General features: G+C 42.6%; 1 protein-coding gene and 1 pseudogene across 2 annotated transcripts; both read right to left on the reverse strand.

Moving 5' to 3' along the window:
- Positions 1–8,216: 8,216 nt before the first annotated feature.
- On the reverse strand, positions 8,217–69,362 carry LOC121289169 (DEP domain-containing protein 1A-like). 2 transcript variants are annotated; one of them, XM_041208334.1, is made up of 12 exons: positions 69,170–69,362; positions 67,208–67,473; positions 60,041–60,188; positions 46,763–46,884; positions 45,137–45,267; positions 35,837–35,884; positions 33,450–33,590; positions 32,028–33,113; positions 26,297–26,469; positions 21,602–21,778; positions 21,258–21,443; positions 8,217–9,653 (listed from the first exon to the last, which is right to left on the reverse strand). In XM_041208334.1, the coding sequence occupies exons 1-12, from the start codon at positions 69,215–69,217 to the stop codon at positions 9,495–9,497; spliced, it is 2,685 nt and encodes an 894-aa protein (XP_041064268.1). In that variant the 5' UTR covers positions 69,218–69,362; the 3' UTR covers positions 8,217–9,494. The 2 variants fall into 2 exon arrangements, with proteins under 2 accessions (XP_041064268.1, XP_041064269.1); XM_041208335.1 differs by lacking the exon at positions 32,028–33,113.
- Positions 69,363–103,517: 34,155 nt separating this feature from the next.
- LOC121289291 lies at positions 103,518–104,007 on the reverse strand (annotated as a pseudogene).
- Positions 104,008–144,179: the final 40,172 nt, after the last annotated feature.

The raw sequence follows: 144,179 nt of genomic DNA on the forward strand, positions 1-144,179 counted from the left end.
CAGTTGGTGCCCAGAACATCTCCCACATTGTCAATGACCACCTGTGGCCAGTAGCGCTGTGAGGGCTTGCAGGTCCGAGCGTAACCCCAACAGAAGCTGATTAATTTGTTGGAAGTCCCTTTCCATGACAGTTGCCAATCTCTCCATGGAGGAAGCCTGACACACTGACATGAGGTTCATCCCTTCACTGACACTCCACCTGGATTCCTCCACCACGGAGACCATGTGAAGTACACTCTCATGCAACACTCCCAGATGCTCCCACACACCAGGTCGCTTTTCCTGCAGCTGCTGCGTGGTGGACAACTCCAGAGGCACATCATCACAACCTGACTCAGCATGTGCCTGGTCCCCTGCAGTCCTCTGGCTGCTGGCGCCATCAGCACTCTCTGTGTGTGCCATCTCCTCCAGCGATTGTGAAGTGCCCTCTCCACTGTGCCCGGGGACACTAGCCAATGTTACATTTCCCACCGATGTGGCCGTTGCTGCGCTGGTGCCTGCCTCGCTGAAATGGTGTGACGCTCATGACAATTGACACCCCTCAGGTGTGGAAGGGGGCATCTGGATGTCCTCATTGTGACCATGCGGAGGTGATACTGAAATTAACAACAAGGACAATGGATAAGTCAGCATTCACTCAGTAACACAATTCATCCCTTTCCCCCCAGGCTCATAATGCATTCAACCTTCAAATACCTAAGGAGACGAACATTGGTGGGGTGGTAAATAGTCAGGAGGAGGCCCAAACATTATAGGTGGATACAGACGGGGTGGTCAGATGGTCTAAGGAATGCCACATGGAATATTATGTGGATAAGTGTGAGGTTATGCACTTGGGCAGGACAACAATGTAAGGGAATACAGGAGAAATGGTAGGACCGCGGAAAGTAAGGGTGACTACAGGGACCTTGCTGGGCACGTGGACAGGCCCATTAAAGTAGCAGAACAGGAAAATAAGGTGTTTAACAAGGTAAAAGCCATACTTGCCTTTATTAGTCAAGGAATAGAATGTAGGAAAAGGGAGGTCATGTTGCAAGTGTAGAAAACGCTGTTGAGGATACAGCTACACTTCTGCGTTCAGTTGTGAACTGCGCTTCATGGGAGGGATGGGATTGGAGTGGAGAGAGTGCAGAGGTTCCTGACCAGAATGCATGCTGGCCTGGGGAATTGGAGTTATGAGGAAACATTGCATATACTGGTGACATTTGCTGTGGAGCACAGGAGATTGAGGGGTGACATTATTGAGCTTCATAACATTGTGAGGGGCATTGATAGGGTGGACAGAAAGCAACATTTCCCCTTGGAAGGGGGATGACTAACCTGGTGACATTTATTTAAAGTGAGGGGCATGAGGTTGACAGGTGAGGTGGCTGAAAGGGTGGTGGAGGTACAAAGCCTCCTAAAAGCAATAAGTATTTGGATGTGCAGCAGCGATGCCATGGCATGTAAGGTCATGGGGATAGTGGTCAGAAATGGGATAAGGCGACTTTGGAAGGTACTAGAGATGCGCATCCTCAAAGGGCCAAGAGACCTTTGTGTATGACATACACGTCTGACTCTATCAGTCTGTGAATGAGCAGTGTTGTTGCATTAACGATTTCAGCAATCATCAGTGCTTTGGATGGTGGGAAGACAGAGTGGATGGGACTGTGGGCCTCAAATACCTGGCCCCTCCACCCCAGCCTCACCAACACCTGTTGACCTGGGTGCATGGTGGGCTTCCAACTCCAGGGCCTGCTCTTAAAAATGGCTCAGGGTGAGAAGCAGGGCCTGGCCACCACCAGTACGCAAACGCTTGTATATGTTGTGTGTATTTTTCTCCTTCAGCACAGAGAACACAATTTATTGGGGCTGATCACTCATGTACTCTGCACGCACATGCTGCACCCCAACCACAGTGGCCCACCTGAGGCCTCCAGTGCCTCCTGTCCACGCTACTGATGATCGGTCACCAAAAGATAGTACTGCTTTTTTGAACCCCGCCCCGCCCAACAGCCGGATTTGGAGTGCATCACTTTCAATAACACGCGGGTCTTAGCTCCCATGGCGAGGAGGCGCAACTAGGTGCAGTGCTGAGGCCACCAGATGGCTCTTGGACACCTTAAGGCTCCCCTTCCATCATCTCATCACCATGAATAAGACATGTGTTGGAGTTATGAATATGTGCCTAGCTGCCTCTCCTGCAGGTTGCCCCCAGACTACTCAAGTGCAACTAAGACCAACACATGGGGAGAACTCATCTTCTCATTAACCACTAAGGCTGATGTAAGCATGGTGACTATCTGCTTGAACACCCAGTGTGTGCCAAATGCCCAACATAAGTCAACGCAGGAAGAACACTAAGACTTTGGGGGAGGGGGGTGGGGGGGGGTGGTGGTGGTGCAGTGTGTGGCCCTCAAAGGCTAAGGCTGCCTGCTAGGTTAAATGGCCAAGTACTCACCCTTCCAGAGTGCAACAAATTGTTGAAGCGCTTGCGGCACTGGATCCACATTTGGCGCACCACATCCTGGGAACTGACCACCTCCTCCCAGGCATGCTTCATCACATGTGGGGCCCACCTCCTCCCATCTTGGGGAAACAGGACCTCTCGCCATGCTGCCACCTCAAGAAGGGCAACAAGGCAGTCATCAGAGAAGCGAGGGGCACATTGGCCCCCCGCAGGCCTACCCCCTGCTCCTAGCCCACACCCTGCAGCCTGCCCTCCTCCTCTGGCCTTCCCTCTGTCATCAGCCTACTGTGCAGACCTACTGCGGTACGACCTGCAGTTGGCCTTGGTGATCAGCCTAAAGGAGGCTGCCTGGCCTTTTTTTATACGGACTGCTGGGTCCCCATTGGACCCGGTGGTCTGCACATGCCCGCTGCAATTTTAAAAGTCCCACTCTCCACGGGAGTGTGAAATGCACTGGGCCGGCTCTAACTGGCCCACCCGCGCAAAAGGGCCGCGTGTGCCTGATTGCCATTGGCAATCAGGTCTGTGACCACCCGCGATAGCTTCAGCACCACCCACTAAACAGAAAACTTAGCCCTCTTTAATTGTGATGGAGTACTCTCTACTTGCCTGGATGAGTGCACCTCCAACAACACTCTACTATCCAGGACAAAGCCGCCCACTTGATATGCACCCCTTCCACAAACATTCACTCCCTCCACCACCGACGAAGTGGCAGCAGTGTATAGCATCTGCAAGGTGCACAGCAGAAACTCACCAAGGTTCCCTAAGCAACAACTTCCAAACCCACAACCATCAGATTCTAGAAGGACAAGGGAACACCACCACCTGGAAGTTCCCTTTCAAACCACTCACCTTCCTGACTTGGAAATATATTGCCATTCCTTCACTGTCGCAGGGTCAAAATCCTGGAACTCCCTCCCTAACAGCGGGGTGTACCTACACCACAGGGGCTGCAGTGGTTCAAGAAGGCAGCTTACCAAACCTTCTCAAGGGCAATTATGGATGGGCAATAAATGCCTGGCCTAGCCAAAGACGCCCATATCCCGTAAATGAATTTTAAAAACTATGCTATCCACGTAATCCTCTGCCTTGCAGATTCACCACAGTGACTCCACTATGAAACCGCTCAAGTTTCTGCAGCTGGTGACACTTGCTGCAGATGTAGTCATCGAAGGCACTTTGTGCCTGCACGATTTCCTACATCCCACAGGGTGCCACATTCCACATGGCCAAGCTGCGCTGGCATAGCTTAAACTTCGTGTTTGCTACAGAATGGTGTAATATAATAACTCACCTATCACTCACCAATCATCTCCTCTGTGCTGAGTCCGGAAAGGCCTATACTTACCAACCAATTTACAGGACCCCTGTGGCATCACTTTTAGATTTAATCTATAAACTACCATTTCTCTCTCCTCTGCTTTAAAGAGTCTCTCTCACCAAACTCCCACTGCTTTATGGGCTTTCCCTGTAGCAAAGTAACAGCCAGCTAATGAAGGCTGAGGAATTGAAAGGATCACCTCCTTCCCTCTTCACCAAACTCCAAATTAAGCACTCTAATGCAGCTCAAAGCAGTACTCCAGTGCATAAGTATCCCTTTATTCCACTCACCAATTACACAACTTAGAAACTGCAACCTACATTCTGAAGACAGTCAATTGCTAATGTCCAGCTTCTCTCCCACATCACATTTGCTTTTAATTTTTTTATAGGTCCTTCTCACCAGATTATATGATTATATATTAGGTAAGATTGTTTAAAATATTTAAATCGTAAACCAGTACAATGGACTCATGATAATTATTTACCTAGATGGAAATTTTAATCAAGCAGAATTTTTTTTAGAAGTTTAGATTTCTTTGGCACATTGGGTTCAACAATCTGTACAAGGAAAATATTCTGCTCCACAACTAGGCAGAGATAAAGTGAAAAAGTATGCATGTTCCCTGACAAATACAAAGTTTACAACCATGATTTAATAAGCAACCATTGCTAAATTAAACAAAGATATCTTGCATTATCCTTACAACAACCTTGTGTTTATAATTCTAGTACATAGAATATTAAAGGTCACACTCTTTTTGCACCTAATACTGCAAAACAGACACAAGGTGGATTCTAATTTAATCTAGGGATCTATTACTGAAGAATATTAAATTTAATATACTACAAATGAATTTATAACATTATTAAATATATAAATAATTGGAAATGCATTTTCTAAAGCCTTAAGATAGGGACACAAGACATACAAAAGGCACATTTGCCTGAACTTGGTCTTTGCATGCTATATACAGATTATATATTTTACAGTAAGCTACAAGAATATGTAAAATGCTTAAATGTAATCTAGTAATAACTCCTGTTTTTTCAATATCACAATAAGTGCAGTTATTATTAACCAAAACTTGACGTCACAACCAGCTACAGCAGTCTTTTTTCGTAACTCCATAAACTATTAATTAGGCAGCCAAAGGAAAAACTGTGAGATGCATTCCACAAACCTTTTGTCCAGATCCAAGGGGACCCTAAAAGCACTACTATATCAGTTATTCTCCCTCTATCTCTAAGAACTATTTCATAATATATTGCAATCAAGAGTGAAAATAGCATGCATGTCTGTAATACACACAAATGCCAGAGTCCCAAATTATCCTGAAGGGTAGCAGGTGTACATGGAAGATAATTTCATCTTCAAAGTTCTTATAGGAGAAAGACTTATCTACTTAGTATGTTGAGCAGATGAGAACAGTTTTATGAAACAGTGAGACCTTTTTAAGTAGGCAGATCTTGGGAACATGTACAAAAGATGCATAGACACTCAAGTGTGGTCATCATGCCAATTCACCACCCTCATACCACACACAACTGAGGTTATATTAGTACAAGCTCAACCACAATAAGAAGTGTGTCAATCCAGACAAATGTAACAGTAACAATGTGGGGTGAAAGTAGTAGGAAAGCACATCAGTCAGCAAACACAACTGAGGAATTGCCAATTCCCTATATTGATAGAACCTGTTGGAGGTTCTCCATGATAGGAATTGCTATGATGTAGGCTCAAGTGGCTGTGTAATTGATATTGTTTTCTTGCATAAAATTAACTCATTAAATTTAATGTGACCATTTGGGGCTGCAACATGCTGTGGTGTAATCTCAATATCTCAGTGCATCAAGATTTCTGTAGTGAAGATTAGCAGGCTATAGAATGCCACTGTGCCTTGGTTTGTACCCATGTCTGGTAACCAGACAAAAGATTACCAGATAGATATGTCATTTAACCTTTCTTTTCAAGAACAGCGTTGTTTAATAGCAACTTTAGGGGGTTTGTTTCTCTTAGATTTCTTTAAATTCCCCTAAATCAACAATAAGTACCAGGGCTATAGGAAGATGTATGCCACAAATTGTGTATTGATTTTTCCTTACTTTACTGATGAGTAGTGCCGAATCAGCTGCCTTATCAGCTTTCCTTTGAACCTCTTACAAAACACAATGCCTATGGGGTGTAATATTTGCAGGATCTAACAAATGTTAGTAGCATTTTGGATTTCTCACTATACTGCTAGAGGAAGATCTCTGTAATTTGTTGAAAAGCCATTATTCATTTAAATGTAGTTCTTAAAGTGTTAACTTCAGAGCAGGAGAGGGGGAAATGTAGATTAAGATTCAGATGAAGCATATGATCTATAGTACTGTAATCGATCAGAAGACTAGTTTAGAGATTCTAGTGAACATCTTTTATGATTAGGCTATTAATTTGTAACTAAGAGATAGGTGGCAGAAAACGGTGAACAGATTTTTTCTGGCCAGACTGGTGAAATGACCAAACAGTTGACAAATGCAATTTAATGCAGGTATATGTGAAGTGCACTTTAAGAGGAACACTGGGGAGGTAGCATCCATTTATTACTATTTGAGCTAAATGGATGCTACCTCTCATATCAGGGGGAGGAGGGTGTGGCAAGAGCAAAGGGAATTATGGGTGCATGTTCACAAACCTTTAAAGGTGGCAGGGTGTTGATGAGGCAGTTAAGAAAGCGTAAGAAGACTTGGCTTTGTAAATAGCATAAGTAATTAACAAAGAATTGCTGTGAAATTTTTACAAACCACTGGTTAGGCCTCCGCTAAAGTATTGCATAAAATTGTGGGCACATTTTAGGAAGGATATAAAGACCTTGAAAGAGGGTACAGAGGAGATTTACCAGGATTTATTTTATTATTTCATGGAATGTGGGCGTTGCTGGCAAGGCCTGTATTTGTTACGCATCCCTAATTGCCTTTGAAATAAGTGGGTTGCTGGGCTATTTCAGGGGGCAGTTAAGTCAACCACTGTGGGTCTGGAGGAGGCCAGACTGAGTAAAGACAGCAGATTTTCTTCCCTAAAGAGCATTAGTGAACCAGATGGGCTTTTACAAGTATTGATAATAGTTTCATGGTCACCATTAGAGATTAGCATATATTCCAGATTTATTAATTGATTTAAATTCCACCAGCCGCTGCAGTGGAATTTGACCCATGTCCCAGGGCATCAGCCTGAGCGTCTGGATTACTAGTTCAAGTGACATTACCACTAGGCCACCATATCCCCAGAATGATACCAGGGATGAAGGAGTTCAGTTATGGGGATAGATTGGAGAAGATGGAATTATTCTCCTTAGAGCAGATGAAGGTATGACAAGATCCAATAATGCTATTCATTAATACTCGAGACGTTTTGATAGAACAAATTGTGAAAAACAATCTCCTCTGGTAAGTGGGTCAGTAACCCAGGGTCACAGGTTTAAAATATCTGGTAAAATTAGAGAGGAGGTGATAACTATTTGTCACCAAGGGCTGTTGTTAAGATCTGGAACACACTACCAGAAAGGGTGATGGAATCAGGTGCTACAACAACTTTCAAAAGGCAATTTGAAACTTACTTGAAGGGCACCAATTTGAAAGGTTAGGGATAAAAAGCTGGCTGTGGGACTAAATGAGACAGCTCTTTCAAAAAGTCAGCACTTGGTTACAACCAATTGCAGCATACCAGTTTGTGAAATCATGTCTTGGAGGAGCACAGAATGTGGCCTCTCCTTGCTAGCAGCACCATCTTATCTATACAGCTAAAGAAGGGTTGGCTGCTACACTGCTCAGGCTTTTATCTTGTAGGCTCAAGTCTGCAACACATCTCATTTCTCTTTATTTTGGCCTGGTGGTTCTCAATTTCCTTTAATTTGTCCCATTCCTTAAATTTCATTTACATACAATTTTCTTATATCATTTGTGTCTACTCCAGTCTTCAAATTCGTATCTGAAGTTGTGAATAATTATACCAATTTAATTGAGTACTATGTGCACATCAGTATCAGAGAGATGTTAAGTACTGAACCACTTAAAGCAGACTTGCATGTGAAAATGAAAATCCATTTGATTTACTAAGAAAGTATTTCTTAAACTAACAGAATAAAACATATCAGTAAAAGGGGCTCATATAGTAAATTTGAATAAGTCCAGGGGGTCGGTTAGCTCAGTTGGCTGGATGGTTGGTTTGTGATGCAGAGTAATGCCAACAGTGCACATTCAATTCCCTTACCAGCTGAGGTCATCCATGAAGGCCCCGCCTTCTCAATCTTGCCCCTCGCCTGAGATGAGGTGTTCCTCAGGTTAAACTCACCACCAGTTGACTCTGTCTAATGAGAGAATAGCCTATGGTCCCCTAGGACTACAACAACTTTCATTGAATAATTCCTTAATCTTTATAATAAACAATAACTGAATTAGCTAGTAAGCTACAATATATCGTTTATCAATTTGTAAGTTCCTAAATCTCTACCAGCAAATTGTTAGAAACCACTTTTTAAAAAAGCAGAAACATTTCAACATTTGGTGCTATTGACTTGTCACATATAGTTATGGCATGATGACTTAATATTTAAACTAGAAAGGCAGTCAACCTTCTCCTAATGAATTAAATAATTATGTTACTTTGGTAGCACGTAACTCTGCTTGGTCTTGTTTTTCAAACTATTACTGTTGACGTATGTAGAATACATTAACAATTAAATGCATTACAAAAGCACTTTTATACATGGATTATATAACAATCCACCATCCCATTTCTGTCAGGCTGCTTTAGCAAGACTTAAAACAAACCAATAGTTATTGCAAGGCAGAAGATAGATCTATGTAATAGGTTAATGCATTGGTGTCATGTTCAAAGCGTAATATTTGCCAGTGTACATGAAAGCTACTCTATAATAAAAGAGGAAAGTCTACAACTGCTGTGAATCCAAAACTGATACAAGTACTCCATAGGTTAGCATCTGTAAAGGGAAGAGAGCTTCTCAGAAAAAAAGGGCTTCACCCAAATTTGACTTGACTTCTATTTGTAGATACTGATTGATCCATTGTGTATATCATTACCTAGGGTAGTGGTAATGTTTTTGCCTGTTAGTCTGTAACCAACATCTCAAAAACCAATGAATGGATTCAACAAAACTTGGTACATAGATAGGGAATGGCTCACTGAAGAACCAATTAGTTTTTGGTGAAGATGTGGATCTGTATCCTGGAATTTTTTTAAAAGGGTCTGTTAACATTTGGAGGTAGTCAATTGATCCTTTTTTAAATAAGAAGTGTCATGGATTGTGTTATTTAGAATGTTGTGGATTGTCTTAGCCACAATGGTGGAATTTGTTACAGCTGTCAAAATGCAAGTAGGAGTTTTCAGAGAAGGTTGTTGGATATGGATTGGCTTGAAGCCTCTTCAGTTAGATGGAAGCTCTTAAAATAAAAAAAAATTCCTTTTTTCAGCTTTGTAGTTACAGAGCATCAACTAGACAAGGAACAGCCTCTAAAAACTGCCGTGTAATTGTAATAATGTTGAGTTAACAAATTGTGGTGGAGGTATGTACACTTTATTTGTTGCTTCTGTTTTGTCCCTCCACCTCTATACCAGTGACTCAGGAAAACTTTCCAGAAAAAAATTCACTTCATTGAGCTGGACCATGGATGTTACTTGAAGATTTGTGCAAATAGCTCAAAAATCCTGATCTTGTTTTATTTAATATCTCAAACTCTGCATTTTCTGAAGGCTCTTAAGTGGTTTCTTCATTGTAATTAGCATTGGTGGCTTGATCTTGGGTTTATCCAGGAACAGTTTGGCTTCGCTGTCAGTTGCGGGGAAGCGGTTTTGATAAATTTCTGGATATTCTTTCTGAAACTGAAGGGAAAGAGTGGATTAATAAGAATCTCTAACAATTCTAAGAGTTATTTCTAGTGAACAAACATTTGAATAAGATTCTTTCCAAGGTAGGTAATTTAACATTGGCAGTTCAAGTTTCACACATAAAACATAATATTGCTGTATTCATATCCAATTGCACAAGAATTACATGTTCATTGTGGCCCCAACTCAGCAAAGTACAAACAGTCATTCTAATCTATACACCTTCGACGCTAACCTTTCCTGTTAAGTGGGAAATGGGCAGCAGTTGACTGCCTATTTTACTTCCTGTCTGATTTTCCTCCCATTTCAATCAATGGAAAAGAAAATCGGGTGGATTGTAAAATGGTTGGCCAACTTGTTATTAAGTACTAGTGAAAGTAACTGCAAACCGTTTGAGGTTAATGCCTTTACATATTATCCATAAAAATTAGTTAGGATCTGAGAGGATGTTACTCTGACCATCCTTACTGTCGTCTTCGTCCTTATCAATTATATTGCACCTGTTGGATAGGACTCGTGCTGGTGGGGTTTCTTCCACATCTCCCCTCGATTTTCCCATTCCCTGTTAATGGTGGTATTCGCATTGTCACCTTCCTGAACTTGTGCTTTCCTCCTGAGGAGTGACTTGAATTGAAGAAATTCGTACATTTTCAGGCTAACGTAATAAGTACCCAACATGGCCTTTTCATTAGATGCAGAGAAGTATTTGATAAAGGGAAGCTACCTGTTCTAAATCAGAAATTTGGCTTTGCCCGCAGTTTATCTGCACTAATCAGATTATTGAAAGGAGAAGGATGAATTTAGGAGGTTGTTAAAAAGGCATAAGAGATCCTTGGCTTTATAAATAGAAGCATAGAGCATAAAAACAAGGCAGATATGCAAAGCCTTCATACAACATTGGTTTGACCCCAAGTGGAGTATTGTGGTCAATTTTGGAAGATTTATTAGAATAATACAAGAGAGGATAAGTTTCTCCAGAGTAGTCACTCCTCAGGAGGAAAGCACAAGTTCAGGAAGGTGACAATGCGAATACCACCATTAACAGGGAATGGGAAAATCGAGGGGAGATGTGGAAGAAACCCCACTAGTCCTATCCAACAGGTGCAATATAATTGATAAGGACGAAGACGACAGTAAGGATGGTCAGAATGCTAACCAGAGCACCACGTAGGAGGCTGTCTGGGTGGACAAGGGTGAGGGGGAGAGAAGAGAATAGAAATGTTGCAGTCATAGGGGTTCAATAATTAGGGGAAATAGACAGCATCCGCTGCAGTTGTGACCAGCAGTCTGGAACGGTATATTGTCTACCTCCAAACGTAAAGGATAAAGCTGAGCAATTGGAGAGAAATTGAGAGAGGAAGAAGGACGTTCCAACTGTCATGGTCTTTATTGGGATGTGGAAGAAAAAGGAAGAAGTTCTGCTTAAGAAATACTGGGCAGAACTTTCTGCCTGCCAGGTGGGCAGGCCAATTAAGGTCCGCCCAGCATGATATTAGGCGGGAAGCGCTATGTGCTTCCTGTGCAGTCGGTGGGGGGGGGGGATTTCCCCAAAAGTGAGAGTGCGCTCTTTCGTGCATGCGCACAAAAGAGTGCACATCGCCCTGAGGCTAACTGCTACCTCAGGGAGATCGCTGACACTTATAAAAACATTAAAAATAGAAGAAAAAAAAATCCTTAACATGTCCCCCTCATGTGACAATGTCACATGAGTTGGGACCTGTTCATAAATTACACTAAAACTTTATTAAACTTTTTAAATCCCTACATGAAACCTCATCCCGCCGGTGGATGAGATTTCATGTTTTTTCTATTGCCTGCCGGGGCTCCTGGCCTGCCCGCCAACCTTAAGGTTGGATGGGCAGGTCCTTTAATTGTTTCAATGATCCTATCAATGGCCTCAATAGACCCGCAGCAAATGGGGCAGGATGCTGTCGGGGGTTCCACCCGACGTTATCCTGCATCATTTATCGCGTCAGCGAGCGGGCCCCGCCCTCTGCTCACCAATAACAAAATTCTGCCCACTATAGGTTAAAAACTAAATTTAAAGGAAAACTTCATGGATATTAATCTCAAGGTTATTGACCGTGTCATGTGTTAAGTGTCATAAGGATAGACAGGTCAGGAAGGTGAACTCATGGCTGAAAAGCTGCCATGTAAAGGAGGGCTTCCATTTCAAGGGAGAGTGACACCACAACTGAGGCAGGCAGGAGCAATACTGCTGGGCTATGTTCAAACTGAACCAGAGTGGTGGGGCCAAGGTCCTAGCAGAATAAGGATAAATAAGACTGTGGATAGAACTTTAAATTAGTCAGACGGCCAGAGAGATCCAGGCAAAGTCAAAGTAAAGGCAACGTCATGGATGCAATTACAGATCACAAGTATAAAGTGGAGGTTACAAAATGACTGTTAATTTAAAAAATGAAATCAAATAACTAACAAAAACATGGAATATGGGCATCGCTATCAAGGCAGCATTTATTGCCCATCCTTAACTGCTCTTAAGATGGTGGTGAGCCTGCCGGCTTTAATCACTGTAGACCTTGTGATGTGGTACACCTATCTATGCTGTTAGGAAGGGAGTTCCAGGATTTTGACCCAGCAGTAAAGGAGCTCCGATATATTTCCAAATTAGAACGGTGTCTAACTTGGAGGAGGACTTGCAGGTGGTGGTGGTTTCCATGTATCTGTTGCCTGCATTCTCCCAGGTGGTACAGGGTGCTGGTTTGGAAGGTTGAAGGAGGCTCAGCAAGTTCCTGCAGTGCATCTTGTAGGTGGTACACACTGCTGCCACTGTGCGTTGGTGGTGGATTGAATGTTTAAAGTGGTTAGGTGGAGGGCGGATCAAGCAAGTGGCTTTGTCCTGGATGATGTCAAGCTTCTTGAGTGTTGTTGGAGCTGCATTCATCCAGGCAAATGGAAAATATTCCATCATACACTTAATTTGTAGATTTTGACAGGCTTTGGGAAGTCAGGAGGTGACACCCCACAGAAATCCCATCCTCTGACCTACTCTTGTAGCTGCAGTATTTACATGGTTAGTCTAGTTCAATTTTGGTCAATGGTAGCCCCCGGGATGTTGATGGTATGAGAATTCAGCTATGGTAATGCCATTGAATGTTAAGGGGAGATGATGATTAGATTGTCTCTTATTAAAGCAGGTCATTGCCTGGCACTCAACTGACAAACAACATTTGCACCACACAACAGCCCAATATAGTCCGGATCTTGATGCACAGATTGCTCCATTATGAGGAGTTCCGAATTAAACATTGCAAACATTCACAAACATCCCCACTTCTGACCTTGCAATGGAAGCAAATTAAATTACCTGTACAGCAACCAAAACTCTGAACTCCAAGAAGTCTAATGGCATCAGGGTAAACGTGGACAAGGAAACCTCCTACTGATTACAACCTACTGCCCCACTTCTATTGATGAATCTGTACTCTGTGTTGAACAGCAATTGGAAGAGGCACTGGGGGTGGCAAGGGCATAAAATGTACTCTTGGTGGGGAACTTCAACGTTTATCACCGAGAGTGGTTCAGTAGCACCATGACTGACCGAGCTGACTGAGTCCTTAACGATATATCTGTCAGACTGAGCACGTGGCAACTGTTGAGGGAATCAGGAGAGAAAAATATACTAGACATTGCCTTCATTAATTTACCAGTCACAGATGCATCTGTCCATGACAGTGCAGGTAGGAGTGACTGCATAGTCCTTGTGCAGCTGAAGTCCCATTTTCAAACAGCATATGTCTATCATGTTGTGTGGCATTACTATCATGCTAAATGGAGTAGATTTAGAACAGATTATTCAGCTCAAAACTGGGCAACCATGAGGCGCTGTGGGTTATCAGCCGCAGATTCAGTCGCAAGCTGTAACCTCATGGCCCGACATATCCTTCTCTCCACCATTACCATCAAGCCAAGGTTTGGTCCGGGAGGGTATGCCAGAAGCAGCAACAGGCACATTTAAAACTGAGGGGTCAACATGGCGAAGCTACAACACAGGACTACTTGCATGCCAGACAGCGATTGACAGAGGTAAGCGATCCCTCAACCAAAGAATCCCCTGCAGTCCAGCCACATCCAGTTGTTAACAGGAGGATCCGGCACCACAAATGTCCCTATCCTCAAATGGTGGGTGAGCCCTGCACATAGTGTAAAATAAAAGCTGAAACATTTGGCACTTCTGGCTGAAGATAGTTGCAAGTGGATGATCCATCTTAGCCTCCTCTGGAGGTCCCTAGCATCACAGATGCCAATCTTCAGCCAATTTGATTCACTCCATATATCAACAAGAAATGACAGAAGGCATTGGATACTGCAAAGGCTATGGGCCCTGACAACATTCCAGCAATAGCACTGAAGACTTGTGCTCCAGAAATAGCCATGTCCCTAGCAAGTTGTTCCAGTACAGCTACAACACTGGCATCTACCTGACATTAAGAAAAATGAAAAACAAAAAACTGCGGATGCTGGAAATCCAAAACAAAAACAGAATTACCTGGAAAAACTCAGCAGGTCTGGCAGCATCGGCGGAGAAGAAAAGAGTTGATGTTTCGAGTCCTCATGACCCTTCAGCAGAACTGAGTAATATTAGGAGAGGGGTGAAATATAAGCTGGTTTAAGATGGGCAGGGGGTGGGGGCGGTTGTAGGGACAAGCAAGCAGTGATAGGAACAGATAATCAAAAGATGTCACAGACAAAAGAACAAAGAGGTGTTGAAGGTGATGATATTATCTAAACGAATGTGCTAATTAAGAATGGATGGCAGGACACCCAAGGTACAGCTCTAGTGGGGGTGGGGTGGAAAGACTAAAAGGGCATAAAAGGTATAGATTTAAAAATAATGGAAATAGGTGGGAAAAGAAAAATCTATATAAATTATTGGAAAAAACAAAAGGAAGGGGGAAGAAACGGAAAGGGGGTGGGGATGGATGAGGGTGTTCAAGATCTAAAGTTGTTGAATTTAATATTCAGTCTGGAAGGCTGTAAAGTGCCTAGTCGGAAGATGAGGTGCTGTTCCTCCAGTTTGTGTTGGGCTTCACTGGAACAATGCAGCAAGCCAAGGACAGACATGTGGGCAAGAGGGCAGGGTGGAGTGTTAAAATGGCAAGCGACAGGGAGCTTTGGGTCTTTCTTGCGAACAGACTGCAGGTGTTCTGCAAAGCGGTTGCCCAGTTTACATTTGGTCTCTCCAATGTAGAGGATTCCGCATTTGGAGCAACAAATGCAGTAGACTAAGTTAGGGGAAATGCAAGTGAAATGCTGCTTCACTTGAAAGGAGTGTTTGGGTCCTTGGATGGTGAGGAGAGAGGAAGTGAAGGGGCATGTGTTGCATCTTTTGCGTGGGCATGGGGAGGTGCCATAGGTGGGGGTTGAGGAGTAGGGGGTGATGGAGGAGTAGATCAGGGTGTCCCGGAGGGAACGATCCCTACAGAATGCCGCCAGGGGATGAAGGGAAGATGTGTTTGGTGGTGGCATCATGCTGGAGTTGGCAGAAATGGCGGAGGATGATCCTTTGAATGCGGAGGCTGGTGGGGTGATAAGTGAGGACAAGGGGGACCCTATCATGTTTCTGGGAGGAGGGGAGAAGGCATGAGGGCGGATGCGTGGGAGATGGGCCGGACACAGTTGAGGGCCCCCTACACTTCCTCTCTCCTCACCGTCTAAGGGCCCAAACACTTCTTTCAAGTGAAACAGCATTTCACTTGCATTTCCCCTAACTTAGTCTACTGCCTTCGTTGCTCCCAATGCGTTCTCCTCTACATTGGAGAAACCAAATATAAACTGGGCGACCGCTTTGCAAAACACCTGCTGTCTGTCCGCAAGAAAGACCCAAAGCTCTCTGTCGCTTGCCATTTCAACACTCCACCCTGCTCTCTTGCCCACATGTCTGTCCTTGGCTTGCTGCATTGTTCCAGTGAAGCCCAACACAAACTGGAGGAACAGCACCTCATCTTCCGACTAGGCACTTTACAGCCTTCCGGACTGAATATTAAATTCAACAACTTTAGATCTTGAACTCCCTCCTCCATCTCCACCCTCTTTTCTTTTCTTCCCCCTTCCTTTTGTTTTTTCCAATAATTTATATAGATTTTTCTTTTCCCAGCTATTTCCATTATTTTTAAATCTATACCTTTTATGCCCTGTTAGTCTTTCCACCCCACCCCCGCTAGAGCTGTATCTTGGGCGTCCTGCCATCCATTCTTAATTAGCACATTCGTTTAGATAATATCACCACCTTCAACACCACTTTGTTCTTTTGTCTGTGACATCTTTTGATTATCTGCTCCTATCACTGCTTGCTTGTCCCTACGACACCCACCCCCCCCACTTCTCTCCCCCATCCCCCCCAACCTTAAACCAGCTTATATTTCACCCCTCTCCTAATATTACTCAGTTCTGCTGAAGGGTCATGAGGACTCGAAACATCAACTCTTTTCTTCTCCGCCGATGCTGCCAGACCTGCTGAGTTTTTCCAGGTAATTCTGTTTTTGAATAAGAAAATTTATCCAGGTATGTCCCATCCACAAGAAAGAAAAATCCAATCTGGCCAATTACCGCGGCATCAGACTATTCTCGATCATCAGAGAAAAGTTAATGGTGGCTTAAATATTAAAATACATTGATTTTGAAGAAGCATATCCTCATAAAAAAGAAACTTAAACCTTTGTTCTGGCCAACTGAATAGGTTGGATAGAGAGGAGCCAGTTTAACCCTTCTCACCTGGATCATAACAACTATATACAAAACGCACTGCAGCAACTCACCAAGATTCCTTTGGCCTCTACCACCTAGAAAAACAAGGGCAGCAGATGCATGGGAACACCACCACCTGCAAGCTCCCCTCTAAGCTGCACACCATCCTGACTTAGAACTATATCGCCAGTCTTTCACTGTTGCTGGGTCAAAATCCTGGAACTCCCTTCCTAACAGCTTTGTGGGTGTACCCACACCAAATGGACAGCAGTGGTTCCAATGCAGCAGCTCAGCACTACTTTCTCAAGGGCAATTAGTACAACATTGCCAGCTACTCCACATTCCATGAAGGAAAAAAAAAACAGAATGAGGACACAGGAGATAATTTGTAGCAAGGAATCAGACGTACTAAGAATAACTAATTAAGATCAAGATAGAAAGCAAATCCATATGATTGGAGACAAAGAGGAGATCAATCACTTTAAGAGGGGTATTGTACAGATCATCCAACAGTGGAACAAGATATGGAGGAAATAGATGCAGGAAAATCTAGGAAATCAGTAAGGGATTTAGAATCTGGGGGAATTTCAGCTACTCCCAAATAAATTACCAAAGAGAAGTGGGAAAGGGGACAAGGGAAAGAGGTTTTAAACAGATGTGTCAAGACTGTTTTTTAAAAATCTGTATTCAAGAAGCCAAATCGGCAAGGAACCACTACTGGAACTAATAATGGAAAATGGACAGAGCAGAAAAGAGAAGTAAGCATTGGGAGCATCTAGGTAATAGTGATCATAATGCAATGAGGTTTAAAATATTGACTGAGAAACCATATACATGACTAAGATCTAAATAAATAGTTGGGAAAAAGCTCCTTTTGACGAGATGACAATGGAACTATGAAAGGTAAACTGAAGGAAGATTTTGACTGACAAAGACAGAGGATGGCAGTAGGGAAATACCTAAAAATAATGAATAATAGAGTTCAGGAAATATATTCCACTAAGCAAGGATAAGCTTAGCCTATAGCGAAATGTATTTGATGAATAAAATGAGGGATAAAATTGAAACTAAAGAAAAAAACTTCCCACCCTCGTCTCAATTTTAAGACCAGCAGGACATGTTCAGGGATGGTGGTGGTGGGGGGATTAGGGGAGAAAAAGGAAAGTTGGGGATGGAGGTGTATGGGGAAACTTGGCAGGTTGGTCCTCAGGTGCGAGAGGGCATCTCCATTAATGACCGCTTTTGAGGTTGAATTCCCCTCCCCTCCCAAACAAAAGGGCCCGAGTCCCCAGGTGTTCCCTCCCAGTTTGCCATTCAGATCACCACCCTCAATCCCCTCATCCATCTCAGAGCTCCCCTTCCCACCCTGCCACAAGAACCCAGGCTTCCCTGTCCTGGGGCTCTAGCATTTTGACTCTGATGACTGCTTGTATACCCAGCAGTGGCCACTTTTTCTGGTGGCAGTACACGGAGAATTAAATGGCTATAGGACAGCTGACATCTGCGGCAGGGATGTTTTTCCCAGTGACTTCTTTGGTGGTAGGCCATTGGAAAAACTCTGCTCCAGTGATCTATAGACCAATTAGCTTAACACTTGTCATGATAGGAAAGATGAAGGAGTCTTCACTCAAAGATGTAATGAATAGAAAGTCAACTGGAAAAGAAAAAAAAACACTCACTACAGACTTCAAAAATGGAAGGTTTGGCCAATCTTATTGAATTCTTTGCAGAAGTAACAAAAGTAGATTTGGGTAATGTCGTCAATGTAATGCATATTTGACTTCTGAAAAAGGCAACAGTAAGATCAGAACACATGGAGTCAGGTAGCCGAATGGATAGCAAGCTGACGAGAGAACTGAATAGAAATTAAGGGCAGGACCCGCTCGCCGACGCGTAAAATGACGTGCAGTGATGTAGGGTGGAACACCTGACATCACTGCGCCCCATTTAAATTTTCAGGTAGGCAGCAGCTCAGCAAAATCAGCTGTGTGCCTGTCGACCTGTCAATAGCCAATTGAGGCAATTGACAGTTATTTAAGTAATTAACGGACCTGCCCGTCCAACTTTAAGGTTGGCGGGCAGGCCAGGAGCCCTGGCGGGCATTAGTAAAAGCATGAAACCTCATCCACAGGCGGGATGAGGTTTCATGTATGTTTTTTAAAAATTTAATTAAAGTTTTTTAAAAAGTTATGGACATGTCCCAACTCATGTGACAGTGTCGTATGAGGGGACATGTCAGGGAATTTTTTCTATTTTTGATATTTCTTTTAAACTGTAGAGCCGATCTCCCTGAGGCAGCACTTAGCCTCAGGGGGATGAGTGCACTCTCTCGTGCGCATGCACGAAAGAGAACACTCTCGGGTTTAGGGATTCCCCACCCCATCCCCCCGCCCGCACAGGGAGCGGACAGCGTTTCTGTGCTGAAGTCACGCTGGGTAGGTCTTAATTAGCCCGCCCATGTAAAATGGTGACCTGCCCACACTTCAACTTCCCCCCAGACGGGGGAAATCCTGCCCTCAGGGTAGCTACTCAGACTGGCAAAAAGGTGAGAAGTGGCGTTCAACAGGGATCAGTGCTGGGACCACTATTCACATTAATGAACTGGATGCAGGAATCATACATACATTTCCAAAAAAGTTGAAACACCAAATTGGGGTGTAGTTCATATAAAGTGTGAGGTTTTGATCGTAAGAATAAGGAAATCACATATTGTTTAGATGATAAGAGTCTGAATGGGTAGAGGTGTAAAAGGATCTAGTGGCACAGATATTCAAATCATTAATCTGTGTTGGTATTTTTAGTAAGATTAGGGGTTGTTTCTAAAGGGAAAGAATTAAAAAGCAGAATAGTTATGTGAAGCTTGTATAGCATCTGAGTTAGGTCACAATTGGAGCACTGCACACAGTTCTGGTCTCCATATTATAAAAAAGAGCAGAGGTATTGGAGATAGTGCAAAAAATACATGGCTGATACTAGACGATTGACACTAGACTAAGAGGATATACTTGGAGAAAAACTGAACAGGCTTGGGCTGTTTTCTCTTGAAAAGAAAAGGCGAAGGGGGTGACCTGATAGCGGTCTTTAAGATAAGCAGAATATATTTTAAAAAGGTATGAACTTTTAAATGTTGATGCTCAGCGAGACTCGGGCTCTTGGGTTCAAACAAGGAACACAGTATTTAGATCCAGCAAGAAATTAGGAAGGCAAATGGCATGTTGGCTTTTATTGCAAGGGGATTAGAGTACAAGAATAAGGAAGTCTTGTTACAACTGTTACAGGCCTTTGGCAAGATCACACCGGGAGTATTGTGCACAGATTTGGTCGCCATATTTAAGGAAGGAAATATTTGAATTGGAGGCAATGCAACAAAGGTTCATTGGACTGGTTTCTGGGATGAGAGGTTGAGTAAATTGGGCCTATACTCTTTGGAGTTTAGAATACTGAGAGGCAACTTCATTGAAATATACAAAATTCTGAAGGGGCTTAACAGGGTAGACACAGAGAGATTGTTTCCCCTAGAGGAGGAATCTAGAATGCAAGGACACAGTCTCAGGATAACAGGCTTATCATTTATGACTGAGATGAAGGGAAATTTCTACACTCAGAGGATTGTGAATCTTTAGCTTGTCTACCCTAGAGGGTTGTGGATGCTTCATCATTGAACATATTTAAGGCTGGGATAGACAGATTTTTTGTCTCAGGAAATCAAGGGATATGGGGAATGGACAGGAAAGTGGAGTTAAGGCTGAAGATTAGCCATGATTGTATTGAATGGTGGAGCAGGTTCAAGGGGTGGGTGGGGGGGGGGGGGGGGGGGTGGGGGGCATATGATCTACTCCTGCTCTTATTTAAGTTCTTATAATAAAAACGTTGAATAGGGTAGACAGAAGATGTTCCCACTTCTGGGAGTGTTTGAAACTGGAGGCCATAAAATGTAAGCCAGTTATAAATTCAATACAGAATTAACAGAACCCCTTCTTTACCAGAAAAGTGGTAGTAAGGTGAAACATGCTACCAAAAGGAATAGTTGAAAGCAAATTGCAGAGAAGCGCTTAAGGGGAAACTAAATAGGTACATGATCGAGAAAGGAATAAGAGGATAGCTTGATAAGGGTTAGAAGAGGTTTGTGAGGAAACCAACGTGGGCATAGACAAGCTGGGTCAAAATCCTGGAACCCTCTCCCTAACAGCATTGTGAGTGTACCTATGCCACAGAAACTGCAGTGGTTCAAGAAGGCAACTCAAGGGCAATTAGGAATGGACAATAAATGCTGGCCTAGCCAGCGACGCTCACATCCCATAAATGAACAAAAAAAGAATGACCCATTTCTGAACCACTATTCCTTAGAAAAGGACAAACAAATTAAATTTCATGAAAGACTGCATGAGAAGGAACCTGTGCTGACAGATTATCCTTGCATTCAGTGCTTGAATATCATAAGAGATGCAGCACAACATTTCCCAGGTAATGCTTATGGACAGCTCAGGCCACTGAGGTCACAATTTTCAGTTGTAACCAGTGAAATCCACAGGCATACAAATGAGAGTCAGTACACAACACCAGGAAACAAGGTATTACAGAATCTCCTATTGTTGAAGTGTTTCTTTGATGCAAGTATAATTTTAAACAGTCCTGGACCCAAAATTGGATAAATGTGAAGTTATACTTCCTTGCAGTAATGATTTGAAACATCTATACAATGGAACAAAGTCTAAGTAACATTCTAAGTAACATTTTAAGACAATTGAGTCTAAGGAACTGTGCCCTTTTCTACAAAAGGATGGTACAACTGATTTAATCACTTTTTAAATTGGCTGTTAGGTTATTTGTGCAATTATCTTGCCCATCAAAAAAAAACTTGCATCACATAAAGATACTTCCTTTGCCTACTTGTTTAAGTTTTTTCCTCTTGTCTTTAGCTGACAATTTCTTGTCTTCTACAATATTTTCCAACAACTCAGCTATGGCAACCTGAGACACAGAAACCCTTTGCTCTTCAAATTCTTTGGTACTTATCTGTTGGCAGAATGCATACATTGGGACTGTAGCATTTATGTTTGTGCATGGATATGTAATCTGAAAAACAATAAGGATAAATTAATACTCGTAACTCAAAAGTGTTAAAAGTATGTTTGACTGAGATTCATATTACCGCTATGTTGCATGAAATTAAAACACATCCACTAACACACATACTTTTAAAATAATTTATTACTAAAGGAAGTATAGCCTACCTGGACTCTTTGGAGATGATTGATGTGGTTGTCAACAGCATTCCTCAAATAAGGTGGTACCTGCAAAATCTCTTGATGGTGGTCCAAAATAAAGGAAACAAGTCGTGTGCCTAGTAATTCATCAAGGTCAGCTTCCTTTTCACAACGTAGTATACAATGTGAAAATGTTTGAACCACCTATTAAGTAAACCAAAATGTGCAGTTAACGAATAGCATGCCAAATTTCATCGTTCAGTATTTTCTCCTTTTTGTTTAATAGTTTTTCTCCCCCAAGACAGAAATTCAGAATGTTATAGTGACAGCTCACCTTTCTGGAGGCAATGGGGTCATTGGCAGAGGGGAGGTTGAGCAGCAGGGCACCCTTGGAGTGTCATGGGATAAAGACCCTGGGATGCCTTGCTGGCATTCCTCCTCCTGTAAGTATCCTTCACTCAAATGCTCACTCTTCATAACTATGTCTATATAATATGTGCCAGCAGGCTATTGACATGACATGATGTTCATATGACAGTAGGAGTCATGGGTTTTGCATTACCACTCAGACCTGACATAATTCTTGCCTGATGTCCATACACACATTCTCAGTGGGGGACACTGGAGAGTAGAGTAATCATGAGCATAAGCTCTGTCTGATTTTTCCTTCATATGACAAAAAATGTAAAAGTGTTCCACTCCCAATTGTGGTATTCTTCAGGTTTATGAAGAGACTTGGGGAAAATTGTTAAATAATAGAAGACTGGGGGAAATCAAAATTTTGAGATGGTAAATAATGAAAGACCATTTTCAAATGTAGGTGAGTCATAAATTGAAGTATATGCTGGAAGCAAATGGGATTTTAGGACATCTTTCACACAAAGTTTATCTGGCAATCCGTCTTCCCAAACCCCTTCCCCCGGTGACTGACTCAGCAGTCCCTCTTCCCAACCATCCCCCCATCTCCCACTGATCACATATTTGTAATAGTAGCTGAACAAGGAGGAAAAGTCAAGAAACGTGTTGATGCTTTGGTCAACATTTGACCCAAATATTAGCAGGGTTGTAGACACAAAAAAGCAATGTGTAATGTTTCCTTTGCACATCAACTATATACAGACCTGGAAATTCATTGGACTTCAAAGAATAACTTTACCTCTGGGTATCAGTATGTTGCACCCAGTCAATCAGTACAATGACTGCAGCAGCATGCTAGACTGTGACATCGTTTATTCAGCAGCTCGGCCTTTCCAACAGCCTTATAACAATACCAAACTGCCCTGGGACTCCATAGGCCTGAAAACTGTCTCTGATTCACTACAATCAGCAGAAACTTGGGCTCCACTGCTCCCTCCTCCTCTTCTATGACCCCTCCCACTTGCTTCTGAAATCCACAGCTCCACCAAGTGGCCAATAGCAGAGCACACCCTCCTGGTGGGATGAGTGAGACAGCTGGGCTGATGCAAGGCTGAGTGGCGGCAGCTGGTGTTCAGGTTCAGAACTAGCCATGCTGCTAGTGAAGCTGTTCCAGTACTACTATAACACTGGCATCTACCCAGCAATGTGGAAAATTGCCCAGGTATAGCCCGTCCACAAAAAGCATGGCAAATCTAACCAGGCCAATTAATGGCATCAAGGGTCAATCATCAGCAAAGTGACAGAAGATGCTATTGACAGTGCTTTTCTTTTGATGAAACCAATTAAACTAAATTAGGAAAACGAGGGAATCAAGCAACACTTGCTTAGAAATAACCTGCTCGCTGACGCTCAGTTTGGGTTCCACCAGCTCCTGAATTCATTACAGCCTTCGTTCAAACATGGACTAAACAGCTGAACTCAAAAGTGAAGTAGGAATGACTGCCCTTGATGTCAAGGCAGAATTTCACCATGCGGCATCAAGTAGCCCTAGCAAAACTGAAGTCAATGGGAATCGGGAGTAAAAACTCTCTTCTAATTGCATACATAGCATAAAAAGATAATGGTTCTGGTCACTAGAGGTCAATCATCTCAGTCCTGGGACATTGCTGTAGGAGTTCTTCAGGGTAGTGTCCTAGTCCCAACAATTTTCAGCTGCTTCATTAATGACCTTCCCTCCATCATAAAGGTCAGAAGTGGGGATGTTTGCTGATGATTGCACAATGTTCAGCACCATTCCTGAGTCCTCAAATATTGAAGCAGTCAGTGTCCATATGCAGCAAGACCTGGATAACATTTAGGCTTGGGCTAGTAAGTGGCAAGCAAAATTTGTGCAACTTAAGTGCCAGGCAATGACTGACTATCCTCCAAAAAGAGAGAATCTAACTGTCTCCCCTTAACATTCAATGGCACTACCATTGTGGAATCCCTCGCTATCAACATCCTGGATGGGGTGGTTGTCGGGGGAGCACAGGGAGGACGTTGCCATTTGACCAGAAACTGAATTGGACTAGCCATATAAATATCGTGGTTACATGAGCAGGTCAGAGGCTGGGAATTCTGCAGAGAAACTCACCTCCTGACTCCCCAAAGCCTGTCCACCATCTATAAGGCACAGACCAAGAGTGTGATGGAATACTCTCTACTTGCCTGGATGAGTGCAGCTCCAATAACATTCAAGAAGCTCGACACCAACCTGGACAAATTAGCTCTCGAGTGGCACCCCAACCACCGCCTTCAACATTCACTCACTCCCTCCACCACTGACACACAGTGGCAGCAGTGTCTACCATTTACAAGATGCACTGCAGCAACTCACCAAGGCTCTTTCGACAGCACCTCCCAAACCTGTAACCTCTACCATCTAGAAGGGCAAGTGCAGCAAATGCATGGAAATACCACCAGCTGCAATCCCCTTCCAAGCCACATCATCCTGACTTGGAACTATATTGCTGTTCCTTCACTGTTGTTGGATCAAAAACCTGGAACTCCCTTCCTAACAGCACTTTGGATATTCCTACAACACATGGACTGCAGCGGTTCAAGAAGGCAGCTCACTACTATCTTAAAGGGCAATTGTGCTGATTACACAAAACTTGGTGGGAATGGGAATTGTGAGGAGGATGCAGAGAGGCTTCAAGGCGATTCAGGCAGATTAAGTGAGTGGCAAGAATATGACAGATGGAATAATGTGAAGTTATCCACTTTGATAGGAAAAACAGAAATGCAGAGCATTTCTTAAATGGTGAGAGATTGGGAAGTGTTGATGCCCAGAGGCAGCTGGGTGTTTTGTTCATAAGTCACTGAAAGCTAATATGCAAATGCAACAAGCAATTAGGAAGGCAAATGGTATGTTAGACTTTATTGCATTAGGAATTTATGTACAGGGGCAAGGAAGTCTTGCAGCAGTTGTATTGAGCCTTGGTGAGACCACACTTGGAGCAGTGTGTGCAGCTTTGGTCTCTTACCCAAGGATATACTAGCCTTAGAAGGAATGGAATGAAGGTTCACCAAACTAATACCTGGGAGTGTCCTATGAGGAGAGATTGAAGAAAATGGATCTCAGTTCTCTTGAGTTTAGAAAAATGAGTGGTGATCTCATTCAAACATACAAAATTCTTACAGGGCTCAACAGGGTAGATGCAGGGTGTTTCCCCTGGTTGGGGGTGGTGGGAGGTCTAAAACCAGGGAACACAGCTTCAGGATAAGAGGTAGGCCAGTTAGGACAGAGAGGAGGAATTTCTTTAATCAAAGTGTGGTGAATCTTTGGAATTCTCTACCCCAGAGGGCTGTGGAGGCTCAGGAATTGAATCTGTTCAAAGCAGCGGTCAATAAACTTCTAGATACCACTGACATAATACAGAGATAGTGCAGGAAGATGGCATGTGGTAAAAGATCAGCCATGATCTAGTTGAATGGTGGAGCAGGCTCTAGGGGCCGAATAGCCTACTCCTGCTCCTATGTTCCTAAATTCCTGGGGATGGGCAACAAATGTTGACCTCGCCAGTGATGTACACATCCCATGAAATTAAGAAAAATAAAAAAGAGCTGCGATGTGGCTCCCCACACAGGAGTTCATAGATTGCACCCTGGATAGCTCAGGGATTGGCTGAGAGCACATGAAATCATGGTTGAGCACAACAACTATAGAGAGACGGAGGTCGGAAAATCATTTCCAAGGGCGGAATTCCATATTTGAAAAGACAGAAATTCACCAAACGGTGGAAACTTCTCATCCTTGAATGTTTGTTTCTATCCAGGATGCGATAAGCTAAAGCAGAGACCAAACTTCAAACTGTTACACTACTAGTTTAAACAGAGTAGTGCCACATGACATGTTGCTTCCCACTGAATAATGAGGCAAAGAAAAGAATGTTTTTCTTCTTTTTTATTCCTTTCTAGTGTACCAATGATGCAGGGTGGTGCAAGTTATTCCCAGTTTATTACTTGACCATTTTTTTAAGATCACATTTACATGAGTTTTATTTTGGACATCTCTTATTGTGAGATGGCTGATATGGAAAATGAAACTAAGTGCAATGGTGCAATAGGAGCTACTATTTCTGCAGGTAGACAGAGGTCTGCAAAAGGAACTTTACTCTGCAGCTGATTGGCTGTGTCTGATCTGCAAGTGCCTGATGTCAAGATTGGATGCATGTCATTCTCATCTGGAGTACATAAACCATTTTAAGTTACCATATGGAAAACATATGAAAAGAATATCAGAATTTGTATGAATTCAGCTTGGCACCAGGCATGTCACATTTCATTAAACCAGGTCAATGTGATATTAAGGTGGCCACATACCAACATTCTTGTTCCCATAGCTTCATGGAGTTGTGGCATATCAACATTCTGGCTTATGCGAGATATCATGCGCATAAGTAGTTGCAGTTTTCTACGATTAGGTGGAGGCAAGAAGAGGCAACATATCTGAAGGGCTTCTATGGCAACCTGCTCCAGCTGAGGTTGTAGCAAACCTGTAGCATGGTTAGGAATTAAGTTTTACTATATTTTTCCCAACCTTCATCTGATGCATAAATACACAAAATATTTCTAGAAATCAATGTGTGTAGCTAATTTCTTCTAAAGCTAAATTTGAACATGCACTATACAAATTAGATTTTCTTAAAAACAAATCAAATCAAATACACCAAGACGAGAATTTGTTAACAGTACAATGGGTGTACCTACACCACGGGGACTGCAGCGGTTCAAGAAGGCAGCTCTTCACCACCTTCAAGGGCAATTAGGGATGGGCAATGAATGCTGGCCTAGCCAGCGAAGGCCACATCCTGTGAATGGATAAAAAAAAAAGTCGTTTGGTGGTATAGGACTTGAATATTGCTGAAAAAAAAAGAGACATGCTGTCAAAGCTTTTTGTCTTACTCATCAGGACTGATACAGGAATGCCAAATTTCAGTGGAAACAATTTACACTTCATAATAAAATGGTGCTGATTGACCAGAGCCAACAAATGTTGCTATGGCAAATGCCCAAGGAGCTACTGTTTATGCAAAAAAGTGCAATGTCTAGGCATATTTCTTTTGCCTGCAGAACACAGGTCCCTGCATATGAATATACATAGCTTCTAGCAAGCTTCAGTGAGCTAAATTGTGAACCTGGCTGATTATCTTAAATTGGTTGTTAGTATAATTCTTAGCACGCTCAGGATTGTTCAGCAAGTACCGTCCAATTGCAAAATCACATTTTACGTTAGACATTATTTTGAATTTTATAAGCACAGGTAGGTTGAGTACGGTTAGTATTCTGTCTATTGTGAATAGGGCTGTGTTGTTTGATATGATTTGTCAATCGTTGGGATGTACGGCCCATGTACCTGGCATTGCACCGGCACTTGAATTCATACACTATGTTACTCATTTGTGTGGTAGGCAGAACATAATTTTGGCTTGACAGCAGCACCCTACTTGTGGAAAACACCATTTGTATTGCCATTGCACAGTAGCAGCGTGAAACATCAACTTCACCGGTTGTTCAAATTTTTGAGATACTTTGCCCTTCCAGGGTAATTTGAGGTAGACTGGGCGCTTTCCAGATCTAAAAATGATGACCGCAGGTCCATGAGTATGTGCAATACACGAGCAGTGATATTGATATGATACGTAGGATCTGGTGCAGGCACCATGGCAGCATTGACCAGAGCCAACTTACCAACAAATCAGTACCCCTTTTCTCATGCAGTATAAATTGCTGTTCCCACAGAAGTTTGGCATTTTTGCATCTGTCTTGATGAATTCTTGATTTCCTATTTATCTTTTAAAAATTTTAAATTAGGGTAAATAGAACATTTATTTAAGAATATAAGCACACATTAAAATTTAATGAGTGATTTAGGTGATGTATGGTAGCTGCAGAATGTGAGAGCTCATGGACACCAGTGTGATCCAAGGCCAACATGCCTGCAGCTTGAGGGACGTCAGCTCAGTCATTGAGCTGCAGACACTGTGACGCAGAGAGGAGGAAAATTACCTGGACACTTTATTTCAGGAGGCAGAGTTGGTCAATGGTCAGGGATAGGAAGGTGTGACTGAGTCAAGCAGGTATGGGTAAATCAACATGTAGTGTTGGAAGACTCAGCCTTTGCAATTGTCCAACAGCTATGAGGTGCTTGCCAACTGTGTGTATGAAGAAAAGGACTGCAAAGTGGATGAGTGAACTGGCTATCACATCATGGTAAAGGATGCCATTTAAGTGGGGGGAGCAAAGGGGAATGTGGTAATGATAGGATACAATATAATCAGGGGATAGGTACTGTTCTCTGCAGCTACAACTGGGGGCTACAAAGATTGTGTTGCCTGCCCAGTGCCAGAGTTAAGGACATATCCTTGCAGCTGGGGAGGAACTTGCGGTGGAGGGGGAGAATCCAGTTATCCAGTTGTCGTGGGCCAGATGGGAACCAACAGCATGGGTATTAAAATGTTACCAGAGCCATTCGCCAATTGGCATTGGCAGATTAGAACACATGGCTCAAAGATTGGTGTGGAAGAAAGTGTTTTGATTCATGGGGCACTGGCATCAGTACTCAGGGAAGAGTGAGCTATTCTGTTGGGATGGGTTCTACTTGAACCTGGCTGGGACCAGCGTCCTGGCCAACTGTATAACTAGAACTGTGGACAGGGGTATAAATTAACAAGCAGGGTGTTGGGGGTTCAGGTGAAGGGAGATTTAGAAATCCAAAGAGAAAGGTTGAGGCATTGGAGTAGTATAGTGATGTGAATAAAGGGAAACAGAATGGGATTGAAAGGGGCAGAGAGTTTAACAAAAGTTGTATATCAGTGTATAAAGGTCCTTGTAGAGAATAGAAGTAAAAAAAAGTTCTGTATCTGAATGCAAAAAGATGAACGAACTAGTGGCACAATAGATGCAAAAGATTTAGATCTAATCACCATTGCAGAAACATGGCTGCAAGGTGATCAAGATTAGGAAATAAATATTCCAGGGTACACAATATTTGCAAAGTCAGGCAGAATCAGTATGGGTAGGAATTAAGTATAGCAAGAGTCAGAAAACACAAAGTAATTTATAGCCCCCCTAACATTCTTATAATATTGGACAAAGCATTAAACAAAAAAATTATTGGAGCTTGTAACAAAGGCAATGCGATAATTATGGGGGACTTTAATCTTCATATAGGCTGGGACAATTAAATTGGCAAGAGTGGGCTAGATGGTTTGTAGAATGTTTGACAGTTGCTTGGAGCAATACGTTGTGGAACTAACTAGGCATAATGCTATCTTAGATCTGGTGTTGTGTAATGAAGCAGGGACAATTAGTAATGTCATAGTAAAAGATCCACTGGGAAATATAGAATTCAGTGGTATTATGATCCCCAAGTTAAGTTTGAAGTGACATAGTACTATCACAAAGAAGAATCTTAACTTAAACAAAGCCAATTATATTATATAGGTATGAGGGGAGAACTGACTGTAGTTAATTGGGTAAATAGACTAAAAGGTATGGCGGTAAACGAAGAGTGGTCAACAGTTAAACGATTCAAAATGTTTTTTAATAGAATGCATTGAACAAGAACTCAGCAAGGAAGACCCATCTGAGGCTTACTCAAGAAGTTAAGGATAAATTGAAAGAAGAGGCTTACAACATTGCAAAAAAAACAGTAGCAAGTCTGAGGATTGGCAGTGTTTTAGAAACCAGCAAAGGGCCACCCAAAGTTAATAAGGGAAAAAAAAAGAATGAGTAAACTAGCCAGAATTAGAGTAACTAAAATAAACAATGGTCTCTTAAAGGCAGAGACTGGAGAAACTATTGGGAATGAGGAAATGGCAGAGACACTGAATAAATATTTTCTGTCTTCAGAGAAGACAAGTTCTGTACCAGAAATTGACAGTAACCCAGGGGCTAAAAAGTGAGAGGAAATTAAGCAAAATTAATACCAGCAGAGAAGTATTGCAGAAACTGAAGGGACTAATATCAGACAAGTACCAAGAACCTGATGGTCTACAATTTAGGGTTTTAAAAAGAGATAGCTGCAGGGATAATGGATGCACTAACTACAATTTTCTAAAATTCTTTAGATTTGGGAACAGTCCCATCAGATTGGAAGTTGGCAAATGTTACACCTCTTCGAGAAAGGAGAGAGAAAACAGTGAACTACAGGCCAGTTTACTTAACATCTGCCATTGGGAAAATGCTGGAATATATTAAGGAAATCTTAGCAATGTACTTGGAAAAGTGTAGTATAATTAGAACAATATAGTTTTACTATATTGTTTGACAAATTTATTCGAGTGTTTTGAGGATATAACTAGTACAGTAAATAAAGGAGAACTAGCAGATGTAGAATGCTTGGATTTCCAAAAGACATTTGCTAAGGTGCCACACTAAAGGTTAATAGGCAAGATAAGGACTCATGGAGTTAGGGGTAATATGTTGGCACGGTTACAGGATTGGTTAATGGACAGGAAGGGGGGAAGAGTGGGTATAAACAGGGCATTTTCAAGTTAGCAGGCAGGGAATAGTGGAGTGCAACAAGGATCAGTGCTCGGGCCTCAGCTATTTACAATCTATTCTCTATCTCTTCATCTAAGTCATTAATATAAAGCATCTAAGTTTGATTATACAAAGCTAGATGGAAAGATAAGCTGTAGGGAGGACACAGAAAGGCAGCAGAGATATAGACTTTTAGGAGAGTGGGCAACAAGATAGCAGATGGAGTATAATGTGGGAAATGCGAAGTCATTCACTTTGGTCATAAGAAAAGAAAAGCAGAACTTCTTTTATTAAAAAGGTGAGAAACTTGTAAGTGTTAATGTTCAAAAAGAGACTTGGGTGTGCTTGCAAAAGAAATGTAGCAAGTTAGCATGCAAGTACTTAGGAAGGTCAATGGCATGATGGCTTTTATTGCAAGGGGATTAGAGTAAAGGGATAAAGTAGCCCTGCTACAATTCTACAGGGTTTTGGCAAGAACACATCTGGAGCAGTGTATGCAGTTTTGGTCTCCACATTTAAAGAAAGGATATACTTGCATTGGAGACAGTACAGCAAAGATTCACTAAATTGATCCCTGGAATGAGGGGGTTGTCTTATGATGAGGTACTGAGTAAATTGAACCCATATTCTCTGGAGTTTAGAAGAATGGGAGGTGATCTAATTGAGACCCTCAAAATTCTGAAGGGGCTTGATAGGGTAGATGCTGAGAGATTGTTTCTGTTAGTCGGGATAACTAAAATGCGGGGGCACAGTCTCAGGATAAGGGACCGATCGTTTAGGACTGAGATGAGGAGAAATTACTTCACTCAGAAGGGTTATGAATCACTGAAATTCTCTATTCCAGAGGGTGTGGTTGCTCCTTCGTCAAATACATTTGAGGCTGGGATAAACAGATAATTGGTCTCAGAGTTGAAGGGTATGGGGAATGGGCAGGAAAGTGGAGTTGAAACCCAAGATCAGCCATGATCGTATTGAATGGTGAAGCAGTCTATTCGGGCCATGTGGTCTACCCCTGCTATTATTTCTTGTGTTCTGAGCGTATGATGAGAAGCTTTTACAGCATGTCTTTCTTTTTCAAGCAATAATTGTACTGGTATACTCTTAACACACAAACATCAAATCTCCCTCTACCCTGTCTGAATGAAGTACAGTGACTATAATCTATCAATGCTGTCACCATCAGGCTGCTGATAGTAGTTTGGATTAGCTATCAGCAACCAGCCTTATAATCCTAACAATCTAATTATTTCACAAAGTACACCAATGCTGTGGTTGGGATTTTCTGGCCCTGTCGCGGGTCGGACCCACCGTGGGCGAGATGGTGCCTCAGCCAGAAGTCCATTGACTTGCGGGGGACTGGAAGATCCCGACTGCGGGCAGGTGCGGGAAATCCCGCCCTGTGATTGCATTAATCTTTCTAGTTATAATAATTTAAAACATACTATCCCATTAAATTTTATAAATTCAGCTATATTTAACTGGTCTTTTTCAAGTACACACGGACAAAAATACACAAGCTCAGACAAAAGCACCAAGCAATACATGCAATATTCAGCATTTGTCTTACTTTGCGTGCCATTTAAACATCCTACAAATGTCGAGTGGCAACCAGTTGAAGGGTGTTCAGATCCATGCTCAGCACATTTGTGACACTGAAACACAAGTGCCCCATCTGAAGCTGGATAGTCACAGTCCTCTGTAGCAGCTAAGCTGAGTGTGCTCGGCCTTCTAAGTCCTAGTTGAGCTGAAAAATCAGGTTTCACAGTGACTTCAGCAACTGGAGCATTTATATTGAAGTGGCTGCCTATATCTTTGAATACTTTACTGTTACTGGTTGTATTTAACTCTTGGCAGCTCATTTTAGATAAGTGATGCAATCTCCGCGATTGTATATTCCAATTTTGCTGGTCCTGACAATGAACTGATATTTTGTTGATGGAATTGGTTGACTCCCCTTTCAGCAACTCTTGATTTTTATAATTAGTCCAAGATTCTTTGCTGGATTCAGTCAAGGTCCATGCTGAGCTACACATAGAAGTTGAGTTAGAAATTTGTTGTCTGTCACTTTCCAAATAAAGATTCGACATGGATTCTGCTTTTGGCCTACATTTCGCAAGGTATTGCATGTCTTGATCATGGTACTGTTTATTATCATCTTGATGTCTTGCTTCATTTAGGACAGTGTGGCACAGTGGTTTGTGTAGTTTGTCTCCACTTGAAAGATTCACAATATTGCCTACTGAGTAGCATTTAGACTTGATAGAACTGTGCTGTTTGTGATCATTCTTTAAATTAGTCAGATTCTGACAACTGCCTCCCATCTGCTGCTCTTTGACGTCAGCTTTTCTGCAGCTTTTTGCACACTGGTTTAGACGTCTAGCACATCCTTTTTGAAGGTTGTGCTCATTTCGATTTAGTTTTTCCACAGATGTACATTGCATTTCCCCCTGTTGCTGTTCTGGTTCAAACAAAGGGTTGTTTTCTTTTGAAATGTCTTTGCAAATTAAGCTTAGTAACAGACACTCTGTTGATTTGAAAGAATTTATATGACTATTCAAATGCTGTGATTTTGCTGGCTGTGGACAACTGAGTTCATCCAAATTCTTGCGCTTTCCTTGCTGTCTGTTTGAGACCATGATGTAACCACATAAAACTAGCAGAAAACCAGAACAGATTTAGGTACACAGGGTGCAAATAAACAATAAACATTAGCAATGAGCTCAGCAACAACAACAAAATACACATTGCAAAATGTGTTAGTAACATAGAAAACACAAAGCAGACTGAAAAATACATACAGCAACAATTACAAAAGGGTCAAACTTACTTTTGTGTTTAACTACCCCTTCTCAAAAACATTCGTAAAATCACTGGTTAAAAGAAGCATTAAGTACAATAAAGCTTTCTTAACAAGACATTACCAGTACTGCAAATCGAGGTGTTAAAATTCATTTTACAGTTCTGGTTATTCTTGCTTTCATGTACCTACCCAGTATATTCACAAAGAGTTCATAATGTTCAAATGTAAGTAGTGGCTCGGGAAGACTTAGAAAGTAATCTGCAACTGTTTTAAATACATCTCGCTCAAAACCAGGATAACTTGGCTGGGTCAGGTCATTGTTCCGGGGCCCTGAATTTTTTAAAAAAATCACAAATATTAAATATTTTTATATATAAATTATTTATTTTTTATTTTACTGTTTTTATTTATATATTATTATAAATATTAAAATCAGAAATACAGAGAGTGACAATCCTGAAGATAATCTCAGAGGACCTGTAAGAAACTAAAAAGGAATGCAATTTACAAATTCAAATCAATTTCCAACAGGAATAAAATATTTTTTGTTACAAATTTTACAACCTCAAATGTTCCGTTGGTGTTATACTCACCAGAGTCAGCAAATTGTGGTTCCAATTCTCACTATGGGATTGGAGCATATAATCTATGCTGACATCCAGTACAGCTCTTCCACCACAAAGCGGGTGCAAAAAAATGGATATCAGAAACTCCTATGTTCAAATTTATATTGGAAAACCTAGACAAAGTGAATATATTTTTAGGTTTCCCTGTGGCATTGCTTAGAATATAGAAGTAGGCCACTGAGCCTACTCCGCCATTCAATGTGATCATGGCTGATCATCCACTTCAATGCCCTTTTCCCACATTATGCCCGTATCCTTTTGTGTCTTTGACAGATTTTTAAATACCAATCTCTGCTTTAAACATACTCAATGACTGAGCTTCTACAGCCCGCTTGGGTAGAGGGTTCCAAAGATTCACGACCCTCTGAGAAAGAAAATTCCCCTTATCTCGGTCCTAAGTGGCTTCCTGCTTATTTTGAAATTGTATCCCCTGGTTCTAGACTCCCCAAGCAGGGGAAATAACTTACCTGCATCTACCCTATCTACCTCTTTAAGTATTTTGTAGGTTCTGGCGAGATCACCTCTCATTCTTCAAAATTCTAGAGAATACAAGCCCAATTTCCCCAATCTCTCTTGATAGGATAGTCCTGTCATCCCAGGAACAAGTCTGGTGAACGTTCGTTGCATTACCTCTATGGCAATAATATCTTTCCTAAGATAAGGGGACCAAAACTGCGCATAGTACTCCAGGTGCAGTCTAACCAAGGTTCTACACAATTGAAGCAAGAATTTTATTACTTGTGTACTCAAATCCTCTTGCAACAAAGGCTAACATATCATCATGAGCCTTCCTAATTGCTTGCTGCATCTGCATGTTAGTTTTCGGTAACTTATTGATGAGGACACCCAGGTCCCTTTGTACATCTACACTTTCTAATCTCTCACCATTTAAGAAATACTCTGCAAAGCCATTCCTCCTACCTCCTGCTTAAGGTAATAAACAAATTGGTCTATATAATAATAGAGGTGTTTAGGCCACATAGGAGTTAACACTGATCTAAAGTGACTCATAAGCCAATTCCATTTTTTTTTTTAAATGAAGTGCTGGGTTTTCTTATTTTGGGGTCGAATTTTGCAAATCTGCCCATTCTGTGGAAATGTGAGTGTCTGTTATATTTTAAATGGATTACTTTACCCATGCAGTTAATTTTAATTCCTCATCATTTATAATGCTGAGAATGCACAGCAAGATGATGTGTAAAGATGGTCAATTGGATTTAGGATATTGGGGTATGGGGTGAGACATGAATAGCTGTAGAGCAATCTAGTTCCATGCAAACATCATGATGTGTCACCCCTGTCCCTATTCTATTTACATAGCTTCGCCAAGCTGACGATGAAAGTGTAGGATAGGGACAGCCCATTCTCCCCCAACTCCAAATCCATAACAGGGAAAAAAAAAATTCCTCTCCTCCCCACCCTCTCACTGCCCCTCCCTCTCACATCTTCTATCTCCCCCTGTCCACAGACCACCTGCCCCTCCACGCATGGTGCTGCTGCCTTATTTCTTCCCATCCTCACCCGACACATGCATGCCCTGATATTTCCTCTCCCCTTTTTATTGCACTTCTCTACACCTTCACTCTAAATACTTCTGTACCTATGTTCTCACTCCCCTACCTCTGCATCAACATTTTGCCTCCTTCTAAAGAAGCCTTTCCTTGATACACTGACTCAATCCACTTTTTCATCTCACATGCCCACTCCCTTTCACTATATTTCCTTCACCCCACCTATTACCTTTCTCTCTTTTGTTATGCATTCTCACCCCATTCCTTCTATGTACCCTTTCCACAGTCCAACAACTTTCTCCATTTTCTGCTCTACCCTATCCTAAGCAGGTCAGAATTAAAGGGACAGACATACGTAGCTGGAAAATTCATCTTTGTGCCAATTCTGTTTATTTGACCACATTTTAACCTTTTATTTTATTGTATATTGATAACTTACAGTTTGCTAGACACTTCATAGCTGACAGCACCCAGTGAGGCAGGTCCTCTGCAAAGAAAGACAAATATGTGAGGAACAAATTCTACCTACATGTTAAAAAACAAGTGTTGACACTTCAGACAACTTGCATTATTCTACTAACTCTCATCATCCACCATGGTTCAGCATATTAAAATTACCAAATTTAATTTTAACAGCTTATAAAATTTGTTTCCATCCCCACGTCCATCTTGTGGAAAGCAGTTTCCACCAGGTTTCTCTTTATTTACTCTGTTATGATCCTGAACCAGATCTCTAAGGTTTTGGTAAGGTCCGGTTAGAGACCAATAACGTTTTGTTTAAAGTAGACAAATTTTGAGATTCAAGACACTTATCTTGATAGAAAAAAGCCACAAGATTCCATGGGTTTTGAACAAACAAAAATAAACTTTACTATACGAGATCAGAAAGATAAAACGATTTACAATTTCTATCTAATACTGTAACATTCAGGATTAGTGTGAGGTACATGCGAATTAACAGAAACTGTGGTTGAACACACCACACTGCACAATAAATAGCAAATACGACCAGGACAAAGTTCACAGATTTTTAACAACCCACGAGACATCAGTAAACACTGAGCCAACCGATCTCAGAAATTGTCCCTCTCACTAGGAATTCCAGGCTTCACCTTCGAAGATCTTGACTTGGAATTCTATCCACAAGTTGTTCCTGCTTAGACAGCATCAGTGACTGAGCACCTTGTAGAGTCTCAAACTCATCTCCTAAGATTCGGTTCCCCTGGATTCCAGAGCATGCACCTGGGCACGAACTCAAGCACAAATTCAACTCCGAACTCCTTGGCTGTGGCAGGCAAAACACTACTGCTCCAAAGGGGTACCTTCACCCCAGCAGCCTGCAGCACAGTGTCACCAATTTTCTGTTGCCTTCCTGGATCGTCAGGGCTTCTCCTGAACCCTCTTTGGTTGCCAGGGTTTATCCTGAACCCTCTTCAATGAAAGTCTTGTTAGGGAATAGAGATAGTTTAAGTAAGTTATATTGGTATTTGTGGGTGTTATGAATGAGTTTTAGCTTTAAAGTTTAAGTTTGATTTGTATTTCTGTATTTGTGTGTTAAGAAAAGGTTTTGGTTTCACTTTAAAAGGTGCTTGCATTTCTAATGAGGTTTTTATGACTGTTGCAGCTGAAGTAAACAAACAAGAGGAGAGGAATTGAGAGTGAGAGAGAGAGTGCGTGGAAGACAGCTTGAATGCATGTGGTGAACCAGAGAATCACAGAATCCCAGTGCAGAAGAGACCCTTCGGTCCATCAAATCTGCACCGACACGTGAGAAACACCTAACCTACCTACCTAATCCCATTTACCAGCACTTGGCCCATAGCCTTGAATGCTATGACTTGCCAAGTGCTCATCCAGGTACTTTTTAAAGGATGTGAGGCAACCTGCCTCCACCACCCTCCCAGGCAATGCATTCCAGACCATCAACACCCTCTGGGTAAAAAAAGTTTTTCCTTACATCCCCCCTAAACCTCCTGCCCCTCATCTTGAACTTATGCCCCCTTGAGACTGACCCTTCAACTAAGGGGAACAACTGCTCCCTATCCACTCTGTCCATGCCCCTCATAATCTTGTGCACATTGATCAGGTCGCCCCTCAGTCTTCTCTGCCCCAATGAAAACAACCCAAGTCTATCCAACCTCTCTTCATAACTTAAATCTTTCATCCCAGGCAACAGCCTGGTGAATCTCCTCTGCACCCCCTCCAGTGCAATCACATCCTTCCTATAATATGGCGACCAGAACTGCACACACTACTCCAGCTGTGGCCTCACCAAGGTGCTATAAAACTCCAACATGACCTCCCTACTTTTGTAAACTATGCCTCGATTGTTAAAGGCAAGTGTCCCATATGCGTTTTTCACCACCCCACTAATGTGGCCCCTCCGCTTTCAGAGATCTATGGACACACACACCAAAGTCCCTTTTTTCCTCAGAACTTCCTAGTGTCATGCGTTCATTGAATACTTCCTTGTCAAATTACTCCTTCCAAAGTTTATCACCTCACACTTTTCAGGGTTAAATTCCATCTGCTACTTATCTGCCCAATCGACCATCCCGGCAATATCTTCCTGTAGCCCAGGACACTCAACCTCACTGTTAACCACCCAGCCAATCTTTGTGTCATCTGCAAACTTACTAATCCTACCCCCCCACATAGTCATCTATGTTGTTTATATAAATGACGAATAATAGGGGACCAAGCACAGATCCCTGTGGTACGCCACTGGACACTGGCTTCCAGTCACTAAAGCATCCAGCATTCAGTGCTTAAAGTTTAGTGCATTAAGCACTAAAGAGGAACATTGGAAGGAAAGTTTGAAACCCTGGAGGTGAACCTTTGCGGAAGGCCTCTGGGAGAAAGCATCAGTTGAGGAGAAGATTCCAAAGCGAGTTCTTGAAGAGTGGAAACTCTTGTGTGAAAGACGGAGTTCAGTGAGACTGGTTGGCTCACGGTGTGACAACCAAGACGGGGGAGTTGAGGAGAGATCCATAGCATCTGGCTGAGGTGTATCTGTCACTTGGTTTCAGAGTGTGGTGTGTCTGACCACAGGTCGCCATAGGTTTACGTGTACATACTGTGAACATTAGACTATAAGCTTTGTAACTTGTGTTATCCTTACAAATCTGTATATATCTGTAAAAGGCATAATGTGGATGAAGGAGTACTGTAATATAGTTCATCTTTTCTTGTTTAATAAATGTTTTGTGCTTTTTTAAAAAGTTAATTAGCCAACTTCAGTGACTCTGTTCAGTAGCCCCTCTCTACGTATTTAAACAAACAAATAAAGGTTAGGATCTATTAAGCTGGGTTCCACCTGGGATCAGGCTTGTCCACTGGTAACCTCAGCTGCGGATCACAAGTGTCTGCTAACTGCAGCCTTTTTCCTACATGGAGCCTTTTTCTCCACTCCTCTCTTTTTAACAAAAAAGTAAAAAACTGCGGATGCTAGAAATCCAAAACAAAAACAAAAATACCTGGAAAAACTCAGCAGGTCTGGCAGCATCTGTGGAAAGGAGCACAGTTAACATTTCGAGTCCGCATAATTCTTCAACAGAACTAAGGAAAAATAGAAAAGGGATGAAATATAAGCAGGTTTAAGGGGCCTTCCCATGCAACCGCAGAAGATGCAACATCTGCCCCTTCACTTCCCCTCTCCTCACCGTCCAAAGGCCCAAACACTCCTTTCAAGTGAAGCAGCATTTCATTTGCACTTCCCTCAACTTATTCTACTGCATTTGTTGCTCCCAATGCGGTTTCCACTACATTGGAGAGACCAAACGCACACTGAGTGACCGCTTTGCAGAACACCTGCGGTCTGTCCGCAAGCATTACCTGGACCTCCCTGTTGCTTGCCATTTCAACACTCCACCCTGTTCTCATGCCCACATGTCTGTCCTTGGCTTGCTGCATTGTTCCAGTGAAGCTCAACGCAAACTGGAAGAACAGCACCTCATCTTCCGACTAGGCACTTTACAGCCTTCCAGATTGAATATTGAGTTCAACAATTTTAGATCATGAACTCTCTCCTCCATCCCCACCCCTTTCCGATTTTCCCCCTTTTTTGTTTTTTCCAATAATTTATATAGATTTTTCTTTTCCCGCCTATTTCCATTATTTTTAACTGTATTTCCATCCATTGTTTTATCTCTACCTTTTAGCCTTTCTCGATTCCTTCACCCCACCCCACACCCACTAGGGCTATCTGTACCTTGCTCATCCTGCTTTCTACCCTTAATTAGCACATTCCTTTAGATAATATCACCACCTTCAACACCTCTTTGTCCTTTTGTCTGTGACGTCTTTTGGTTATCTCCACCTATCACTGGCCTTCTATCCAGCTCTTCTTGTCCCAATACCCCCTTAAACCAGCTTATATTTCACCCCTTTTCTATTTTTCCTTAGTTCTGTTGAAGAGTCATGCGGACTCGAAATGTTAACTGTACCCTCTCCACAGATGCTGCCAGACCTGCTGAGTTTTTCCAGGTATTTTATTTTTGTTTCTCTTTTTAACAAAACTGGGATGTCTTCCTGTCTCTGTCTGGGACTCTTCTTTTGAGACCTCTCCCTGTCCCCTCTCCCTTTGGAACTTCTCCCTGTCTCCTGCCTGGGACACCCTGCTTCAATGGTGCTCTGTACCCAGTTGCATGACTCAGGTTTTCACACTGTTTTCCATCTCTGTGCATGTGTGCTGGGCCCATCCACGGCCAAAATAACTTACACTGCTGAATTGCGCATGTGCAACCCACTCCAGTTCTCTGCATGCGGAGAAACTCCGAGGTCTGTCAGGATTTGAAGTTCCTGACCTCCGCTCTCGCCTCCAAGGCAAGCCTGACTTTTGTAACAACTCTATGATTTTAAACATCTCAGTCGGATCTCCACTTAGCCTTAACATAAAAGCAAAATACTGCAGATGCTGGAGGTCTGGACTAAAAATAGATGCTGGCAGGTCTGACCGTTTCTGTGGAGAGTGAAACAGAGTTAATGTTTCAAGTCACTGTGACTCTTCTTTGGAACTAAAGTAGGAGTGTAATGGGTTTTATGCTGATGAAAATGGGGGCCAGGAACAGGTGGTGGAAAAGAGAGAAGGTCAAGGATAAGTTAGAGGGCAGGGGAGATTAAATGACAAAGTTGTCATGGAACCAAAGGCAAAAGGAGTGGCAATGATAGCATTAAAGAAACAAGGCGTGAATAGCAGAATAAAGGCCAGTGGTATCTGAAAGCAAAAACATGTTGATACAGGCTGGCACTACAAAGAAAGAAATTCAAAATGGAGGACAGAGTTCAAGGTCTGAAATTATTGAACTCGATGTTGAGTCCAGAAGGCTGTAAAAGTGCCTAATCAGAAGATGAGGTGCTCTTCAATTTGCACTGGCCTGCTACAATGTTCCAGTGAATCCTAAGGACAGAAATGTGAGCACGAGGGCACAATGGTAAATTGAAATGTGTGGCCAGAAGGTTGGGGTTATGTTTGTCGGCTGAGCGAAGGTATTCCGCAACAGAGTCAGTGTGTGGTCTTGCCAATGTAGAGCAGACTGCATTGTGAGCAAGCAAATACAGTAGACTAAATTGAAAGAAGTACAAGTAAATCACTGCTTCACCTGGAATGAGTGTTTGAGGCCTTGGACAGGGAGGAGGAAGGAGGTAAATGGGCAGGTGTCATACCTTCTACAATTGCACAGGAAGGTGCTGTGAGAAAGGGATGATAGATGAGTGGACCAGGGTGTCAGGGAGGGAATGGTCCCTTTGGAATGTTGACAGGGGAGGGGAGGGAAATGTGTGTTTGGTGGTGACATCATGCTGGAGTTGGCAGAAATAGAGGAGGATAATCCTTTGCATATGGAGGCCAGCAGGGTGAAAAGTGAGGACAATGGGAACCATATTGTGGTTTTGGGAGGGAGGGGAAGGGGTGAGGGCAGAAGTGCAGGAAATGGGTTGGACACAGTTGAGGGCCCTGTCAACCACAGTGGGCGAGGAGAGAATCCTTGGTTGAGCAGAAAGGAAGACATGATGGAAGCACCATTGTGGAAGGTAGCATCATCAGAACAGATGCAACAGAAGCTGGGAGAATGGAATAGAATCCTAACAGGAAGCAGGGTGTGAGGAGAGGTCCCCTCCCACAACTCTTTATCCGGTACATCAATGACTATATTGGTGCCGCTTCATGCTCTCGATCCATCTGGAAAAATTCATCAATTTTGCTTCCAATTTCCACCCCTCTCTCACCTTCACATGGTCCATCTCCTACGCTTCCCTTCCTTGACTTCTGTCTCTCTCTCTTCACTACAAGCCCACTGACTCCCACAGCTACCTTGACTACACCTCTTCACACCCTGCTTCCTACAAAGACTCCATTCCATTCTCCCAGTTTTTGCCTCTCATCTGTTCTGATACTACCTTCCACAATGGTGCTTTCAACATGTCTTCCTTTGTCTTCAATGAGGATTCCTGCCCCTTCCCCACCCTGCCCACACTGTAGTTGACAACGCCCTTAACTGTGTCCGACCATTTCCCATACTTCTGCCCTCACCCCTTCCCCTCTCTCCCAGGGCCACAATAGGGTTCCCCTTTTCCTTACTTTCCATTCCACTAGCCTCCATATGCAAAGGATTATCCTCTACCATTTCCACCAATTACACTATGATGCCATCACCAAACACATCTTCCTTTCCTCCTCTCTTTAAGCATTCAAAGGAGTTGTTCACTCTTCAATACCCCCATTCACTCTTCTCTTACCCTCCCCCATAGAATTGCCGGAGGTATAACAGCTACCCCTTTACCTCCTCCCTCTTCACTGTCCAAGGCCCCAAACATTCCTTCTAGGTGAAGCAGCAACTTACTTCTTTCAATTTAGTCTACTGTATTCGCTGCTCACAATGGGGTCTCCTCTACAAACAGATTGGATGACTGCGTTGTGGAACACCTTCACTCAGTCTGCAAGACTGACCCGGACTGTCCAGTCGTTTGCCATTTCAACTCACCATCATGCTCTTATGCTCACACTTCTGTCCTCGGTTTGTACAATGTTCTAGTGAAGCCCAATGCAAGCTGGAGGAACAGCACCTAATCTTCCAATTAGGTACTCTCAAAATAGGCTCAACATAGAAATCAACAACTTCAGACCTCCATTTTGAATTTATTTCCTCGTAGTGCCAGTCTGTATCTTGTTCCCATGTTTTTGCTTTCAGACACCATTGACCTTTATTCTGCTATTCGCATCTAATCTGGGCCAATGCTTTGTTTCTTTAATACTATCATTACCACTCCCTTTGCCTTTTGTCATTTTATCTCCTCTGCCCTCTAACCTATCCTTGATCTTCTCCTTTACACCTCCTATCCAGTCCCTTTCTCAACAGCCCAAAACACATTACATTCCTATCTCTCTTCAGTTGACTTGAAATCTCAACTCCTCTTAGCCTTCTCTGCTCTAAAGGAGAAAAACCCAATCATTCTAGTAAATTTCTTCTCTTACTTCTTCAAAGTCATAATTAAAGCCAAGAAAGTTGGATTTATAAATGATAACATTTCTAGCCAAAACAATTTAAATTAAAACTTACACAGATGATTATTCACAGGAGAGAAGTCACTGGAGTAAGAAAGAGTTAAACCAAGGTACAAGTTACCAGAAACTGGGAAAAGCATAAACTGCTAACAGAGTTAGAGATGGTAACACTATAGCCATTGCTTTCAAATTGATTATTTTCAGCTTACCAAAAGTGAAATGTAAATTGCCCCAATCAGTGTGCATTTTCACACAGGGGAGAATATTCCCCATCTCGGGTGGGCCATGCGGGAGCGGTCACTGGCGGTTGCGGTCCCAATCGCCTCTGAGATCAGGACCGCGCCGCCATTTTGCGTGAGCAAGCCAATTAAGGTTGGCCCAGCGTGTTTGGCGACTTCCAGGGATGGTGGGAGCAGGTGAAACGGCAATCACCGCCAGGTCCAATGGCGACCCGGCAACCTGTTTAAAGGCCAAGCTGCAGCCGAACCAAGGCTGCTGTACATGACCGGAGGTTGGGGGCAAGGCAAATCTGAAACAGCCATGCAAGAGGGTAGGGCGGGTGGCCACTGTGCGCCCAGGTTTTCCGAAGAGTGCCTTGCTGCCCTCCTTAAGGAGGTGGCAGCATGGCAGGGTGTGCTTGTCCCCGAGGACGGTAGGAGGAGACCACCCCACTTGACCAACCGTGCGTGAGAGGAGTTGCGGAGGTAGTGAGCTCCCACGACTTTGTGCAGCACTCATGGATCCAGTGCTGCAAGCCCTTCAATGACCTGCTGTGCACGCGAAGTGTGAGTAGCATGTTATCTAGTTATCCCTCTAATTTCTCTTACTTTGGTATCTACAACTCACATCTTTGGTGTCTTGGAATATTTTTCCACTTTAAAGATGGTGCAAAGCATTCTTTAGATTGAACATACTGCAGCCACTGTACAGAAGGTTTTTTTTTATGTTTAGTAAGATTTTGGTTTAAACAGCTGTAAAATAATTTAGCTATCAAATTATATTGTAATATGAAAAATGGATAATAGTCCAAATTCAAAAAGTAATCAAAACACCACATCCACCAGTGACCAGTAATAAATAAATTGTGAGGGGCTAAGACCTCACCCTGCATCTCTTTTTTGTAAAATATATATAGAGATATGCCCATTGCTCTAAAAATTTCAAACTGGACAAAGACTGGATAAAATGGCTGAATCTATATCTGGCTGTGACCCCGAACAAAAGAAGCTACCTGGCGGTATCAGGGAAACTTTCACATCGTTATCCCTGAAGAGCCACTAACGATCCCCTGTGGGCTGCACAGACCAAATTCAAAGAGAGCAACACAAAGGCCACCTGCATTTCATAACCCAAGAGTCTACACGTCTGCTAAGACGAACCGCTTCCTTTTGATTCTTAATGGTTGAAACATTTAACAATCTCAGGGACTCAGGTGACGGATACATGTCCTTTGTCAAAGGGCGTGTGGAGAGGTGGGAGTCATGTGATTTTGGCCTCTGGTTTGTGGAAGCTGTAATATTGCCTTGCTGAACTGCAGAGTCTCAGACTTTTTTTTACCATCTGACTAGCAGCCTCACAGACAAGGAGCTCTGCCCCATGTTGGACATCTGGCTCCATCTACACTGCTTCTGAGGAAGTTCTGTACCATCGCCTATGAGACTAATTTATCTCTGCATGCCTACCTCATTGTGTGAAGTCAACACCATTGGAAAAATTCTACAGCATTGGTTTTCAGCTCACCAACCTCCATGAAGGAATACCTCATTGGACTTTGATTTTGGACTCTAAAACACACAGGAAACAATATTTCTTTTCTCTGTGGTCTCTGCACTATAACTCTTTCTCTATCCCTCTTTTACTGTATGAATGCAAAGGAGGCAACATTGCAAAACTCCTCCTGCAGTGTGTGCAAATAAACTAACCCTTTGAGTTCATCCTATCTAGAGTTTGCTGTGGGGTTATTAATAGAAATTGGATCACACCAAAACTGAGAGGTTGGAAATATGCCACTGCTTATAAAGAGGGAAGCAAATCAAAAGCATCTTTCTGTTTAGCGTCAGGTGGTGAGAGGAAAAATTAGTGCTGTTTAAATTAACCCTGCTCGTGTCCGTAATAGAATGCCGAATAGGAGGTTCCTACATAGTGAGCAAATAGCAGACGTTATGTCATGGAATGAGTAGCCTGCCTCCATCTTCTATTAGAAAATAGTGTATGCCATTAGAAACATGAAAGTCTTACCTGACTTGTCTTGTAGTATTACAACTCCGTGTTTACTGACATTACGCACATTGTATAAAATGTGCTGAGGGATGACTTGGGAGAAATCCAGGACATCATCTAATGAAGCTAAGCCTAAGATTTTCTGCAGGCTGGAATAAAACACGTCACAATACAGAAATAATGGATATTCGGGAACTATTACAAACCATTTTGCTGTCAAAGTACAAGAACAGGCTGTAATTAGTTTATATTCCCTCGCTGTATCAGTGGAGCAGAGTTAGAATTGCATAGAATATATTTCCTGAATTGGTCATATTCTAATATTAATTGGCTGATAACTTCAAAATTACTAAAGATATTCTCACAAATGTATAAATAAATGACCACATCATGCACCCATCCTTTTAGCTTTGTGGAATTTTCCCATTTACAAAAAGTTTCAATAGTTAAAATTTTCTGTAACAGCCCTACTAATACAAAAAGATCACAAAAATGGACACTATTACATTTTTGAATATAATGTCAAATAAAGCTCAAATTGTAATAGTCCACTTGTAACGTACATAGGAATTAAAGTTACGACAACTTAAGGCTAGTGCCGAAGTCTGGTCTTTCAGATCCTTTTGTTCATCCCCAATTCTTAATATAAAACTAGTCTGGAGTTGAACCTTAATAAGAATGGTTTTCTCCATTTTCATATCTTTTGTTTTAGCAGCATTGATCACTATGAAAGATGTTTAACAACCAAGGCTCTCTATATTATTGATACAATAATTACTCTGAACTCTATTAAGAATGGTGGCAGTCACTAAATTTATCAAATGCCAAATTTATTGTACAGTGACACAAGTGGGCATAGCCAAGGCAACTGTAAGGATGTCACAAGTTTTAAGCTTGTTGGAAGCTTAGAATTGGAGTGTTGTATCAAGATACAAGTAAACAAATCACAGGTTTTGCATTGCAATTATGTGCGTGAAAAATCTGGAAAAGAATTACCTACTTTAAATATGCCCTTATTTATTTGGAGAGAGAAAAAAAACTTTGTAAGAGCCAGCACAGAAATCAAAGACACTTCTTTTGTAAAGTTCAATGAATTGAACTGGAAGGTCTTTCTGATTGAAATGCCAATTCTTTGGAATTAGGTTTGTAAGTGCATATATCAAATTGAATAATGAATATGACTAAGTTGCAAACTTTGAAGATAAATGCAGATACATGCAAGGATATTTTTTATTGAATTAAGGACTCAAATTGCATCAGCTTCAGTCAATCTAAAATGGGGAAGATGCTGAAACTTGGCCAGCTGGAATCTGCTGATTCCAGATAAAAACATTGATGTACGTTTCTTACTTCAGGAGGGAAGAACAACTTTCAACAGGAAAGGGGAGAACAATAAACTTGGATAGCACTTGTCCGTGGATAGTTTTTTTAAATGTAGCTTGGAAGTAGGGGAACATCATTGTTTACATAAAGCTTCAGAGTATAAAGTTCTAGACTATATGATTGCTATAATTTATAGTTCAAAATAATGTGGGTTAGAAGGAAATATATTATTTAATAATCCCATTGGGAAGTTGACAGCTATTCAACCCTATTGTAGTAGGCCTTCATTGTAGACTCTCTCTGTAATTTTACATTACTTACTGGTTAAGCACAATTTCTCTCCAAGCTTCTTCAACGTCGGTTTGTGTAACTTGTCTGACATGTATTGTCTGTCCCTCAGAAATGATCCCTTGCATCTCCTTATCCGTTTCTTCTGTATTCACCTTGTAAGAATTATACAAGTTTATGAAATAAAAAACTAAAATTTATAATTTCAAAAGTTAGGAACTAGTTTATTTTTAAAGAAAATTAGCACAGAAAAATTAAGGCCAACGATTACCTCTTTATCTAAACCCAAGTAAAAAAGTGGAAAACTGACTTGCTATACTCAAGTGTGTAACACCATAGTGACTAATTTTCAAAATAAACTTCCCAATTGGACATTCGGGGTGGAATTTAATAGTTTGTTGGGAGTTAGGGTTTGTATAATCAGATAGGGAGGCATGGAGTGGAGAGCCCGTTGTCTTCCCGGCACACACACACCCCCCCCCCCCGATTAAGGATTAAGTCAGGGCAGGGAAGATCAAGGACTGCTTTCCCATCCCTAGGCCAAGGGCCTCATTCTGCCATCACTAGTATTTTATTTTAAATGGGGGTCCATGAAGTATGCTTGGCGGCCTCCCTATGGACTCAGGGGTGCCATCCTGATTGGGCACCATGAGCCAGAGTGACCCAGTCCCCAACGGCAAGGGGTGTCCTGCTGGAAGACACCCACAGCCTTCACTGACTGCTCCCCCCCACCCCCCCCAAAGGCCTGTCTGATTGGGATCGGCTTTGGTGGACTTGCTGGGACCATTCACTTGTGTTCAGGGCATCCATCACTAGCTGCTGCACTGGGGCCTGCCACAGTCCTAACTGTAGCCACCACTCCTGGTTATGCTGCTGGGACTGAACAGCTGCCAGCCCTCTGACTGGCCAGCAGCTCATGGAGGCAGGCTCATCATGCCTTTCAAAGGCCTGGGAAATCTGACAGGAGGCAGCTAATTGCCTGATAGGCATTTAATCCTGTTGGGGCTCCCTGAAATGGCCACAGCAGGGTTGCCACTGGATTTCAGATCAGTAGAAATACATTCCAACCTGACAGAAAAATGGATTGGCATACGTCGAGAATAACCACACGCAAAAGGTGAATTGGTCTGGTTGAACTCATCAGGGAACCTTACAGGTGGGACCAATTTTGTGGGGATATAGCCAGGAATCTGACATTCATGAAATTTATTACCAGGTTTAGGGTGTCCAAGCCAAATTACAAAGGCCACAACATTTTAGATTACCTGAAAATGGAGCTTTTTAAAAAAAAAATCCATTCATGGGATTTGTGCTTCGCTAGCTAGACCAGCAATTATAGCCCATTCCTAATTGCCCTTGAGAATGTGGTGGTGAACTTCCTTCTTGAACTGTTGTGGTCCATGTGGTATAGGTACACCCATGGTGCGGTTAGGAAGGGAGTTCTAGGATTTTGACACAGCGACAATGAAGGAGCGACGATATATTTCCAAGTCAGGATGGTGAGTAACTTGGAGGGGAACTTCCAGGTGGTGGTGTTCCCATGTGTCTGCTGCCCTAATTCTACTAGACAGTAGTGTTCATGGGTTTGGAAGGTGCTGTCCAAGGAATCTTGCTGAGTTCCTGCAATGTATCTTTGCATCGGTGGTGGAGGGAGTGAATGTTTGTGGATGGGGTGCTAATCAAGGGGGCTGCTTTGTCCTGGATGGTGTCAAACTTCAAGTGTCATTGGAGTTGCACTCATCCAGACAAATGGAGAATATTCCATTATACTCCTGACCTGTGCATTGCAGATGGTGGACAGGCATTGAGGAGTCAGGTGGTGAATTACTCACCACAGGATTCCTGACCTCTGACCTGTTCTTGTAGCCGCAGCATTTATATGGCTAGTCCAGTGCAGTTTCTAGTCAATGGTAACCACCAGGATGTTGAGGTGGGGGGGATTCAGTGATGGCAATGCCATTGAATGTCAAGGGACGATGGTTAGATTCTCTCTTGCTGGAGATGACCATTGCCTGGTGCTTGTGTGGCGCAAATGTTACTTAACACTTGTCAGCCCAAGCCTGGATATTTGTACTTGGGCTGCTTTAGTATCCAAGGAGTCGTAAATAGTGAACATTGTGCAATCCTCAGTGAACATTCCCACTTCTGACTTTATGATGGAACGAAGGTCATTGATGAAGCAGTTGAAGACGGCTGGCCTCAGACACTACCCTGAGGAACTCCTGCAGTGATGTCCTGGAACTGATTTAACCTCCATCAACCACAACTATCTTCCTTTGTGCTAGCTATGACTCCAACCAGAAGAGAGTTTTTTCTCAGATTCCCATTGAATATAGTTTTGCTAGGGCTCCTTGATGCCACACTCTGTCAAATGCTGCCTTGATGTCAAGGGCAGTTACTCTCACCTCACCTCTGGAGTTGAGCTCTTTTGTCCATGTTTGAACCAAGGCTATGAGGTCAGGAGCTGAATGTACTTGATGGTACCCAAAATGATCAGTGAGTAGGTTATTGCTAAACAAGTGCCGTTTAAAAGCACTGTTGATGACCCCTTCCATCACTTTACTGATGATGGGGCAGTAACTGACCGGATTGGATTTGTCCTGCTTTGTATGTACAGAACATACCTGGGCAATTTTCCACATTGCCGGGTAGTTGCCAGTGTTGTGGCTGTACTTGAGCAGCTTGGCTAGGGGCATGGCAAATTCTGGAGCACAAGTCTTCAGTACTATTGCCTGAATATTGTCAAGTCCCATTGTCTTTACAGTATCCAGTGCCTTCAGCTGTTTCTTGATATCATGTGGAATTGGCTGAAGACTGGCATCTGTGATGCTGGGTGCTCCGAAGGAGTCCAAGATGGATCATCCACTTGGTACTTCTGGCTCCCCCATAATTGAGGATGGGGTTATTTGTGGAGTCTCCGCCTCCAGTGAGTTGTTTAATTGCCAACCACCATTCGCGACTGGACGTGGCAGGACTGCAAAACTTAGATCTGATCCGTTGGTTTTGGAATCACTTGCTGTTTATGTTGTTTGGCACACAAGTAATTCCGAATTGCAGCTTCACCAGTGTAACACCTCATTTTTAGGTATGCCCAGTGCTGCTTCTGGCATGCCCTCCTGCACTCTTCATTGAACCAGGGCTGAACCCCTGGCTTGGTGGTAATGGTAGAGTGGGGGATATGCCAGGCTATGGGGTTACAGATTGTGGTTGAGTACAATTCTACTGCTGATGGCCCTTAGCGCCTCATGGTTGCCCAGTCTTGAGTTGCTAGATCTGTTTGAAATCTATCCCGTTTAGCACCTGGGTTGTGCCACACAACATGATGGAGGGTATCCTCAATATGAATATGGGACTTTGTCTCCACAAGGACTGTGAGTGCTCATTCATTCTGATACTGTCATAGACAGATGCATACATGGTAGGCAGGCTGGTGAGGATGAGGTCAAGTATGCTTTTCTCTCTTGTTGATTCCCTCGTCACCTGCTGCAGACTCAGTCTAGTAGCTGTGTCCTTTAGGACCTAGCCAGCTCAGTCTGTAGTGCAATGACTGAGCCACTCTCGGTAATGGGCATTTAAGTCCCCCACCCAGGGTACATTTTGTGCCCTTGCCACCCTCAGTGCTCCCTCCAAGTGGTGTTCAACATGGAGTACTGATTCTTCAGCTGAGGGGTGGAGGGAGCTGGGGAACGTGGTAATCAGCAGGAGGTTTCCTTGCACTTTGCTGTCACAGAGACATGGTTGAGAAAGGGGCAGGATTGGCAGCTCAATATTCCAGGATATAGGGTCTTCAGGCGAGACAGGGTAGAAGTAAAAGAGGGGGTATCACAATATTGATCAAAGGATCAATTACAGCAGGAAGATGGATGACACCTTAGAAGGCTCCTCAAATGAAGCTATTTGGGTAGAACTGAAAAACAAAAAAAGGAGCAATCACATTGCTGGGAGTGTACTATAGGCTCCCAAACAGTCAGAGAGAAATAGAAGAGCAGAAATGTCAGCAAATTTCAGAGAAGTGTAAAAATAATAGGGTAGTAATAGTGGGGGATTTCAACTTCCCCCATTAATTAGGAGAGCAAAAAGGGGGCATGAACTAACTGGGTTAGTCATAGTGTGACAGGTTTAGAGGGAGTGGAATTCTTAAAATGCATCCAAGAGAGTTTTTTAAGCCAGTATGTAGAAGGTCCTACAAGAGAGGGGGTGGTCCTGGACTTAATTTTAAGAAATGAAGCCGGGCAAGTGGTAGAGGTATCAGTGGAGGAGCGTTTTGCAGACAATGATCATAACACCATTAGATTTAAAGTTGTTATGGAAAATGACAAGGATAGGCCAGTATTCAGAGTTCTAAATTGGGGGAAGGACGATTTTAATAAGATCAGATATGATTTGGCCAGAGTGGACTGGGAGCAGCTACTTTTAGGTAAATCTGTGTCAGAGCAGGGAGACTCACTCAGGAAGGAAATAGGGAGAGTACAGGGCCAACATACTCCAGTGAAGATAAAGGGTGGGACAAACAAATCCAGGGAACCCTGGATGTCAATTGGCATACAGGATTGGATAAAGAGAAAAAGGGAGGCTTATGGCAGATACCGAGGGCTCAAAACAGCAGAAGCCCTAGAGGAGTATAGAATGTGTAGGGGGAAACTTGAAAAGGAAATTAGGAGAGCAAAAAGGCGGCATGAAAAAAGCATTGGGCAGGTAAAATAAAGGAAAATCCAAAGTTATTTTACAAGTACATTAAGAATAAGAATAACTAGGGAAAGAGTAGGGACCATTGTGGTGATTTGTGCGTGGAGTCGGAATACGTAGGTAGGGTTCTAAATGAATATTTTATGTCGGTGTTCACAAGTTAGAGGGATGGCGTGGGTATGGAAATCAGGCAGAAGGACTCTGATATAATTAAAGAAATTAGCATAGAAAGGGAGGATGTTCTAAGTGGCCTGGCAGTCTTAAAAGTAGATAAATCTCTAGGCCCAGGCTGTTGAGTGAGGTAAGGGAAGAGAAAGCAGCGGTGCTGGCAATAATTTTCAATACCTCTCTGGCCACAGGAGAGGTGCCAGAGGACTGGAGGACAGCCAATGTGGTGCCGTTATTCAAGAAGGCAGGAAGGGATAAACCAGGGAACTACAGGCCAGTTAGTCTAACCTCAGTGGTTGGGAAACTATTGGAAGCAATTCTGAGGGACAGAATTAATCTACACTTGGGAGAGGCAGAGATTAATCAAGGACAGTCAGCATGGTTTTGTTAAGGGGAGGTCATGTCTGACCAATTTGATTGAATTTTTCAAAGAGGTGACCAGGTATGGAGAAGAGGGCAATGCATTTGACATAGTCTACTTGGACTTCAGCAAGGCTTTTGATAAGGTCCACATGGGAGACTGATAACGAAGGTAAGGGCACAGAGCTGCCTCAGGGAGCTGAAGATTTGGACAAAGTAAAATAAAGCTTTAATAAATTATATAAACATGTTCCCACATGTGACTCAGTCGCATGAAGAGGCATATGTTTAAAATGAAGTGGAAACATTTTTTTGAGTTCTTTTTAGTTACAGTTGGAAACCTCATCCCACCCATGGATGAGGGTTTGTAAAAAATGCAAAGACTATCTGGCCTCTCTGTCTGCCCACCAACCGAACTGTTGAGTGGGCAGCAAAAAATACAACTTAATGAATGCTTTAAGGGCCCTAATAGACTTAATTGTTGGCAGGTGTACTGCCGACTCTCGCGCACACCCACCGACCAAAAGATAGTAAGAGTACGTGATGATGTTGGGACACTCATCCGACATCATCATGCGAGATTTTACGCCCAATTGGGTGAGGCGCGTGTCCGCCTGATGGACGTAAAATCCTGTCCACGGAGTTAGAGAAACTGAAATTTACAAGTGGAGGGCATAAAGCTCAATTTTCTGGTCATCAGAAACTAGCTGGATGGCTTTTACCTTGCTTTGGACACGTGTTTCATGCCTGTCAAACTCCACTGTCCCCCAAAAGTTTGGTTCATTGAACAAGTCAACCAAGGAGATGCTTTGTGCCAATACATTTTCAGTCAGTCAAGCAAGGTTCACTTTCTCACTACTATTGTTATTGGTAATTAGGTGTTTAATTGTATATTCAGGTGGTGGGAATTAACTGGGGATTCACTTATGTTCTGATAAATAGGAGCAGAAGCTTGGTCTGAATAGCCAAGTGGTTATGGGACTGGGTTTATAACCCCAAGATCAAGAGTTCAAATCTCACAATGGCAAACAATGCAACTTCGTCTGTATAAACAGATGGAAACATGTTTGTACTCGAAAGAGTTACATCTTAGCTTGGCCTAATAGCCAAGTGGTTATGGTACTGGGTTTGTAACCCTAAGATCAAGAGTTCAAATCTCACAATGGCAAACTATGAAACAATGTAACTTCATCTGAAACAGATGGAAACAGGTTTACTCAAAAGAGTATCAAGAGTTCAAATCTCACAATGGCAAACTATGAAACAATGTAACTTCATCTGAAACAGATGGAAACAGGTTTACTCAAAAGAGTATCAAGAGTTCAAATCTCACAATGGCAAACTATGAAACAATGTAACTTCATCTGAAACAGATGGAACAAAGAAAAACAATAGCCTGCCTTTCCAAAAGTAAATAGGAGCAGAAGCTTGGCCTAAATAGCCAAGTGGTTATGGTACTGGGTTTGTAAACCCAAGATCAAGAGTTCAAATCTCATAATGGCAAAATTATCAAGAGTTCAAATCTCACAATGGCAAACAATGTAACTTCACCTGAAAAACAGATGGAAACGTGTTTGTACTCGAAAGAGTTACACGGGGAACTGAGTTCTGGTATGATAGCCAAGTGGTTATGGTACTGGGCTTGTAACCCCAAGATCAAGAGTAAATAGGAGCAGACTGAAATTGTGGTTGTTGGGTTTGGAGGTACATGTTTGTAATGTGTGTCTGTAAATAAGAGCTTACAAAGTGTGGAAAGATTAGCATCCAGTTCTATCCTTCACTGTTGGCTATCTGAAATAAAATTATCACCATCATTCCAAAAATCAGGTGAGGAGAGGGAGCTGAGAATTAACCCTTTCTTAAAAGGTGAGGCGAGAGTGACTGCCCTTGACATAAAGGCAGGATTTGACCAAGTGTGGGATCAAGGAGCCTTTTATGTCTTGGGTAAATGAGATCGTTGGCCAACCGAACTCTAACAGCACGGCTTCTTAACTGCTGCTTGCAATCAATAATGGGGAGAGACTGGTGTAAGAATGAATAGTGATGGTTTATTGAGACAGGCCAGAGCACCAGATCATACGTGCTCACTCAGAAACCTCCAGAACTAGATTTACAGTTCCCAGCGCTGTACAGTGATTCGTCAGTGCTGTCACATGATCAGTACACTTGCATTTTCTTAAAGGTACAGCGTACCTCACGTTACCACATCCCTTCCCAAAGTACAGCTAAGAAGCTTAAAACACAATAACTATTTACAGCTCAAGTCTCTCAGGAGGCTTTCTCGATTGTGTTGAGCATCTCAGTTCAACAACCTCGGCTGGTTTTTCCGAGACCCCCTTTTCATGGGACAGTTGTCCACTAAGTTCCTCAGTGAAATTGGCAAGTTTATCTCCCCGACTCCCTCAGGTCCCACAGGCCCCAGCAGTGCTGCCCAATCATTCGACTTCCCCTCTACATGCGGCACAAGCTCAAGGGTAGATGAAGACTGCATTTTTCTTGTGGGACTGGTGCACTTTTGTGAAGATGATCCACTTGTCATCTAATTATTCGGCCCTTTATAGGAACATTAAAGGAGGGGGTCCAGTTACTGCACTCACATTGCCTAACAGCCAATTGGGCCCATGTCCAAAGTTCTTTGTGAGGACCGCATCTCCCACTGTGAAAGTTCTTTCGCGACCATGTCCATCGTGCCTGGTCTTCTGTGCCTCTTGGCTTTTCTCCACCCTCCCCTCTAAATTTGGCTGCATAAGGGTCAGGTGGGTGCGGAGACATCTCTTCATTAGTAGTTCTGCAGGTGCAATGCCAGTCGTTATTTGTGGCGTGGTCTAGTGTGTGAACAAGAACCAGGGCAATCTCGTGCCAAAGGAATTCATTTCCTTCTTTATCATCCCGGATTTAAAGGTTTGGACTGCCTGCTAAGCTATGCAGTGCGATGCTGGGTGGTAGGGTGAGGTTTTGATATGGGTATTGCCTTTAAGGGTCATGAACCTGTGGAACTTCCCGCTGGTAAAAGTGGTCCCGTTGTTGGACACGAGGACCTCCGACAACCTGTGCACTGCAAAACTTTGCCGTAAAAGGTCTATGGTGTCAGCCAACGTGGGCGACCGGACGTCATAGACATCCATCCATTTGGAGTGGGAGTCAATCAGTAAAAAGAACATTATGCCCAAGAAAGGTCTCACGTAATTGACGTGGAGGCGCACCCATGGCTGCCCCAGCCATTCCCATGGAATGGAGCTAAGTGATGGGTGTGTGTGTGTGGCTACAAGAGCAGGTCAGAGTCTAGGAATCTTGCAGCGAGAAACTTACCTCATGACTCCCCAAAGCCTGTCCACCATCGACAAGGCACAAGTCAGGAGTTTGATGGAATACTCTCCACTTGCCTGAATGAGCACAGCTTGAACAATGCTCAAGCAGCTCAACACCATCCAGGACAAAACAGCCCCCTTGATTGGCACTCCATCCACAAACATTCACTTGTTCCACTATCGAGGCACAGTGACATCTATAATGTGCACTGTAGGAACTTAACAAGCCTCCTTAGACAGCACATTCGAAACCCTTGACCACCACCATCTAAAAGGACAAGGGCAGCAGGCACATAGGAAAACCACCACCTGGCAGTTCTCGTGTGTGTGTGTGTGTGCGTTTGTGTGTGTGTGTGAGAGAGAGAGAGAGAGAGAGCTTTTGCACCTGCTGGCATCAAGGACGGCTTTTGACCAGGGTTTCTATATCCAAGTCCATGCCTGGTCACCACAAATAGCTGCATGTGAGCATCTTCGTTCTGCTAATGCCCAGGTGAACGCTATGTAGCTTGGCTAATAACAGCTTTCTCCCTCTTGGGGGCATGATTACCCTTGCTCCCCAGAGTAATATGCTGTCCTGACAGGAGAGTTCATATTTGCAATGAGAATAGGGCTTCATCTCTTCAGATTTAGATCCACTCGACCAACCATTCAAGACCTGCTCCCGACATTAGACAACAATGAGTCCTGGCTTGTCCACTCACAGATTTCTCTTGTCTGAACAGAGGAGGAATCCAGAAAATTTAGCACTAAGACCAGTTCCTAGGGAATCAGAGCCTCCCCGTTATTAGCTGGCAGGAAAAGGTGGCTTAGTGTGTCGGCATGTGAGATTTGAGTTCCCAAATGGTGAACAAAAAAGTGTATTCGTAGGCAGCTAATATTAGTGCCCATCTCTGGATGTGAGCTGATGCGATAGGTGGTAAGGCTTTACCTTCTCCAAATATTCCCAGTAGGGGTTTGTGGTCAGTTATAACAAGGAAATGGTGACCATTCCTGTAAGCTTTTCATTGTTATTTGAAAAAATTTCAGCCCATTTCAATTTAATATTTTTGAGTCAGTTGCAGCCTATGGGGCCCTCTGCAGCTACCACTAACAAGGACAACCTTTCAGGTTGATCTCCATACATCGCCAAGACTTGACATAACCCTTTCAGTCTTATTTCTTCACCTGTGTATGTCCTCAGCTTTGTGTCTGAAACTTCTAACTTCAAAGGATGGGTTCCTTTACTCAGATATCTAAATATATGCTCTCCAAAATTGGACATCGACACTCCCGTATCAACTCCCATCTGAAATGGGCTGTCCGTTAACTGTAATGACAACTTGGATTGGCTCGGTTCTACCATTATAACAAATGGTTGTCTGATTCTATTTTTTCTGGCTCTTCCATGAGGCATATTTCATGATTTTTCCTTCTGCCTTTATAGTGTTGTTTTAGACTTTCTCTGCAGTGCCGCCTTATGTGGCCAATGCGGTGGCAGAAAAAGCACTCGACTTCTTTGAGTTGTCGTTCACTCACTGGAGACCTGGGTGTATTTCTCTCATTCATTTTGTAGGCTTTCACTGCAGTACCATTGTTTTTCAATGGTTTGGAGCGAGAGAGCTTTTCCCGTCTTTTCGTGGAGTCTGAGGTTTTCGTGCCTTTTGTTGCCGGATTGTCCCGCTCGACCAGATGGATGGTGCCATTTTGTGTATCTTTTATAACTTTGGAATTTCTAACAGCACTCTCCATCACAGTAGCTAATTCTAATGCCTTACTGAAGTCTAGACTCGGTTCAGCTAGCAAACGCCTTCGGATAGTATAATCTTCAATCCCGCATATCAGCCGGTCTCTCAACATATCACTAACAGATGTTCCGAATTCGCAGTGCTCAGTTAATGCCTTTAAAACGGCCACATAGTCAGCTATTGTCTCCTCCGGAATCCTGTTCCTTGAATTGAACTTTAGGTGTTGCATAATAACTCAGGTGGCTCTGTACAATTTTTATTAACTCATCGAAAGTCTTCGAATCTAGGTGACCTGAGTCTGTGGATCAGCCATACGTTTCATTCCCGCACAAGGACAAAATAATCATCTTCTTCTTCTCCACCCCGCGATGTCGTTAGCGGTAAAAAAGCACACTAGGTGCCTGACATACTGAGGCCAGCCATCTGGAATGGGGTCGAATGGACCTGAACTGCAGCATCGTGAACAACTGCAAGAGGACTGAACTTCCGATGAGCTTTCCAGGTAACGACAAATTTAGGTGTTTGGCTTACTGGGGAGTTTCCTCTCTCTGGGGTCTCTTATAATTTTCTGTCCATAGCCATTTTTCATGTATTTTCCCCTTTAAATGTATTGCTGCTTTAAGACCAGTCATTGTTTTCTTTTAACTTGTCTCTGCAGCTGTTGGCTTTTCTCTGCCGGGTTTTGTGCTCTTTGAGTTTTGGTGGGATCCCCGCAATCACGATTCTGCAGGGTTTTTAAAAATTTTTAAAAGGCAGCACTGCTTTCTGCTCCAATTGCTGGCTGTCACTTATTTTACAAGTACAGATGCTCTTTCCAATGCTTTGCTCACCCGTCTTGTGAACTCTCACTCAGGGGTCTTGCAATGCTTTTATCCTTGTTGCCACTTTTATATCTTGAGTAAATGAGCTTGTTGGCCAACCGAACTCTAACTGCATGCTTCCTTTGTTCTCCTTAATTGCTGCTTGCAATCAATAACGGGGAAAGACTGTTATAAGAATAAACAGTGATGGTTTATTGAGATGTAGGGAAGAGCACCAGATCATACGTGCTCACTCAGAAACCTCCAGAACTAGACTTACAGTGCCCAGTTGCCCATGCTGTGGTGATTCTTCAGTGCTGTCACATGATCAGAACATTTGTATTCTCTTCAAGGGACAGGGTACCTCACTTTTATCACAGAGCCCTTGTAAAACTGGAGTCAACAGGAATCTAGGAGAAAACTCTCTACTGGTTGGAGTCATACCTAGCGCAAAGGAAGGTGGCTGTGGTTGTTGGAATTCAAATCATCTAAGTTCCAGGACATCACTGCAGGAGTTCCTCAGGATAGTGTCCTAGGCCCAACTATCTTCAGCTGCTTCATCAATAACCTTCCTTCCATCATAAAGTCAGAAGTGAGGATGTTTGCTGATGATTGCACAATATTGAGCACCATTGGTAGTTCCTCAGACACTGAAGCAATCCATGCCCAAATGCAGCAAGACCTGGACAACACCCAAGCTTGGGCTGACAAGTGGCAAGTAACATTTGCGCCACACAAGTACCAGGCAATGACTATCTCCAGCAAGAGAGAATCTAATCATCGCCACTTGACATTCAATGGCATTGTTATCCCTGAAACCCCCAATATCAATATCCCGGGGGTTACCATTGACCAGAAACTGAACTGGACTAGCCATATAAATACTGTGGCTACAAGAGCAGGTCAGAGTCTAGGAATCTTGCAGCGAGAAACTTACCTCATGACTCCCCAAAGACTGTCCATCATCGACAAGGCACAAGTCAGGATGGAATACTCTCCACTTGCCTGAATGAGTACAGCTTAAACAATGCTCAAGCAGCTCAACACCATCCAGGACAAAACAGCCCCCTTGATTGGCACCCCATCCACAAACATTCACTTGTTCCACCATCGAGGCACAGTGACATCTATAATATGCACTGTAGGAACTTACCAAGCCTCCTTGGACAGCACATTCGAAACCCTTGACCACCGCCATCTAGAAGGACAAGGCAGGCAGCAGGCACTTAGGAACACCACCACCTGGCAGTTCTCCTCCATGCCACTCGCCATTCTGACTTGGAAACATATTGCTGTTCCTTCACTGTCACTGGGTCAAAATCCTGGAACTCCCTCCCTAATAGCACTATGGGTGCACCTACACCACATGGACTGCAATGGTTCAAGGTGGTAGCTCACCACCACCTTCTCAAGGGCAATTAGAGATGGGCAATAAATGCTGGCCTGGCCAGCAATGCCCACATCCCGTGAATGGATAAAAAGAGAGATATCCACAGATGGGAGGGCTGGAGAACTCCATCAACGAATCATACATGGATTCTTGATGAAACAGGTTCAGCAAAGTGTATGCCCATCTCACAATGAACTTTATGCCATGTCTTTATCTGTAAGCAGGAATATAGGTGAAGTAGTAATAACTGATAAATATCCACTCTCTCTTGAAATAAAGACTTGCATTTCTGGCATGGCAACTTTCACAACCTCAGGGCATCCTGAATCACTTTATAACCAAGGAAGCAATTTTAAATTGTAGTCAGTGTTGTAATGTGACTAGGTCTAAATTTTAACAAACTCTTTAACATGGAGACTATAACAACACCCTTACCATTTTGGCACATACTTGGTCAAATACAAGATTAATTAAGCAGTTGTGACCATTTACAAACATCATCAACATTTATGTAAAATCAATTATAGCTTCCCAGAATAAAGTGATACTGTTAAAAAAAGTATAAATTACTTTAAAAATTCAGGGATGGCGTTTGCAGGCCTAGAAATCCTAGACAATTCCAAAATAAATACAGTAGTTGAGATTATGAATGGCTGTACCCTTTCATTATTGCATTTGTAAATACTCTGGAGCACCACATTACAAAGAACATGAGCAACATCCAGTGGCAAGAATATGTAGTTTAAAATCACATGGCAACAAAACAACCAGTTGTACTTTCTCAGAGGACAAATGTGGAAATGGAAATAATTAAACAATGAAGTACAATCTAAATTTACTTGTTAATCTCTAGATCAAGGAAACCAACACAATACCTGTAATTGTAGAGATTCTTTCTCCTTGGGCATTTTCTTGGGGAATTCACAAAAGCCGCCTTTTGCCTTGGTACTTGCTCTTGTAGCATTTGTTTTGTAAAATGGAGGATGACTAGGAACAACTTTCAGTGGAGATGTAGTAGGAAATCTGTTCAAAAGGTACATTAATACTATTTTGCTTAAAAATCATGTAACCAAAACAAGCTGTGTTAATGCAAAGCAGATTCAAAAAATCCAAAGAATACACCCAAATTTTCTTGCTTTGGAAACTAAAGATCACAAGGGTCATATAACCACAACAAAATATAAATTTGTGCCCAACAATTTACATCAATAGCAGCCATTACGCTAATCACTAGACAATTGGTTTTTAATGTATTATTGTTGAAAACATGAGTGATCTCATAATTCTAAAATGGTACTGTAGCTATAGGTGTTACATATTTGAAAACAAAAGGAAACTAATAAAATGTTACTAGATAGCCCCAAGTGAATTTTCAAACCAGCAAAAAAAAGAACAATAGGAACGTATTGGAAAAGTAAGCAAGCCAATATGATGGCCACAGAAGGAAGTGGTAATTTAGTAAAAAATTTAATGTAAATCAAAAAACACCTATGAAACCTCACTGAAGAGAAGAAAATGAAATATTTAATTTGAAAATGTTGGTGGGCTGATAGCAACAGAGACCTGAAGAAAACAGGATACACACTAAATGGTACAGTTTCAGATCTCCCCCAAATACTGTTCCACCTCCACCAAGCATGTTCCTAGCTCCTGTCCCTCCCCTCCCATCCTGAGAAAGGATAAAGATCCTGAAACCTTTCTCTAGGTTAGGTTTCAGCCCCTGTAAGACTTAAGGTCAACCCACTTTTTAAAAAAGTTTTCTTTTAATACCATTTTTAACTCATGTTTCCTTTTAATCTAATGTTTAATAATGCTTGTAGATGAAGTTGCTTTAGGTACAATACTGATACTTGTAAACGGCACTTGGAAGTCTTGCGTGCAGAGATGGACAAAGGGTGGTGAAACAGAAGAACACAACATAACCAAAGAAATGTAAAATGGCCAATCAGCCACTGAAGACAACTCGTTTAGTAGAGTAACCACCCTGGGATGCTACTCTTGCACGCAGGAAAGCCGATAGCCAGTTTGAGTACTTGTAGTGACTTGTGATACTCAAAGAAAAGCTTGATTAAACCACATGGCTGTTCTGCGCTGTTGTATATCCAGGGTAAGACTACAACCTAGAAAATGTATAGCCCAGGTAGGTGAGGGGCTTTACACCCTTTTCCTGGCCATCTCTCACATGAAATGAGAAAGTGCCACCATAAATTTGAGATAAACAATGGCTGGAAGACAGTAGGTTATATACTCATCATGCTATCCTGTGATTTGACGTAGTCAACCATTAATGTCAAACGCCAAAACCCTGAAGCATTGTTTGTATTAGATTCAAAAAAGCAACAATAAAAAAAGCACAATGCTTGCTCCTGCCCTTCTGAATCAGGCTTCTCTGGAAAGGAAAATTGTGTATTACATGCATGGTAGAGCCTGGCGATGTTATGGAATGGAAGTAGGCAGTCTTGCTGATGCAAAGAAAGTTCAGCTCAGGGCAAATAAGATACCAAGGATGTGAACAATCTTGCTCAACCTCATCAAGTGACTAGGATGGAGTTTGTAATGGGTACCAAAGACAATGGCCAGGATTTTCTGTCACCTTTGGCATTGAGCATCATGGTGGGTGCAAGCGGACAATATGGCGGGAAGGCCAAAAATTAGGTTCATGACGTAGTGAAACCAGTTTGCAGTTATCTGCTCTACCCATCAACACCAGGCCATATTTCCTGTTGCCAGATGTCAGGCACATCATTTTAATACATCTACACGTCATTAGCCCTGCACCTGTTGAGCTGAACTTCAAGGGGAACTCACAGGTGTGTGCACACTAACGTTGCACGGTGCTTGCAAGGGTTGCCCATTGGACTTCAAGGTTGAGGTACTGCGCATTCGGGCAAGGGCACAGGCAAGTTGCTTCTTCCTGGCTGGTTAACAGTGCAGTGCCAGGGCAAGGGCTGCACTATGATTGGGTGAAAATACATTGTTCTGAGGTGGATTGGGGGGGGTGGTGCAAGGGCTGCACTGCATCTGAGGAGAGTTGACAGGGGCGGTGCTGCAAGGCAGCTTGGTCTGATGGTAGTGTACAACTATGTGAGGATAGGGTTGAGTGGGTGTGGGGGGAGGGGTGATGTGGGAGATGGGACCACGCATTAGGGAAACCTTGTATAAAGCGACCATTCCTCCGCAGCTGAGACAGTTCAAGCGCAGCTACATTAATATGCTTGGAGTCGGGCCTCTAACTTATCTGCCCACTCAAGCAATGTAGAGGCATAAAATTGGATGACTGGGCAAGCTGTACAATCTCCTTACGAAAGCTGGCCATAGAACCGTCACTGGTGGAGGTGCTCACAGCCCCTTACAATGTTATCATTGAAGTTTGGACTAGTCTCCCCATTGGTACAAGCTAACAGCTGTTACGACTGGTCCCTGGACAAGGCTGTCCCAATTTGTTATGCTCCAGGATGAGGTACTCCAAATTGTTATGCTCCTGGGCCTGGGTGAGATGGGGGGCGGGGGAGGGATGAGCCCCCTCGGTTGGTCCCTACAAGGTTAATTTAAAAAGGATCCCTTCCCTTGTGGATACCTGAAGGGAGCCAGTTGGAGCCATTTAACTTGAGTTAAAGAAAGAGCGAGTTCATTAGGTACTAGAACATGAGAGAAAAAATAAAAACGCAACACACGTACACACAGGTTAGAAATGAGAAGTGAGTCCAGAAATAAAAAGATATATGAATCAATCTTTGGCTGGTCTATGAGGAGTAGATGGCGAAATGTCGCAGCTGTTATGTTAGGTGATTCTAGTACAGCTGACTTTGGGCAGTTGAGTTGATCTGGAGATTCTTGGTTCTGCAGATTAGCTGAATGAAGTTGTCCTGTTTCCTTTTTGACTGTGGCTTTGCTGATTTGGTGACATCCTTCCAGCAGAAAAGAGGGGCTTTTTCTTCTAAAACCTGCAAGTGCAGGGATGCCTAGTTGATGTTTTTCAGCTGTGACTTTCACAGCACACACCAGGCCCGAAACACCAAGACTAGCACAGAGACCAAGGTTGCAGTTGGCTTTTAACCCCTTTTCTTGCGTATTCCTGGAAGGGAAAAAACAAACACGTCTTTTTGACCAGATCTGCTTTCTTTTCAACTCACATAATGTCCACAGTCTGGGTTACAACTCAGAGGATATGGTTTCTGCTGAGATGGTAATCAGCCTTCGTTATCTCCACGACAACAGAAGATTACAATTCAGTTTTTGCATTGCATCTTTTCCTTTGAGGTGTCTCTGCTTAAAGTAGGCCTTGACACCGTTTTACGTGCGACATTCCGCTCTTTGGACTAGTCGGTCAAGTGCAATTCACAAAGGAATTTTCTGGCAAGTGGTTACTTTACGGTCTCAACCAGTACTTGCTTGTATGTCCTTTTTTCTAAAAAGAAACACACGTCTTACTTAAAAAATTCAATATGTCCGTAAGGAATTCAGGCTATGGTCCTTGCAGTGCAGGTTAGGAGAATGCCTGTGCCTGAGCTGAGAGCACAGCATGCAGTCCAGTGGCCAAATCGGTCTGGTGGAGTGGGGCGGAGGTGGATGGGGTTTCAGGTAGCCATGCAGCTCACTAAACTCTGGCCATCCAAGTGGTGGCCAGCACTCTGCAGGATGCATTTAAGGTGACTTCAGGCTCAACCAAGAGAGGTGCTTAGTACATCCATACAAACCCACACATCTCTCTCTTTCATGCTGCAGGAGCCTGGAGCCTGGTGACCTAGATGTATGCCTCATGGATTACAGGGAGTGGAGACGAAGGAGAAGAGAGCAACAGATGGAGGAGCAGCAGGCTCAGGAAGGGGCAGCTGGGGCTCCTGTGCACACTGCTGAAGAGCCACAGTGAGCCATCGCTGGTTGCGCCTAGCTAGACCAAGGGTCTATAGATGGAGCTAGGCATTCCTGCAGATGACCGAGAACCAGTGTCGCCAAAGGCTGTGCATGTCCAGGGAACTGGTCGGTTACATTTGCCACCTGTAGGATTTGGCACCTTGGGGACATGGAGGGCATTCCACTGCCCGTGGCCATGAAAGTGATGCAGCACTCAGCTTTTTTACGCCAGTGGCTCCTTTCATGGTTCCAAAGGGGACTCCTGTGGGATATTGCAAGCCTCCAAATAAATGCATCCAGGAGGTCACAGATGCCATATTCATGAAGGCACACAACTTTTTGTGCATTGCCCCTGGGATCAGGAAGCAAGAACACTGGGAGTTGCCCATTTCCCCAGTTTCCCACATTTGCAGGGTGCCATCGACTGCACTCAAATGGCGCACATATCTCCGTGGCAACAAGCGGTTAACTACTTCAACTGCAAGGGCTTCCACTCGCTGAATATTCAGCTGGTATGTGACCACCACAAACTCATCCTACAAGTCTGCATACAGTTCCCAGGGAGTGTCCATGGCTCCTACATTCTCAGGAGGTCTCAGATCCCTGACATCTTCCAGAGTCTACAGAGGCTGCAGGTTTGGTTCCTCGGGAACAAGGGCACCTGCAGAGGATGTGGCTGATGATACCCGTGTGGCGGCCTCAGACCGCAGTGGAGAGAAGGTACAATGAGGGTCAATCTGCAACTCACTCTTTGGTGGAGCAAATCATCAGAATATCAAAAATGAGGTTCCAGTGCCTGGACTGATCTGGTAGAGCCCTGCAGTAAAGGCCACAGAAGGTGCCACGCATTGTCATCGCCTGCTGCGTTATTTACAACCTAGTGCTGTAATGGGGGGGGGGGGGAAGGGTGAGAAGATCCTTGAGGGTGAGGGTGATGGCAATGAGGCCATTGGACTGGCCAGACGAGGGGAGAGTCACCTGGGTGGATAGCCCCGGCATGTGCACCTGCTGATCCTCCTCGTTATGGATGCCAGAGGGCCCCTGGCTGACTCCTTGAGGAGAAGGAGAAGCTGGAGTGAGATCGAGTTGCCCTGTACCCTTCTCGCATTGACACTATTGGAGGCCAACTATGGCATTAATGATGGAGTTCAGCATGCACAGTAGTGCAGGACCCATGCCCTGGACCAAGGTCTCAATGGCCGCCACCATCCTACCAATATTGACCTCAGTGCATTGGCAAGCTGGTACTATCACCTCAGAATGAAGGCAGGTGGAGTCATCCATCACGCCTTGCAATCTGAGGAGTGCAGCGGACATCCCTTCCTGATGTTCCCGAGCTTGCCTTTGGAGGTCCAGCAACTGGGGTATGATCGAGTCCAGAGGCTTATCATCTGACTCGGACTCAGCAGATTTCTGGCCTCCAGCAGTCCTCTGAGTGCCGGAAATCTGAGAAGTCCCTACTGCTGCCTACTGTGGATCAGGTAGTGATGTGCTCACCAGATCCTGCACCGAGGCTACTCTAAAGTTAGGTCCCACCGAGGTGCATCTCTGTGCTGTGATGGGTCTTCAAAGAGGGTGTCATCAGATTTTTCTGCTGAGGTTTCTTCAGGGCTTGAGTCAAGGACCTGGGTTGTGGATCCCCTCTTATTGTTTCCCAAATGTGTCTTCGAAAGCAAGGAGAGATAATTAGTGCATGACAGCGGAACATGGGAACTAACTCACTGCATGGTTGTCTGATGGATGTTCCACTGCTGGATCCTCACTTGGTTGAGCACTGCTGACCTCACCGCTAGTACAGGAAAATCCCAGATCGTCAGCGGACAGCTGGATGACTATTTTCAAAGTCCGTGAGGATCTTGATTTCAGGCATTCCTCCACCAGTCTGCGATCTCTCCCTTTTGTTATGTGCCAGTTTGTCTTGCATGAATAGTGATGAAGAGCATGTAAGCAGGACACCTGCCAGGCCTGATGCTAAGGATGGCTGGCATGTGCAAGTGGTGTCATGGACGAGATGAGGACATGATCAGCAGGTAAAATGAAGGTGTAGAGAGAGTGAATGTTGATGTCCCTTTAACTGGCAGTGAATGAGATCCCTGTGGACGTGTGATGGGTTTGTGAGTGTGAAAGTTGAGAGTGAAGAGAAGAGTGGCTTACCCTAGTGGAATGGAGGAGATCATTCATCTTGTTGCAGCACTGTGTGGCTGTCCTCTTTCACAAAGCATTGATGCTGACCACTGCTACCATTGCCTTCCATGCAGGATTGCTGACCTTGCTTGCTGGCCTTTGCCGAGAGTATGGGTAGATGACATTACGGCAGGCCTCCACTGTGTCCAGTAGGTGCTTGAGGGAGGAGTCGCTAAAGCTGGAGGGGGGTGGGAGTGGGGAGAGCAGCATGTTTCGACCATTTGGCAGCCATCAGTGCAGGAGCAGCCTTTAAATAATGGCACCCAGTTTATTGAAGACCTGAGGTGACAGTAAGTGGGGGGGTGGGGGGTTGGTGGTGGTGGTAGTGGTGGGTGGGCACGGAAAATCAGAGGATGCCCTGCTGGTGATCAGGTGTGTTTTCCTGGAATGCAAAATTAATGAGATGGGAATGGGACAACACAGCGTGAAAACCTGCCATTGCAGCTAGTGAATAAAATGTCCTTTTCCTGCCTGCTACTGCACTTCAAATCTGGGACGATTCCACCCAATGTCTTTAGTTTTCCCAAAATTTATTTGTGGGAAGTTACTGCGTGGCGGGAGCAGCAAAGAATAAGAATGAACCCTAGATTGATTGACAGAGGCCAAAAACACAAAAGTTGAGGCTGTAAAAGTAAAACAAATTTTTTCATAGAAGAGATGCTAACCTTTGCTACCATACATCACTTATTACTAATAGAAGATAAAGGACTTGAGGCCGGTGCTTTTAACAATTCTAGCATAGCTACTATCTTAAGTGTATTTATCCCTACTTTATCCAAACATATAAATTAAACCACAAAATGTACTATCACAAGATTAACAAGGCATTCATCTCAATATAACTCGGAGGGTTTTCCTGTCTGCAAAATAGTTACATTTCCATATCAATAATGACTACAATACAAAGTAATTCATTGTTTGTAAAGCATTTTGTGATATACCAAGAAATACAATATAACAACATATAAACGCAGGTTCCTTCCCCATCCCCCTTCTTTTTTCACCTGTACAATTGGCTGTTATCATCCAGGTTCTCTGCTCCCCATCTTCCTTTTATATCCTCAATTACATGATTCTTCAAAAACTTCCTCAATAATTGTAGAGTTTGTTGTCTACTCACTTCTGGCCCAAAATTACTGTTATTTCTTAGCAATTTATGTAGCCAGTCCACTGCTTCAGAAGCTGTGAAACAGTTATTGTATTTTTTCAAGTGCAGTCTATGTTTTCTCAGAGGCATTCCTGCCCTAAAAAGCTTGGTCAATTCATTCCACTGGAGAGAAAAAAAAAGGAAGAAAACTCTCAGTTTTGGAACATATTACAACTGGACAGAAGCAGTTTTAGAATATAGTCCAAAGCATTACTAAAAGGTCACCTTGTCATTGCAGTGCACTTTTAATAACTCAGAATAAGTACAATACCAAATCAAAATGACAGGAGGAGGAAGTATTTCAAGTTCACAAGAACTAAATGCATATTTTTTTTTGCATTTAATTTTTATTTGACTAGAGACCTACCAGATCAGGTCACTTCCTCACTGTCAGACCACTCTATGAAAATTGACTGGAGTGGCCCCTTTGAAAGTAATGATGTCATAACCTCAAGCCAACATGACATCAGAGTACTCAGAATTAAAAACAAATTTGCTTTTGTGGGACATGGGTGTCACTGGCTAGGCCAGCATTTTTATGACCCATCCCCACTTGCCCTTGAGAAGGAGGTGGTGAGCTGCCTTCTTGAACTACTGCGGTCTGTGTAGTGTGGGTACACCTACAGCGCTGTTTGGGAGGGAGTTCCAGGAATTTGACACAGTGACAGTGAAGGAATGCCAATATTGTTCCAAGTCAGGATGGTGTGTGGCTGAAAGGGGAATGTAAACATGGTAGCGTTCACATGCATTTGCTGCCCTTGTCCTTCCGAATTGTGGGTTTGGAAGGTGCTGCCAAAAGAGCTCTGGTGAGTTGCTGCAGTGCATCTTATCAATGGTACACACTGTTGCCACTGTGTCGGTGGTGGAGGGAGTGAATGTTGAAGATAGTAGATGGGTTGCCAATTGCTTTGTTCTGGATGCTGTTGAGCTTCTTGAATGTTGTTGAGCTACACTCCACCATTGTACTCCACCAACTGTAATCCACCACACTCCGAGATGATCATCTACTCAGCACCTCTGGCTGATTGTTGTTTCCCTTCCAAGCCAAACCTCCAGCGGATCAGTCCTCCAGTACCTCCTTCCACCCCACCCCCTCTTCTCCACCAATTCTTCAACCGTCCACTCCTTCCCGTCTCCTCCACCACCTCCCCCTCATTCTTCCACCCCACTGCCTCCTTCCTCCAATACCTCCTCCTCTGTACTCTTCCTGCCACCGCCTCCCCCGTCACTCTTCCCCTCACCACCTCCCACCCTTCCCCCCACCGTCTCTTGCCCTTCCACTTGTCCTCTTTTTGCCTCTCCCCCTTCCACCCATCCTCCATCACCTCTTCTCCCTTCCACCCATCCTCCATCACCTCTTCCCCCTGTCCTCCCTGCCTCTCTCCTTACCTCATCTCTTCCCCCTTCCACCATTCCTCCCCCACCTCTTTTCCCTCCCATCCATCCTTCCCCACCTATACCCCATCCTCTTCCCCTTATCCTCTCCACCTCTTCTCCCTGTCCTCCCTCGTCTCTCCCCCACCTTCTCCCTTTCATGTACTCCCCCCGCCTCTTCCTCGTCCCCCCCACCTTCTCCCTTCCATCCGTCATCCTCCCTCGCCTCTCTCCCCCATCCCTTCTCCCTACCACCCGTCCTCCCTCCACTCTTTCCCTTTCCACCCCTCGCCCCCCAATTCTTCCCCAACCCTCTCGTCTCCCCCACTCTCGTCACAACCCCCTCCAGGAGAGCACCAACTCCTTGTATTTTCGGCACCCAGGGCTCAAAATCTTCCTTACTGCGAACAACGAACCAAACCACGAAGTAAGTAAAATAACTTACAAGTTTCGTAGCCCTATAAGGGCCTGGTGTGATAATACGGCTTTCCATGATTTTCCAAATTGAAATAAACTGTCGGCCTGGTCAGTGATCAAAGTGCCGGCGCATTACAATCCAAATACCTATCACACTGTTACTGTCCTGATATCTGTCGCCGCTGCTCCTGCAGACCGAGCTCGGGCAAGGCCATCGCCACATATTTGAATTCCGAGCTCGAGCGCTTCGCTGCGATTCATTGGTCCAGGCGTCACGTGATATCTCCTAATATGGAGATGAACCGTTTGTTTCTCCGCTCACGTCTAGAAAGATGGATATTATTTATTAAACAATGCAGCTATTTTACATAGTTACTTTCTAAGCGTAAGTATTTTAGTTACATTTTCTGAGAATACTTTAAAAATATTCTTTCACAGGTGTAGCTAGCTAGGCCAGCATTTATTTCCTATCCCCAATTGCCATTGAGAAGGTGGTGTTGAGTCTATGTGGCCTGGGTACATCCACAGCACTGTTAGGAAGAGAATTTCAGAATTTTGAACCCAGCCACATTTGTAGAACAAGGAATGAAGTTTTGCTGAGTGAGTTTAAGGTGCATGGGCAGAATTAGATTGTAGAACTTCACAGGTAAGAAATCGCTTTTTTAAAATTCTTTCATTGGATGCAAGCATTGCTGGCAAGGCAGAAATTATGGCCTATCCCTAATTTCCTTTGAGAACTTGATGGTGAGCCTTCTCCTTGAATCGCTGCAGTCCATGTAGTGTAGGTACACCTATAGTGTGGTTGGTGGGAGTTCCAGGATTTTGACTCACCGACAGTGAAGGAATGACAATATGATTCAGGTCAGGATGGTATGTGACTTGGAGGGGAAATTGCAGATGGTGGTGTTCCCAAGCATCTGCTGCCTTTGCCCTTCCTAGTGGTAGAAGTCACAGGTTTGGAAAGTGCTGTTGAAGGAGGTTTGACAAGTTGCTGTAGTGCACCTTGTGGTTGAACTCACTGCTACCAACGTGTGCTGGTGCAGGAGGAAGTGAATGTTTAAGGTGGTGGATGCTTCGTCCTGGATGGTGTCAAACTTCTTGAGTGTTGTTGGAGCTGTACTCATTCAGGCAAGTGGATAGTATTCTATCACAGTCCTGACTTGGGCCTTGTAGATGGTGGTCAGGTTTTGGGGAGTTATTCACTGCAGAATTCTCAACTTCTGACCCACTCTTGTAGCCACTATATTTTAAGGCTGGTACAGCTAAGTTTCTGGTCAGTGGTAGCCCTCAGGATGTTGATGGTGTTGCATTCAGCTGTTGAATGTCAAGGGAGATGGTTAGATTTTCACTTATTAGAGCTGGTCATTGCCATTTTGTGGCATGAATGTTACTTGTCATTTATCAGTCCAAGCCTGAATGTTGTCCAGGTCTTGCTGCATATGGAGACAGACGGCTCTGGTATCTGAGGAGTTGTAAATGGTACTAAGCATTGTGCAGTCATCGCTAACATCCCACTTCTGACCTTCTGAAAGAGGAACAGTCAGTGATGAAGAAGCTGAATATGTTTGGGCCTAGGACAGTACTCTGAGGAACTCCTGCATTCTGGGGCTGAGATGATTGGCCTCCAACAATCACAACCATTTTGTGACGCACCAATTTTCCTCTGATTTCCATTGACTTCAATTTGCCAGACTTCTTGATGCCTCAATTTGTCAAATGATGCCTTGGTATTGAGGACCGTCACTCTTACCTCATTTCTGGAATTCTGCTGTTTTATTCATGTTTGGACCAAGGCTGGAATGTCAGAAGCGAGTGGCCCTGGCAGAACCCAAACTGAGCATCAGTGAGCAGGTTATTACTGCGTAAGTATCGCTTGATTGCACTATCTACAAAACTTTCCATCACAGCGGGCTGAATGGTCTCCTCCTGTACTGTAACAATTCTGTATCTTGCTGATGATCAAGAGTAGACTGATGATTGGCCTCATTAAAATTGTCCTGCTTTTTGTGGACAATAGATAAGCAATGGCAAACATTTAAAGAATTAATTCATAGTACACAATGAAAATGTATTCCCTTAAGGAAAAACAATCCTATAGGAAAAGTAGTCTAAACCTTGGCTAGCAAGAGATGTTAAAGATATCTTAGATTAAAGAAAAAGGCTTATAATATTGCCAAAACAGAGTAGTAAGTACGTGGTTTGGGAGAATTTTGGAAATCAGCAAAGGATGACCAAGAAATTAATAAAAGAGAAAATAGAATATATGAGAATAAACTAGCAAAACACAGATTGTAAAAGCTTCAATTGGTATATAAAAAGGAAGAGATTAGTGAAAGTAAACATAGGTCCCTTAAAAGGCAGAGACTGGATAAATTATAATAGGAAATAAGAAAATGGCAGAGATAATAAATACTTCATATCTGTCTTCACAGTAGACAAACAAAAAAACATTCAAAAATAGTGGTGAACCAAGGATATATTGAGAATGAGAAACTTAAAGAAAATTAGTATTCGTAAAGAAATAATACTGGAGAAATTAAATGGGGCTAAAAGCTGATAAATCACCTGAACCTGATTCCCTAAATCCACGGTTTTAAAATAAGCGCTTCAGAGGCAGTGGATATATTGGTCATGATCTTCCAGAATTTCCTAGATTTTAGAAACCTACCCAATGGGTTGGAAAATAGCAAACGTAACTGCTATTCATGAAATTAGCCTTAGACCACAACAATCTATCAATCTCAGTTTAAAATTTCAATTGATCCAACGTCAATTTGTAGAAGACAGTTCCAAATTTCTACCACCCTTTATTTGTAGAACTGATTCCTGATTTACCTCCTGAAAGGTCTGACCCAATTTTTAGGTTGTGCATCTTAGTCTGAGACACCCTAACCAGTGGAAATAGGGTAGATAGAAAGAAACTATCTGTTCTCCTTAATGTTTTGAAAACTTTGATCAAATCACCTTTTAACCTTCTAAATTCCAGGGAATACCCTAGTTTATCTAATTTCTCTTTATAATTTAACCCTTAGATCTGGATATCATCCCGGTACTCCTAGGCTGTACTTCCTCTGAGGCCAATTCTATATATCCTTCCTAAGGAATGGTGCCCAGAACTGCTCACAGCACTCCAGGTGTGCTTGAACCATGACTTATTCATGACATTTTAAAGATCAATGTACCTGGACCCCAAAGTCTCTTTGCACCTTCACTGTTTCTAGCTTTTCACCATTTCACATTATGCTCTTTCCAGCATGATGGGAGGAACTTCAACAATGACGGAAGGGTTGAAGCTGGTCTCATAGTAAAACTTGAGCACCACCATATTGCAAGCCGATGCGATGACCTAGTACAGAAGTAAAATCACCAGGGAAGGGGCCTAAGAGCTTGTGGGAGGAGTTGAATACTGCACTTTTGGGTTGATGAAATATCAAGTATCAACAATTACCACTACCATCAGACTGGACTGGACCAGTCAAGTGAAGCAGTGAGAAGTGGGGGAAAAAGAGAGCAAGGAAATCTATAATTGACTTTGTAAGTAAATATCAACTTTGGGCCAAGTGATGGGGCAGCATACTAGTTTGTGCTTTACCAAATGGAGATCACTGCATAGCTGAAACATGTTAGGAACACTCAAAAGCCAATTGAAGGATTTGGGCGCTTTAACTCATAGTGCCTATTCTTGCAAGACTCCATCCCACTCTGGGGCCATATTTTGATTGTGTCCCAATGACCATTTGTCCCTCTCATAGGAAAGTGCAACCCTCAGAAGGATCCAACTGTAAATGGACAATGGTCAAACTATATGCCTAATGCCCCAAAGACCTCCACACCTCAGAGCTAAGAGGTCCAGGCTTTGCATGCCTCCCCAATTACAGTCATTACATCAGTGCAAGGTTGGGTTCTAGTGTAATCCAAAGGAGTCAGTCTGTCAGAGCCCTTTTCACAAGGCACACAATTATGTCTAGTTTGCCCTGGTTGAAGTCAGCCAGGCTGCCAGAACAATGAAGGTTGCAACCTCTCTGGCTTCCCACAGGTGCAGGATGCCATCGATTGCACTCATGTGGCTTTAAAGGCTTCCTGGCAACAGTGACTACGATTCATCAACAGAAAAAGGCTTCCACTCTCTCAAGTGATCTGTAACCACCAGAACCAGATTATGTTGGTCTGTGCAAGATACCCTGGATGGTCCCATGACTCTTACATCTCGAGTAACTCTCAGTGCCACAGATCTTCAAGTGCCCTCAGCACATCCAAGGTTGGGTCATTGAAAACAAACGTTACCTGCAAAAGACGTGGCAAATGACATCCATTAGGTGACCACAAAGTGTTTCGGGGGGGATACAATGCGGCTCATTCTGTGACACACCTTGATTGAGCAGACCATTGGCATGTTGAAGATACGTTTCAGATGTCTGGACTGGTCAGGCGGCACTCTCCAGTACTCTTCCCAGAGGGCCGCCCGCATCATTCTGGCTTGCTGTGCTCTACACAACCTGGCGCTACAAAGGAGAGGATGACTTGCTAGATGGAGGAGTTGCATGTTGAGAGGGCTGAGCTCAATAAGCGCGAGGAAGCTGGGGCTCTTGAGGATGAGGAGGCCATAGCACAAGCCAGATGCAGCAGGAGCCTGGAAGGAGCTGGTGGTGTAACATGCTGCTGTCATTTTCATGGCCACTGTCAGTGGATGCCCTCCATGTCCCCATGGCACCGAATCCTGCAACAGGCAGCATATGTGACCAACCAGTTCCCTATACATGCCCAGTCATCTGCAAGAATGACTATAGACCCTGGGTGTAGCAAGGTGCCAATGAGCGACAGGTCGCTTTAGATCTACAATTGTGTGCACAGCAGGCCTTGCTGCCCCTTCATCTTGAGGGAGTTCGCCTCCCTTTGCTGAGCCAGACGCATCCACTGCACTCTTCTTCTTCTTCTTCTCTGTCCCCTGTAAGCATGAGGTATACTGCTAAATCACCAGGCTCCATGATCCTGGTGTTCTCCTCTTGCAGGATCAAAGAGAGAGAGACATGTGGGTTATATATGTGTCTTAAGAACCTCTCTTGTTAATCACAATAAGAGGTTGTTGTGGAAGAATTAATCCAGGCTGGTCTCTTGGTTAAAGCTGGTTTATTTCCAAGACTACTCCTCAGTGCTACTAATTTCCTAGTAGCTTCCACACAAAGTGTTCCAGCTGTACCTTTTTATTCTATTTAGATGGGATAATTAATGCCTATCACCTATTTAACTACCAATTGGTTTTAACAAGACAATTGCCATATTAACAGATTCGCCTCTTTTTAAAAAAAGAACTTGAACACTTTTTTTTAAACAAACATATTTCCATGTCCATAATTCCCAAATTTATTTTACCAAAAAACTATAAAACTAAAACAATTTTTCATTGCATCATTATAAGACGCCCCTCTTTCCAACACATTTAATAATTTTTTTTTAAAGAGCAGGCACTTCTTTTTGTAAAACTGTCTGATAGTTGGTGGCTTGTGTCAACCCATTTTATCTTAGAGATCTCTTTTCTCTCTAACACCTCCTTTATGCTGGCTAGGTCTATTCATAGCCTTTTTTCCGTGACACTTTTCGTGGAATGAACGTTGTTCCAAAGGGACCGATTATCAACATAACATTGTATGGGCAAACTTTTCCTACATTGCCCCTTATATAATATTTCTGTCAATATTTTAGATAAGTAAACCCCCATATCTGGTGCTTCTACTAAGGCTAACGTTTCAGCAGCTAAGGTGCTTTTCACTACCCTTTTATTTTCTTGGCCTCCCAAGCCAGTGGGCAACATTTATCTTCCACCAAGAATCTGATGAACCATGCTGTGCTAGAGCATCCATCTGTAAGATTAACATGTGAAGCATCACTAAAAATGACCGACCTCACATCTTCTGGATCACCCAAGGCTGGAAATGTGAGCATCCATTTCTCAGAATTTAATTTTTTTAAGTGTTCTATTTGCTCTCAGAACTTGCTGAACTGTAACATGTTTCATCATGATACTCAGCTCCAACACATCATAACTAGCGTCAGGCCTAGTCTGAGTGCACAACTAGTTCAACTGCCCAATCAAACTTCTCAACTGTTCCATTCCTTCCTTGGTAGCTGGATCCTCTTTTTGTGAGGATCTACCATGAGTTATTGGGATATAATTAACATTTTCTAGATAAGATTGTTGATTCAGTTTCACTCTTGACTTGCTCTGCTTAATGTCCAAACCTATGTATTTAAAGGCCCCAGAAGCCTGACTTCCAACCTGGAATTCCTTCTTTATCTTCTCAAATATCAAATCTTTTCAAATTCTACAGATCCTCTCCACAGGAAATCATCAACATGCATGATGAAGATCCCAGCTAGTTTCTCCTTATGGTATCAGTAGAACATCGCAGGGTCTACCTTTAACTGAATGCAACCGATTTTCAACAAGACAGACCTCACGGAAAAGTACCATACTCTTGACTCATCATTCAACCCATAAACACACTTATTCAATTTCCATAGCTTTCCTTCTACATCCCCGGCTTCTTTGGGTTGTTTCAAAAAACTTCCCTTTGAAACATCCCCCCCCTGTAAAAACGCAGCCTTTATATCAATTGATTTGCACTCCCAGGAATAGCGTGTCAAAATAGCTAAAGAAATCTTCAAACTCACTTTCCCCACAATAGGCAAGTTCATTCTGACATCCTGATCTTCTAGTCTCTCTTCAAAGCCTCGGGCTACTAATCTCACTTTGGCGTTATATCTGCCATCTGGGATTACCTTTTCTGCACAGATCCATCTGCGAGATAAAGCTGGCTGTCCTCTGTCAAGTATTTCAGAATATATCCTAAATTCCTTCCAAGTTTCTAACTCCGTTTGGCTTCCTTTATCAGCTTCCTTTCCAATTTATTAGCGGCTACTAGAATCTCTCTGTCATAAGGACTTTGACTTCTGTTGAGATTGCTAGCTTGCTCTCTAGTCCTCCTTGTTAAGCTATGACCTCTCCTCACATTCCTCTCCCTTTCTGGACTGCTATTATATGATCATCCTCCCATGTGAACAAAACTTCCTTCGCAAGTCTGTGATTATTTTTCTAGGGTCACGACCACTTTCTGGTCCACTGTCAGAACTCATACTGCGTTTTCTGGGTTTCCACATCTTTACATCAGTTTGCCAGGTCTTGTCTCCTGTCCTTCATCCTGCACATTTACCAGTTTATTTACCAGTGGCCTTTCCTGCTCTCCCTATGATGGTGACATCCCTCTACACACTGGTCCCTTCTGGCATGTATGTTACCTTTGTTCCTACTTTGGGTAATTGCCCTTTTGGACGAATGGCATCGTCCTGAACCTCAGTGTTACTTTATTCATAGTCAGTCAACCCTGTATCTGCCGTCGTCTGCTCCTCAAAACTACCCAGTGTATGTGTATGTGAAGTACATGGTGCCTCCTTGCGTTCTATGTCCTGATCAGAACCTGTAAAGGTATAGCGAGTACCAATTAACCGTGAAGAATGTACCCTAACAGTTTGATTACCGTGTCGCACAATTACTACTTTCCCATCACTCCCTATAACCTTGCCAGGTCCTTTCCACTCTTTCTGGCCTTTCCTTTTATAATATACCTTGTCTCCTTGTCTAAACTGTATTCCTGATTGTCTTATGCAGTGCCGTAGGGCCTGCCGAATTTTCTCTGAAACCTAAGCTTTAATAAAAGCTTTTCTGCTCGCATGCAAAACATTCAGATGAGCAGAAAAAGTGGAGCTAATGCTAGTCCTTTCTAGAGCAGGGGGAGCATCTGACAACACCTAAAGTAACTTTGGATTTCTTCTGTACACCAACTGATACGGGCTGTAGCCCCCAACCATTTGCAGAGCATTCTTTGTGTGCACCACCATGCTAGTGCCATTTGCAGTTTACAACCTGGTTGATCAGCTAATATTATATGTAACATTTCATCTATTACGGCATGGTTTCTTTCACAAAGACCATTCCTAAACAGGCTCTCAGCTGCAGTGTGCATAATTATGATGTTTACATTTTCGCACATATCTTGAAATTCCTCATTGGCAAATTCCCCACCATTATCTGTGAAGAACTTCTTTGGTGTCCCTAATCCTGTTCCTACCCATTTCTCCATGACCTTATCGACAATGGTCCTTTTGACTTTGCTATGTATCACAGTGGATAGACTAAATCTGGTTGCCATATCTATGAAGTGTAGTAAAAAAAAAAACCCTATCCTTGTCCCAAACTTTCAAGTCCATTGCCACTGCATCGTTAAACTCCCTTGCTAGTGGCAAGCATATCTTGTGATATTTAAGGCAAATTTCATACTGAGCAGTGATTTGTTCAATAAGATCATCATATCCTTTATCGACCACTCCCGCAACTCGAAGTAGAGCCTTTAGTTTCTGTGGCGCCGAATGTGCAAACTGTCCATGTAATTTCCAGATTTTTTTTTGTCCACCAAATTCTCATTCTCAGCAGTTAACAAACCATCATGAAATTTTTGATGAGAAATCTCTGGTTTCCTTAGTGGCAAACAGTAAAGGCCTGACTGAGTCAAATGTAGATCCACATTTTTTACAAACACAACTACTCTATCGTTCTTCATATCCAGTGTCATCTGAGCCTTCTTCATTGCAGATCAACTCAACAGTAGTGGTATATCGCTAGAAACCACATCAGTACTGATAAACAGATTGATCCCTGCTATCTTACAAGGGAGGACCACCCGTTTGAAGGATGTTAATGTATTGCTATCTCCAAACCTGGAGCAAGTAGAGCTTTCATACTCCTTGACCTTCTGCCGGTCTGCCTCATCGAGACACTCCAGCTAGCAGTCAAACCAGTCCATGCCACACACCGTAGAACTGCAGCCACTGTCCGGAACTGCACAGTTGAAGGCATCTACCGTTAAGATACTCATCACCGGATTCAAACTCTCAGTGATCAATACAATTCCTTCATGGCAGTCACCATCATCATTTTCAGTTTCAGATGAAGCTGTTTCGTGGGTCACTTCAAAAACATGATTCCTTCACTGTGGGCAGTTCGTTACGTAATGGTACTGGGAATCACACTGAAAACACTGATTAATCATTCCCTGTGCATTCTTTGGGTTTAAACTTCTACAGTTACCATCCCAGACATGCTTTTTGTCCCAACTCTCAAATTGGCTAGGGTTACAACCATTTTCAGACCTCTTGTCATTAACCCCATCTTTGTATTGGAATTTTCATCTAATATTTGGTCGACCGCGAAATTCAGTCACCATTGAATCCTCTATCCTTTGTTTTACAACATAGTTGTTTGCCTTTGCTAAAAAAGTGGCAGGGAACAATTGTTTCCCCAGAAATTTTTTTAGGGCAGTAGCCATTTGATCTAAGAGAGATCCGTTCGCCTGGAATTGAACCCCTGTTAGTACTAAAAGACTATCAACATGGCAAATGCAAGCACAGTCCAGTAATTTAAATGCTGATACCGATTCTGGAATTTCAAGTTCAAATCGTTGTAGCCTCCTGTACCATTTATCAAAATCTGTGATGTATTCTTCTATGGATTGATCATCTGATTTCCTAAACCTATTAAAAATCGTCCAAGCTTCATACTCTTCCAATAACTCATCCTTTTTGTAGAACTTATCCAAAAATTGTATCAGACGGTTTAATCCCTCTTCATGATCCAAGTCACCCACTTTCCACTCTGAAAATACTTTACTCCTTATCTTACTTTTGGCTGGTAATGATAACACCAAAGCCATACCTTGCTTCTTCTGGGGTATAGCAGTAACCTGGGTCTACATTTCAACTTCAGCCTTCCATTGCTGATAAGGTTCAGAGTCAGAAACAATTGATGGATAATCAAAGCTTGCAATTTTGCACTGTCCTTCCACCATTCCGTAACTTAAATTGTTAGCAACAGTACACTTCTTTTCCCTCAGAGGACTGAGACAGAAATCTTCATATACAGCAATCAATCAGCAAAGCTTAAAGTTCATCCTCTACTGCCATGTTAATCACAATAAGAGGTTGTGGTGGAAGAATTAATCCAGGCTGGTCTCTTGGTTAAAGCTGGTTTATTTCCAAGACTACTCCTCAGTGCTACTAATTTCCTAGTAGCTTCCACACAAAGTGTTCCAGCTGTACCTTTTTATTTAGATGGGATAATTAATGCCCATCACCTATTTAACTAACATTTGGCTTTAACAAGATGATTGCCATATTAACATGAAGGCCTATTCACAATGCAGGAGAGTGGAGCTTAGCCTTTCCATCTATGGGCATGAGAATGCAGACACTGCATTTCAGCATTAATTAGTTAACTCGTTAATAATAAACAGCACATATCAGATGATGAAGCTTAGCTCCGATCCCATGGAGCCTCACTGGCTTACTTCGGGATGCTGGGGAAACCGAGCTCGTCTTCGGCACGGTCCTGGTCCTCATCAGCTAGTCTTTGCTGCCTGCTCTTCAAAGTAGATGAGTGGCCTGAGCTCTGGCATACCCCCTTCTGTCTAGGATCTCTCCCTGTTGTTGTGGGCAATCTTGTCCTGCATAACAATAGATAGACAGACTGTGAGCAGGATGGATGCCAAAGCAGATGATAAGCTTGCCTGATTTCTGTGTGTGCTGAGTGGACCTCTATAGGGGCTCAAGATGCGACTTGTGCAAGATGTGACAAGAGATGAAAATGTGAACGTGTGTGTGAGAGAATCTGTGATAATGTTCCTTGTGCTGGTAGCACTGTGGACTGTAACACTGCAAATGTCTGATGGCCTTGATTGTGTGAGTTGAGATTGAGAAGAAGTTTGACTTACCCTGGCGGAGTGGATTAGATCATTCATCCTCTCCCTGAACTGGATAGTGGTCCTCTTCTGCAGTGCTGGCACTGACCGCACTGGCGACCTCCTCCCAAGCGTTGGTTGTGAGGTTGGTTGGCCTCCGGCTTCCATCACGGTGGTAAAGGATCTCCTTCCTGGCCTCATTCCCTGGAGGATCGTCATCTGACTCAGACTCAGCAAATTTCTGGCCACCAGCGGCCCTCTGAGTGAAGGAGACCTGGGAAGTCCCTGCCGCTGCCTGCTGTGGATCAGAAAGTGCAGTGTGCTCACCAGATTGTGATCTCAAGGCTACTCTAAAGCTAGGACCTATCGAGGTGTGGCTCTGCACTGGTGGAGGGTGTGGATGAGCGCTGTGATGGGTCTTCAATAATGTTGCCTTCAGATCCCTTTTCAGAGTTTTCTTTAGAGCTTCATTGGTGGCCCTGAATCGTGGACTCTTGTCGTTGTTTCCCAGATCTGTCTGCAAAAGCCAGGAAAGATAATTAGTGCATGGCAGTGGCCTGTGAAGCAGGACACATCACTCACAGCATGGTTGTCTGATGGTTGTTGCAATGCTGGATCCTCACTTGGTAGAGCTCCGCCAACCTCACTGTCAGCACAGGAACAGCCCAGATCCTCACCAGCGAGCTGTATGGCTCTGTGTTCAAAGTCCATGAGGACCTTGATTTCAGACATTCCTCACCAGTCTGTGACCTCTTCCTCTTGTGTGCCAGCTTGTCCTGCCTGAATAGAGATGGAGAGAATGTAAGCAGGATGCCTGCCAGGCCAGATGATAAGTATGCCTGGCATGTGTGGGTGGTGAATGGTCCCATTGACAGAATGAGGACAATGAAGGTGTGTATGAGATTGTGAATGGTGCTGTCCCTTGAACTGACAATGAGTGAGATCCCTGTGGATGTGTGATGGATTTGTGAATGTGTGTGTTGAGAATGATGAGAAAAGTAACTTAATCTGGTGGAACGGGGGAGATCGTTCATGCTTTTTCAGCACTGGGTGGCTGTCTTCTTGCAGAGCGTTGGCGCTGACCATTGCTGCCACCACCTCCCAAGCCAGATTGGTGATGTTGCTGCCCATCCTGCGGCCAAGTGGAGGTGGGCCTCCACTGTGTCCAAAAGGCGCTTGAGGGACAGGTCATTAAACCTGGGACTGCAGCCTTCTTGCCTTTTGGGGCAATGTCTGCCATGCAGCAGCCCTGGGCTGGAAGCACTGAGAGGTGTGCGCACGGCTGCACTTTAAATATGGTGTGAGAAGAAAGCGGCGAGGTGATGGCGTGGCAGGTGAATGAGAGCCTGCCCGCCATCGAAATGGCATGTTTCCCGGGAATGCATAATAAACCGGAGTCAGAGGTGATGGACCTGCAAAGAAGCAACCCAGAGCAGGAGAGTATAAATTGGGACCAAGGCTTGAGGCCTACACCACTTACCTGGGAGTTGGAGAGGTGACGGGACCAGTCAGCTGCTTGGAACCAGCCCGCGCTGAGTTCAAAAAGAGAGTGAGGAAAAAATCAAATAGAGACACCACGGGAAAATTGTAGGTTCATTGGTTGGTAAGACACTGCTGTTAGGGACTACCTTTAAATTGCTGTAAATTAGAAACTTGCAATACTTTTTAAAGAAGTAGCTATACTTGGATTTAAGTGAGAAACACCAGGAATAAGGGAAAATCAGTACCAGTATAATAAAGTAATATAAATAAACCAAAGTAAAATAAAGTTAAGACTTGGCAAGGCAACTCGGTCAAGTGGAATGTGTGTCCTGTAATATGTGGGAAGTCATGGATGCTACTGGTGTCCTAGACTACATATGCAGGAAGTGCTGCCAGCTGTAGAACCTTGAGCTCCAGGTTTCAGAGCTTAGGCAGTGGCTGGAGTCACTGTGGCACATCCAGGAGGCTGAGAGCTGAGTGGATAGCACATTCAGAGAGGTCGCCAGACCACAGCTTAGGAGTCTTGAGGCAGAAAGGGATTGGGTGATTACCAGGCGGTCCGAGAGAAGGAGGCAGGTAGTGCAGGAGTCCCCTGGGGTCCTGCTCACAAATCGGTTTTCCTTTTTGGAAGCTACTGAGGGCACTAGTTCCTCAGAGGAGTGCAGCCAGAGCCAAGTTTGTGGCACCACGAGTGGTTTGGCTGTACAGAAAGGGAGGAAGAAGGAAGGAAGAGCAATAATGATAGGGGATTCCTTAATTAGAGGAACAGTCAGGCATTTCTGCAGCCGTAGACATCACTCCAGGATGGTATGTTGCCTCCCCAGTGCCAGGGCCAAGGATGTCATTGAGCGGCTGCAGGACATTCTTCAGGTGATCAGCTATAGGTTGTGGCCCACATTGGTACCAATGACTTAAGTTGGAATGGTGTTGTGGTCCTGTGATCAGAATTTAGGGAGCTAGGTCATAAATTAGCAAGCAGGACCTCAAATGTAGTAATCTCCAGATTACTTCCAGTGCCACATGCAAGTGAGTACCGACATAGAAGGATAAGACAGATGAATGTGTGGCTGGAAAGATGATACAGGAAGGAGGGCTTCAGATTTCTAGGACCCTGGATCTGATTCTGGGGAAGATGGCACCTGTACAAGCTGGATGGATTCCACCTGAACAGAGCTGGGACTGAGTTTCTTGTGGGGCATTTTGCTATTGCTGTTGGAGGGTTTTAAACTAACTCGGCAGGGGTGTGGGAATCAGGAGAGAACATTAGAGAGGAATAGCAGGGTGCACAAAATACGGGGAGAGACTGATAACATGAGAGAATAGTAATTTAGGTAAAGTCGGAGTAAGGGAGAAAGTCATGAAGTCTAAACCAGAGTCGCCATGTATGTATGTGAATGCACGGGGTATAGTAAATAAGACTGGGGAGTTACAAGCGTGATTGCCACGCGGAAATATGATGTTGTGGTGATAAAACAAAAAGGGTGCAATTGCATTGCTCAATATAGTCTATAGATCACCAACTAGTGGGAAGGATGTAGAGGAACAAGCAGAGAAATTACAGAAAGATGCAGACATTGTAGAGTAGTTATAATGGGGAACTTTAATTATCTGAATGTGGACTGGGACAGTGGTAGTGTGAAGGGTGGAGAGGGGCAAGAGTTCCTAGATGGTGCTCAGGAGAATTTTCTACAGCAGTATGTGTCCAATCCAACAAGAAAGTGCACTGTTGGACATTGTTCTTGATCTATTTGGCCCAACTCACTTCCAAGTGTCAGTGGGGAAACATTTAGGAGACAGTGATCACTGTATCATAAGGTTTTAGGATGGAGGTAGAAAAGGACAATGTGCAATCCAGAGTAAGAATAATTAACTGGGGACAGCTGACTTCAATGGGGCAAGAACGGAGCTGGGCCGGATAGACTGGAATCAAAGGTTGGCGGGAAAATCTGTAGCTGAACAATGGGCTAGCTTCAAAGAAGAAATGGTTCAGGTACAGTCAAGGTATATTCCCGCAAAAGGGAAAGGTACAGCAAACCAATCCAGAGCTCCCTGGATGAAAAAGGAGATTGAAATTAAGATAAAGAAGAAGAAGTGTACTTATGACAGGTGTCAGGTAGAAAATACAATTGAGAACCAAGCAGAGTACAGAATGTTCAGAGGGGAGGTGAAAAAGAAAAGAGGGATTATGAGATAAGACTGGCAGCCAACATAAAGGGGAATCTGAAAGTCTTCTATCAGCACAGAAAAAGAGTAAGGCCAATTAGGGTCTAAAAAGGGGATCTACACATGGAGGTAGGCGGCGTGGCTGAGGTGTTAAATGAATACTTTGCATCTGTCTTTACAGGGAAACAGATGCTAACGAGGCCATGGTAACAAAGGAGGAAACTCTGTCACTAGAAGGGTTCAAAATTGATAAGGAGGAAGTGTTAGATAAACTGTCGGTGCTTAAAGTTGACAAGGCACCGGGACCGGGTGAGATGCATCCAAGGATATTGAAGGAAGTAAAAGAGGAAATTGCGGGGCACTGGCCATAATCTTTCAGTCTTCCCTAGACTCAGGGGAGGTACCAGAGCCCTGGAGAATTGCAAACATTATGTCCTTGTTCATAAAAGCTGTAAGGATAAGCCCAGCAATTACAGACCAGTCTAACTTCAATGGTGGGGAAGCTTCTTAAAACAGTTATTCTTGACAGAATTAATAGTCACATGGAAAAAAGTAGGTTTATAAGGAAGAGTCAGCATGGATTTCTTAAGGGCAAATCATGTTTAACTAACTTGCTGAAGTTTTTCGAAGAGGTAACAGATGGTTGATGAGGGTAATGCTGTTGATGTGATGTACGTGGACTTTCAAAAGGCATTCAATACAGTGCCACACAACAGACTTGTGAGAAAAGTTACAGCTCATGGAATAAAAGGGTCAGTAGCAACATGGATACAAAATTGTCTGAGTAATAGGAAACAGAGGGTAATAGTCAATGGACGTTTTTCAGGCTGGAGGAGGGTTTGTAGTAGAGTTCCCCAGGGGTCAGTATTGGGACCCTTGCTTTTCCCAATATACATTAATGATCTAGATCTTGGTGTGCAGTGGACAGTTTTAAAGTTTGTGGATGATACGAAACGTGGAAGCATTTCATATGTGAGGAGGACAGTATAGAACTTCAAAAGGACATCGACAAGTTGGTGGAGTGAGCAGATAAGTGGCAGATGATGTTCAATGTGGAGAAGTGTGAAATGATGCATTTTGGTAGGAAGAACATGGAGAGACAATATAAAATAAGGGGTACAATTCTTAAGGGAGTGCAGGAGTAGGGGGACCTGGGTGTTTTTGTGCATAGATCATTGAGGTTGGCAGGACAGGGATTGAGAGCAGTTAAAGCATACAGTATCCTGGGCTTCATTAAAAGGGGCATGGAGTACAAGAGCAGGGAAGTTATGCTGAGCTTATATAAGACATCAGTTAGACCTCAGCTAGAGTATTGTGTACAGTTCTGGGCACCACATTATAAGAAGGATGTGAACACATTGGAGAGAGTGCAGAAGAGGTTTACAAGAATGGTTCCAGGAATGAGAAACTTCAGTTACGAAGATAGATTGGAAAGGTTGGGACTGTTCTCCTTGGAGAGGAGAAGGCTAAGAGGATACTTGACAGAGATGTTCAAAATCATGAGGGGGCTGGACAGAGTAGATAGGGAGAAACTTCCTGTTCATAAAAAGATCGAGAATGAGAGGGCACAGATTCAAAGTGATTTGCAAAAGAAGCAAATATGATGTGAGAAAAAAATTTTTCACACAACATGTGGTTCGAGTCTTCAATGCCTGGAAGTGTGGTGAAAGCAGGTTCAGCTGAGACATTCAAGAGGGCAGTAGATGATTATTTGAATAGAAGCAATGTGAAGTGTACAGGGAAAAGGCACAGGAATGGCACTGAGTCATTTTGCTCATCGGAGAGCTGGCACGTAACATTCTGTGCGTGCCACCCGTGCTTTGTTGCTGAATTTGGGTGCACAGTGTTTGTCACTTCTAAGGGCCATCATTCGCCACAATAAGTCCTGGGTTGCAAAGAGTGATTGTGTGCTGTTTAAATATGGCACCTGGAAGTATGAACCGATGAGGTAACTGCGGAGCGGATGAATCCCAATGCACCCCACCACAAGATACGTTGTGCTGCACATTTATACTGCCACCTGGCCGAGGGGAGCCACACCGCCTTTCCTGCCTGCCACCACGTTTAGTTTCTGGAGCAGAAAATTCCGCCCAAAGGCTGCAAAAGGTATAGAGGCTATCATTTTAGTGCTTCTGGGCCTGCGGCAGGGAGATGGAGCAAAGACTGCAGCAAAGCAAAGAGGGAGGAGGAGGAAGTAGAGGAGGCATGCAGGATGCCTTTATGACAGACAAGCTGCCCATGAGTGTCTACTCAGACGCTGCTCTCCTTAGGATGGCATTCCTTCACCAGCCTTGCTATGCTATATCTCACAGAATCACACAGTGCAGAAGAGGCCCGTCGGCCCATTGGGTCCACACCGACCTGTGAGAAACAGCTTACCTACCTACGTAATCCCATTTACCAGAACTTGGCCGATAGCCTTGAATGTTATGGCGTGTCAAGTGCTCATCCAGGTACTTTTTAAAGGATGTGAGGCAACCCGCCTCCACCACCCTGCCAGGCAGTGCATTCCAGACCATCACCACCCTCTGGGTAAAAAAGCTTTTCCTCACATCCCCCCTAAACCTGCTGCCCCTCACCTTGAACTTGTGTCCCCTCGTGACTGACCCTTCAACTAAGGGGAACACCTTTGCATTCATAGCAACATTCCACCACAGCATCCTCTTGGGAAAAATCCTGCAAGAAACGACACTAACAAAAACCTTGCCATGACATCTTCATCAAACAACATATCGAAGAACAAGAGGAAAAATAAACCATTCACCCTTCTGCATTACTTTAATGTCAGCCCTGCAGGTGCCTTCGCCTGACCTAGTGCTGTTATGCAGTGCTACTGCAGTGGCTGCAGTATAGCTGGTGGAAGGCTTCTGACTTTCTAAGGTGGAGACCACAGATGACCTTGTAGGACTCCCTCAAGCAGCTCTGGGTTTTGAATGTGCGACCTCCGATTACACTACCTTGACATCAGTCTGAGTTTGCAGGCTGAGAGACCAACAGGTATACTGGGGAAGTGGCAATGGTGGGAGCACAAATGTGGTCATCCTGAGAGAGGACAGCAGATTTATGCTCCATAGTGCCACTGCCATTCTTACTGGGCAGCATTCCTACTAGCCTTATGAAGGTGGATTGCTGTCAGAGCTTTTATGGCCTTTTGAACACAGATCTACAACCATGATGATCAGTGAGCATAGCTGTCATGACTCCTGTATGAATTTCCACCGTAGCACTCATGTTGGATGGTATCTGCCTATGCTGCAATGAAAGCCAGAACTTTGGCCAGCAGATACAGCACCATGGTTGGGTCTACATGTGCTGTCATGGAGTTGGCCACCACTCCATGGTGGAAAGACTGGGCTCCAAGCTCTGCATGATGCCCTGCACCACATAAGACCATAAGACATAGGAGCAGAAGTTAAACCATTTGGCCCATTGAGTCTGCTCCGCCATTCAACCACGGCTGATAAGTTGCTCAACCCCATTCTCCCGCCTTCTCCCCGTAACCTTTGATCCCCTTACCAATCAAGAACCTATCTATCTCGGTCTTAAATACACTCAATGACCTGGCCTCCATTGTGGCAATGAATTCCATAGATTCATCACTCTCTGGCTAAAGAAGTTTCTCCTCATCTCTGTTCTAAAAGGTCTTCCCTTTACTCTGAGGCTGTGCCCTCGGGTCCTAGTCTCTCCTACTAATGGAAACATCTTCCCCATGTCCACTCTCTCCAGGCCTTTCAGTATTCTGTAAGTTTCAATCATATCCCCCCTCATCCTTCTAAACTCCATCGAGTATAGACCCAGAGACCTCAAACATTCCTCATATGTTAAGCCTTTCATTCCTGGGATCGTTCTCGTGAACCTCCTCTGGACCCTCTCCATGGCCAGAACATCCTTCCTGAGATACGGGGCCCAAAATTGCTCACAATATTCTAAATGTGGTCTGACCAGAGCCTTATAAAGCCTCAGCAGCACATCCCTGCTTTTATATTCTAGTCCTCTCAACATTCCATTTGCCTTCCTAACTACCGACTCAACCTGCAAGTTAACCTTAAGAGAATCCTGGACTAGGACTCCCAAGTCCCTTTGCACTCCAGATTTCTGAATTCTCTCCCCATTTAGAAAATAGTCTATGCCTCTATTCTTCCTACCAAAGTGCATGACCTCACACTTCCCCATGTTGTATTCCATCTGCCACTTCTTTGCCCATTCTCCTAACCTGTCCAAATCCTTCTGCAGCCTCCCCACCTCCTCAATACTACCTGTCCCTCCACCTATCTTTGTATTATCTGCAATATTAGCCAGGATGCCCTCAGTTCTCCGCCCCCCACACACACACCTTAAACCAGCTTATATTTCAACTCTTTCTTGGACTCGAACTCAAGTTCTGTCGAAGGGTCATGAGGACTCGAAACGTCAACTCTTTTCTTCTCCGCCGATGCTGCCAGACCTGCTGAGTTTTTCCAGGTAATTCTGTTTTTGTTTTGGATTTCCAGCATCCTCAGTTTTTTTGTTTTTATTTTTGCCCTCAGTTCCTTCATCTAGATCATATCAAGTAAGGTGCCCCAGGTTTTGAGTCCATTAATATTTCTAATTTGCATAACTTAAGGCACAGAAATCAAAAGCAAATTGCTCAGGTTTGCAGATATATTAAACTAGGAGGACAGTGAAATCAGAGAAGGCAGGTCAAAAAAATTACAGCAAAGTTGGATAAAACACAAGTGGGCAGAACAATTACACACAAAACTTAGTACAAGTTATATATATATAGAGTAAAAATGTAAAATATACATAACTCCATTAGTGGTGTTGAAATAGTTAATAATGAAGCTGAAAGAAATCTAGGACGTTCAATGTGTGCAACCATGCAGAGGATATAAAAAAAGGAAATGTTAAACTGCACAGTCGAAACAGTAGAATACAACTCAAAAGATTTCACAATCTTTGTTACTGCATTCAGTTCTGGGTGCCAAGGCACCGCATTAATGGAAGCAGTGCAGAAAAAAGTCTAATTTCTATAGTTAGAGCTCTGAACTAGGAACGGCAGAAGAACTTATCAGCTTTGAAAGAGGTGTCTAAGTGGCGATCGCACAGAAGCATGCAAGACAGTAAACAATATAGAAAATGCAAATGGAAGCACCACCTGAAAGAGTAGAACCAAAGGGCCACACATTCAAAACAAGTAAAAAGGTAAATTTTGGACAGGTATCAGTTATTCGTCAGTGATCAATAGAGTACTTAAGGCAAAATCCCCCAGAACGATTTAAGAATCAACTGGATTCTGCACTTTACTGGAAGGGGTGACTTTAGGCTCATTCTAATGAATGAACATGATTGTCAGAATGTGATCTTCTCCCCTGCTTTTCTCCCCTTAGTTTTCTCTCTCAAGCTACATGTTTCCTTGTGCCCAGAGTTCCAGCTGTTACAATCAAGGTCTACAAGATTATTATAGTTTGGGACTGTAGCTTTAAATTTAGGCTCAATGAAGGTGGTTATGTGACTTGCTCTGAAATCTGCCTGACAGTAAGCCTGAGTGGTTTCATTGTTAGAGATCAAAGGAAGGTTTAGATTGTTATACTGAGAAAGGACAAAGTACTTATGCGTGGAAATGATGGCAGCAGTCTCAGCATTTACAATGAGTAGATTCTGACTCTCCCAAAATCCCAGAAAGCAGTTATAGTTATCAGGTTGCAAAGAGTTGTGCTGTAAACTGCCTATTTACTTCTAGGATGAAAGGGAATTGGGATCAAGGATAGCTAATTAGCATTTCTACCTGGATGCAAGCTTAATGTAATGCCATAGGGAAGAGGACAGAGGAAGCCATTTTTGAGATCAGGTTACAGCTTCCCTACAAATCAATAACTATCAGACAGACAGCAGAGGTTCCACATAGTCGGCAGAGAGAAAATCCTGCTTGACTTTGCAAGCTATCACAGCTGTACGTGGGAGGGAGACGTCTCTAGTTGAAGAGGTGCATCCTGCAGCATTTTATGGATTCTGGAAGACTTGGTCTGGCATGGCTGGGGCAAGAATCATCGAAACAAACTTTCCTGCTGCTGGTGGTTTTAAGAAACTCCCCAAAAATTGAGGACGGAGCCTGGAGACGGTCATTCGAAGTTACCACTTGGCAAAATGGAGATACAGGAACCCATGGGAAGTTGGGAATAGCTGTGGCCTGTTTACTATTGGAACCAGATTCCTCCATGCTCCTTCACAAATGACAAGAGGCTGCCTGGCTGATGCCAGTTTATTAGGCATCTTGACTTGCATATTCATCAGTGTTCTCCTATATGTGACACCATCAAAGTCTTCAACAGAGCTTCCCGTAGTAGAATGCATTTGCGACCTTGCCTCCAACAAGCTGGCATGATTTGTTCTTTTGCTCTGGTCTGTGTTTTGATCTCAGTCAAGACCAGTAAAACAAGAAATTCAAAATCCCAGTTCTTACTGAAAGAGTGAAACCACAAGATTCCACAGTTTAAAACAAAGTAATTTTTATTTTACAAGTCAAACAAAGCAAACACTAAATATTACCTTGGGTAACCACCTATACTGTTGATTATAGACTATAAATTACACATTGAATAAAAAAGGCATTTATTCATGGGATGTTGGCGTCAATGGCTAGGCCAGCATTTATTGCCTATCCCTAACTGTCCTTGTTCAGAGGCGTTTAAGAGTCAACCACATTGCTGTGGGTCTGGAGTCACATGTAGGCTAGACCAGGTAAGGATGGTAGATTTCCTTCCCTAAAGGATATAAGGTGAGCCAGATGGGTTTTTACGACAATCGACACTGGTTTCATGGACATCATTAGACTTTTAATCCAGATTTTTTAAAATTGAATTCAAATTCCACTGAATCCCCAGAGTATCACCCTGGGTCTCTGGATTACTAGTCCAGCAGCAATACCACTAAGCCATTGCCTCCCCTAATGGCAGATACAACTAAGACAGATCTTATGAATTGTCTTGGCACTTCACTCAAAATATATATGTCATCAATCTCAGTCACAAAGCCCTTCAAAACCCGGTCTTCCTCATGAAAAATTTCAGCTCCTCTTCTAGGATTTATTCCAAATCCCAGCCGACAGCAGTACACGACCAACCTGAGATCCATGGACACGGTCTTTATCAAAAATGTCATACATCTGCAGAACCTCCGCAACTCTGCTTACAACAGTCTGGATGACATAGATCCACTAATGTTATCTTCAAGTAACAGAAACAGCTAAAGCAACTGAAGGTTTGCCTATTCTCAGTTTATGGATCTGGCCTCTGTCTTTTGTACAGCCTATCTGCACTGCACCAGTGAGATCATCTTCTGAGCTCTGATCTGATTATATGGTTCCAATCAGTTTCAGTGTCCCCAGAAATTTTGGTTTCCAGTCTCAGTTTTGATCTTAGTTTCCTTTGAGAAAGGAAGGGTCAGTTTCCTTTCCCAGTTTACATTGTCAGTTTCCCCTTTTCAGTTAGGGCCTGTCTCTCAAAAAATATAAGCTTTTAAACCATGGATTCCATCTCACCTGGCTGCAGCTTACTTGTGCCTGATGATTTACCACATGCAAACCTAGACTCTATATTACCCTCTAAATTTTACATAGTGCCAGTATCCGAGCTGGTGGCTGTAAGTGGAAATCAAATGACTGTTTTTTTTCACTCATGCTGTTACTTTCTCTCTTCTTGTGGCTGCTTTGGCTGGGCAAGTGGCATTATTTGGAGACCTGAAAGCATAAAATCAGAAGGGAAAGGTTGGGGAAAAAGTAAGAGGACCATGGTCACAACATCTGCAGCTTGCACATTATGTTAATAAGTAGGATGAGGTCAGGTGGGGTGTTGAGAAGGAGTATAAGGCAGTAACGTATAGCCCTGGCAGTGGGTACTAATGGCTTTATCACAACCATGATGCTAAGCACCATTTCTTCCATTAGGCTCAGGGGATAAAGATGTGCCTGTCTCCAACCAATTTTGGCTTTTCTCCTTTCTGCAAGCAAGAGCGCTGCTAAAGACAAACAAATGTGATGTCCCTTTATGCTCTTACCTATGACTGGTTCTACACAACAGGAATTGGCCTAATGATGGGCGAATTGTTACAGCCAATTTTAAGTAAGTGTTCCCACATACAGAGTGAAGGATTTCTTCACATTTGCAAAGACCATACAGGACTTGCATATTGATAGCAATGCTGTGCCCATGTGCTCATTTGACATTGCTAGTCTATTCACCAATGTTCCGCTTAAGGAAGCCTTGGATATTTGTGCTGCAGCACTATATCATGGCAATTTAGACCCGCCAACACTGCAGGAATCAGTATTCATCGAACTTATGAACTCGTCAACTTGCATGGTTGAAATCAGTTTTAACGACACCATGTATGCCCAAATAGATGGTGTTGCCATGGAATCTCTTCTAGGCACAGCTCTTGCAAACATCTTTGTTGGATTCCATGAGAAACTTCAACAGAATGACACCCAACCTCCTACCACTTGCATATTTCTGATATGTGGATGATATGTTTACTATATTTAAATCTGCAGCTGCATTTAATGTTATGATCCCAGCTGATGTTACTACTGGATAAATCAGATCCCAGGATGGAACCTGGCTTGATATATCCTAACTTCTATTTTTTGTTTAGGAACATGAAGGGCAGCTATTGAACAGTGGCACAGAAATCCGCTGATGAACTTTTAACAAAAGAATAAAACATTTATTAAACAAGAAAAAACTGAACTATGTTACACTACTCCTTCACCCCACTATATCTTTACTGAGATATACATATTCGAAAGATAAAACAAGTTACAAAATCTCTCTTATACTCTAATGTTCGCAGTACGTATACAGTCCATGTAAACTAATAGGCAAACTGCGGCCAGACACACCACTGTCCAAAACCAAGTTTCTATGGGTTTCCCATTAATGCCAACCACCCCTCCGCCCCCAACCAGCTGCTTCCCAGATGCTTGTTACGGTAAGCCGACTGGTCTCATTGAAACCCGGTCTGTCTTGCACATGTGGATTTCCAATCTCTATGCTCGAAGAACTTGCCTTGGAATTCTCTCCCAAAATGAGACTTTCACTCTAACATTTCCAACAAAGTTCCACCTCCAAAATTTCAAGCTTTCCTTCCAATGTTCCTTCTTCTGGACCTCTTCATGCATTCAAGCTTCACCGTCCACACGCACTCTGATATTCAGCCATGCCAAGCAGAACACCATTGCTCCAAAAGCCCACAGCAGGGAGTCATCAACCTTCAGCTGTCTCCCTGGATCTCTAGCTTCCTTTAAGCCCACTTTGCTTTATGTCTGCACTCTGCACCTTTGCCTCTTTAATTCGGAGGCTTTTCTTCTGCTCCTTACTTTCAATTCTACTTAACAAGACCTGTTTCAGATTCTTGTTCTTGCCCCTTGACTGTCTTCCTGGGACCTTTTTCTGTCCCATTCCCTGGTTTTGGGACTTTTGTTCTTTGAGACTTCTCTCTGCGGCTCATGTCCTGCTTCTTCTGGCACTTACTTCTGAATGGCATTCTCTGACCTTCTTTTCATGTTGTTTCACTTTTGGGTCTTGTTTCCCTTCTGTGCAGGTGCGAAGGAACAGTTTCCACCTAAAAAAAAAGAAACAAACTGCGCATGTGCGCAGGGCCTGAAGACGTGAACATTCACAAACTGCACATGTGCAGCCATTCTCTGGACAGCGCATGTACAGAAGCCAAATAATGTAAGAAAGAACTCTGTGCATGTGTGGCTGTTCCAGGGCCGGCATATGTGCAGAGATCACTCTTCATTTCAAAAGGTGAGATTTGCTTCCATATTTTTCTTTAAGGTTTGTAACACCTTCCTTCCGAAAGAAAGAAAACTTTACAAGAGTGATGATTTCTTTACAAGAACTTAAGACCATGAACTTCTAACATATCGCTTATTACGTTTTATACAAATAAACTTACCGTCTTGTTTCACAACTACATGTTATATTGTACAATTACAAAGACTTAACCAAAATAAAAGAAACAAATGTAATAAGGAAGACTTGCAGAATTTACATATCATAGAATTTTCATAACTCAAACTTTTGTTTCTTTTTTTTCCTTATTCCCAATCTTTAACTCAAAAAATATTTAATTTAAGTCCACAGACCAATCATCCTTTTCATTAGCTGTAGGTGTAATTCCATCCTTAAGCTCATGTTCCGAACTCACATGTAGTAGATTCTTATTTCAAGATAATAAGCTCAAAATGGCATTTTTGTGTGCTAACAACCGATTTCTCCTCTGGCCAAAATCTCTTTTAGCTATCTCAAGGATGTTATTGGGATGCTTTATATGTTCACATAATAAGGTTTCATAAGGATTGATCGTTGAACATTTTACGATCCTGTTGTTCCTCCCAATCCCATTTCAAATGGATCTTCAATTTTCTTTGAGCAATGTCAATCACTTCCTCCTTCTGGAGTTCTTTTGTTCGTTCTAATACTTTAACTCTTTTACATAGCTCATGAACTATATCATTCCGTTCCTCTGCAGGTTTGAAGTGGTCTTTTGAAAACTGTCTACTTACCTAGATTCCAGCTGTTGCATCTTGTGTGTTAGCAGTAGTAAGCACATGTAAACCAATGTCTCTGGTCATTGACCCTTCCAGATCATTTTACAGTTTCAGCCCTCTTCGTTGACAATTTTAAATTTCCAATTCTGCTAGAACTTCAATTGCTTCCATACTACCCATCACTGAGGTTGTCACATCAGTGATGTTACTTGGATCAGTTCTTTGCTCAACTGGGTCACAATTCAGCAAGGAGTTTTTACGCAAAGGAACAACTTTCTAATTATGACATTTCATACCACACATTTTTCATTATCTCTCAATTGCGTCGAGATTCAAGAACCTCATTACTCTTTTCATGATGAAGTTCTAACAGTTCGCTAATTTTTAACTCTGCATCCAACCAACTGTTCCGATTCACCAGAAGTTCCTTTTCCTGTTCAAGGCATTTTCCATGATATTTCATAGCGCCTTCTGATGCTTGCAGTTCATCAAGTTTTAACTGAAGATCGACCTTTATCAAATTTGCTTCTACAAGCTTATCATTTAGACATTGAGTCCTTAGTCAAGTGTTCTACTTTGTGACTGACGCTCAATTTTCTCACCAATTCTTGTTTTTTCATTAGCAAACTCCTCTTTTTTACATGAAAGTTGGTTCTCTACATTGATTAGGTTTTCCTTCAATTGCTTATTATCGGTGATAAGTGTCTCATTTTTGGCCACAGAAATTTTCAGGCGTTGGTTAAAATCAGCATGATCAAACATTTGCTGCAATGGTCAGCACAACATTCTGTCTCCACTAGCCAAATCATTACCCAGAATAAAATCTATCCCTTCCTTAGGTGATCAAGGAATAATCCCCATTGTAACAGTTCTGTTTATGAAGTCACTTCATAAATTGACTTGATACTAAGAAAGAGGTTCATAAATTCTATTAATACCCCTTATTAATACTTCTTCGTTCATAAACCTGTGGAACACGATCAAGGACTGATCTGTCCCAGTATCTCAAAATTTTCATTGTTTACTTATTTTGTTGGAGGAGACAAAACATCCAGAACGTCCAGTAGCCTGACTCTCTCTAGCAGTAATCAAGGAAGAATTCTCTATCATCATGAGCCGCATCCCTCTTTTCTGAGGGTATACATTTCACCTGTACCGTTGCTACAGTTTGAATAACCATTCCCTTTTCTGGCGTAACATTTCTTGGGGCCTTGTTAGGCATTCCTACTACTGCAATAGGTCTCCCATTTAATTCCTAGCAATTAGTTGTAGTATGTCATTGTTTATTATGATAGAAACATACCATTTTCTTTACATTGCTGTTTGTTCTAGAGAACAGGCAGAAGGATGCCAAAATAAATGAGGAGATAGGCTAGATCCTATTATCTTTCCTATTCTCAGATTGTCTGTTCCTCCAATTTTCCTGTTGATTCGCATACGACAAGTTACGTGGGAGGAACTGTGTTTGAGATATCATAGGCATAAGCCAAAACTGCCGCTTCTCATATCTTTGATACTTGACGCTCATCTAAACAAGCCTTTATGGTTACTGAAATACTATTTCAGAATTCTTCCATGACCATGATTTCCCTCATGTTCTCAAAAGTTCTCCAACTTCAGTGATTGAAACCACTGATCCCGTAGCATTTTTTTCCCCTGGCAAATCCTACAAATGTCTGATAGAGTTTCTTTCTTATGTCCCTAAACTTTAATTCAAAAGCTTTATGGACAAGCTCATAAGATCAGTGGTTTCAATCACTGAAGTTGGAGAACTTTTGAGAACATGAGGGAAATCATGGTCATGGAAGAATTCTGAAATAGTATTTCAGTAACTATTAAGGCTTATTTAAATGAGCGTCAAGTATCAAAGATATTTTTGCCCTTTCAACCACTTTGTAGTCTGCAGACTGCTCTTCTGACAAACTAGTGTTCACATTCATAACTGTACCTGACAGGAAATTTTGTAACATTAAGTTCACGCATCTTTTGGCTGCTTCAACTTCATAGCTATCTTCTCAACTGAGGTGAAATATCTTTCAACTCCATCCACAGTAAATTTAGGCACTAAACAAAGACTTTAGATAAATCAAATTTCTCAGTGGAATCAGTATCATCGTCTGAATTGCTATCTCATTCTTCCTTTATTCTAAGCTTATCTCTGGCCAATGAATGCTGCCTGAGCTATTTCTCTCTTTGAAGCTCAAGCTTTCGCATTTCCATTTCTTGCAATCTTTCTTTTTCTTCTTTCCCCCTTTCCAATTCAAGCTTTTTCCATTTCTTTTGCTCTTTTTCCTTTCTAAATCATTTTTTACATTTCTGTCTTTTTCTAATTTGAGTTTTTCTTCATTTCTCTTTTTTTTCCAATTCAAATCTTTTCATTTTTCTTTCCCCTTTTTCCTCCAATTCAAGTTTTTGTCATTTATAATTTATCTTAGCTAACTCTAGCTATGATACATCAATTTCAGGTTTCGCTCCTTTTAATTCTAAATGCTGGGTAAGTACTTTAATCATATCCTTATAAAATCCAGCTTTTATTTCTACATTCAATTTATCTGCTAACTCTAAGTTTAGCCTTAGTCATGGATTTCAAATAATTCACTGTTACATCTTCTACTCCCAGAAAAGTCTTAGCAGCAGTCAAAGCCATTTTTGAATTCCAACCCATATATTACTTCACAACAAATCCTGTTCCTATGCACGGTAACTCCGTGTCCTTGTTTCTTTAAGGATTCACAGATCCCACTGAAGTTCAAGGATTTCCAATCCCACAAGAGATCACAACTTATTGTGACATGCTTGATGATCATCAGCTGATGTTACTACTGGACAAGTCAGATCCCAGGGTGGAACCTGGTTTGATAGATCCTAACTTTTATTTTTTGTTTAGAAACATGGAGGGCAGCTACTGAACAGCGTCACAGATGATGAATGTTTAACAAAAGAGTGAAACATATTAAATAAGAAAAAATGAACTATATTACATTACTTCTTTACCCCAAATATATCTTTCAGACATATACAAACTCATAAAGATATTAAGTTACCAAAACTATCTTATACTCTAATGTTGACAGTAAGTAAACAGTCCATGTAAACTAATAGGTGAACTGTGGTCGGATATACCACAGTCCCTCCCAAAACAGGGAGGGATCACACATCATAGAAGGTATACTTGGATTTCTCCCATAGACCAACTGATGTGGACTATAACCCACAACCATTTGAAGGGAATTCTTCATATGGACTGCCTATGCCTGGGCAGATGTTAGCTTACAATCAGCTGAGATCACCGCGTGATTTCTTTCACAAAGCCCATTACTGAAAGGACTTTCAGCCTGGTGTTCATCACTACAATGTTCATATTTTTGCACGTCTCTAAGTGAATCATTGGGAAATTCCCTCCCCACCATTGTCATTTAGGAACTTAGCCAGTGCCTCAGTCTATTTTTCTATGATTTTACCCATGATCACTTTTTTCTTTACCATGTATTACTGTAGACAGATTGAATCTGCCATGTCTATGAAATGTAAAATGAAAATGTTTCTATCCTTGTCCCACACCTTTAAATCTATAGCTACTGCTTCATTAAAGTCTTGTGCAAATGGAAGACTTACAATAAGCCATGATAGTGTCCCTTTGCATATATCACATTTTTCACAAATCTCTCAATGAGCTTTATGTACTCATCATTCATAGGATTTTTAATCTGTGACCAGAGGGATGAATAAACTGTCAGTGTAACTTTAAGACAATTTGCTATTTTTGTCTCAAATTCTTATTGCCTGATGCCAGTAACACTTACTTAACATTCTGATTAGAGATGCTATGTTTTGTTAAAGGGATACAGTGATGTCCTATAAATGAGGTAAATGGCAAACCTACTGACTTTCCAAAGACATTTTTCATGTTCCATGTCCAATTTCATTTGTGCCTTATTCATGGATGACTTTCTCAGCAGTATGTAGCATTTAGTGAGATACAATTCTATACAAATAAAATGGTTTACCCCAGCTATTCTACATGGAATCACCATTCTTTTCAGTGCTTTAACGTGTTATCATCCCTGAACCAAGAAGAACTTTCATACTCAACATAAAATCAAAATACTGCAGATGCTGGAAATCTGAAACAAAAACAAAAATTGCTAGAAAAACTCAGCAGGTCTGACAGCATCTGTGGAGAGAAAGAGTTAACGTTTCAAGCCCAGATGACTCTTCTTCAGAACTAATGAGAAGTCGAAATGTGGTGAAATATATACTGTATAAGAGGGGTGGGACAGATGAAGCTGGATAGAAGGCCAATGATAGGTGGAAGCAAAGGAGAGATTGCAAAAGATGTAATAAACAAAAGGTCAAAGGGGTGTTGATGGTGGTGATACTAGCTAAAGGAGAATATTCCTTCACCTTCAATCCTTATTACTGAATGAATCCAAATAACACTTCAACCAATCCTTTCCACGTACAATCACTGTCCAAGACTGCACAATTAAATGAATCCATCATTAGTAGATTCATTACCGGACTGAATCTTCTTGTGACCAGTATGATTCCCTCAGACTGATCAACATCATCACCTTCGGAGCTTCTGTGTCATGTGTCACCTCAAAAATCCTATTGTTCTATTTTGGACAATTTACTGCAATAATGATATTTCAAATCACATCTGAAGCGCCTGTTAATAATTCCTGGAGCTCATTCTTCTGTTATTATTTCTCCATTCCCATCATCTGCCAAAAAGGTCTCCAACCTTATTTCTTTTATCTATGATTCTTCTCTTGTATTGAAGCTTGAACCCCATACCTGAATGGTTTTGAAATGCCTTGAACATTGAATCCTCTATATTTTGTGACACCGCTGAATGTCCCATTGTGCTAAAAAGGCCAATGGAAACGAATGCTTTCCCAGGAATTTTTTTTCAAAGCTTCAGACATCTGATCCAAAAATGTGTCTTTCTAATTCCAGTTGACCAGAAGTCTATCCATGTGAAACACTTTAGCACAATCCAACAATTTGAAAACAAGAACTGAATTAAGAATTTCCAAATAGAATTTCTACATTTTTGAATATAGTCTGTTATATTTCATGGAATTTTCTTCTATGGAATAACTGTCCATCTTTCTAACTTTTTCAAAGTCTGACCATGCCTTATATGCATTTAACAGATTTAAATAAATGTTGCCAATTTTATAAATTTTAATAATGTCCAAAGCTTTTTCCATGTTCAACTGACAAGACTCTAGCTCTGAAAATACTTTGCACCTGATCCTGCCTTTTGTAGGAAGCAACAGTGCCAAGGCCATACCTTGCTTTTTCTTTGGTAATGATGTAACCTGTGTACACATATCTATTTCATTTTTTCTATTGATCAGAAGGTTCATATTCAGAGAACATTGGTGGGAAATCACACCCTAGCACTTTACACTTGGTTTTAGCCATTCTTCTCAAAAGTAACTCCAATTACAGTCTTCTGTCAAAAAAATCTTAGTTTCCAATCTTCACCTTTAGGCAACCATTCTCGACTACCATGTTAAATGGTTCCAAGCCAATGGTGAAGTACAAAACAAGATACAATTATTTTCCTTCAAAGTAGGTTTATTCACAAAATGTAGCCTTACAGACTCTGCTTCCTAATTACTACCCCAATGTCCTGGCTGACTCTCTTTACAAGTGATTCCAGTCCTTAACCAAACAATGCCGATCACCTATTTATCGTTAACAACATAATCAACAAACCATTAACCATCTTAAGGATTTAAATTGAGAAATTGGTTAAGTGGAATCTCTGAATTATATTGAGGATTAGGAAGAGTTTGCTTCCATGATGATAGCATATTATAGATGATGAATAGTGGAAAGTAAACTTAGGAATTTTTTGACAAATTAGAATATGCTAACAATAGGGTTGTAATTATAGGAGATCTCAATTTGCCACAAAAATTCTGGTATTGGGGAAATCATTGTGGTGAAGAAGCTGGAGGTTTTTTTGTAGGACTGTTTGCTCAGTCAGTATACTATTTCAACAAGGAATGAAGTGCCTGTTGACCTGGTTCTTTGTAATGAAATAGAGCAAGTAGGTGACCTAAAAGGATGAAACATTTGAAAAGCAGTGACCAGAATATAATTAAATCCAATATAAGAATAGAAAAAGAAGTCAAGGACAGGGGATTGATTGGTAAAATCAGTAAATCATGGACATGATATAAAAAAAGAGACCTGTCCAGATTAAATAAAGGGGAAAAAATTGGTTAATATGCTCTTACTTTAACAATGCCAAATATATAATCAGGAAATTGTAAGAGTGCAACTTAAGTGTATTCCAGTAAGGTAAAAAAAGGCTGGTTTTCTATAGATGAATATGTGTATTAGATAAATTTTCAAAATAAGTCGGTATCATGGTAGATTATAAATAAAAATGCTTAATTTTTGTCATTGCCTATTAAACGCATCTGTGCTATTCCCTTCACCAGCTTTTACGGCTGTGCAGCATAAATTTACTATTATATGGTTTTTAAAATTCATTTACAGGATGTGGGCATTGCTGGCTAGGCCAGCAAATTTTTGCCCATCCCTAATTGCCCTTGAGAAGGTAGTAGTGACCTGCCTTCTTGAACCACTGCAGTCCATGTGGTGTAGGTACACCCACAGTGTTGTTAGAGAGGGAGTTCCAGGACTTTGACCCAGTGACAGTGAAGGAACAGTGATATATTTCCAAGTCAGGTTGATGCGTGGCTCGGGTGGGGGGGGGGGGGGAGAGAGAGAGATCTTTCAGGTGGTGGTGTTCCCACGTATCTTCTGCCTTTGTCCTTCTGAATGGTAGCGGTCGTGGGTTTGGAAGGTGCTGCCTAAGGAGCCTCTGCAGTGCATCTTATAGATGGTACACACTACTGCCACTGTGCGTTGGAGGTGGAAGGAGTGAGTGTTTGTGGAAGGGGTGCCAATCAACTGGGCTGCTTTGCCCTGGAAAGTGTCAAGCTTCTTGAGTGTTGTTGGAGGTGCACTCATCCAGACAAGTAGAGGGGGTTCCATCACACTCCTGAGTCCTGACAGGCTTTGGGGGGGGGTCAGGAGGTGAGTTATTCACCACAGGATTCCTAGCCTCTAACCTATTCTTGTAGCCACAGTATTTATATAGCTATTCCAGTTCAGTTTCTGCTCTTCACATGTAGGGAGGCATTACAGAGTGCTTTACAATAAGGAAGAAAAAGACCCATTGCACACAAAAAAATAGGAAAATGAGAAAAAAAAGAGTTTAGGTTAGGAAACCAAAAGAACAGTTGAAGATATTTTTGAAATCAGAGAGTGGGGTCCCAAGGCAGAGAATGTTGTTTAGAAAGTTCAAGTGGACAGAAGCATGTGGCTTTACAAGCAACTGTCAGTGATGGAGCAGAAAGTGCAGGTAGGAAGAGAAGCTCGGAAAGGAGGACGCATGTGAAGATAGAAAGCAAAAGAATATCAGAAAGTTAGGGTGTGGTGAGGCTAAAAAGACTTGAAAGGTGATAATTTTTGGCTTTGGCATGCTGGGGCATGAAGAGCCAATGAAGCTTGGGGATGATCAGGTAATGGGATGTGGGATTTTGTAAGTGAATTCAATTAAATCATGGTTTACCTGTACTTCACCTTCATTTACCTCAATTAGCTCCACATTCCTTAATAACCATACCTAACAAAAATCTAACAATCTGTCTTGCGAATTCTAGTTGTATGGCATCTTCAGGCTTCTGAGGGAGAGAATTCCAGACTTGGACTACTGTTGGTGTGAAACGTGCACCTGCTTTCCCTTCAAAATGGCCTGGTTCTAATTTTAGGATTATGCCCCCTTATCCTTGGTGTTCCCGTCAGAGGAAATAATGGGCTGAATGTTACTTGGAGGGCAGTGACCTATGTCAGGATTGGCGAGCCTGCCTCCAACTTGCTGGTTCACCCCAGAGACATATTACAGTCATTGGGCCATTAATTGGCTTGAAGCAGGTTTTTGGCCCCTCTTTGGGAAGGAAGCCCCACCTGCGATAGCTGCTGGCCAATCAAATGGTTGGCAGTCCTCTTTTCCCAGCAGCACCACTGCTGGGACAGCATCTTGTTCCAAAGACAAGCAGTTATGGATCCCAGACTTATAGGTAATTCTGGGGCTCACTGGGACCCTGGCAAGTGGGTGGGGGCTAGAATTGACAGGGCAGGGAAGTAGGGGAACATGGGGCACAGGCTTCTCCAGCCTGGGTGCTTGCCACAGTGGCAGGAGGAGGCTCTTAGATGGCCATTAAATGGGTTAGCAGTCAGCCTGACAGCTCCCCCAGTGCAGGTAAAATACACGTGGGGGCAAGCAGGTCAGGTATTTGATGAACATGGCGTCACTGCCATAGCATCCAATTTTATGTCTCCCCATCTGCCCAACTGCCTCATCAGCTCAACTCCCTATATTGAATGGAATAGAAGCCAAATTATTGCAACATGTCCTCATAATTTAACTCTCTAATCTGCAGCATTATTGTGGTGAATTTTGCTGTACTCCCTCCAAGGCTGGTGTATCCTTTCTGAAGTGTGTTGCTCAAAACAGAATGCAGCATTCTAGATAGGTAGAGTCTGCCTAAGACTATAGGTGGGTTTTGACCAAAGCTTTATCAAGTTGATTTGTCTATTTTCCTTTCTCTTCTTTCTTATGGGTGGTGCCAAATTCTACTCATCAGAATGTATGGGATGGGATGGCTGTGATTGGAGAACCTGACTGTGATCTTAAATGTAGATTGCACTATTCCAATGTACCAGCGGCATTTTGACGGTACCAATATCTTGTACTATTATTGTGTCTAATGTCCTAAATTCATTCTTCTCTGACCCAATGGCAAGTCATTTTTTAAGGCTACAATTCCTCCACCATTAATCCTTTCAAACTTTATCAGTGTCAAAACAGATTTTAAATTAGATTTCCCCATTTTCGTAGCTGAGATTGAGATCTTAAATGTGTTTTAATGAGATACCATTAATTAGAGCTTTCTTTTGCTGTAGTGCATGTTGTATATGGTACACACTGCTGCCATGGTGCATCAGTGATGGAGGGAGTGAATGTTGAAGGTGGTGGATGGGGTGTCAGTCAAGTGGCTGCCTTGTCTTGGATGGTGTTGAGCTTCTTGAGCATTGTTGGAGCTGAACTCATCCAGGCAAGTGGAGAGTATTCCATCACCTTCCTGACTTGTGTGTTGTTGATGGTGGACAGGCTTTGGAGAGTCAGGAGTTGAGTTACTCTCTGCAGAATTCACAGCCTCTGACCTGCTCTTGCAGCCACAGTATTTATATGGCTGGTCCAGTTCAATTTCTGGTCAATGGGAACCCCCTTATGTTGATAATGGGAGTTCCAGTGATGGTAATGCCATTGAATGTCAAGAGACGATGATGGTTGGATGCTCTCTTGTTGCAGATGGTTTTTTTTTTGTAGTACATCATTTTTATTTTTATTTTACAATTGTTATCCAAATACTCTCACTTGGGATCCACTCCAGAACCTGTTTACGCATCATCTGCAGCAGCAGGTGCATCCCCTCCCTTGGTGTTTCGTGTGTAAATTACCTGTGCTCTGTGTCTACACAACAACTTGATCATACCTTTCACAAGCAGCTCCTGCAGGGCAGCCCTGGCCAGAGAACCTCTGATCTTTAGTCTTTCGGGGACGACTGCAGGCGTGATAAGTTTGTAGTTTGGTACCTCTTTCAATAGTTTATCATATGTGGCTTTGTCAAACAGGATCAAGTTGTTCAGCTTGTCCCTTACTTTTCATTTAGACCACTTCTTCTTCTTGGCCTTGCCTCCAGTTTTGTTTACTGGGTCTTTATCCTTTTTGCTCCCTTTGCCCCCATATTTCTTCTTCTTGTCATCTTTAGGAGGCATGTTGCCGCTTCCAAGATGTCCGAGACGAAAAGCTAAAATAGAATTCTAGTGGTGGTCCATGTAACTCTTTCGAGTACAAACACGTTTCCATCTGTTCCTTTATTCAGATAAAGTTATATTGTTTCATAGTTTGCCATTGTGAGATTTGAACTCTTGATCTTGAGGTTACAAGCCCAGTACCATAACCACTTGCCTATTTAGGCCAAGCCCTGCAGATGGTTATTGACTAGCAGTTGTGTGGCACGAATATTACTTGCCACTTATCAGCTCAAGTCTGAATAGTGTTCAGGTATTGCTGCTTATGGGCACACACTGCTTCATTATCTGAGGAGTTGTGAATGGTGCTGAACATTGTGCAATCATCAGTGAACTTTACAATGGAGGGAAGCTCATTGATGAAGCAGCTGAAAATGGTTGAGCCTAGGACACTACCCTGAAGAACTCCTGCAGCGATATCCAGGGACTGAGGTGATTAACCTCCAACAATCACAGCCATCTTCCTTTGTGCTAGGTATGACTCCAACAAGTGGAGACTTTTCTCTCTGATTCCCAATGACTCCAGTTTTGCTAGGGTTCCTATGTTCAGTCAAATTCTGCCTTGATGTCAAGGGCAGTCACTCTCACCTCACCTCTGGAGTTCAGCTCTTTTGTCCATGTTTGGACCAAGGCTGTATTGAGGTCAGGAGCTGAGTAGCCCTGGCGGAAGCCAAACTGAGCATCAGTGAACAGGTCATTGCTGAGTAAAGAGCACTTGATAACACTGTTGATGACCCCTTCCATTACTTTGCTGGTGATGGAGAGTAGACTGATGGGGCATGTCTGCCAAGAAACCAGAAATTAGTACTGCCGAATATAGATCGTTTCTAAACATTTCAGACATTTTACTTAGATAAAAGAAATAGTTACATTATATAAATTTTGAGGAGGGATGAAAGTTTAAATATAAAATGTTTCTGTGGGGTCATAGAAAGAAGCCTAGTACTATGGAGTAGCATTTCTGAACTGGAGCCCAATGTCACAGCTTCTGCTCTTGTGCGAGAACTAACACTTTGATGCATAGCTCACTATAACAGCCCATGAAACTACGAGGCTGCAGGTGGCAGCAATGTGTAGCTGTATTCAGTCTGACAGGATATCAAGCCAGTTACTCTGAAATTAAATTTAAAACGTTTTAGTTGGTAGACCATTGATCACACCGAGATTTTACGTTCAGTGTAACCAATTAAAATTACTTTTAAGAAAACAACAGGGAAAAAAAACTAATTGTAGAGCTATGGGTAGTGAACAATGACGTTCCGTTTTCAACTCCGGGCCGAGATAGAAATCGCCTCTCCAGTCTTCTATTCACAATTGCAAGGCATTTAAAACTCAGGAGTTCCTTTTAATAGGCAATAATGATACAGTTGTAAGTAACAACCTTTATATTTTTACCCAAAACAGTTATAGTGTATGTTACAAGTCTAGAATGGAAACGTTACCATATGAAAAAGAACACAAAGCATGAACAATTCGCTGGACATGGGTTGCAAGTTAATTGCGCTATTCCATCGTAATGCAAGATAAAATGACCCTTTACTATTAGTGATCCATTTGAAAGATGTATGTTTGTAAAGTCAATTTCACAGATTAGGGCGACCACTAACATGTTACATTGGGTCAACGATTGAAATTTCATCGAAAGGTGAGGGGACTTAGCAACAGGTGCCTTTCGTGGTATCAGTTCTGAACCCAGATATACCCCCTTAAAAATAAAACATACCCCACCAACACTCAATATATTCAAGTTTAAAGTGTACAAATATTAAACCCCGACATATTCTACATTTTAGGAAGCCCTGTGAAAACTCATTCAAATGACACTAGATGTAGCCACTGAGGAGTTCCATTGGAATGACGCTACTTTTTAATCGCCAATCGTTGCATGAGTTGGGCAAGACTTCGGTGAATAAATGGTTTGATTGACAGCTTAACTCCGGTTGAACGTTGTCTTTTCCCGCGAGCTGCACGATATCGCAGCAATCCTGAGAACACACCTATAAAACGCATTACGCGTTAACAAACTAATCAATCGTAAGCTAAAATCCAGAAAAATAAATGGAAAATCTGTGCATTTAAAATGAACGCTAATAACAAAACTATATGATTGCCATGTGAAAATTGCAAATCAGGTTCGTTATGATCTTGGATCGAGGGGGAAATGCACGTCAGACACCTTTCTGCAGCGACCTTGGGAGCATCTACAAAGATGTAGAGCATCGTTAAACGGTAGGCTTGATCCCGTTTAAATTATTTAACCACGTGAGTTCATCTGGTTTAGCATCTATAAAATATGTTCATTGCAGGTTTAGCCCCAAAAGTTTAATTAGCAACATTAGATACATAATTTTTGTAGATGTTATATGAGCAATAGAGGGTGCAGGTATGTGAGCTTCATATGGAAGAATCAGGCTAATCAATAGACTACGGGGGAAATCGTGGTCTAAAAACTGATTATGGGCCCCCGGATTGGGAGGTGCTGCCGTAATCTTTTGATTGGTTTGCTGAATTTTAGCGTTAACATTTTATACGAATATGACTAATGAAAATGTTTAAGTAGGAAGAAATACAGATCTACGTGTTACAGTAATATTTAAGATGCAGGAAATACATGCGGGTCTTTATTTTAAATATGGCCGTGGTAGCCAAATTTTAGTCAAATAGTCCCCCCAGATAGTGAAACGGTATGCCATAGCAACATGGTACATTTTCTTGGATTCTTTTGGTCTCCTTAATTGTGTTTTTCTTCAGGTTAAATTCAACGATTCCCAATTTGCCTAGTTGGTAATTTTGTTCGTATTTATGTACACTTTACACCAATTACCCATCTATTAATCCACTAAAATATATTTTAGTGCATGATTTATTATGGCAATGACTTGGTAGACTTAAGGGATTTTTAAGGACTAACTACAGATATATGTATATTGTAACACTATAGGGCCGTTTGGTCTGTCACAACCACTGTTTGTATTTTTTGCTCTTACTTATTTCATAAAGATTTCATAGTGAGCTATCGGAACTACTAATATTGTGTACAGTCTTCCAAGGACCGAGCTCCCACCGGGTTTACACAACTTGAAATTAGATATCAGATAATTCAATTTGCTACTAAAAATAGAAAATGAGAGTTTAAAATCAGAATTATGCCTTAAATAAGGTGTCAGAAAATGATCTGAATGTTGTAATTACTAGACATTGAAATGCACACCGTAAAGCAATAGTTGCTAAGGAAAATCAAGTTGGGGCCATTTAAATAGATCCATAGAATATATCCAATAAGTGGTACTGCCACATTATCAAGACAGCCAAAGTGGTCTGTTCATTTGGTTTGTAACCATTGACAACAAATCTTGCAGGTAAATGCAGGTTGTATTGCAGAAAACTTGGTAGTAAAACTAGCTATCTGCTCCCTAACCAAGCTGTTCCAGTACAACCATAGCACTAGCATCTAACTGACAATTTTTATGTGCAAAACGTGACAGTGAATGTTCGTGGGATATTTGGCTAGAGATGGCCTAATATCTGAGCTTCATTCTGTCATTACCTGACATTTATAGATGTGTGCTCCCAAGTTACATCAGAAGCCAGAATTCTGAACAATTTCCTTTATCCCACCCACTGCCTTGACTGAGATGTGCTAAGTTAGCACAAACTAGGAATCAGGTCAGTGCTGCTTTGTCTGTCAGGATAGATGATTCCATAACTTTTTCAATAGCAACATCATGACCAAACACTTTCTGAGTGGCTTATTTCCCAAGAATGTAGGTTCTCATTGATGGAACCCATGTGGCCATCCAGACATCTTCTACCAATGTCCTGGCTTTCATGAACAGAAAATTGTGCCATTCCATCAATGTTCATTTGGTTTGTAACCATTGACAACAAATCTTGCAGGTAAATGCAAGGTCTACTGGAAACAGCCACGATGGTTTCATAACTTTCTGCGCCTTTGTTATTTCAAGAATGTGGCCTCTACGGAAAAGCATGATCAATGACACTTCCAAGTAATTCCATACCAAGATTAGAAAAGAAGGCTACTGAGGTACAGGCTTAAGGATTCAAGTAACACATGCATCTATATGCTGAAGCACAGACTCTGCTGCTTGGGAAGGTCTGAGGGGGTCTTGCAGTACAGCCTCTCAAAACTTTTCAAAATCATGGTGATAATTTGGATACTGCACAATTTTGCTTTTAAAAAAAGAGGAATCAGCATGCAGCAGGTGGAAGGGGAGGGGCAGAATACCCAGGAAATGGACAACAATGAACCTGAGAAAATGTCATAGACAATGTTTGCCAATTTGATTACGTACTTATATGATGATGCTGCTGCTGCTTCCCACCAGAAGATCTATGGTTATGGTAGATCATGCTTGCATTTCTTGCGCCATCCTCTCACATCCACTGTCTGTCATCCAACTACTCCTAGGTTGACTTATTTTTCTGCTGCCCTCCACTTTTCCATCCATTTTGCCCTCTACGAGAGATCTCTGTAGCTTTTCAGCTCTGATCAAATGGCCAAAATACTGACATTTTCTTTTCTGGATGTCACTATTTAGAGCTCTTTTTGCTCCTGAAATTTCAAACACCTCATTGTTTGTCTTATGCTTAAAATTACATATGCTGACCATATGTCTTAACATCCGCATTTCAAAGGCCTCTATTTTCTTCCACAGATCTTTGCTTATTGTCCTGGTTTCTGATATTGACCATATGCCTAATCAATTGGCCTATGTAGACTATTATTACCCATCTATTCATTCGTTGTCCTCTTACTATTGCCTGTCAGAGGAGAACTTTTGGGACACAGTTAAAAAACAATCAACCAATGAATCTGCAACTTTCATTCTTTTTTACTAATGTTTATTCTTGATGAAAGTGTATGATGCATCCTACCTAAATAGTGCTGTTTCTCGGGTCTAACCCAACATACTAAGAACATAAGTAATAGGAGCAGGCCATTTGGCTCTTTGAGCCTGTTCCACCATTCAGTAAGATCATGGCTGATGTGATTGTGGTCTTAACTCCACTTCCCTGCCTACCCGCTATAACCTTTGAATTCCTTGTAGGTCAAAAATCTGACTAACTCAGCCTTGAATATATTCAGTGACTGAGTATCTAGTACTGTATGGGGCAGCAATATCAAGATTAATGATCCTCTGTGAGAAGAAATTCCTCTTTGTCTCCGTCTCAAACAGGAGATTCTTTATTTTGAAATAGTGCCCTCTGGTCCACGAGGGGAAATATCCTCAACATCTGCCCTGTCAAGCCCCATTGAAGTTTTAAAAAATTTATTCTCTCATGGGATGTTTCAATAAGATCACCTCTCATTCTTCTAAACTCCAATGAATATAGGCCCGACATGTCCTCATAAGACAACCTTAAAATCCCAGGAATCAACCTAGTGAACATTCTCTGAACTGCCCCCAATGCAAGTAAATCCCTCCTTAAGTATGGAGACCAAAACTGTACACAGTACACCGGGTGCAGTCTTACTGTTGCCCTGTACAGTTGCTACTTTTAGTCCACCATCCCTTGCTAGTCCAACCCCCTTGCAATAAAGGCTAACGTTCCATTTGCCTTCCTAATTACTTGCCGTACCTGCCTGCTAACTTTTTGTGATTCATGTACAAGGACACTCAAATCCCTCTGTACTGCAGCATTCTGCATTAATATAGATTGTAAATAGTTGAGCCCTTAGCACTGATCCCTGTGGCACTCCAGTTTGCCAACCTGAAAATGACCCATTTGTCCCAACTCTCTCTTTCCTTATTGTTAGCCAATCTATGCTAATATATCACCCCAACGTCATGAGCTCTTAAATAATATTCTGCTTTTCCATTCTTCTCGCCAAAGTGGGCACCCTCGCATTTTCCCACATTATACTCCATCTTCCAAACTTTTGCTCATTCTTTTAACCTGTTGTATACCTGTTTTGTAGACTGTGTTCTGCTCATAACTTGCTTTCCCAACTATTTTTAGATCATCAGAAAATTTGGCTACAATACAGTACGTCCCTTCATCAAAGCCATTAATATAGATTGTAAATAGTTGAGCCCTTAGCACTGATCCCTGTGGCACTCCAGTTTGCCAACCTGAAAATGACCCATTTGTCCCAACTCTCTTTCCTTATTGTTAGCCAATCTATGCTAATATATCACCCCAACACCATGAGCTGTTATGTGTAGTAACCTTTTAGGTAGCACCTTATCAAATAACTTTTGGAAATGCAACTACACCACATCTACTGGTTCCCCTTTATCTACCCTGCTTGTTACATCCTCAAAGAATTCTAATAAATTTGTCAAACATGTTTTTGCACTCTGTCCCTCCCTGTCATACTCTAGCTTTCATTACCCCTATAGGTACCCTGCACTATTGCCTTACTCTTTCTTATTAACTTTCTAAATCTCCCCTCAACTGAATGCTACACCCCCACACTCCATTATTTATTTTAAAGCCCTCTCTACAGCCCTAGTTATACAATTTGCCAGGACCCTGGTCTCAGCGTGATACAAATGAACGGTTCCCAATGTTATAGCTCCCTCTTTCCACAGTATAGATCCCAGTGGCCCGTGAATCTGAACACCTTTTCTCTCATACCAATCTTTGAGCCACACATTCAACTGTCTGATCTCATTTACCCTGTGCAAATCTGCTCGTGGTCCACATAATAATCCAGAAATTATTACCTTTGCCTCTGGACTGGGTCTTGACTATATGCCTTCCTGATTCAGCAGCAAGAGTGTTACTACTCAGCCAAATCTGACACATAAAGGAGAACTCCAGCTTGAATGGAAGAAACAGGAAGAAGGAGAGAGAGGAGGAGGAGGAGGAGGAGGTGGTGGTGGGGATGGGGTTGGGGGAAGAGAAAGAGACAGAGAGAGAGAGGGTGGAGGTGGCAACAAAGAGAGATAGAGACCTTTTATTTTACATTCCAGTTCCATGAGGGGAAATATCCTCTCAGCATCTACTTTGTCAAGCCCCCTTAGAATTTTTTTTAATGTTTTCTGTCATGTGTTGTTTCAGTAAGATCTTCTCTCATTCTTCTAAACTTCAAAGAGCATAGGCTCAACCTGCTCAATCTTATTAATGAATGCTAGGTGAGGGAAGGGTTGGAAGAATGGTACCAGTTTGAACTGATTTTAAAGGGGAGGAGCTTCAACAAGAAATGGGTAGGTCAGAAGAGGAGAAAATGCTGTTAGATGTGTAGAGATGGAAGGAGCAGTGTGTCACTATTAATTGGCTCTGCAGTTGGTAGAGTGCCATTTTATTGGGATGTTAAAACCCCAAATACTGCTTCTTTTATGGCTCTGGGACCATATTGGTCAATTTCTCTAACCAGCTTCAGGATCTAATATTCAGAAATTCTCGACTGGTTTTGTACCATCTTGTTATAAGCTGCTTTTTCCTGCAAACAGATGAAAAGTGAATTGTTGGAATTCAGACATTGTCATGCAATTGCCATCTTGTAATCCAATAAGTCATTAGCATGAATCATTAAGTGTTCAGCAATCATCAGGTAATTGATGGAAGTTACATTACTGTATATAATTTTCTTATTGGTAAGCAATATCAGTTGGTGGTTTTCTTAGCAGGTGGAAGATGTACCATCCAACATTATGGGCTAGTATCTAAAGGTGCATGAAAGAGGCTAAAAAAATGGTTGACTGGTGAAAACCCTTTTTTCAGATAAGCCATGCCTCTGCAGTTGGTACAAGTAAATGGAGTGAACACTTTACACTTTCATGGATTGTGAGCATTTTTTCCTTATGCCTAATTGCCTTTGAACAGAGTGGCTGGCTAGGCCATTTCAGAGGACAGTAAGAGTCAATCACATTGCTGTGGGTCTGGAGGGATATGTAGACCAGACCAGGTAAGGATAGCAGATTCCCTTCCCTAATGGGCTTAATGAACCAGATGAGTTTTTATGACAATCAATGGTAGTTTTGTGGCCACCATTACTGGTACAAGCTTGCAATTCTAGATTTTTATTAATTGAATTTAAATTCCACCAGCTGTTGTGGTGAGATTTCCCTGAGCCTCTGGATTACTAAACCTATGACATTACCACCACACTACCATTTCTCCCTTACTTTGACAGACTTTTGCCAAGTGGAAAAATTTTCATTTGAACAGCTTTGGCTGTGGGAAATGATAGCAATTTGCCAAGCAAACAAAAAAACTGTGCTTCCTAGAGAATTTTTTCTGTCCTTTGCTTCACTTGTTCAGGAAAAACCTGCAAGTTGGAACCTGAAAAAGGGGCTGTCCTCACTTTTTTGCTTCGAGTCACTTTCATTTGAAGCCATTCTTTAATTTCCTTGAATAACTAGCGCCTACAAAAATAACCTATTCCAAATGTTTTAATACCCCATTAAGTCACAGCATCAGCTCCTGATGTGCTTCTGCACTGAATATTTCATGCATAATGTCAAGTAACTCCATCGGCAGGACCCAATCTATACAGGGAACCAAGAATAAATTTGTAAATGGTGTGTAGTTAACATGATCTATGGAAACTATCATGAACAAAGCTCATCAGCTTCCTGTGGTGTTGGGGGCATTCAAATCCAAGTTCGTTATTCAGGACAAATGGGGTTAGAGTACAGAGGAATAATTCAACCAAAGTGGGGGAGAGGTGGTTGTGCAAGGCGGGGTTTGGGAAGGTGATAAAGGTTGGTTGCAAAGGCAAATAGTGATGAAGGTGAGACGGGGAGGAATGGGGTTGCTATTGAAAGGTTCTAAGGATACTGAACAAAATTCACAAAGCGCGGTGGCTAGAAGCATTGTGTAGAAGCTGGCTTTTACAAGTGATTAGTGAAAGAGATGCCAGATGGAGAGGGGCAGGGTAAGGGAAAGCCAGTGCTACAGTGAGATGAGAAGATTAGGGGCAGGGTCTGGGGGATGGGCAAGGGATCATATAAACTTGGGATATGGGCTGCAGTGTGGGTGGTGGTTGAGATAATGTGATGTCTGCTGGCTCTGCAATGCTGGATCTGGGAAACAGCACAGAACAAATTACATTGAGACCTGTGGCTCTGGAAGGATGTATATTTTGTGTTTGGCAGTTTGAAAAAATAGGCCTCATGACTAAAGCACTTCTGCCATGCATGCTGTCTTGCTGTATGTTGGGAAAACAGGAATTTTAATCAAAAACCTTAACTTATATTGTTTTCCTTGCATGCACTTTTAACTATTTGAAATATGTGATTGAAAGGAAGAGTCTATTACAAAGCCATTGAGCATCCACAATAGAAGTACACAAGGACTCACTACAAATAATATACAGTATTTGATATTGTGTCTAATGCTAAGCAACATTTAACACTAATAGCATATTGCGGGGCTAACTACAGGAGTAACATGTACTGCAGGTAAATGTTGACACTTTTAGAATCAATTTGATCCTGATAAAGGAGTTTTCAATGCACACTGCAAAGGAATCATGTGATTAACTGACATGCACCTTAATGTACATACAAACATACGAAATAGGAGAAGGCGTAGGCCATTCGGCCCCTCGACTGTGCTCCGACATTTGATAAGATCAAGGCTGATTTGATTGTGGCCTCAACTCTCCTTTCCCATCTAACCTCTATACCCTTTGACTTCCTTGTCAATTAAGAATCTGTCTAACTCAGCCTTAAAAATATTCAATGACCCTGCCTCAACTGCTCTCTGAGGAAGAGAATGCTACAAACTAATGACCCTCAGAGAAATATTTTCTCCTCATCTCTGTCTTAAATGGGAGACCCCTTATTTTTAAACTGTGCCGCCTAGTTCTAGTCTCACATAAGGGGAAACATTCAGCATCCACCTTGTCAACTCCCCTCAGGATCTTATATGTTTCAATAAGTGGATAATAATAATAAAACAGTGGATAATACATTGTTATTTGAATTGTTTACAGAACTTTCCTGTTTACTATTACATTTACTGTTACTACTTCAACCGTGTAGTTTTATGTAAATCGATATACCATCAGCTAATAAGAAAGTGTTTAACAAATGAATTAATTCATTGGTTTATTTAACACATATCCATAATATACTTGAAATCACAAATATAGGATACAGTTCTTGTAATACACTTCTGCAAATGTAATACTTTTTGTTGAACGTTTTTAGCTGAATTTTTTTGTGCGAGAAATTTGTTTGAGTAGCGCCACTTGAAGTGGCATTATGCAGACTTGTATTTATTATCTAAGAAACTTATTAGGAGCTTTACTGAATAAACAAACACAAATTTTGAAACGTTCTCAGTGATGCAGAATTGGTTAATAATGTCATCAATGTTTTAATCTTTGTTTTTGAGAAGCAATTTATATCATCTGTGTTATCCAATTGTAAATATTTCAAATTAATTACAGCCATTATAGTTATGGAATACATGTGCAACAAGAAGCTCCATTACTAAAAATTATTTTGCACTTCAAAAACAGATTTTGTCTGGCTCAGAATGGATAAGAATGAATTGGTCCAAATGGTGCTAGATATCTCTTTTTGACCATTCTCTCTATCTGTCAGACAACTTCCTCTTATGCTCCTGACCCTGCAATATCCCCCAGTGCTACTGGTCTTTCAGACCCAGTCTTAAAGTTGTAAGATCCTGGTCACCCTGAATAGTTTGTACTCTCCGATGTCACCTTTCTCTCAGGTCCACTGATCCTGGAACTGTCTTCTTCGTTTTTCCAGACCCAGGGACCTCTCCAATTCTCCTAGATTAATTTCTCTTGCCTGTCCATTGTTCCCATACCACCAGAATCTGGTATCCCACAGCTCCCAGTACATGAATGTCTTCAGTATTAAAAAAAGTTGACATTAAATTCAATATGTATGCAAAGCATCCGATAATTGTAATGGATAGCTATTGATTTCATAGAAAAATAGACTGACTATTGGAATTCAGTCCTAAATATACTGACAAAATTCCCAGCATACCATGTTCTAACAATGTAACTGATTCTGTTACCCTAAATCAGTGCCCATTAGAGTCTTTTGCATTGCATGATATAAAACCGCTATTGTTATAAAACCTATTGTGAGTAATATCATGGGAGGTTTCTAGTAATATAAAAATTGAGAGGGTGATTTTGACCTAACCCTGCCCAGTAGGAATCTGGTGGGATCAGGTCATCCATCCATGTTACGCTCCACCTGATTTTACTCTCTGTTAGGTTAAAGTAACCCTGGGTATAACTGAGTGGACTTCCTGTTGTCCATCCCATTTTCTGTGTTGCATTGAAATTCATGCAAATACCAACCTGATGCTAAGCAAATTGAATTCAGATTTCTTCCACTAATTGGCTGCTATGAAATTTTGCTAAGTATGTTTTAAATTTATTAATTTTAATTTGGTCAAATGTAATCTTGATTTTATAAAGAAGGTCCAAACCAATCAATTTGTTCAAAATAACTTTTGACAGATGTTTGCTCTGCTATTTTTTTAACTTAGCCTCCCAAATACACCCAACTAAAATATAATTTACAATGTAGCTTTACTCTGGATTCAAACTTGAAAACTTGTAAGATACAACAGAATAATATATTATCACAGAATCACAGTGCAGAAGAGGCCCTTTGGCCCATCGAGCCTGCACCAATATGTGAGAAACACCTGACCTACCTACCTAATCCCATTTACCAGCACTTTGCCCATAGCCTTGAATGTTATGATGTGCCGCGTGCTCATCCAGGTACTTTTTAAAGGATGTGAGGCAACCCGCCTCCACCACCCTCCCAGGCAGCACGTTCCAGACCATCACCACCCTCTGGGTAAAAAAAAAGTTTTTCCTCACATTCCCCCCCAAACCTCCTGCACTCATCTTGAACTTATGTCCCCTCGTGACTGACCCTTCAACTAAGGGGAACAGCTGCTCCCTATCCACCCTGTCCATGCCCCTCATAATCTTGTACACCTCGATCAGGTCGCCCCTCAGTCTTCTCTGCTCCAACGAAAACACCCCAAGTCTATCCAACCTCTCTTCATAACTTAAATGTTTCATCCCAGGCAACATCCTGGTGAATCTCCTCTGCACTCCCTCCAGTGTAATCACATCCTTCCTATAATGTGGCGACCAGAGCTGCACACAGTCCTCCAGCTGTGGCCTCACCAAGGTTCTATACAACTCCAACATGACTTCCCTACTTTTATAATCTATGCCTCGATTGATAAAGGCAAGTGTCCCATATGCCTTTTTCACCACCCCACTAACGTGCCCCTCCGCCTTCAGAGATTTGTGGACACACATGCCAAGGTCCCTTTGTTCCTCAGACCTTCCTTGTGTCATGCCGTTCATTGAATACTTCCTTGTCAAATTACTCCTTCCAAAGTGTATCACCTCACACTTTTCAGGGTTAAATTCAATCTGCCACTTATCTGCCCATTTGACCATCCCATCTATATTGTCCTGTAGCCCAAGACACCCAACCTCACTGTTAACCACCCGGCTAATCTTTGTGTCATCCGCAAACTTACTAATCCTACCCCCCACATTATGCACTATATTGCATAATACTTAGAATCTTTGGAGAGCAGTACTTAAACTGATTTATGTGGGCAGTGTCAGAAATCTACTGGCATATTTGGTAATCATACTTTAGGTACCATATGTAGAAACAGTAAAATAGGGAAAGTAAGCCATTTCTCTCCTGTAAATTTGTTTGGCAAGGAACTAGGGATTAATAATCATATGCCAATTGTTATGAAGATCTATTATATAGAATATTAATTTCTAGTGTCATCGGCTGGACATATATGTATTGAACATTTTGAAAAAAACACTTTTGCTAAGCAAAGGACACTGGCCTAGAGCAGCTACTATGTTGTATTTGCGAAGGACGCAAACTACTTTATGGAGACATAGAGTCAATGGATCTCTCGGAGGCAGATTGAAAGCAGAGGTCATGTGACCCTGCTCTTGGGTGTAAAATATACTTAATTTGGGCTAACAGTCAGAGAGAGACTGCCGCAGGGCAATAGCTTACCCCATCTCTCCCTTTCTTTAAAACCTCTCTTGTCAAAGCTGAGTTGTTTGTGATTTGAAAACCCACAAGAAGATCTCATTGCTACAAACCGAGAGTTCTTAAAGGAGGATTCTGAATCAACACCACTGTCTCCAAGAGAAAAGAGATTCAATCAGCCACAGCTGCTCCTGTGAGAAATCCAACTACCAGCAGCTACTGTGGAAAGCGTCAAATATTGTAAACTTGTATCAATTTCTAGGTGGCCTGTGTGTAGGGTTGCAAACCCTCCAGGATTGGCCTGGGATCTCCAGGAATTGAAGATCAATCTCCAGGACACTGCTCTGTGCAGCCCTCAAGAAATATCGTCAAAACATTAAAAAAAAGATTGGCTGGGATTTTCCAACCCCTCCATGGCGGGAGCCCCATGGGGATGTGGTGGGCCAGCCCAAAGTTCATTGATTTTGGCAGGACCAGATAGTTCCAGCAGTGGGTGGGGCTGGAATATCCAGCCCATTTTGTTTGTCATTTTGTTTGAACAGTCCTCTTTAGCAAATATAAAAATATTGAAAATAGGGGATAAGGCTATTTTTCTGACAATCAAGCATAATCCAATTGGGTAATAAGTCTTTTTGCTTTCCAGTTGGCAAAAGAAGATTGGATGTGTTGGCTGACTAATGGATGAAGTGTGGTGGTAGATCAACTGATGAAACCTCCAAGAATACATTTAATCACAGTTAGCAACCGTACCTGTGAGCAGTGATCAGCTATATATATTAAAAATATTTGTTTACTATCCAGAAACGTTACTTCCTGTAAAACATTGTCAATATTTACAATGCAAGCTACCATTTAAACATGTAAACATTTTGAAAGGGAAAAACACTTACATAAGAAAATAAATAAAAGCAACAGTAGGCCATTCTGCCCTTTGGACCCACACCGCATTTAATAAGCTCGTGGAAGATTTTCTACCTCAATTGCACCTTCTAGCACTATCTCCATATCTCTTGATTCCCCTTCTGTACTAAAATCTATCAACCTCTGTCTTGAATAGACTCACAATTGAGAATCCACAGCTCTCTGAAGTAGAGATTTCCAGAAGATGCACAACCCTTTGAGTGAAGAAATTTTTCTTCATCTCAGTTCCTTATTCAGGGACTGTGACGCCTAGTTCTAGCTACAATATACAAATTGTATATGTATGAGATCACCTGTCACCCTTTTAAACTCTGGGGAATATGGCCCAGTCTATTCCATCTTTCCTCTTAAGCTAATTCCCTCATCCTAGGGACCATCTCATAATCCTTTGTTGCACTCCCTTGAAGACAAGTATATCTTTCCTTAGGTAATGAGACCAAACTGTGCACAGTACTGCAGGGGTGATCTCCCCAAGTCCCCAGACCATTGCAGTAACAATTCTTTACTATTATTACAAAGTAATAGCATTTATACTGCAAACATACGACTTATTTTGCTAATTGCTTGCTGTACTTGCATGTTAACTTCTGTTTCTTACAAAAGGACACTCAGATCCTTCTGAATACCAATGTTTCCCAGTTAATCATCAATTAAAACATTGTTTTCTATTGCTCCTATCAAAATGAATAACTTCACACTTCTCCACATATTATTCCCTCTGTCAAATTCTGCTCACTCTAAATCTGTCTAAATCCCTTTGCAGCCTCTTTGAGCCCTCCTCACAGCTTACTTTCCTATCGAATTTTGTATTATCAGCAAACTTGGATATATTATACATAGTTGCCTCATCTAGGTCATTGTTATAGATTGTAAAATAGTTGAGGCCCTAACACTGATCCTTGCAGTAGTCCACTAATTACACCCTGCAAACCTGAAAATGACCTGGTTATTCCTACTTTCTGCTTTCTGTCCGTTAACCAATCCATGCTAATATATTAACATTTAATCCCATGAGCCCTAATTTAATGTAATAACCTCTTTAGTGGCACCTTTTTGAATGTCTTTTGAAAATCCAAATCCCTACATCCACTGGTTAAGCAGGATTTCTCTTTCATGAATTCTTGTTGACTCTGCTCAATTATGACAATTTTCTAAGTGCCCTGTTCTCACATCCCTAATAATAGATTCTAGCCCTTTCCCTACTAATGATGTCAGACTAACTGGCCTAATACTTGCTTGCTTTTTCTCTCCCTCCTTTCTTGAATAGCACAATTTGTTGCCTTCTAATCCATGAATGTAAGAAATTCTGAAAAGTTAAAACCAATGCATCCAGTACCTTTGGACGAGGAATTCAAATTACTGACAACATTCATCACACTGTTTGGGAGATATTGCTTCAATCAACTGTCCTTTGGTATTTGATCAGAACCAGAGATTTTTCAGAGGGCAATAATGAGTATTCTAGAAAGATTAGAAGAGGTCATCTGTCACATGGATGACATCCTGATCCACAGGTCCACTACATCAGATCATGATACCAGAGGGAGAGCAGGGCTAACCCTTAATAATAAATGTGAGTTCCCACAACCAATCATTACATTTCTGGGACACATCGTTCATGCATCAGGAATCAGAGCTGATCCTCATAAAACCAAGGCAATCAAATAATTTCCACCACATTGCAATGTCACAGAGCTTCAGTGCTTCATGGGAATGGTGAATCAAGCAGTAAAGTTCTTAACTAATGTGGCACATGTAAATGAACAACTGTGACAATTGCTAAGGCAAGGCCAAACATTGATTCGGAAAGAAAATCAACAAATTTTGTTCAAAAGGATAAAAGAGAAGCTAATTTCAGCAGACATATTGGCTCATTATAATTCAGAACTGCCTATGATAGTTGCTGCAGATGCATCATTGACTGGACTAGGAGCAGTACTCTTTCAGACTCCGAGAGATGGTAAATGCAGACCAGTGTACTACACATTTTGAGCATTGACTGAGAAAGATAGGCTGTAATTGAAAAAAAACATTAACAGCTATATGGGCTTGAGAAGTTTGCCAACTGTATCTTAGGCCTAAAGTTTACCATTCAGACAGACCACAAACTGTTGGTTACATTATTAAATGCTAAAGAATTAGCAAAGATGCTGCCAAGAGTACAGAGATTTAATTTGAAATTGATGAGATTTGATGCTACAACAGAGTATATCGAAGGAAAATGACAAACTACAGCGGATGCATTGTCACACATTCCTGTTGAAAAGTCTAACAAGAGGACATAAATTTTGTTGAAGAGGTGGCGTCCTACACTTCATTGACCACAAAATTTCTACCAGCAACAACACAGAGGCTAAATGAAATCTAAAATGCACAAAAAAGCTGATGAAGATTGTGCTCAAATTTGGGAACAGTACATCAAAGGATGGCCAGAACATGTTCCAAATAATCTCATCCTGAAGCAATACTTCGAGCAACAAAGACATCTAAGTGTCATGAATGCCTTGCTAATTTATGATGAGAGGTTGGCCAAAGTCCTCAGAATCTACATCTTTCAGAGAGTATACCAAGGACACCTGGGCATTACAAAGTATTGTGCCAGAGTGCAAAATTCTGTTTGGTGGACAAGGATCTCAAAATTATTAGAAGAAATTATTTCAAACTGCGCCACCTGTGCGATCCATTATCAGGAGCAAAGGGAACCACTGATGATATCCTCATTTCTGTCCAGACCATGGGAATGTCTTGAAATGGATCTTTTGCACTCAAGGGGAAGACATTCCTCAGTTGTTGACTACCACTGCAGATGGATTGAGGTTAAGTTTCTGCATGGTCCTACCTTGGAAGCTGTCATTACATTACTAAAAGAATTTTTTGTAAGAAATAGTATTCCAGACCTTGTCATTTCAGACAATAGCCCGTAGTATGCCAGTGAATGTTTTGAACAGTTCACAGAAGCCAATGGGTTTGTCTACCTGACTAGCTCACCCAGATACCTGCAGGCTAATAGGGAGGCTGAAAGAGGTGTAAGGATGGTGAAGGCTTTGTTCAAGAAAAATGCTGATATTACTGTTGAGCTACCATCCCACTCCGCTCCAGAAAGGCCTGGCACTGTGTGAACATCTAATGGGAAGCTGACTGCGCATTCAACTATCTGCACTTCGCACACACTTATGCCATATCTCAAGACAGCAACTATAGAGAGAATAAGGGAGAAGGAGGATGGGTATCATGCAAATCAAACCAGATACTTTAATCAGCGCCATAGAGTACATAACTTACCAGAACTCCAGGCAGGGATTCGGTATGGATGTGTAACCAAAACCAGGAAGGCCAGATTTTGGAAAAATACTACATCCATAATCTTGTCTTATGGAGTCTGAAGATGGAATAGTGAGAAGAAACAGAAGGGCACTTGTACCTTCAAGAAGACAACCTTCAATGGAATGGACCAGTTACCCAGATGATCAGGAAAATAATTTGAATGGCAAGCTGGTATTCTCTGATGATTGTTGCTACTCTACTTAGTTCGAGTGAGGACATGGAGAACTTGAACCCTATACATCCTCTGAGTGAGCTGAGAACAAGGTTGGGCAAATTGGTGAAATGATCACAATAGTTTTCTCTGTGAACTGGGGATGAAGGCAGAGACTTTGAGGGGAGATGTAGAATAATGTAAACAATGCATTGAATAGAGTCAGAGACTTGGGAGGAGATGTAATGTAAAGGGGTAATCAGTCTACATCATCAGTGATGCAAGATCACATGACAACAGAGCCTACTGAAGGTTGGTTCTGTGTGAAGCTTTGTGCTAAGCCTTGTCCTGTATATAGTTAGAAGAATGTTTAATAAAAGGTAAATTTTACGAACAGCCTTGCCTCCAGCAGTCTCTATTGATCCTAACCAACCTAAGCTGAGACCCACAACAATGATAACACAATTACATTTATGCAACTAGAAATTCTTTTTCTACCAATGATTCCCACTTGGTACTACCCCACTGACCTCATTAGAGCTAGAGGCAACTGTTCATTTCCCTCATCTGACAGCTAACGTCCTTTGGCTTTTGGAGTCTGTGAGGATCCCACCAAACACTGGCATACCTGCACCAGTGCAGGGGCAGGCTCTGCTTTTGGGGCAGGAGTCAGTATGTGAGACTCTGACTGAGGGGATGACAAGATGGGAGAAGTGAGAACACTTTGGGCAGAGCCCCCACTTATATGTTCGCTTTCTCCATCTTCCCTTTCATGGCCCACCCGCACTTCCCTGCTAGCCAAGAGCTAGAGAGCACTTTGCTGCACTTTTAAGCTGGCAGACTGTGTACTAGGCTATGAAGTGCTGGACCTCCTTACGTCTGTTACAAGGACATCTGCAAGTGAGCTGTAAAGATGGCGGACATTGACTTAGACAACTGGGAGATTTTTGCCAACAGTTGGGACCTCTGAAGGCCACCAGTTTGGAGGGACATTGGTTGAGGTGAAAAGAAATGGAAAGTTTAGCTGGTTGAGAAGAGGGCCCAGAGAAAACAGAGGCCATGGATAACGTAGCTCTGTCAGATTAAATGTCAAACCTAATATTTTACTAATTTTTAAATCAAAATTGGTGGATGTCATCTAATTGTGATATCTGCAACAGAATGCAAACACAAAAATTAAGCTACTTATGAATGAACTTTTGATCTTTTTTGCCACCACACATTTATAGAGGTCATTTTCAGTTTGGGCACTGGTGGAAAATTAGTGATTTCAAGTAGGATGCCCTTTATACATCCCGTCTGATTTCCCTTTCCATTTGGGACTAGTGTATAATGGGCAGTTGATCTGCAGCTGCCACTTTTACACCTGTGCCCAAATTGAAAATTACGTCTTTAATTTTGTCCTATCAGTCCGTTCCAAATATCCCATCTCTCTAAGTCTTCTTGCATATTATTTGATTCACTGTTCAGGTTCTCTAGCTCCTACTGAGTATAAAAATGTTGTAGGGTAACTTTTCTCCTTACCCAAAATTTTCAACCACAATTATTTTTACTGCTACATTTGCTATATTTATGTTGGGCCTTTGTCCACATACAGTGAACCCATGAAAGAAGGATTAACCAGCAGGTTAGTATTAGCGACCAGTTGTCAAAGGACTGAGTGTCCCAAGGGAGCAGAATGCAACCAGTTACTGGACTTGTCAATTTTCATGAAGCTTCAACATTGCAGTCAAAGGCTAAAGCGACAAGTCACAGAATAGAAGGGAAAGATTAGCTTAAATAACTGGCTTAAAAATTGAAGTAGGTGCCTATAAACAGGAACATTTTTCAAGTTGGAACAATTAGGATACTCCATGGATTGGTCTTGATACCTTTCCTTGGGTGAGAGATTTGAGAGGCTTTTAAGTTTGTCAAAAAAGAAGCAATGGTCTTAGTCGCTAGGGACCCATTATTTCAGACAGTTGTCAAAACAAGAATGCATTTTCACAAGCCCAATTCAGTTAATATAGGATAATAGTGCGACAGTTATTGCCAAAATGTGGACACTGCATTTTTTTGAATTACTAGATAAGCAGACAGTGAGAAAGTTAGGGTGGAGTTCAGAATATTTGAAGAAAAAGGGTTTGTTTGCTTAATGGAGTGTTTGCTCTGAAATAATCCAGTTGGTGCAAGAGCAATGTTTAATGGGGCCAGAGTCCTTGCTCTATAGATCTTGTACAGAGAAGGAAAATCCATGAGGCTGCCAGAAAATTGAAATACTATTGGAAACTGCCAAATCTTAGTAGATTCTTTTCACTGCTCAGTATTGCAAATTACATAGGCCAGAATTTCATGCTCCTACCACCACCAACCCCCAACCCCCGCCCCCCGGCGGGTTCTGAGGCCCTTAACTGAGCACTTAATAGCCACTTAAGGGCTGTTTCCCACCCAGCCTCCATTTTTAGGCAGGCAGGCAGATGACAGCTCGGAGGGGGAGGTCAGAAATGAAGAGAGTTAGATCTTGGGTGGGAAGAGGTTAGTGAGGTGGGGGGAGGCAGGGGGATGTCTCCATCAGAAGCCTCTTTCTGATAGGGGTGCCCTCCTTTTAAGGCCTGGTGATCTGGAGTCCTGCCACTCCCCCACGGCCTATCCCCCAAGACCCAGATTGCCCCCCTTGTGATCTCCCAAGCCTTACTACTCTCCCTGCCAGACCCCTGACACCATTTTCTTTGGTTCCCTGGACTTAGGCTCAGGAAGCTCCTGGCAGTGCCTCTTCTGGCCACTGCAGCGATGTTCCTGGAGGGACTGGAAAGCTGCCGGCCAATCTGATTGGCTGGCAGCTCTCCAAGGCAGGACTTCCTCCCAAGTGAGAGGTGAAAGTCCTGCCTGCTGCCAGTCAATGCTCATTAGAGCGTAATATGGCAGCGGGGCTGTCGAAGTTGGTGGGAATGTATGTGTTCCCCACTGACTGTTCAGTTCTAGCCATAATGTCAGTGGTGGCTAAGTGTGTTACCATATTCACCTTTGAGTCAGAAGGCTGTAGGTTTAAAATGTCACTCCAGAATTAGAGCACAAAATCTAGGCTGTCACTCCAGTAAAATACCGAAAGGATGCTGCTGTCGGAGGTGCCATCTTTCAAGTGAGACATTAAACTGACACCCTCTCAAAGAGATGTAAAAGATCCCATAGTACTATTTTGAAGAAGGTTAAGAGTATTCTTATTGCCCTGGCCAATATTTATCCCTCAGTTATCATCATTAAAACTGATGTATGCAAATTGGCTGCCTTGTTTTTTACCACATGGTGACAACCCTTCAAACGTACTGTAAAGTGTTTTGGGATGTCTTGAGGTCATGACTGGCTACATAAATTTAAGATTTTGTTTTTTTCTTTTTAATATTGGAAGGGTTAACTGATAGTTGTTGTAACTAAAATTCACATTATTTCGCATCAGACTACTTCAATGGTCCATTAACAAAACATTCATATCAACTGTCAATGCTTTCATGCTCATGGTTGGTATTTTGGGATCATATCAGTGGTTGCTGATTTTTTTAAAAAATCAGTACAAGCTGAGTTTCTCCCCGACCTGTGTAACTTTTAAGCAAGTCCAGCTACTATTGTAGCACTACGTCCCCTTTTCACCCTGCACCATTTCTAGTGTGAGGGCAAAGACTGGCCTCTATATGCTGGAAATAAAATTGCTTTTCTTGTAAGAGTTTCTGCCTAAAGTATATGAAGCTCATAATCCATGCCTTATTGTGAACAGCTGTTATGAGAGAAGGGAGGGCCTCAACCTGGTACATTAAGACATGGACTTGGGAGAAATAAGGTTGATGAGAAATGGATGGAGGCAAATGGATAGTTATGAAAAGGCAAGGAAATGGGGAGAAGGTGGGTAGATGGGGTTGGGGATATGGTGAAAAGATGGATAGGTGGGTTTGGGGATTTGGGGAAAAGGTGAGTAGATGGAGTTGAGGGAATCTGACAGTTTGCTGGGGTCCAAGATCTAATCTCTGCATCAGTGCTCTGCTCCATGGAATCAGCTGACAAATCAATAACTTGAATGAGAATAACTCAAGTAAAAGATGTCTAACACTTTACTATCAAGTGTTTTCTGCATTCAACACTTGAGACAAATGAGACAGTTAAAACCATGTTTTCTTAGGATGGAGATCTTGATTTTAAGACTTTAAGGAACAAGAGAAATGTGGACACCATGAGCAGTGGAGCTCAGAGAGAGGAGGTGAAGTCTACAGTTTCCAGACACAATGAATAAATTTTCCAGATACATCTCTATTCTCCTCATTCTTATGCCCCCATCCACAGGCCCTTCTTAACTCCATCTTGCTCATCATCAACCTCCAAGCCACAACCCTTCTCTCACTCCCATCCCCAACCCTCTCATCCCCTCCCCCACAGGTACACCCTGTCAGTTGGATGAGCAAACACATTCATGAAAGCAGTGCTAATCCATGCCCCCCCCCCTTCATGCATTCCTTGAACTCTCATTTTGACACATCCCTTTTACCATATCACTGATGTCCAGGATCCTCAGTGATGATGGTGCATGTCTCAATTAGCCTGTTACTTGAAACAGCAAGTGCCTTAATCAGGTTTTGGAGTAGATGTGGTATCTCAGCAGGTGGTTTCATCTGATGCACTTGTAATTAAAAATCAGACACTGTCTCCTGATCTCAAGAGAAAAGTGGTTCATTTAATTTCATTCATTAGCAAGGAGGGAATGTTTGAATCGCTCAGACAAACTGCATTCCCTACTATAGCCAATGTGAACTATGTGTAGCTCCCTATATGTTTAATGTTATTACATTCCCCTGAAAATATCTGCTTTAAAGTTTCTAAGTTGAGTCTCTAACAAGCTAAGTTGAGTTGGAATTCCCCCACTCTGAAAAGGTTCTGATTCATGCTCTGCTAGAGATTGCTTTACACCAGTATCATAAAATACAAACCAACATGATCAAAAACCATGATCTTGTTTCTGAATCCATTACATCTTCTTCAGGTAATCTTATGAAAGGTGATTGACTTCTTATCGGCTGAACAAATGATTTGATGGATTGTAGTTTGCTCAGCCTTTATGATTCCAGTCAACATTTTAGATAAGAAGGGAATTGAGGGATATTGCGATAGCGTGGGAAGGTGGAGTTGAGGTTAAAAGATCAGCCATGATTGTATTGAATGGCAGAGCAAGCCTGAGGAACCAAATTTCTTAAATTCTTCTGTCCTTACGTAATTAAAAGGGAAAATGTATTTTCCTTATCGGGCTTTCATATACTTAATTTTTTTTTATAATACAAATGAAGGTATGTGGTGTGCACTAAGTTACAAAATCTACGTATCTAAAACATATAGGAAGCAAAATTGTGCTGGGTGGTGCCTGTTTTTTGGGGCACTGTGAGGCCCTTTCAGAGTTCAAGATGGCATCTGTAGTGCATGTGCACACTTCTGACATGAAATGCGCTGAATGCCATTTTGGTAAAGGGATAAGCGCATACACACCTAACACTTTCCAGAAGCATGCAACAAAGGTAGATTGTGACGCCAATCAGTGTGCAATACTGATTTGACACCAGCACTGCCATTTTGGAGCTCCAAGCTCCAGCTTACACACACACTTAATCTCCCCGACTTGAACCTATGTTCAAGCAGCATGAATGACCTCACTCCAGCACTATTTCAAGGGATTATCAACTGCTTATTTGTTACATCAATGACTGGTTGTTGGATTATTTCTTCTGATTGTTTCTGCAATTTTACATGTTTTGGGTGCTTTTCCATACTTGTCAAAAGTTTCCATGGTCTACAGGTTTGGCTGGTAGTGAAGTACATTTGTGGACAAGCCTTTAAGCAAAGAAAAACCATTTTCTTTTTTCAGACATGAGTAGCGTAGGATGGTTTTTGCCTGAGATTGAGTATGATTGGGAGATGAGCAGAGTCCACAAGGAGGTGATGGACAAACTGCTAAAAGATGGAGGAGGAAGAAGGGGAGAAGCGTTTAGCAGGAGGCCAGATCCGCAGAGGGTCTTTAGGGAGCATATCTGCTAGAGAACAGATTGCAGGAATGCTTTGATGATCTGGAAGCCCCTTTGCACACTGGTATCTAGAGCCATGATGAAAGCAATCTGAGCTTCCATGCAGAAAGCTGAGATTACATGACAGCAGTACGAACTTCCGCTGTGACACTCAAGACGTGGATACTGATTAACCTGCAATGGAAGTTGCGACATTGGCCATCAGATACTACATCCTAGTTGGTCCCACAAGCGTGTTACGGGATTTGCCTACCCTTTTCATTGTTGGAAAGGATAGGCTCCAAGCTCTGTGCAAAGCCCTGTGCCAAATTGATGCAGGTTCCCTCCATGCTCCTGGACATTGAACACAGGTATTTTGGCAGGATTTTCAATGCACCCCTCAGCTGCCGCCTTTAGCATTTCCCATAAAAATCTTGACCTGAACCCTCTGCAACAGAACTAGTGTGCATTCTTGCCCTCTGGTAGGCTGGCCACTGTGCTATCTTTTCCTCCTGCTCTGGCTGGAGCATACCTGTACCCATTGTCTCACCAAACGCACATCCTGCCTCTATCCTCTCTGTTAAGTTAGGCACAGTGTCAATATCTGAGCTGTGGCTGAGACTGTGACATTGAGTGACATTTTACTGTTCCCAGGAAGACAAGGAGGGAAGTGCAAGGGAGTGGGGACAGAGGAGGGCAATAATATCGCAGGGAGCTATGTCAAATTGGCTCCCTGTCTCTGTCCCACTGTCAGGGAATTTTACTGACATTGAGACTAGGATCGGACAGGCTGCCCCAAGGAGGCAATATGTTTACTGTGGATTGACCCTTCACCGCGTAAGGAGGTCATCAGCTAAATGGAGGTGGGGTTTCCAGCAGCAGTCCGGTGGGGAAAGATTTTTAAAACAAATAGGGGTCTGCAGGCAAGGAATGCTACCCTACAGGGGCTTTGCTTCCAACACTTGGCTATGAAATTTAAAAAAAAATGTTTTGCCTATCTTCTCCAGGTTGCAGGGCCCCTACCTTCTTCAATAGTGGCCACTGCTCCTGTTCATGCTGCTGAGCTGCCAGTTCTCTGATTGGGCCTACAATTCTTGATGGGAAGCAGTTCTAAATAGGATGGTAGATTTGGCAGCAGCTACTTCATTGGCTGCCTCCCGTAAAATTCAGAAGAAAGGCTGGCCAGCCACCAGTGCGTGCCGGTGACACTCATTTCCTTCCGATGTTGGATTGTCTGCTTCACTGACAAATTTCAGGCAAGTATGTCTTCATCCTCACCATCTTCTTACTCTTCCTGTACTGCCTGAGCAGATTGCTATTCCTGGTTATCTGAAAGGGCCAAAGCAGGGTTGTGGTGAGGGGAGCAGAACGTAAGGAGTGCATGCTTACACCATCAGTCAGAAAAAACTGTGGAATGAGGGAGAAGTGGATGAGAGAGAAAAAGAGTAGGTATTGAGATATCTTCATTGTCAATGGTTTTAGCCTCCCTAATGGCTACAGCCTCAGCAATGGCCTTTCCCAGAGCACCATCATCTGCAACAGCACTGGAACATGTGGGTATGCCAGCTGCCCTTATTTCATGCTACCTCTGGTTATGCACCATATATTTCTGCAAGAAAGGGAAAAATATGTCATTGTGTGTCTTGCACCTGGGTAATGCATCTGTCATGGTTGAATAGCTGCTAGTGTGTACAAGATGCGAGATGTGGTTTTGAGGCTTGCAACTGTGTAACATATGTGAAGGTGAGGTGAAACATGATAGGTATGAGACCGGATGGTTGTAAGTTTTTGGTACTTGCATGAGGGGGTTATGAGGAATTGAGCAGTGGCTGAGGCTAGTGGTGTGATGCACTCAATGTGGCATTTGAAAATACAATAACTGACCTTAACCACTCATGTGAGGTCATTGAACTTGTAGCAGCACTGCATACATGTCCTTGGGCCTGTACTTCAGCTATCCACACCTACTATATTCTCTCTAGAAATCTGGAGGGCCTCCTGGCTCCCTGAGTATACAAGGATCTCTCCTCTTCCTAATCTCCATGGAAACCTCCAATGTAGCATCAAAAACCTGGGTGCCTGAGCTTACCCATGATCAGCTATTTTTCATTCTTTCACAGATCAGATTCAGTTGTAGAACAATGTGGAGCATCTTCTCCTGCCACAATACAATTAAGAGGTAACAGCTAACTTTAAGTAGTGTAGGCTAGCTTTAAGCAGTGCAAGTTAGTAATTATATTAGGTCCCCTACTGATGAGCTTATGAACAGCAAGGGGAGCACCAGTCACTTGCAGAAATCCTATAATGAGTAGGCAGCATGACATTGGCATTTGACTTAATGGGCATAGGTTAATCGTGCATCATGATCCCCACGGCAGCTTTTGGGGGCTAACCAAGTAAAGATCATATGAAATAGGAGCCTAGTATGCTATTCAGCCCTTCAAACTTGCTCTGCCCATCACTAAGATCATGGCTGATCTTCTACCTCAATTCCATCTTCCTGCTCTATCCCTATATCGCTTGATTCCCTTAGTATCCAAAATTTACCAATCACTGTCTTAACCAAACTCAACAACTGAGCATCCATAGGTCTCTGGTAGAGAATTCTAAGACTCAACCCTCTGGGTGGAAAAAATCTGAGTCCCAAATGGCCAACCCCTTATTTAGAGACCATGACCTTTTAGTTCCAGACTCCCCACCAGGGGAAACATCCTCCCAACATCGACCCTGTCAAGCTTCTTAAGAACTTTACATTTATTGATGGAATCACCTCTCATTCTTCTAAACTCTTAAGAATATAGGCCTTATTTGCTCAATCTTTCCTCTTAGGATATTGCCCTCATCCCAGGAATCAGTATAGTTAAGCTCTGTTGCACTATCTCAAGGCAAGTATATCCTTCCTTTTGTAAGGAAAGCAAAAATGTACGTAGTTCTCCAGGTGTGTTCCCACCAAGGCCCTAGATAATTGCAGTAAGATTTCTTTACTTTTGTATGCAAGTCTCTTTATAATAAAGATTAACATGTAATTTGCTTTCCTAATTGCTTGCTGCTCCTGCATGTTAAATTTCTGTTGACTTATGCACAAGGATACCAAGGCCCCTTTGAATACCAACATTTCCTAGTTTCTCACCATTTAAAAAATTCTGCTTTCTATTCTTCCTTACAAAGTGGATAGCTTCATACTTCTAAATCCATTTTCAGCCTCTTTGCGCCATCCTCACAGTTTACTTTACCACCTAACTTTGTATTGTCAGCAAATGTAGATAGATACATTGTACCCAGTCCCCCATCTAGATCACTGAGGCTCTGTATACACAGATAAATACTGTCATCTCATTCCATTTTGCTAGACACAAGCAGGCAGAGTGAGCACAAGATTTTGTATGGATTGCAGGCTTCCCTATGTTGCAGGTCGCCTTTGACTGCAGGTGTATTGCCTTCTATGCATCTCTTGCAAATGCAGTGATTTTCATGAACTGGAAGGGAGTTCATACCCTTAATCTGTAATGGATGTGTGACCATCAAGCAAATGAACCCCTGTCATCCTGGCAACAGTCACGATTCCTGTGTTCTGCAGCAGTACTCCACCTATATTTAAACAACCAAGGCAAACCAAAGACTGGCTACTGAGCAACAAGGGCTATCACTCATGACATGGTTCGTGACTCTGATCCAAAACCCACATGCACAGGCAAACAGTGGAAGCTGTGTTGCCACAAAGAACGTTATGCAGCACATCATTGGTGTCCTCAAGCAATGCTGACTGCACAGTCTGGTGGAGCTCTGCATTATTCTGCTAAGCAGGCGGCATTAGGGAACAGTTTTTGGCACTTTCTATCAGGTGAGAAGCTGAGCAGCAGCAGCATGAGGAAAAGGAGGACAAAATACAACTGGAAGTGGAGAACCAGGAAGAGAAAAAAAAAGCTGCAACATAGTTGATCCCCTTCTGCCCAGGCTCTGGATGATCAGATTATTCTTGAGTGATGGCTGTCACCAGAACGATACCCCTCCATTCAGCAACAACCCCCAGACTCCTTACCTTTTATCTATCATTGACTAGCACATTGTTCTCTTTGGAATCACAGAATGGTCACAAAATAGAAGGAGGCTATTTGGCCCATTGTGATCCTGTTATCATGGGCCATTTGGCCCATTGTGGTCGTGTTGTGCAATTTTGATTATTCTTTTGTCAGCTATTTTAATCAATTTTATGAATTCACTCATTATGTAATGGATACAAGATTAAACACGCCATCCTTGTTCATTCCCATTGTGTATTCTTCTGTGTGCTTTTGCCTATTCTGAAGTTGCTACGAGCTGCTTTTCCCGTGTCTGCAGCATGGCAGGTTGAAGGCTGCTGACTTTGGATTGTGACTGTAGATGGTTTTGGCGGATCACCTCGGGCAGCTCTGGGCCTAGAGGACTGGCTTTAGACAGCATCATCTTGGTCCAGGCAGTCTGTGCTGGCTGAATGACAGGCAACAGCAAGGGCACTGCCAGGGTGACAGGGTTGGCAGCAGGAACACTATCACTCTGAAAGAGGACAGCAGGTTTGTGTTCCGTGGAGCCTTTGCCACTCTGCCAGGATGGTGCCTCAGCAATCCTGCTTATCTGTTTGAGAACAGATTGATGGACTGCTGTGATACCATGGAACTCTTTTGAATAGTGGTATCCGGAGCTTTGAAGGCAGTATTTTGAGCTTTGAGCATTCAGATCTCTGGAAGCTTTTTGTCCTCATGACATATGCCATCGGACACTGCATCATGGAGGGTTACACAAGTGTGCTGATGGAGGTGACCACTCATTTTGGAAAGAATTGGCTCCAAGCTTTGCGCAAAGCCCTGTGCCTAGTTGGTGCTGGACTTTTCCGTGCTGCTTGATATTGTGCATAGGCTTTCTCGCAGGCTTTCCAGTGCTCAAAGCATTTGGTTGTGTACATTCATCAGCCTTTTTCTATAGCTTGATCCTTCAGAGTCTTCGTTTGACTCCTCTGTAGCAGAACTCAGATGTGACCTTGCCCACCAGTGAGCTGGCACATGTACTGACTTTTCCCTATTTCCTTAGCTCCTTGTGCCCAGTTTCTCACCATGCAGATGTCTCCTCTATATTCTATATATATTCTATATTCATGCATTGTCAGCATATAAGCTGATGGTTGTAAGTGCAAAATTAAGTGACATTTTTTTCTTCATCGTCACTTCCTCCTAGGAAACTTCTAGTTCTTTTGGTACCTGAAACAAAAAAGGGAAAAGGTAAGATTGTAATGAGAAGAGAGGAGAAAGTAAGAAGTAGATGCTTATGCCATCTGCAGCTTGTGAGTTAGATGAGATTCTAGGATGAGGGTGAAGTGGGGAGAAAGAAGGAAGACTAGGAATGCAGAAACTGATCATTTGAGCATTCCAGCCCTACCAGTGGGCATGATGGCCTCAGTGATGCTCCTCATATGATGGTCAGCACTGCCTCCATCATAGGGAGTAAACATGGAGGCATACTTTTCTTCCACCAATTATTTCCTGCTGCCTCTTCCACATGCCACCTTCTCCCGCAAGAAAGAGGAAGTGCTTCGGTGAGTGTACTGGAATATGTTTGGGTGATGTCGCTGTCATGGTTGATGAATTGAACAGTAATTTACTAGTGCAGTCAGGAGCATATGCCATTTGAAGATTGAACTCCCTCATCTTGACCGCATTTGTGAGAATGTAAACTTCTTGCACTGCATCCATGTTCTTGGAGTTACACTCCTGACATTGATGTCTGCCGCCATTTCTTGCTTCAGCCACAGGGCATTTGTCTCATGATCCCCTGGCCCACTGCAGATACAGGATGTACATTGCCTCACATGTTTAGCCATTTCTCGAAGATCAAGTTCACTTTTCAAAGGATACCTACCACTTCTTGCAGCCACAATGCACTTTCCATTTAAGAGGTGCAGGCTAACTTTAAGTAATGCTAGTCACTCATGATATAGAGTCATAGAATGATGCAACATAGAAAGAGGCTGTTCAAACCATTGTAACTGTGCCAGCATTTTGGTAGAGCCAACCAATTAATCCTATCTTCCTGCTCTTACCCCATAGCCCTGTGACTGTTTTCCTCCAAGCATTTATTCAATTCTCTTTTGAATGTCATTATTGAATCTGCTTCCACCACCCTTTCAGGCAATCCATTCTGAGTCATAACAAAATGCTGTATTAAAAAAAAAACGTTGCTCTTGTCACTTTTTTTTGTCAATCACTTTAAATCTGTGTCTGCTGTGTTGTGAGTATTTAGTTCATAATTCATATGTTTTAGAATATAACTTTTAGTTTTAGGAATTAGAGAGTTAACTGCAAGATAAATGGAAAAAGCCTGGTTAAGAAACTGATAAACAATGCTAATGTAAAGGCAAATCAAACAAGCCTAGGTTTAATTAGCCTGTGTTTATATTACAAGGTCAGAGTTAATAGTGAAAAACAAGCTTAAACAATAGGTGATCCATCCCTGGACCTTCTAGTGAAACAAGGGGGTCTGGAGGGAGGGCAATTACATCCATTAGAAATGTAAATTACTCATATAGGTTACAGAATCAAAGAGTTGTGTTGAAGGTATAGTAATTTGTTTACATTTCTGTTTGCGACCATCCCAAAGCATGCCACATTGTCGTAGAGATGGGCTGCGGGGGTAGAAGGTTTTTTTTGTTTACATTATCTAGATGTTTCCTCAGAAAGCAGGCAGTTGCAGCTTTGCTTTGGTAGAGACTGCATCTCATTGGATTCAGAGAGCCAATAGGAGATGATTGTTAGTCAGGCCTTCACTTTAAGCAGAGAAAATACTAACTTTATTGTTCACTGTGCGTAGTGCAGGTAGGGCTCAAGCTCATTTTCGATTTTGTGAGGGAAAAAGCAGCTGGAAGCTTTGCCTAGTTTGCAGTGAAAAGAAGAAATCTGACTTTAATTTATTGGTCCAGTATTTTTTAAATGGAAGTTAGTTTTACTGTTAGATTGTTGTCTCTAAATATTTCCTCACCACTGATGTTAGACTGGCTGGCCTGTATTTGCCTGTTTTATCTCTCCCCTGAGTTCCATGGGCATGGTCTTCACCAAAAATGGCACACATCTACAGAATCACCTCAGCTTGGTCTGGATGGAGTAGATCCACCAATGTTATCTTCAAATAACATAAACAGCTGCAGCAATTATGTTTTCTTATTCTCAGCTTCTGGATCAAGTCTCTGTCTTCCTGCCTGTAATGCATCACTTGACTCATTAACTTCTATTGAGCTCTGATGGCTCTGTGTCCTTTTAATGTAGTTTTAACTTGAAGTTTTGGTCTCCAATCTCAGTTTATCATAGTTTCCTTCGCAACTGGAAGGGTCATTTTCCCTCTTCAGTTTCCCTTTTCACTTAGGGCTGTCTCAAAAAATACAAGTTTTGCCCACAGATTTCATTACACCTGTTTGTGCTTACTGTTTTAACTTTTACATTGTATGTTTGCCATCGTTTCTAGTTTTGAGTACATTACCTGTTGTAGATAGTAGGAGCTAATTCTTTTGGTCCATCAATCAGCACGGGCAAGACATACTTTACCACTTTGTGTGTGGAGCTCTCTGGTATACTCTTCAGATTCAGGAGAGGCTATATCACACAAATCCTGCACATTCCTATATTTATAACTGAAATCACTGTTACCATGTTTAGTTCCTGCAGTGGCCCCTTTCTTCCATTAACATATTTATTAGGTGTCTTTTTCAACTTGAGGTTTTTTAATACACTGGCTTCACATTTTTGTTTCAATAGCGAACCTATTTCAATATTTTTGCATCTGCTTTGGTTGTGTCAGCATCACAGACTAACCATCTGTATTCTGCCAACACTTATATGGTTAGCACTAGTTAAACCAGATATAACCTACTGATATGGTAGTCCTGACAATGAAAAACTTACAATTGGAAATAATCTTGAGATGAATCTTGAAGATTTCAATTGATGGGGCTGTGATTATTCCCTTTGGCATCTTGTCCCACTGTGGGATTGACCTTGGGAAGAAAGATTGTTGATACACTGTCTTGGAAACAAATATTTTTTATAGTTTGTGTGGTTGGCTACCTTGTGTTTTGTCATTGCCGAGGGCATTAGGCATTTGTTTCTGTCAATTCCCACCTGTCCATTGCATATTGTATAGAACATGGCCAGCATGCTTTTCTCCCTCCTTTGTTGTAGTGATTCCCATTCCAAATCTTTGTTTAAAGATGTGACACTAGTGTATTTCCCATACTGATTCATGCAGAATCATGCAGCACGTCTTTGGAATGCTTCAACTTATTTATATTTCTCGCCACATGAGGATCCCACACACAGCTTGCAAGCTCCAGGATTGAATGAATAAATATTTGGTAAGCTATAACTGATATTTTTGTTCCAATACCAAAGATTCCCCCTCAGAAATCAAGAACCCTGTTTGCTTTGGATATTATCTGCTGAATTTGGAAACTATGTTGAAGATTGTTTTAAGATGAACCCCCAAGAATGGTCGTGTATTCACTTGTTGGAAAATTTGATTATAGAAGTTAAAGCTAACTGTTGGTGGATCCTTTTTGTTAATAATACACATGATATAGCATTGTTTGGCATTGAATGCCATCTCCCATTGGTCCTACCAATTTTGCAATTCCAGAAAATAATCTTGCAATGAATTGATATGATCTTGAGTTTTCCCTGATGTGTAAACCACACAGTCATCCGCACCATTTTTTAACTTGTTGGGAAAGTCCCTTATGTATGTCAAGACGAGTAAAGGTCCTAAACAGTTCCCAGAGGCACTCTGGAGAGGACATCCCTGGAGAGGAAGATTTCCCCATCTCACACCAATTTCTGTCTTTTGTTGGCTAGGAAGGGCCGGATGCAATTTAATGTTCCTCTGAATCCATAGTCATGGAGTTTGAACAAGAGCTTTTGATGAGGAACTTTGTCAAAGGCTTTTGAGAAATCCAGTATTGCACCTGATTACTTTAATCTTTTTCAAGACTTGAAGCTAGATCACCGACAGTCTGTAAAAGCTATAGTTTGGTAGATCTTTTTGACTTAAAACCATGCTGAGTATCTACCAGGACATTGTGAGCTTCAGAGTGCTTCATGACATGAGAATGAACAAAATGTTCAAGCAATTTGCAAATGACATTGCTGAGAGACACTGGGTTGTAGTTTTCTGGCTAACTTTTATCCCCTTTTTGAATAGGCCACAGATGTTAGCTTGCCTTCACTGGTCTGGTAAGTATCTGGTGTTGTTTGACTCTTGGAAGAGATTGTCAATATTGGAATCGGTTCCTCAGCTGCTAACTTTAAGATCCAGGGAGGTAATTCATCTGGACCTGCAGCTTTATTTGCATTTATTTCTTGCAATAATTTCAAAACAGCCTCTTTACTTAAGTTTTAATCTGCCTAGTTAAGTGGTCCCTGTCTAAGCTGGGTAAATGAGTTATATCTTCTCTGGTAAATACACTGGAAAATTGATCATTTAGTGCTTCTGCTTTACCTTTAGGATCACATATAAATCTATTGTCTATTGATATCTGAAACGCCCACTCCTTCCCTTTTGATTTTTTTAATGAATGACCAGAAACCCAAAGGATTCTCCTAAATAAAAGTTATAAGATACTCAGAAACATAGGGCAGAATTTTCCATGCCTGCTGGCATCGGGCATGTTTGGCAGTATGAGCGGACAATATGCCGAGAAGGCCAAAAATCACCCGTTGGCAATCGCCCACTCTTCCCGTCAATGGCGGGCTGCATTTTCTGCCGTCGGACGTCGGGAACCTCATTGTAATATATCTGCATTTCCTTATAAGCCCAGCTTGCCAGAATCATTACCCCCACGCTGGATCATCCAAGCACATTGGCGGGATTGTACGCTGACATGTTTCACAACAGCATGTATAAGACATATATAAGACATGCACTTGGTGGGCTGCACTTTGAGGTGAGTGCATTGTAATGTTGCACAGTGCTCTTGAGGGTCACCTGTTGGACATCAAGGCTGTGGCACCGCGCATTCAGCAAGGGCACAGGCAAATTGCTTTTTCTCAGCTGGCTAACAATACAGTGCCGGGTCAAGAGCTGCACTGCGGTTGAGGTGACTTGTGGAGGAGGTGCAAGGGCTGCACTGCGCTTGATGGCAGTGCACAAGTATGTGCGGGTCGGGAGGGGAGGGAAATGGCCACGTGTTAGGAAACCTTGTACGTAGTGACCATTCCTCCGTAGCTGAGACAGTTCAGACGCAGCCACATTGACATGCTTGGAGCCGGGCCTCTAGCTTATCTGCCCACTCAAGAACTCAGAGACACGAAACTGTCACCAAATGCTCCTGAACTTTTCACCCCTCGGGTACAGACTGCAAGGTGGACTGCAGAACAGTTGGACAACTGGGCATTGTTTCATAGTTTGCCATTGTGAGATTAAAACTCTTGATCTTGGGGTTACAAACCCAGTACCATAATCACTTGGCTATTTAGGCCAAGCTTAATTACAAACTCATTTCTATCTGTTCCTATTCAGATGAAGTTACATTGTTTCATAGTTTGCCATTGGACAGCTGGGCATGTTGTACAGTCTCCTTGCTAAAGCTGGCCATGGAGCAGTCACTGGCGGAGGCACTTACAGCCCCTTGCAATGTCATCATTCTGGTTGGATCAGTCTCCACCATGGTTCAAGCTAACAATGCAGCCTTGCAGTGTGGGTTTGGAGAATGCCTATGCCTGAGCTGAGAGCACAGCATGCAGTCCAGTGGGCGAAGCAGCCTCCAGTTGGTCAGATGGAGTGAGCAGAGGTAGGTGGGGTCTTGGACAGCCATGCAGTGCACTAAACTCTGGCCCTCCAAGTGGTAGCCAGCATTCTCTGGGATGCATTAACCAAGAGAGGTTCTTGGAACACCCAAACTAACTCATATGTCTCTCTCTCTCATCCTGCAGAGGGAGTACATCAGGTGCATGGAGCCTGGCGACCTAGCCGTATGCCTCGAGGCTTACAGAGAGCAGAGACAAAAGAGAAGAGAGCGACGAAGGCACCTGGCTGTGTAGAAGGAGGAGCAGCACTCTCAGAAGGAAGAGGCAGTTGGGCATCCCACACAATCTGCTGAAAAGCCACAGTGAGCTGTCACTGTTTGGAGCCTAGCTAGACCCAGGGTCTATAGACGCTGCCTTTCTTTCCTGCAGATGAACGAGAACCAGTGTGGCCGAAGACTACGCATGTCTAGTGAACTGGTCGGCCACATCTTCCAGCTGCTGCAGGATTTGGCGCCACAGGGATATGGAGGGCATCTATTGCCTGTCGCCATGAAAGTGACTGCGGTGCTCAATTTTTGCCAGTGCCTCCTTTCAGGGCTCCACAGGAGACCCTTGTTGGATATCGCAAGCCTCCATGCACAACTGCATCCATGGATACTTATTGCGAAGGCACACAACTTTGTGCATTTCGCCCGGGATCAGGAAAGCCAGGATGCAAGAGTGCTAGGATTTGCCCAGATCTCAGGTTTCCCACAGGTGCAGGGTGACATCGACTGCACTCACGTGGCGCCCAGATCTCCACTGTAACAAGCGGTCAATTATGTCAATTGCAAGGGCTGCCACTAGCTGAATGTGCAGCTGGTGTGCGACCACCACAAATGCATCCTGCAGGCCTGCGCATGGTTCCCAGGGAATGTCCACATCTCCTACGTTCTCAGCCGATCACAGATCCCTGACGTCTTCCAGGGTCCACAGAGGCTGCAGGGTTGGCTCCTTGGGGACAAGGGCTGCCTGCAGAGGATGTGGCTGATGACACCGTGCGGCAACCTCAGAAGGTATAATGAGGCTCATGCTGCAACTCGCATCTTGGAGGAGCAAACCATCAGGATGCTGAAAATGAAGTTCTGGTGCCGGGACTGGTCTGGTGGAGCCTTGTAATATAGTCCACAGCGGGTGTCACGCACCATCATTACCTGCTGTACCCTTTACAACCTGGTGCTGCAACGGAGAGAGGAACTGGCTGAGGAGGAAATGGCGAAGCTGGAGGTCTCCTCCCATGAGGAGGATATCGATGGGGATGAGGGGGAGGAAGCCCTCAAAGGCGACAATGATGGCAATGAGGTCATCGCACAGGCCAGATGAGGCAGGTGTGCTTGGGAGGCTCTCATAGCTGCTAGATTTGTGGAAGATGATGACAAGATGCATTGAGGAGACACCATGGATCCTCACATCACATTTGTGAATATTTGACTCTAGTCTGGCTGATAGCAGTGCACAAACCATCTGTGATAAGGCTCCTGTCATGGAGACGCAGCAGAGGCCCTAATAGTCGCTCAATTCAAGGAGAATGATGCTGAGGTGCACTGAGGACACTCCATAGACCTTCACATAGCGTCTGTGAATCTCTGACTCCTGTCTGGCCAAGGGCAGCTCACTCACGCTCTTTGATCAGGGTCATATCATGGAGACACAGTTGTGAAACTTGAAATGCACCTGATCTTTGTCCGCCTTCAGCACCTGACCCCTTCAGGAGCACAGCGTTACTGGTCACAGATGCTGAAGAGATGGGGGCCAGCCCCACCGTAAAGGTGCTGAGAGCACACAGAGAGAATGACTGAACTCTGACGCCTGCTCACTACATTCTGGCAGCTATGATGAGCACCATAGAGGTGCAAGCATCAATAATATGTCCAGTGAGTGTGAGGCTGGACCATCACTTTGGTCTGAAGGCAGCCCAAAGCACAGGGAAGAGGCCCTGGACTGAAACACCTGCCAAGGTTTCAAATCTGAGTGACACGAACACTGCTCATCAGAACAAGGAGCCATAGGTAGGAGACATTCCGGCGAGTTTATTTACAATAGTGAACATTATGTACAAGCGACTAACACCCATGCCCAGGCTGTGCAACTACATCTTCTTAACCTTCCTAACCTTGCTGCTACGTCTTAGCGCTCCCCTCGACATCCACAACGGAGGTTGAGGCAGCCTGCTGACTGCTACATCTTGTCTGTGATGACCTTGGTGGGCATCCCTTGGAGGGTCGAGACCTAGAGGGTGCCGGCCTGTTTTCGGGGTCCCGTTGTGTGGCAGTGGCAATCTCCTCAACATGTGGAGCTGGAGCTGCTGGGGTCACAGAAGAGGGGATTTGGGTGTGCAGGACATTCCTGGAGTCACCTGGGTGGACGGCCCGGGTTGTGCACCTGCTGATCCTCCTCCCTATGGGTGCCCGAGGGCCTCTGGTTGATTCCTTGAGGAGAAGGGGTAGCTGGACTGAGATCGAGCTACACTGCACCCCTCACACGTACACGCTGTTGGAGGCCAACTATGGCCCCAGCGATGGAGTTCAGCCTGCACAACAGTGCCAGATCGATGCCTTGGACCAAGGTCTCCATGGCGGCTGCCATCCTACCAGTGTTGACCTCAGTGTGTTAGCATGCTGGTGCTATCACCTCAGCCTGACGACGAATGGGCCCCTCCATCTTGCCTTGCAATTTGAGGAGTGCAGCGGACATCCCTTCCTGATGTTCCCAAGCTTGCCTTTACAGCTCCAGCAACTGAGACATGACCGAGTCCAGAAGCTCGTCATCTGACTTGGACTCAGCAGATTTCTGGCCTCCAGTAGCTCTGAGTGCTGGAGACCTGGAAAGTCCCTGCTGCCACCTGCTGTGGATCAGACAGTGTAATGTGCGCTGTAGATTATGATCCAGAGGCTACTCTAAAGTTAGGCCCCTCAGAGTCCTTGTGCTGTTGGAAGGTGTCGGTCAGCGCTGTAACAAGTCTTTAATGAAGGTGCCTTCAGATTCCTCTTCAGAGGTTTCTTCTTGCCTTACGGGGTCATGTCTTCCTTGCAGCAGCCCTTATCTGGAAGCGTTGCACGGCTGCATTTTAAATATTGTGTTCGGCGTGATGAAGTAGTGAGGTGATAGCGTGATGGGTTAATGAGAGCCTGCCCGCCATCAAAAGTGTGTTTCCTGGGAATGCATTATTAATGTGACAGGAACTTGACAATATGGTGTGAAAAGCTGCCATCTCTTTTTCCCGCCTGCTACACGTAGTGCAAATCTGGGATGATTCTGCCCATAATCCTTTCTTGTTTTGTTGAGAGCTTTCTTTGCTTTCCTCTGGCAGGTTTTTAATTCTTTACAGTTCTCCTCATCCCCAGACTTCTTGGCCTTATGTGAAGACACTGTTTCTTCCAGCATAGCCTACAATCTTCTCTAAAAAACCATGGGACGTTTCTCCTATTGGATGCAAACTTGGATGGTACTTTTATCCATGGCTTCTGTTGAGGCATTTTGTCCTTTTTTTTGCCTTGGCAATTAAGTTAAATTAATAAAGTAACAATTACTAAAATTCTGAAGGTGTTTTCTTATTCCTTCCTTGTCAGCTTTTCTTCCTAATGAAGTGTTCCCTTTACAAAAGAGATGCAGGTTGGATATGATGACTGAGAGTGATCACTAACCCCTGGTTCTGCAGACACTCTTGTGAATAAATTTGTATTGTTGATGAGCACGAGGTCCAAAAGGTTATTCACTCTTGTTTGTTCTTCAACTAGCTGTTCCATTCTGCTATCAACACTTATATGTAAGAAATATTTTGCAGTCTTTCCACAAGTGTATTGATTTGGGATAGTGCCTCCTGCACTTCAGTTAACACTAGGTTGATTAATGTCTCCTCCTATTATGATGTCTGACCTTGGATCCTTTTCAATGCTTTGTTGATTTCGTCAACTGTATCTTTATCATCATATTTGGGTTTATATATTGTTCCTATGATGACTATACATCTTCCTTTGATTTCTAGTTTATTCCATAATATTTCACTACTCTCATTACTAGTAAGGTCCTTCTGCTTTGCCATTACATGTTCAATTCTACAAGCTTGTAGAACTCCTCCATGACCATTTGTCTGCCTGTCTTTCCAAAAAACTGTAGCCTTCTGGGAATACTTCAGAGTTGACAACATCTAGATGTAGCCATAAAATGCTTAATCTAATAATGCTATCATAGGAACAATCTTATACGGTGATACTTGACTATTCCAATGTTCTCTGACCATCCTCCCATCTTCCACCCACCATAAAGGCAAGCTCATCCAAAACTCTGTAATCCATGTACTAGCTGATACCAATCTTACTTACCTACCACTGCTGTACTTGATTAACTGCATTGGCTCCAAGTTTGGCAATGGCTCAGTTTTTGAAATTCTCATCCTTGTTTTCAAATCTATCCTTGACTTTGCTGGTCCCTATCAGAATAACGTCCTCTGGCTCTACAGCCCTCAGAGCTTTTCATTCCCCTAATTCTGTCCTCACACACATCTTCTATTTTAATTGCTTCACCATTGGAGGCTGTGCTTTTGATTGCCTAGGTCATAAGCACTAGAATTCCCTCCCTGGTTTCTCCATTTCTTCCCCTGTCTACCTCTCTCTCACTCTTTTTTAGACACTCCTTATAACCTTCCTCTTTGGTCAAAGCTTTGATCATCTGTCCTAATCTATCCTTATGTGGTTCAGGTTAAATTTTGTTTGATAATGCTGCTCTTGAGAATCCCCCATTTTAGTCACTCCTCCATTGTTGGCTGCATCTTCAGTTGCCTAGGCCCTTGTTATGTATTCACTGATTTTGCTGTATATCTTATATATCTGATTTATCTTGGAGCAATGCAGAGATGAGATTAGTTTTAAATCCATAACAGGTTTACAGACAATACTTCAAAATATCTCAGCAATTACAGGTTTTCTACATATATGCTCTCAGCCCAGTTTCCAGAACTTTCTGCCTGGTGTCAGTTACTTAAGCTAGAGAGCTTGAGCAATCAGGTATGGTGAATATAGATCAGAGAACAGACTAACATAATCAAACATATCAAACCATGGAACCTACAGCCCTGAGCTTTGGAACACCCTCCCTACACCTCTCCATCTCTCTATCTCGCTTTTCTCCTTTAAGACACTCCTTAAAACCTGTCTCTTTGACCAAGCTTTTGGTTATCTGACTTAATGATGATGTGATTTTGGAAGACAATGGACTGTGCCCGGGGTATATGTCACTTCTAGATTGAACATTGTCTGATGTGGTTGTAGAAGCTGATTTGTGAATGGCAGTCCATTCTACAGATAGCACAAATGAATAGCCTTGGCTCGAGATTGACTGATGTTTTTTCCTTCTGGCAGGCTCTCTTTTCTGCCATCTGGTCATTTCTTTTGTCCTCTGCTTTTTCCACGCCCTTCCTGACTGCTTGTCTCCAGGTACTCCAATCAGCAGCGAGAACTTCCTATGCATCGGGTCCGATCCCTGTCAACTAGTGGTCTCACTTGTAGACACCCTTGTATTGTGGATGTGGGTGACCTGTTGGTCTCGTGCTGATAGCAAGCTTACCGTAGAGCATGCCTTTGGGGATGTCGTCATCCATTCGGTTGCCATAGTCCCAGCCAACAGAGTCACCGATGACTCGAAAGCAAACAAACTGGGGCTCCCTGCACATTGGTGTACTGCCATATACGGCACTTTGTCTTGCCAGGAGATGCCCAATATTTGCCTGAGACAACAGAGGTGGAAGTTGTTCGGCCTTTGTTCTTGGTTGACCTAATATCTCCTTGTGCCTGGGTCATGTTTTGTAGTGCTCCTTTGAAGTGCCTTTTAGATGTTAAAAGAGCTTTACAAATATAAGTTGTTCTTGTTGTAAAAACAGATTTCAGTGTTCTACCTTTCACTGCCTAGCTATTCAAGTTTTGACATACCTTGTGATCTGGCACCTCTGTTATGCAAGGTGTCTCACCACATGCAGATCCCATCCCTTTGCTCTCCTGTTGAA

This window comes from Carcharodon carcharias, chromosome 16, assembly GCF_017639515.1.
Source record: "Carcharodon carcharias isolate sCarCar2 chromosome 16, sCarCar2.pri, whole genome shotgun sequence".
NCBI lineage: Eukaryota > Metazoa > Chordata > Chondrichthyes > Lamniformes > Lamnidae > Carcharodon > Carcharodon carcharias.

Coding starts and splice junctions, on each gene's coding strand:
- LOC121289169 (XM_041208334.1), bottom strand. CDS start 69,217: ATGGAAAGCCGTATTATCACACCAGGCCCTTATAGGGCTACGAAACTT. Junction 33,114..33,449: donor ACTCTTTGTGAATATACTGG/GTAGGTACATGA, acceptor GTTTTCTGCTAG/TTTTATGTGGTTACATCATG. Junction 9,654..21,257: donor AGAGGAAAAAACTTAAACAA/GTAGGCAAAGGA, acceptor CTTTCCCTTCAG/TTTCAGAAAGAATATCCAGA.